The 143803-nt window shown below is 36.2% G+C and overlaps 11 protein-coding genes across 30 annotated transcripts in view; 6 read left to right on the top strand and 5 right to left on the bottom strand.

The window, feature by feature from the left end:
* Nucleotides 1–9708, bottom strand: part of acp6 (acid phosphatase 6, lysophosphatidic) — an 11028-nt gene extending 1320 nt beyond the window's left edge. Inside the window, exons 1-9 of the mRNA XM_048193798.1 lie at nt 9571–9708; nt 8702–8870; nt 8252–8380; nt 7255–7385; nt 6749–6828; nt 6546–6633; nt 1660–1792; nt 1470–1570; nt 1272–1364 (exon numbers count right to left, since the gene is read on the bottom strand). Coding sequence (XP_048049755.1) covers nt 1272–1364; nt 1470–1570; nt 1660–1792; nt 6546–6633; nt 6749–6828; nt 7255–7385; nt 8252–8380; nt 8702–8863 — 917 coding nt within the window. The 5' untranslated portion in view covers nt 8864–8870; nt 9571–9708. The remainder of the gene's footprint in view (nt 1–1271; nt 1365–1469; nt 1571–1659; nt 1793–6545; nt 6634–6748; nt 6829–7254; nt 7386–8251; nt 8381–8701; nt 8871–9570) is intronic.
* Nucleotides 9709–11548: 1840 nt separating this feature from the next.
* Nucleotides 11549–28734, bottom strand: gja5a (gap junction protein, alpha 5a). Of its 4 annotated transcripts, none has more exons than XM_048193800.1 (2): nt 28424–28734; nt 11549–13930 (listed from the first exon to the last, which is right to left on the bottom strand). In XM_048193800.1, exon 2 carries the CDS (start codon nt 13910–13912, stop codon nt 12713–12715), a length of 1200 nt encoding a protein of 399 aa, XP_048049757.1. In that variant the 5' UTR covers nt 13913–13930; nt 28424–28734; the 3' UTR covers nt 11549–12712. The 4 variants fall into 4 exon arrangements, with proteins under 4 accessions (XP_048049757.1, XP_048049756.1, XP_048049760.1 ...); XM_048193799.1 differs by having other exon boundaries at nt 11549–13927; nt 28424–28733; XM_048193803.1 differs by lacking the exon at nt 28424–28734 and adding an exon at nt 14448–15016.
* gja8a (gap junction protein alpha 8 paralog a) lies at nt 13941–48552 on the top strand. Of its 3 annotated transcripts, XM_048193796.1 has the most exons (5): nt 13941–14493; nt 26080–26121; nt 32847–33043; nt 44192–44503; nt 44958–48552. In XM_048193796.1, the coding sequence occupies exon 5, from the start codon at nt 44971–44973 to the stop codon at nt 47131–47133; it is 2163 nt and encodes a 720-aa protein (XP_048049753.1). In that variant the 5' UTR covers nt 13941–14493; nt 26080–26121; nt 32847–33043; nt 44192–44503; nt 44958–44970; the 3' UTR covers nt 47134–48552. The 3 variants fall into 3 exon arrangements, with proteins under 3 accessions (XP_048049753.1, XP_048049754.1, XP_048049752.1); XM_048193797.1 differs by lacking the exon at nt 26080–26121 and having other exon boundaries at nt 44210–44503; XM_048193795.1 differs by lacking the exon at nt 26080–26121.
* Nucleotides 48553–54772: 6220 nt separating this feature from the next.
* Nucleotides 54773–61006, top strand: zgc:113314 (uncharacterized protein LOC619272 homolog). Of its 9 annotated transcripts, none has more exons than XM_048193787.1 (9): nt 54778–54978; nt 55616–55740; nt 55856–55891; nt 55991–56068; nt 56226–56354; nt 57046–57174; nt 57295–57423; nt 58857–58908; nt 60699–61006. In XM_048193787.1, the coding sequence occupies exons 1-8, from the start codon at nt 54927–54929 to the stop codon at nt 58896–58898; spliced, it is 720 nt and encodes a 239-aa protein (XP_048049744.1). In that variant the 5' UTR covers nt 54778–54926; the 3' UTR covers nt 58899–58908; nt 60699–61006. The 9 variants fall into 9 exon arrangements, with proteins under 9 accessions (XP_048049750.1, XP_048049748.1, XP_048049749.1 ...); XM_048193785.1 differs by having other exon boundaries at nt 60553–61006; XM_048193786.1 differs by lacking the exon at nt 60699–61006 and adding an exon at nt 60179–60236.
* Nucleotides 61007–66807: 5801 nt separating this feature from the next.
* si:dkey-18p12.4 (SPRY_PRY_C-I_1 domain-containing protein) lies at nt 66808–70441 on the bottom strand. Of its 2 annotated transcripts, XM_048193782.1 has the most exons (10): nt 70290–70441; nt 69602–69723; nt 69317–69427; nt 69100–69234; nt 68797–68901; nt 68553–68687; nt 68170–68221; nt 68015–68038; nt 67813–67839; nt 66808–67708 (listed from the first exon to the last, which is right to left on the bottom strand). In XM_048193782.1, exons 1-10 carry the CDS (start codon nt 70306–70308, stop codon nt 67176–67178), a joined length of 1263 nt encoding a protein of 420 aa, XP_048049739.1. In that variant the 5' UTR covers nt 70309–70441; the 3' UTR covers nt 66808–67175. The 2 variants fall into 2 exon arrangements, with proteins under 2 accessions (XP_048049739.1, XP_048049740.1); XM_048193783.1 differs by lacking the exon at nt 70290–70441 and having other exon boundaries at nt 69511–69723.
* A 3575-nt stretch (nt 70442–74016) lies between these two features.
* On the top strand, nt 74017–79594 carry piga (phosphatidylinositol glycan anchor biosynthesis, class A). 2 transcript variants are annotated; one of them, XM_048193779.1, is made up of 7 exons: nt 74017–74287; nt 74551–74870; nt 75720–76152; nt 76465–76597; nt 76691–76823; nt 77539–77745; nt 78543–79594. In XM_048193779.1, exons 2-7 carry the CDS (start codon nt 74574–74576, stop codon nt 78798–78800), a joined length of 1461 nt encoding a protein of 486 aa, XP_048049736.1. In that variant the 5' UTR covers nt 74017–74287; nt 74551–74573; the 3' UTR covers nt 78801–79594. The 2 variants fall into 2 exon arrangements, with proteins under 2 accessions (XP_048049736.1, XP_048049737.1); XM_048193780.1 differs by having other exon boundaries at nt 74525–74870.
* A 97-nt stretch (nt 79595–79691) lies between these two features.
* Nucleotides 79692–83822, top strand: asb11 (ankyrin repeat and SOCS box containing 11). Its single transcript, XM_048193781.1, has 7 exons — nt 79692–80630; nt 81773–81852; nt 82073–82180; nt 82286–82436; nt 82521–82655; nt 83308–83493; nt 83573–83822. The coding sequence occupies exons 1-7, from the start codon at nt 80534–80536 to the stop codon at nt 83695–83697; spliced, it is 882 nt and encodes a 293-aa protein (XP_048049738.1). The 5' UTR covers nt 79692–80533; the 3' UTR covers nt 83698–83822.
* A 741-nt stretch (nt 83823–84563) lies between these two features.
* Nucleotides 84564–111118, top strand: sytl5 (synaptotagmin-like 5). 4 transcript variants are annotated; one of them, XM_048193777.1, is made up of 17 exons: nt 84564–84751; nt 93725–94097; nt 95243–95449; nt 95681–95796; nt 97673–97781; nt 98223–98325; nt 98415–98544; nt 99915–100015; nt 100238–100315; nt 101925–101990; nt 102156–102334; nt 103312–103414; nt 103525–103686; nt 103796–103904; nt 106704–106836; nt 106914–107122; nt 108897–111118. In XM_048193777.1, the coding sequence occupies exons 2-17, from the start codon at nt 93973–93975 to the stop codon at nt 109037–109039; spliced, it is 2073 nt and encodes a 690-aa protein (XP_048049734.1). In that variant the 5' UTR covers nt 84564–84751; nt 93725–93972; the 3' UTR covers nt 109040–111118. The 4 variants fall into 4 exon arrangements, with proteins under 4 accessions (XP_048049734.1, XP_048049732.1, XP_048049733.1 ...); XM_048193775.1 differs by having other exon boundaries at nt 98211–98325; XM_048193776.1 differs by having other exon boundaries at nt 84564–84819; nt 98211–98325.
* A 1155-nt stretch (nt 111119–112273) lies between these two features.
* On the bottom strand, nt 112274–124710 carry srpx (sushi-repeat containing protein X-linked). 2 transcript variants are annotated; one of them, XM_048193773.1, is made up of 10 exons: nt 124526–124709; nt 118792–118839; nt 118228–118419; nt 116885–117061; nt 116654–116780; nt 116369–116490; nt 113893–114072; nt 113450–113583; nt 112907–113028; nt 112274–112736 (listed from the first exon to the last, which is right to left on the bottom strand). In XM_048193773.1, the coding sequence occupies exons 1-10, from the start codon at nt 124590–124592 to the stop codon at nt 112559–112561; spliced, it is 1347 nt and encodes a 448-aa protein (XP_048049730.1). In that variant the 5' UTR covers nt 124593–124709; the 3' UTR covers nt 112274–112558. The 2 variants fall into 2 exon arrangements, with proteins under 2 accessions (XP_048049730.1, XP_048049731.1); XM_048193774.1 differs by lacking the exon at nt 118792–118839 and having other exon boundaries at nt 124526–124710.
* Nucleotides 124711–125404: 694 nt separating this feature from the next.
* rpgra (retinitis pigmentosa GTPase regulator a) lies at nt 125405–135824 on the bottom strand. Its single transcript, XM_048193772.1, has 14 exons — nt 135536–135824; nt 135061–135186; nt 134872–134964; nt 134723–134785; nt 133994–134152; nt 133742–133891; nt 133460–133615; nt 132982–133137; nt 132262–132386; nt 131901–132155; nt 131357–131549; nt 130025–130095; nt 126333–129932; nt 125405–126173 (listed from the first exon to the last, which is right to left on the bottom strand). The coding sequence occupies exons 1-14, from the start codon at nt 135564–135566 to the stop codon at nt 125739–125741; spliced, it is 5613 nt and encodes a 1870-aa protein (XP_048049729.1). The 5' UTR covers nt 135567–135824; the 3' UTR covers nt 125405–125738.
* A 139-nt stretch (nt 135825–135963) lies between these two features.
* otc (ornithine transcarbamylase) lies at nt 135964–140642 on the top strand. The gene is made up of 10 exons (XM_048193771.1): nt 135964–136113; nt 136751–136889; nt 136991–137072; nt 137207–137294; nt 137373–137526; nt 137597–137719; nt 138216–138269; nt 139961–140110; nt 140260–140397; nt 140477–140642. The coding sequence occupies exons 1-10, from the start codon at nt 136043–136045 to the stop codon at nt 140534–140536; spliced, it is 1059 nt and encodes a 352-aa protein (XP_048049728.1). The 5' UTR covers nt 135964–136042; the 3' UTR covers nt 140537–140642.
* Nucleotides 140643–143803: the final 3161 nt, after the last annotated feature.

The raw sequence follows: 143803 nt of genomic DNA, 5'->3' as shown, positions 1-143803 counted from the left end.
ATCTTGTTTTCAAGAGGACATTTACACATGTGATCTCTGAGTCTGACCACTGTGAGGCAGCACCTCTCAAGTTTTGTAACTGACATTTACTGTCTGGAAATAGCAGGTAGAGAAAGTTACACAGTTGTTTAAAAAAAAAAATGTTTTGGACACTTAAAGCTTGAATGTCATTTTGCAAGTTTAATTTTTAAATATGGATTGCACAAGCAACCTAAACATTTTTTAACCTAAACATTAAAGGTGCCCTAGAATTAAAAATTGAATTTATATTGGCATAGTTAAATAACAAGAGTTCAGTACATGGAAAAGACATACAGTGAGTTTCAAACTCCATTGTTTCCTCCTTCTTATATAAATCTCATTTGTTTAAAAGACCTCTGGAAAACAGGCGAATCTCAACATAACACCGACTGTTACGTAACAGTCGGGGTGTACGCCCCCAATATTTGCATATGCCAGCCCATGATTGAGGCATAACACAAGGGCAGTTAGTATTACACAAGGGCAGAACGTCTGGATGTGCACTGCTGAATAATCAGACTAGGTAAGCAAGCAAGGAAAACAGCGAAAAATGGCAGATGGAGCAATAATAACTGACATGATCCATGATAACATGATATTTTTAGTGATATTTGTAAACTGTCTTTCTAAATGTTTAGTTAGCATGTTGCTAATGTACTGTTAAATGTGGTTAAAGTTACCACTGGTTATTACTGTATTCACGGAGACAAGAGCCGTCGTTATTTTCATTTTTTAACACTTGCAGTCTGTATAATTCATAAACACAACTTCATTCTTTATAAATCTCTCCAACAGTGTGTAATGTTAGCAAGTTAGCCACAGAGCATAGCCTCAAACTCATTCAATATCAAATGTAAACACCCAAATAAATACAATACTCACACAATCCGACGCATGCATTCAGTATGCATGACGAACACTTTGTAAAGATCCATTTTGAGGGTTATATTAGCTGTGTAAACTTTGTTTATGCTGTAATAGAGTCGAGAGCTCGGGAGGGGGCAGAGAGCGCGCGATTTAAAGGGGCCGCAACCTGAAATCGGCTCGTTTGTAATTATGCCCCAAAATAGGCAGTTAAAAAAATGAATTAAAAAAAATCTATGGGGTATTTTGAGCTGAAACTTCACAGACACATTCAGGGGACACCTTAGACTTATATTACATCTTTTAAAAAAAGTTGTAGGGCACCTTTAAAATATATCAAGTTTAAAATGATAAAACAATAGATGTGCTGTTCAAAATGAAGACACCTTTCTGGTTTACAAGTTGAGCCTTGAATTTTGTCCTCAATGTTGGTTAGGAGTATGTGGAAAAGTGGACCCACGCACATCTGTAAATTCTGCCTGAGGACAAACAAAAGCAAATAAACATTTACAGAGACCTTAAATCATAAGCAACTTCTTACATTCTCTTCTCAAGAATCTATAGCAGGATTCCCTAGCCCTCACCTCTTACTGGGCTCATAGATGTGACAGATCATATCTACTGCTCTCTGCTCTACGATACTCCTCCAGTGCTCCAGAGCTGTAGGAAGCGGCAGGCCATGGGTCTAGGATCAATAATATAACAGTACTGAATTTGAAAAACATAGCTAACACAGATGAATGTGTAGAAAGTATCAACAGGGGGGCACTTTACCTCTCTGGCCACCATGTCATCTCTAATGAGGATGAAGTCGAGACGTTGATGAGGATCGACACCCAAGGAGCTCTGGATGCTCTGGAGGTCTGCAGCAATGTCAGGAAGCGTGGATGATTCTCCCCAACGATGACTACATTTGATGCACCACAGTCAATCACAGACACATGATGTTAGACCAGTTTTGGGCATTTACACTCATATTCAAAACTTTGGGGTCAGGAGGATTTTTTTATTTTTTTTTGAAAGAAATTATTACTTTTATTTAGCTAGCATGATTGATGAAAAGTGACAGTACATAAGACATATTACATAATTTTACAAAAGACATATTTCAAATAAATGCTGCTCTTTTGAACTCTATTCATCAAAGAACCAAAAAATATTAAGAAGCACAACCGTTTTCAACATTTATAGTAACAATTAGTGGTTAAACGGATCGTTGTTAATCCATGATATGTATGGAGCAAGCCCCACGGTTAGGGACGCATGTGATTCGCAGATCAATTGCAAGTTTAACTGCAATAGAGTGAAAGGTTATCATTTGCACATGTTTTGTCTTGCTAGTTTACACATTAAATAGATATAAAACCATTCCAGCGCTAGAAGAGGCAAAAGAGGATTTCGGTATCGCACTCCACGCTGTAATTGGTGCGCACATAGCCTACATACAAGGCTCGCTCGCGCACAAAGAGAGAGAGAGAGAGAACAACAATGCATGTAGGGCAGAATTAGGCCGATTCCCATTGATTTTTAATATGCAAAAAATATCCCTCAAATTCTGGATGCATCTAAAATCAAGTCCCACAGAATCGCTACATTTTAAAGCATTACTAACCCAAGAACTGAACCCTGAAAAAAGTCCCCTCAGTCAGCTGGTTCTGAGACTTACTAACCTGACTAACTCTACTAACACTAACCAGTCTCAGACCAGCACTGCTTCTCCAAACATCAAAATAAACCAAATTTTCAAACAATCTAAAAATACATATCTGGAACATTGGGATGAGGAAACTAAAACACAAAGTAAATTACAATTCTATCGAACTCTGAAATCAAATTATGAATTAGAAGAATATCTCCAAAGTGTCAAAGACACAAAGCAGAGACGGATCCTGACCAAGTACAGGCTCAGTGAGCACAGTCTAGCCATCGAGACCGGCAGACACAGAAAGAGCTGGCAACCCAGAGAGCAAAGGGTGTGTGTTCACTACAGGACAGGAGAGACTGAGACAGAGATGCACTTCCGCCTTCACTGTCAAAAATACATATCAATTAGAGATCTCTACTTCACAAAATTTTGTAACGTAATAAAGAACTTTACTGCCATGAGTGAAGTAGAACAAATAAAGTTAAAGGTGCCCAAGAATGCTTTTTCACAAGATGTAATATAAGTCTAAGGTGTCTCCTGAATGTGTCTGTGAAGTTTCAGCTCAAAATACCCCATAGATTTTTTTTAATAAATTTTTTTAACTGCCTATTTTGGGGCATCATTAACAATGCACTGATTTAGGCAGCGCCGCCCCTTTAATTTGCGTGCTCCCTGCCACACGAGCTGTCGACTATATTACAGCGCATTTACAAAGTTCACACAGCTAATATAACCCTCAAATAGTCTGGCTATCACCAGACCAAACTCAATTTAAAATTGAACATTGGTCTGGGGAGCATTATTCACGCAATTGGATAGTCCTTCAACCAATCAGATCAACGATTCGGGTGACGTAGTTTGCAGAGCGATGCGAAAACTCCAGACAAGTTTACCATGTGTCTCAATCAGCTCCCTAGTTCAGTAGTGAGGGCACTGATCAGGGAATCAGCCACATTCACTTGCATGATATACTGATTCACGACCTAGGGAACTAGGGAGCTGATTGAGACGCAGGTTTAGTTTGTATTGGTTTGTAGCTTTGCAGCAATGGCATCGAGCGATTTTTGCAGGTTGTGCAAAAAAAAATGAAAGTGATCGCTATTTACAACCACTCGAGCAATTTGTTTGCTAACTAAAGAAGTCATTCAGCATCGTCGAGAGTTTAAAAGGCAACTCTGATACTGTTCTGGTTCTGTGTAAATGAACGCGGAATATAGGCTAACCGCCCTAAACTACGTCATTGTCATGACAACCAACAAGAATTCCAGTCAGCTCAGGCGGCGCGAGATAATAAATATAATAAAAATATTGTCTACCATCAAGGGGCATTGAAGTAAAAGAGTCCTGTACTCACATCGTGAAGCAAATCATTGTGTGTCATTAATCGCTGTTTGTAATCTTCCTACGAAGAGACTGTCAGATCAACGCTCTGCTACATTTCTCTCAGATAAGGTAAATGCTTAACACAATCTGCGTCACTGTGATTGTGCATTGTTATTTTGGAGTGACGGGTAGATCAAGCAAAGCTGCTTACCGTCGCTTCTCTATCGTCATCGTGTTATACCCGCCAATAGCGAGCAAGGTGGATAAGCCAGTCTGTGATTGGTTCCCGCAAAAGTGTAACAGGAGCAGTAGAAATGAATGTACGGGTTTCCAGACTGAGTTGCCGAGCGAAATCAAATCGCCGACAGATCAGGCTGGGTTTACCCAGACTAACCCTCAAATGGATCTTTACAAGATGTTCATCATGCATGCTGTATGCATGCTTTGAATTATGTGAGTAAAGTATTTATTTGGATGTTAACGTTTTATTCTGAGTGAATTTGAGGCTGTCCTCCGTGGCTAACGGCTAATGCTACACTGTTGGAGAGATTTATAAAGAATGAAGTTGTGTTTATGAACAGATTGCAAGTGTTTAAAAATGAAAATAGCGACGGCTCTTGTCTCCGTGAATACAGTAAGAAATTATGGTAACTTTAACCACATTTAACAGTACATTAGCAACATGCTAACGAAACATTTAGAAAGACAATTTACAAATATCACTAAAAATATCATGTTATCATGGATCATGTCAGTTATTATTGCTCCATCTGCCATTTTTTGCTATTGTTCTTGCTTGCTTACCTAGTCTGATGATTCGGCTGTGCACAGATCCAGACGTTAACTGGCTGCCCTTGTCTAATGCCTTTTATAATGTTGGGAACATGGGCTGGCATTATGCAAATATTGGGGCATTCACCCCGACTGTTACGTAACAGTCGGTGTTATGTTGAGATTCGCCTGTTCTTCAGAGGTCGTTTAAACAAATGAGATTTATATAAGAAGGAGGAAACAATGGAGTTTGAGACTCAATGTATGTCTTTTCCATGTACTGAACTCTTGTTATTTAACTATGCTGAGGTAAATTCAATTTTTGAATCTAGGGCACCTTTAATATTAGGAGAGGGACCGACAGCAGCACTGGCTGCGAGATACGTGTGGATGTGCCACAGCCTGAGAGACAGCAGGTGAATGTGTGTAATGTATGTGTCTGACCTCAGTGTGTTTCCCTACCGTCCACCACAGTGACCCTCCGTATGTGTTTGTGTATATATTTGTTTAACCACTGTGGTAACAAATGTTCCGACATGTTCTATTGTGTTACACTGTTAATTTAAGTTTAAGTTATGTTGTAATATTTGATAGCATTATAATATTTGATATTATTTTCTTCTATTATACAGATGTTTTTATTATTGTTTTATGTATGCTTTGGCAATATTATATTATTTACAGTCATGCCAATAAAGCAATTTTGAATTTGAATTTGAATTTGAGAGAGAGACGCGTTACATATAGCTCTCGAACTCCAAATTGATTTCTCTTTCGCTTCCTCAGTGCACTTGGATGGACACATACACGCATTATGTCAATCAAAATACCCCTCTCGGCAAGTATTCTCGTAAACACATTCAGTTATATCTTAATTGAACGAGGTGAGAAATTGGATGTGTGCATGCATGGGGTCTTACTCTTAAAGTGACAGCAACCTATAAATACTTGCTGTTGTCTGTTAATCTATATTAAATTTATACAGTGAACAATGTCATTTTACATTTAATTATTACATTTCTGTACATGAAAATTAATACTACAGTTAGACATTATACTTTATTTGTAACTTTTTGTTGTATATCTATGCTTGTAATTGGTGTACAGTATTTGTTCTTTTTACAGTCTGTTCACTTGCCTTTAATAATGTAGGCTATTAGTTAGGCTAATAGTTTCTGCTGTCATATTGGAGTTGTTAAAGTGGGCTAAGTAATAAATGGAAAGTTACCACCCACCCCCAAATTTCTTTTTTTTTTGTGCTGATCCGAAAAATGATCCAATCCGTGACTTAATAACAGTGATATGATCCACTAATAACGTTGAACCACTAATAACAATAATTGAGCAAATCAGCATATTAGAACAATTTCTGAAGGATCACGTGACACTGAAGACTGGAGTATTGATGCTGAAAATTCAGTTTTTTAATTGATTTTAAAATAGAATACAGTTATTTTAAATTGTAATAATATTTCACAATATTATTGTTGTACTGTATTTTTTATCAAATAAATTCAGCCTTGGTGAGCATAAGAAACTTCTTTCAAAAGCATTAAAAAAATCTTACCGACCCCAAACTTCTGGACGGTAGACGGTAGCAAAGGTCTAATGTTTCATTATAATAAAGTATAATGTTGTTATTAGAGTATTGTTTAACCAGGAAAAAAGTACAAACCTCAATAAATAAACAAATAATTAAAGAAAAAAAAAAGGTTAAATATTTAGGAATAAGTAGTTCTTACAATTCTTAGATTTTTTTTATTTAAATGTATTTAATTATTATTATTATTATTGTTATCATTATCATTATCATTATCCAAAAAAAAATTCTCAATTAACTTTCCATTTTGAGCTGTTGTTCAGTATGAATGTTATATTAAGTTTATTATCATCATTATTATCAAAATAAAGCAGGTTTTACCCAATGAGCCGCTTGAGCAGCTTGCATCCATGATAGTTGGGATATAGGACTTCATTCTCAGCCTTATCAGTGAGGATGGACACAACACCTTAGAGTGGGAGAAAATCAAACATGGAAAGGCAAACACAGGAGTGTGTAATGCTCATCTCATCCATTACTCAACCAAACCACACAAAAAAAGAATAGCTGAGCTGCCACCTTACCTGCTTGTTCCTGTTGGAACAGTCCAGCCACCAAACACTTAGCCGACTCAATGGTGCGTACAATGTTGGTAGAGCGAATGCTGTAAATCAACGACAGATAGTCCATCTTACTCATTTAGCTTAATGATGCAATTCAGAGCCATAAACATTCATATAAATTAAGTCCCATTAGTTAACGTTAGCAATTCGTTTGTTAAAGTATTTATTTTTTGTTAATGTTAATTAATAAAAATACAACTGTTCATTGTTAGCGCATGTAAGCTCAAGTCAATTAAATAATATTAACAGATTCAACCTTAGATTTAAATATGTATTAGTAGATGTTGAAATGAACATAAACTAAGATTAATCAATAAAAAGTTTAATGTAGTTAACTAATGTTAACAAATTAAACTTTACCGTTTTTTCTCCTCAATATAATACAATTTAACATGTCATTTTTGCCAGCAGCAAAACGGTGTCGAACAATATAAAAATTTTAATGAAAAATCGCCAATATCACTCACTAAACTTCTTTAGGGTTGAAAGAAGGTGTGAGAAAGGGCTCTTCCTGTATGTATTTCTTTCGTAACTTCACTCCAAGATCGTACAGCTGTTGCATGCCCACCGTGGTCAGCTGACCTGGATAAGTTCCACCCTATGAAAGCAGGAGCCAAAGTCATTCTTTTTTTATGTGAGAACCTGGCACAATTTCCATCTAAACAGTTAGGTATGCTAATGTTTACATAATGTCTGACACTGCCATTTACTATCAATCCACTTCATTCCAAACATGCACTCAAAACACGCCTGTAAATGACACTATATCACTAAAACTATGTAGACATCCAAACAACACAACCATACAGTATGTCTGCTGAGCATTTCATTTCCAAACCATTTGCTCTTTTATGTTCTACTCTTCACAGAAAGCTTTTATTATATGTTAGAATGTGGCTGCACATATTTGGTCCAATCTAAACACAAAAGCATCACTGATGCTGGGAGAAGGGGTTTAGTTCAATGGGATTCAGGTCTGAGCTTTGTTGCAGGTCAGTCAAGTTCTTCTACACCAGACTCAATAAACCTTTTTATTTTTTGACCTTGCTTTGTGCACAGGGGCATTGTCACGATGGAGCAAAAAAGGACCCTCGCCAAACTGTTGCCACAAAGCTGGATGCACACAATTCTGTAGAACAGGGATGGGCAACGTCAGTCCTGGAGTACTGCTGTCTTGCAGAATTTAGCTCCATCGCTGATAAAATACTGAAGACAATGAGTAGCTTGTTCGGGTGTGTTTGATTAGGCTTGGAGCTCAACTAAGCTATGAAGTAGCATTAATATTTGCCCACTCTGGACTCACTGGAATAGCCAAACCTATTAATTAAAAGGAGTTGTGGTCCTTTTTAAACTAATGTTACCTTTCAGTAGGCAAACCACAAGCTGGATCCTTTCTAATCCTCTGTGCAAAACACAGTTTCCGTTGTATAAGAATGTGGCACAAATGCATAAACACAAACTCACTGTCAATATTTTGGCCCTGTAGCTGTCCTCCACAGGAGCTGGGGGTCTGGGTCCCCCCTGCAGGTCTGTAATCATATAGTCTATTTCTGTGTGAGCGGGCGCTTCTAGTAGCTCAGGGACCCATTGTGCCTAGGGGTGCAAAAACCATGCGTCATACTGGATATAATTAGCATCAACATGTAGACTATTAAAGACATATGACAGCGCCACTGTCTCTGAGTAAAAAAAGCACACTGTTAAGACTGAGATTGACAAATGATTCTGAGACATTTAAACAATTAAGAATAATGCCACATTTGTGCATTCTCTAGATTCTTGTTGGGGTTTTTTGTCCCAACATCTTTTGTATTATACTTATTATATTAAAATTATTATTCCCCCCATTTACCCCCCATGATCACACAACATTACAACTTTGGGCACTGAAGTGACACTAATCAGCTCTCTTACCTCCAACACATCTGGTATAGATTTCAGCGGCGTCCTCGCCCCATGTCTGAATAAAACTTGAATTAATTTAAGCTCGTATGGAGAGGGTTCAGCCTTATTCTTTTGAAACCAAAACACTGACCCGAGGGCCACTGAACCCACCAAACCCACACGTGCCCACATGATGCACCTGAAAGAGACATTGAAAAGAGACACAACACTTGACTTGACATTTTTGGTATGTTGACATATCCTGTGTTGTGACATATTACTCCAGATAAAACTGAACAACACTCTACATATTATTTTCTAATTAATATAGAGTTTTATAACCTCAACAATTGAAAGCCTACATGGAATGTTTGTCTTCTAAAATTCATTGGTCGCAACAGAGGAGCATTTAAAACGAACTTAGTTAAACCTAAAATGTGATTAAAACCTAAAAGAAAAGGTGACCAGTTATGATATATCAAATATACATTTTAAGCTAAAATGTTCGTGATGTTTTAAAATTGTGTCAACTGCATGTGTCATACAGATCCACTTATAAGTAATTGTTTTCTTTACAGATTGTATTTATACTTATAATAACATTACAATTAATTTATCACGTTGGATACATGATTTCTACATTGTATACAACTGTAGCTTACATATATTTTGTTTTTTGTGTGATATATATATAGGCTATATCAAAATGTGTCAGTACATTTCCATAAGTGACTCAAACACAGCAACTTCTGTCTCTTTCAGTAATGCTGCCTGCCTGTCATATCAGCAAGTTTCATACGCTCTTGCAAACTGTCAAATATCATGCACTAGTTTTAATCTATTAAGTAAAGTAAAAACATCTAGGTACACTAGAGAAAGTGCTTTTAAATATCACCAACCTGAAGGTCTCAGTCCCGGCAAGTTAATTCCACTGGTTTTGAATTGCACTCATTCCTTTTAGTTTCAGGAAGATTGAATATTACGCCGGTTGACGGTGAGGTGCATTCTGGGATATGTAGTTTCATAGTCTACCTGTTCATTCTGAGCAAAAGTGGAAACATCATATTGTAAAACTACATTTACCATACTCATAAATGCATAACTCGTCTAGTGGCGTAATGTTCCTGTGCAGAACGACATAACATGTAGCCTAACAAATAGGCTAGCTAATATATTTCGTGTACAAATAGTTTTTGGGGACAGTGTATGAAATAGTCTTCAGTGTATGAAGTGTATACACAACTAGCATGTATACATTAAGGACGTAAAATGTTACACAGACATATTATAACATACCGAGGGATGACATTTCGGTATGTGGCTGCGAATGAGAGCCTATATTTGCTAGTTCTACAAACTGAATAACGCATATATAAAAATAGCCTACATTAAAAGCGCATAATAATAATAATAATATAATTTTATAAAATTAATACAATAATACAGTATAAATGTATGAATGCTGTAATAGCCTACTGGTTTGTAATTATAATGTGCAGGGAAAAAAACTCCATCACGCATGTATCATTTGTGCTGGGATATTTTATTTTTTCATTGTGTACTGCAAACGGATCAGAGGAAATGAGATACAGTGACTGCAATCATATGTGAGAAATGAAGTGAAATAAAGCTCAGATGTCATTAACTGTCAAAGAATGATTTCTAGACCAACTCTAATCATCTGTCATAATGTATGTCTTGTTTCTAACTGTAAAAATAAAAAGGAAATTGAGATGACTACATCAGGAGACAATAATAATTATTATTATTAACAATAATATTTGAATGGTCAGTGAATAATTTTCCTCAATCCTGGAACCCTCTGACAGATGACAGATTGATTGACCCTAGGACATTTTTGAATCCTTCACATGACATAGGCCTACATATTGCAGACATCCATGAAAGTGGTAAAGTGATCAAAACAAACCCTGCATTTGAATAGTAAGAATGATTGTCTTTGGACTAGTAATGCAATTACATATGCAAAATGACTAATCTTTTAAGCTCTGTTTTCCCTAGCCTTCTTTTCTCTTTTTTATATACTCTTTCCAAGGCACATTCATATATACAGCAGTCAATATTGAGGATTTTGGCAAGATTAATATATATATCACTGAATCATTATTGCTGGGACTTTTATGTTTTTAGCATGTTATATGTTTGGGAGCACATGTTTGAGTTCTTTCAACCCCAATGGATGGAGTGTATAGCTTTTCATTTCTTAAACAACCATGTAGGAAGATGTATCATCACCATATTCCAGGATGACAAAGCCAAGATTCATCAGGCTCAAATTGTGAAAGAATGATTGGGAGGGAGCATGAAGAATCATTTTCACACATGAATTGGCAGCTCTGAGTCCAGACCTTAAATTAATTGAAAGTCTATGGGATGTGCTGGTCCCTCCCAACCATTCTTTCACAATTTGAGCCAGATAAATCTTGGCTTTGTCATCCTGGAATATGTCTATGATATCCAGCGTTAGCGTCAGTTCTGGCAGGTCACATATCAGTCAAGCTCGCATCAGCTGACTCCCAGGTGACTCACGTCTACCTATAGGAATACGACGCCTATAACAGCACCCATATATAAGCTCTTCAGTATTATCAGCAGCTATTGCCTTCTCAGGAGCTAATTACCCTCCTCTATCCCCAGCTCCTCCTTTCCTTAGTCAGGATTGGCCTATGATTCCCCTGAATCAAACTAATTCTTGAAAAATGTGTACATGTTAAATTATTGACATTAATTATATCTGCATATATTGGTTCTGTTCTGTTTACCCTAGGGGGGTTATTGCTGCTCTCTCTGCTCTTATCCATGCTAGACTGCATGGATGCACAGGGAGTTCTTGCCCAGAACAGAACCATACCGCCAATACAAACTCTATGCAATAATCAATCATATTTGACCATAGTGGTCCTGACAGAAGTGTCTTCCTACATGGTTGTTTAAGAAATGAAAAGCTACACACTCCATCAATTAGGGTTAAAAGAACTGTTCCCAAACATACAACATGCTAGTAACATAATAATCACAGCCATAATGATCCAGTTACAGACTCTTAAGTATAACAGCGACTTTTTTAGCCAGGCAGTGTATATATAATGCCAAAATCATTGACCGCTAAATATCAAAATCATTGGAGAGCTTCTCTGTTTTGATATTTCATCTAAGTACAGCCCCATTACTGTAACAAACTCTCATGTGTTAATAATTCCCACATATTTGTATCCCTGCTTAATTGCAATAAAATATATAAAATAATACACTTCATAGAATTCAGTGTTATTTATTTCACGTATATATCTGTAAATATGTAGCATACTCACATAAACGCTCTTCTGTAGTCATGTTATTGCTAATAAAATTCATAAACCTTAAAAACAAATCACACATGACATGTTTTGTTCTTCTTTGTAGTAGCCTGTACAAAGTGCTGTTTTTCTCCCTTTTTTTATTGAGATACTGTTTTAAGATATGTTTTAAGTGCTTTATTGTTTTTTTGGTTCAAAAACAGTGTTTGATAGTTTTTTTAATCATAGACCATAAAATCATAAATCAAAACAATCTGAAACTGTGCAAAACTATCCAGTGCTGTCTTGTAAATGTCACCAATTTATTTCAGTAGTCCCCTCATATTCAATCTATCCATCCATCCAACCATCCATCCATCCATCCATCCATCCATCCATCCATCCATCTATCCATTCATCCGGTTATATCAACAGGCTTTTATTCAGGATCACTTGATCCCACCCTATAAAAATCTACATACACTTTAGCAATTACAACAACAGTTTCAATGAAACCAGATTAAAAGCTCTGATACAGATTCTCTCTCTGTCTTACTCTCATTATCCATTATCCTTTGATTTATGGTGTTATTTAAGCCCAAATGAATGAAATATTCCATCTCATAGTACCAACACACAAGCATACTTATACACACACAAACATGCACACCCCTTACATCCATATCTCTCATCTTAAGGCTAGTTCACCCAGATTGTCTTCCTCTGGGACGTCCTGTAACCCAACCTACACGGCCAGATCACTTGATTTGACCCGGTTACTACTAGTACCACTGGTCTTGCTAAGTCGCCGCTTGTCTCTGGAGAATCCTGGTTGGGAGGATGGTGTGGAGGGGGTGCTAGGTGTCATTTCATCCGGGACTCGAGCCTCAGGGCTCCCGTAGCTCATCTGCAGGAAGTCTTCAGACGGCTCCAGGTCATCATGGCTGTGATGATTCCGCTCGGTGGCCATGTTGACAGAGTTCTGCTGGTGGGCCAGGCGGTTGGTGAAAGGCTGGCAGGCTTGATGGATGTGATGAAGATGATGAGAATGAAGATGTGGGGGTGATGTTGGACCTTGGCTTGACGCTAGGCACTGGTTGAAATCTGGGGGTGGAGTGCAGGTTTGGGAGGGACGTGGATGAGCAGTCTCAGGCAGATCCATCGGAATACTTGTCTTGCCAGGTTGGACAGCAACTTTGTTTTTATTGGGTTTGATGTCACTGGCATGTTTGGCAGCGTATTTTCTAAGACATTGCTTGCACTGTTTCCATCCAAGGTAATACAGCTCTAGCACGCTGAGGAGCAGTGAAACAGCCGCCACCACCAGCATGAACACAATGAAGACATTTTTCTCTGTTGGACGGGACATGTAGCAGTTCACTTGGTTGGGACATGGTGACATGTTACAAGGATAAAGAGCATTCAGAAAGATGCCGTACATCATGTACTGGATCACAATGAAGGTCACTTCCATGACCAAGCGTATTACAATACTCATGACGTACGTCTGCAGCAGCGCTCCCTTCAGGCGGAACTTTGTCTTTGTATCTTCGACTTTCTCTTTGTGTTCCAAATACTCCTTTTCTCCTTTTCCCTCCTCACCCTTCTCCTCCATCTCCCTCTGCTTCCGCTTCTCCTCCATGCGAACGATATGCATGGCATGGCCCATGTAGATGAGTGATGGTGTTGATACAAAGACAATCTGTAGCACCCAGTAGCGAATATGGGCAATAGGGAAAGCTCGGTCATAACAGACATTGGTGCAACCGGGTTGAAGTGTGTCACACATGAAGTCAGACTGCTCGTCACCCCAAGATGACTCTGCAGCCGTGCCCAGAACCAGGATACGGAAGATGAACAGCACGGTTAACCACACCTTCCCTATTGACGTGGAGTGCTCCTGCACCTCCTCCAGAAAATTACCCAAGAGACTCCAGTCCCCCATCACTCCACGGCAGCACTACTGAGCCAGAGAGAGGACAGAGAGAGAAGAAATAAACAAAAAATGAGATCAGTTTAAGCATGTTGTCAAAAGTCATGAACTTTCAGCTGTTTTGAAATGTATGGATGATTATTACTGCTGAATGTAAGGGGAGACTGAATCTCCTCAAAAATGTAGGCTATTTAGAAGGAACATAAGTTGATAAAGTTTACTTTTGTTTAAATCAATTTGCCCACTAATGTGCAAAATTCAGATCCGTATAGTGTAAAATATGTATTATTGTTGTTGTTCACGAGGTAGCCCAATCACTGTACAAACCACAATGACACGAATTAGAAGAGGCTCTCGCTACTAAACTGTCCAATCAGAATGCATATTCATATGACGCAACATTGTTTGCTTTTAAAATTTGACCGAAAAAGGCACAAAGGGTTAAAGTGAAATCCAAAGAAACCATGCTTTTTAGTATCCAGATTAAACTGCCAGATTAACGAAGAAACTCAAAGCAAGTGAGACTGAACGACAGGGACAGACATACTTTTCACACAGTGAAGGAGAGGAGGATGGAGTTCCTTAACGCATATGTGAGTAGATGTTTTGTCTGCAGATGGCGCTGCTCTGTTGGTTTACTATATTGCTAAGCATTGTGTTGTTGATTGCAGAGATTAATGCGTCATTCATTAATCAAGACTTTTTAATATATATTATTTATATAAAGGGGATATCACTTGTTTTGAGGTGCGTAATTTTTAGTAAATAGATCAAAGTCAAACTTGCTGCAATCTTATAATGATTGATATCAGCTTCTCCAAAAATTCCTCATGTCACGTGATCCCAACCCATTGCTAAACCTAAAACTTACACACTTCGTTTTCCTCAAATAGGAACTGAACTGAAGGCAACTACAAAACTATTATTAAAACTATGATTATTGGTATTATTATTATAATAAACTTGATCCACAAGTTTAACAGAAAGTGTCCAAACAATAACCCAGCTAACAGAATTTTGTTATTAAGAAAGTTCTACAAATGTCCAGTTTTCTTGGAACCTTTTTTATAAGGTATGATGTTCCTCAAACGTTCTTTCAAATTAATTTTGATTAACAATTCAACATTCTAGGAACGTTGATTTGTAACATTCTAAGAACAAAAAAAAAAGTCCAGTTTCCTCAATGTTAATAGAATGTTATTTAAATGTTAGTATGATGTTCCTGAAACATTCTTTCAAACATTCAAACACCTGCTGTGAACAAGCACTGAAAGAAAGAGAAATAAGAACACACACTTCACAAACAGCATTACCAGCTCCACTTATTACTTACCAAACTGAATTTATTTCTGTGAGAATTCTACAGAAGTTCTTATTGTGAATTAACAGCGGTTTAGATGTTGATGTCTTATTGAAAATGTTTCGTTTGAGGTCACCATCATGATGATCAGAGTTTGCTTTAGTTGGGCTCTTGACCCTTGACTTCTGTTAAGTTGCTTCTTTATCAGCAATTGCAGGTGTTTTCAGAAAACACATTTACATTGATAAAGCAGATCAACAAGTCTGGTTTAATAACAGATAAATGAATGCATTAAAGTGGTTTAAACCTGTGATTCTCAACCGGTGGGCCTTGGAGCGCCATCTAGTGGGCCGCGTAAGCAGTGTTAGACTACACCCAAATTAATTTTTTTATTTTTTATTTTTTAATTGACAAATCTTGATATTTTCTAATTATCTAATTATTCTTATGAATTTATGTTACCAAAAACACATATTATGTGACAGTCAAGTCAAGATGCATTATCTAAAAGGTAATTTATTTTTAAATATCGCAACACCAATCACGTCGCAATGTCAAATTGAACATCTGTTCGATCAAATGCCGTAACATTATGTTACTATAAAATGGATAATTTTCTGAAAAGAAATGCAGATTTCTCCTCTTCTGGTCTATGTATCCCTTCCTCTGCTGAATTATTTTTATCCTCGGTGGGGATAAAAAAAATCCCCCCTGTGTTATGCTAGGCCTACTCCACAAACCACCAACAGAGCATATAAAATACCAAAAATAAAAATCTTTTTTTTTTTTTAAACATCGCCGAGGTCTCTTTACACTTTTCAGACTTTTCGCCTCAGCGCCAGGCGCAAGTCAAAAGGTGTTGGGTGACTACTACGAGGGAGCTTCAGTTGAACAACAGTGAACTGCGGTCAGATGAGATGTTGTCAGCATGTCGGTAAAATTAACACGACTGCTCACGACGCGCACTCAAGCGCCGGCGCGCGCTGCATAATTACTTTATTATGGCTTATATAAAGCGCAAAAGAAACTACGAGCAATGACCGTCGTTTTTCTGTTGTAAGTTAAGTCATGAAATTACCACACTTGCGATTAAAGCTGCCTCAAAACTGTGCATGTTGTTGACATGGTTTTAAAGCTATTGTTATCCAATTTGTTGGACTTAAAACGTCTTAAAAATGCACACATGTACACCAAAGAAATCTAAATTTTCTCAGGGGAGCATGCCGCCGTACCCCCCTAGCAATTACACCCTGTGTATGGTCCAGCTTGTATTCTGTCTAATGAAATCTGAGGTATACGTGTATGTAAAAAATTTTTTTTTTTCTTTTCAAAACATCCTCCCCTATATATATATACAGTCATGTTCATATCACTAATAGTATTTGATAAATTACGTAAATTGGGGTGAATTACGTAAATTGGGGCGAATGAACTTCTGTAAATGAATATTTTAGCATGGATGTTATTATTGATTAATTTGTTAAAAGAGTGTTCCCCTTGTGTGCCTGAACCAGTCATTGGTCCTACCTGCCCTGTTACAAGAGTAAATGGTTAAAGTTACTGAGTAAACCTGCCAAGTCTTTTTTTTATGCAAGGACAGTTTTCATCTATATAGCTGATTTGACCTAGTCTGCTACGGTGGCATAACAGATTAACAGTGGAGTTTCTGTTATTCTTTGTTCATACTATCATATTTGGAAAGGTGGTCCTCGGAATGCTTTTAAACAGTCATTGGTGGGCCATGAGTTGCAAAAGGTTGAGAACCCCTGGTTTAAACAACTGCTTTTTCTGTAGTGTTGCTTACTTTTAGAATTGAAATGATATTTGAGAAGGAAGTAATAAACTCAAATGATGTGATAAAATCATTTGTAATACTGAAGGGATTTGTGTAAGATTGCCCAAAACTATTTAGCCTAGGTTAAATGGTTAAATGGTTAAATACAACACACTTAGATATCAGCACTCATCATACAAACCTCAACAATGGTGACAATAAAAAATATTCAGCTGCATAATTTATTCATGCCGCAATGCATGCTGGGAGCCATGAATGTGTTTTGTATGCTGGCATGAAGCAGGTCACCATTGTTGTTTCATATGCCTAATGGTAATGTCTGTGAGTGTATAAATGACACAAAACATGTCTTAAACAGAAAGTTAACAATGACAGTGTTATTTATACACTCACAGACATCAACATTCAGCATCTGAAAAAAGTTTTATACTTTTCAATAACATTTCAATTCCTTAAGTCAGCAATTACAGAAAAAAACTGTTGTTTAATCCACTTTAAAGTTGCCCTAGATTCAAAATTTGAATTTACCTTGGCATAGTTGAATAACAAGAGTTCAGTACATGGAAAAGACATACATTGAGTTTCAAACTCCATTGCTTTCTCTTTCTTATGTAAATCTCATTTGTTTAAAAGACTTCCGGAAAACTGTTACGTAACAGTCTGGGTGTACGCCCCAATATTTGCATATGCCAGCCCATGTTCCCAACATTATGAAAGGCATTAGACAAGGGCAGCCAGTAACGTCTGGATCTGCACAGGTGAATCAACAGACTAGGTAAGCAAGCAAGAACAACAGCGAAAATGGCAGATGGAGCAATAATAACTGACATGATCCATGATATCATGATATTTTTAGTGATATTTGTAAATTGTCTATCTAAATGTTTCGTTAGCATGTTGCTAATCTACTGTTAAATGTGGTTAAAGTTACCATTGTTTCTTACTGAATTCACGGAGACAAGAGCCGTCGCTATTTTCATTTTTAAACACTTGCAGTCTGTATAATTCATAAACACAACTTCATTCTTTATAAATCTCTCCAACAGTGTAGCATTAGCCATTAGCCACAGAGTATATAGCCTCAAACTCATAGAGAATCAAATATAAACATCAAAATAAATACTTTACTCACATAATTCGAAGCATGCATACAGCATGCATGACGAACATCTTGTAAAGATCCATTTGAGGGTTATATTAGCTGTGTGAACTTTGTAAATGTGCTGTAATATAATCGAGAGCTCGTGTGGCAGGGAGCATGCGAATTAAAGGGGCGGCGCGCTGAAAAAATCAGTGCATAGTTAATGATGCCCCAAAATAGGCAGTTAAAAAAATTAATAAAAAAAAATCTAGGGGGTATTTTGAGCTGAAACTTCACAGACACATTCAGGGGACACCTTAGACTTACATCTTGTGAAAAAGCATTCTTGGGCACCTTTAACATAGTCATTTGCCTGTTATTAAAACAAACATGTTGATTTACTTGATCAATGCAGAAATGTTTTCTGGAAACATCTGCAATTGCTGAAAAAAAGCTCAACAGAAGTCAAGAGCCCAACTAAAGCAAACACTGATCATTATGATGGTGACCTCAAACGAAAGATTGTCAATAAGACATCAACATCTAAACTTCTGTTAATTCTCACTAAGAACTTGTGTAGATGTCTTACAGAAATAAATTCAGTCTGGTTAGTAATAAGTGAAGCTGGTAATGCTGTTTATGGAGTTGTTTAATCAGATCTTGAATGTCTTTTATCTTCAGTTCATCTAAGGCTGAAGAAGGTTGTAGTGTGTGTTCTTATTTCTCTTTCTTTCAGTGCTTAAACACAGCAGGTGTTTGAATGTTTGAAAGAATGTTTCAGGAACATCATACTAACATTTAAATAACATTCTACTAACATTAAGGAAACTGGACATTTTTATGTTCTTGAAACGTTACAAATCAACGTTCCTAGAATGTTGCCTTTTAAATCAAAATAAAGTTGAATCAACATTTGAGGAACATTATACCTTATAAAACACATTCCTCTAACGTCAAGAAAACTGGACATTTTTTACATTCCCAGAACCAACACTGAATATTTAGAGAACGTTCATATAACAAAATTCTGTAAGCTTTGAACTTTTTTGGTTGCCATCTAAGAATCTATTCTGTTATCATTCAAAGCCTAACAAACTTATTTTTCTTTAACGTGTGCTTGTGCTCTCAAATGCAATGACATTATATATAAAGGATTTCTAGAGGTTTTCCATTTTGTGTGTCATGTTATATTGTATATTTACAGTAGGGCCTGTGAGGGGAGCACCATGAACTTAAACACAGGGGTGACAGTCCTAATTTTAGTCCAGCCTGCCCCATTTATGTGACGGGATGGGAACAGGGTCTTGGCAGGGTAGAGCAGGGCAAGGTGATGCCAAGGGCCCTGAGAACTGCCCCTCTGAATGACCCTGTACAGGCCTAGATATGGAGATCATTTTACCACACTGCAGCTGTTTCCCAACTACATAATGTGTGCCAGCCTTTGTGCTTCTGTTTTGTCCCTGTATGAGTGATGTGTCTTTCAGGACACTGCAGGGACTAACTGAACTTCTCATCACAGAGACAAATCAAACGAGATGTTCTTCTATGTATAGTATGACAAATACTAATGTAATTTAAACAACATAACAAGAAGACATCCAGACAATTGTGGCAGGCTAAGAAACCAGACTGTTTTTTATTCTCTTTTTAAAATTTCTGTTTAGTATTTAAAATCTTTAAAAATTGTATGACTTTTTTTCTTTATTTTCTGTATTATTAAGGTATAAGGCCCATTTACACCAACTATATTGATAAAGATATAGTTCTAAAATGTGTCCACACCACAACTATAACCATAACGGCACAGAGAAACGATATCATTGGAATCACTTTCAAAACATTTTTTTTTCCAGCTGATGAATGATAAAAACATTGACAGCCAATCAGAATCCATCCTGCTTAAAATAGATCAAACATTAAAGGTGGCAGATGACAAAACCGCAGCACGTGCTTAAAATAAACGCTGGTGTGATCGCTGATATAATTATCATTACAGTTATCTTTATAGTTATCGTTCTGGTGTGACCGGGCCTTAATGGGGATAAACGGCAATAACTTTACATACATAAGAAAAAAGACATTTATAATTTGCAATTGATGAAGGTGAACAAATAACTTTTTTTCAGTAACTGTTGAGTGAAAGGATAGTATTTGGGATAAAAAGCCGCCATGTTGTTAGGGCTAAAAGTTTTAATCTAGACAGCTAATGTCTTAATCAAAACAACTTATCTTACCATCTATTTTTTTCTTAAACTATGTCGCTCCATGCCTTCATCAGTTTTTAATAAAAATATTTTTTTTAGATATTTTGGGAGCAAAAACAAACACTTTCCTTTTTATATACTGTATAATCTATTTAAATGAAGTAAATACTAGTAAAGAGTGGACTCCTTCAAAAGTTTCCTCTCTGTTCCTCTCTAAGGTGTCAAACGCGAGTTCAGGTGTATTAATCTTAAACATTAACATTAACACTGTCCAGTGTTGCTCTGTTTCCCAAAATAACATCAGTAAGCGCTGCCTCATTTCCGTAAATGCCACTCCAGCCGCGTCAATCTGCCCTTAAATAAATCACTCTAAATTCCAGTCATTCTGTAAAGCATCTTGTATGTCTCTAAAATGATTTTGTTAATTCTAAATGAAATTCTAACAGATTAAAAGTTGTAACAAGTGTGGTATTTTGTCTTTTGCTGACACACACACATTGATCTTTTCTCAGGTTCTCCACATGCCTGTTTTAGTAGTTTTCTTTACTGCCAGTTAAGGGTACCTCGGAAAGGGGTTTCAATTTAATGCTATTTACAGGATGTTGTCACTTGAATACCCATTAAACCTCAAATGTTTTATGAAGCACTATCTGCAGCCACACTAGAAAGTTACCTTTAAAGTCAATGTGTGTGTGTGTGTGTGTGTGTGTGTGTGTGTGTGTTTGTATCTGACTGCCCTCTCACACCCATCCTGTACCAAATCCTAGTACCGGTCTTGCTGGTCTCCTGTAGAATGGCCAAATATGGACAGACAGTTTGAATAGAGGCCCTCCTCCTTTTTTAGCAAATGTAAAATAGTCATAATGTCTAAACTACCATTAATATTTTGTGAAAGTAATCCAGAAACAATGATGAGGACACTAATGAAATAACAGGACTTTATATAAAGATGCCTATTTTGTTGTACTCACTTTATTTAATTTTTTTTTATTTTTTTTTTTATTAACATTTTATCTTAAGTTTCAGCTGTCTCAGAAACATTATCACAGATTCAATGAACTATATACAAACAGATGTAAAAGTAAAATAATTACACAAAACAAGTACACATAATTGGGAAGTCAAGGTTTTAGTTTTTCTAACAACATCTCGGTGGTTTGTTGTCACTTTAATTTATGTTTTTTGCATTTAAAAAAATCCAGACAGGATGACATTTTATTTGTTTGTTTGTTTGTTTTCAATTATTATCTTTATGCATAATATATTTTCTTATTGTTTTCTTTTGATTTTGGGAAATATGAACCATGTAGTTACCAAATATTTTTTTGTGAGATTGACCCAAATGTATTAAAGACATGAATTTTAACATCATTAATGTCAGGTTTTGGTCTTTAAATGAGCTACTGAAGGGACAAAGCAATGGACAATTCACTGAACAATGAAATCTTAGCATAAAGTGTCAAATCTAATAATGGAAATTAGGGTTCTTAATCTTTTGGTACCTCACGATTCGATTCAAAACAATTCTTGAGATCACGATTCAATTAAAAAATCGATTCTCAATCGTATCTCAATTCGATATATGCATGAATTTGATTCTAGTTTACTTTTTGTGTTACTTTTCCTATTTGACTGCGGTAGACAGTTTATTCATTCTTGAAGAAAAAAATCCCACTGAATTAAATGTAAACCTTGAAATTTATTAGGTTTTTCTTCCCATTTTAGTCAACCCAATATTATAAAACAAATGCCATTTAAGATGACTGCAGTCATTACACAGATGACTGGCAGTCTTCTGTAATAAAGGAAGGCCATTTTATATTATTTTAGATATTAAAAATAGTAACAAAGAAGAAAATTACAAACAATAGGACAAATACAATAGAATAATATACAAATAAAATAAACTTCAGGTACAGTAGCCTTGGTTTATTTAACATGTAGTAAGAAATGCTGAAATTAAATTGAATAATCACATGTTAAAATAAAACACTATAGTCTTCACTGTATGAATTAAATATAAATTGATTCATATTAAATATATAACAGTGATTCAGTCAAACGCATTGAGTTATTTTTTTTTATTTTAACATTAATAAAACAGACAATAGTTTGAGGCTGCTGTCCCTTTAAGAATGAATTCATGGATCTAATATACTGTTACACATCCGAACTTTAAGTAGTACTGCAAAGTTAAAGAAGTTTAACACTTTAGAAAAACAATTTTTGAAATTTGTGATTTGATGCGAATCGGTAGAAGATAGAATGACGATTCATATGTGAATTGATTTCATCCCCCACCCCTAATGAAAATTCATTGATCTTTCTTAACTCTATGCGCAGCACAGCAACAGGCTTTATAAATAATCTTACACTCTTCTATGTAACACTAGTCTGTCTTGCAGAATGAGTTTCTTTTATACACACACATTTGACAAATGTGCAATCTAGTTCACAGCATTTTTGTTATGATGTTTGATGTTCTGGATGCTAATGATGCATGCAGTTTTTGCATTTATTAATTAGTTTTAAAATCTAAAGTCTTTTCACATTAGATGCTTTGGAAATGACTGTCATTCAGTGATGTGAACTCAGCAACCCTGTGTGCGTATGTTGTGTTGGCAAAAGCCGTTCAGAATGGCATCGGTGGGAACGGAATCTTAGACATTCAAAAAAAAAAAAGAAGGAAAAAAAACAGGAGGAGGACGGAAATACCCATCTGATTCACACTGACTGGGCGATCTCTGTTGCCAGTGTGTGCTCTCTCTCCTTCTGTCTCTCCATTTTCCTTTTTTTCCATCTTCCTTTTCTTCTTCTCTTAGGAAGCAATTTCAAACAATATGATTTCCTCCAGACTTGCTACTTTAAAGGAAACAAGTCTCTTAGGGTCTCCAAGTGCAAGGGTGTTTACTTTCCCAAAGAGAGCAAGAGAACAACACAAGATAAGAGTTCATTTGTGCTGATTATTTTGCATCTGGTTAATGCATAAAATCATAAAACCCCAAAAGCTCTTATCATGAGGTATTTTGTAAGGTCAAAGACTGCTGTATTTCTTGAAGGTAGCAAACAATGGGACTTCAGTGCACACACACGGGTTGCTGAGATGAATGACAGACAGGAAGAACTTTCACCTGCTCTCATATGATTTTCTATTTGTAAAAGGAAAGACTTGACATTGGTTACTGACCTCAAAGGTTATATATACAGTATCTCACATGAAGTGAGTACACCCCTCACATTTTTGTAAATATTTTATTATATCCTTTCATGTGACAACACTGAAGAAATGACATGTTGCTACAATGTAGTGAGTGTACAGCTTGTATAACAGTGTAAATTTGCTGGCCCCTCAAAATAACTCAATACACAGCCATTAATGTCTAAACCGCTGGCCACAAAAGTGAGTAATTGGGCCCAATTAGCTATTTTCTCTACCTGGTATCATGTGACTCATTAGTGTTACAAGGTCTCAGGTGTGAATGGGGAGCAGATGTGTTAAATTTGGTGATATTGCTCTCACTCTCTCATACTGGTCACTGGAAGTTCAACATGGCACTACATGGCAAAGAACACTCTGAGGATCTGAAAAAAAGAATTGTTGCTCTACATAAAGATGGCGTAGGCTATAAGAAGATTGCCAAGACCCTGAAACTGAGCTGCAGCATGGTGGCCAAGACCGTACAGTGGTTTAACAGGACAGGTTCCACTCAGAACAGGCCTCGCCATGGTCGACCAAAGAAGTTGAGTGCACGTGCTCAGCATCATATCCAGAGGTTGTGTTTGGGAAATAGACGTATGAATGCTGCCAGCATTGCTGCAGAGGTTGAAGGTGTGGGGGGTCAGCCTGTCAGTGCTCAGACCATACTCCGCACACTAAATCAAATTGGTCTGCATGGCTGTCGTCCCAGAAGGAAGCCTATTCTAAAGATGATGCACAAGAAAGACAAGCAGACTAAGGACATGGATTACTGGAACCATGTCCTATGGTCTGATGAGACCAAGATAAAATGATTTGGTTCAGATGGTGCCAAGCATGTGGCGGCAACCAGGTAAGGAGTACAAAGACAAGTGTGTCTTGCCTACAGTCAAGCATGGTTGGTCTGGGGCTGCATGAGTGCTGCCGGCACTGGGGAGCTACAGTTCATTGAGGGAACCATGAATGAGCAGAGCATGATCCCCTCCCTTCAGAGACTGGGCCACAGGGCAGTATTCCAACATGATAACGACCCCAAACACACCTCCAAGACGACCACTGCCTTGCTAAAGAAGCTGAGGGTAAAGGTGATGGACTGGCCAAGCATGTCTCCAGACCTAAATCCTATTGAGCATCTGTGGGGCATCCTCAAACGGAAGGTGGAGGAGCGCAAGGTCTCTAACATCCACCAGCTCCATGATGTCGTCGTGGAGGAGTGGAAGAGGACTCCAGTGGCAACCTGTGAAGCTCTGGTGAACTCCATGCCCAAGAGGGTTAAGGCAGTGCTGGAAAATAATAGTGGCTACAAAAAATATTGACACTTTGGGCCCAATTTGGACATTTTCACTTAGGGGTGTACTCACTTTTGTGGCCAGCAGTTTAGACATTAATGGCTGTGTGTTGAGTTATTTTGAGGGGACAGCAAATTTACACTGTTATACAAGCTGTACACTCACTACTTTACATTGTAGCAAAGTGTCATTTCTTCAGTGTTGTCACATGAAAAGATATAATAAAATATTTACAAAAATGTGAGGGGTGTACTCACTTCTGTGAGATACTGTGTGTATAATATATATATATATATATATATATATATATATATATATATATATATATATATATTACATCAGTAATGCGTTGACTTGCGTTAAACATCCATTTTCTGGCCTTTTTAAACAATTTGATTTGGAAAGGTGCTTATGGATCAGGATCTGAAAAGCTTTTCATAACTCTTCCTGAGCTTCTTAAATTGTTTGTTAGGAATCATCAGAGCTTCCCTTAACCCTCAAGGATTCTTTAGCTGTTCTTTATGACTTTAAGCCACTGTCAAACATTCAATAACAAAAATAAACTTTGAATAACATGCAGCCTCGCGCTTCCATTTGCATCAGTTTAACAAGCTGGGAACATTGCCACGACACCTTTGAAACATTCTAGTAGCACTTCACAAAGGTGCCAGGCACTGTTGGCAAGTGATGGCATGCTGGTTTTTCTCACAGTGATCATGTCGCTGCGGGCACACTGATACTCACACCATAAGAGGCTCTACAATGCCCATGCATGAGACCGACCCCTTAACTCTGAATAAATATTTATTTAAGCCCTTTCCCCTCAACCTGATGTCAGGGACTACCAGAATCAGCATGACACCACAGACTGTAGTCACATCTTTATCCCAATATAACCAGAGTTGTAAACTAGGCAAGACACAAAGACAAACACTGTGGTTTATATAGATCTGATTATAAGTTTACCCCTTGCAGAATAGCATGATGTTTATCTTTTTTTTTTTTTTCTTCAAATAATAGGGATCATAAAAATTGCTGTTATGAATGAATAAATGAAGTTATTGCCACAGAAATGTACAGTTTAAAAGTTTAGGGTCAGTAACTTTTTGTTGTTGTTGTTGTTTTGTTTTCAAAAAATTAAAGTTTTATTCAGCAAAGAAACATTAAAGGGTTAGTTCACCCAGAAATGAAAGTTCTGTCATTAATTACTCACCCTCATGTCATTCCAAACCCGTAAGACTTTTGTTTATGTTTGGAACACAAATGAAGTTCTTTTTGATGAAATCTGAGAGTTTTCTGTCCCTCTGTTGACAGCCTTTGCAACTGGAAGTCTTACAGGATTGGAACGACATGAGGGTGAGTAATTGATTTAAATAGATCAAAAGGGACAGGAAAAACATTTAATGGCCCGGTTTCACAGACAGTGCTTAGGTCAGGATTAGGCCTTAGTTCAGTTAGGGCATTGAAGTAGCTTTTATAAATGTTCACTAGAAAACACATTACTGGTGTACATATTGAGACAAAAAATGGCACTGACATATTTTAAGATATGTATGTAAAATTAATTTATTATTTTGTCATGAGGAATATATGTAAACATCTGTTATAAAGCTTCTTTAGCACAGTACTCAAAAAACCTCTTTTTTTTATCTTATTTTTTTAAACAAATGCTAAATCTTACAGATTCTCTGAAGGGAATTTAAAGTTATGTGAGAAGATGTTTATATAAAAACTGGGCATATCTGTAAATCATATCAGTAAAATCAATAAAACTTAATGCTTGAATTTCATGTAATCTCTGCACATGACTGCTCATCTCTGAGAAAGAGAAGGGCTGTGACTGCAATTAACCCTGAGATATCTTTTTAAGCCCTGTTTAAGGTCCATTATTAACCATAGGTAGTAAAACACTACTTTTGTAGGGTTATACGTATAAAAATTGCTGTGTTAAATGTATACAGTATGAATCAAGGTGGCGATTGGATGCTAAAAACAACCAATCATAACTTAATTTGCCCCATGTGCTTGCTTAACTAATTAAATATTCATATGCATCGCAGATACATAATTCACGGTGTTTAGTTCCAGGGTTAAACATGGTAATCGGGTAATAAAGATACAATATTAAGTTGTTTCAAAAGATTTTAGACAATCAGGGAAGAAACATTTCCACAGATGGTTGTTGCATTCTGTATTTGTCCAATCAGCATTATTGACCTCATAAATATATAAATAGAACATTAACCTGCAGTTACATGTGTGGAGTGTGAAATTAAAAGGGGAATTGCACAGAAGTACAGAGGAAAATACAATGAAAGAAGGCAAATTAATCAATGTCTTATGGACAAAGCAAACTAACATCACTTCCAGTTGAAGGCTAAACCTGTACATGCACTTGTGTTACTGGACTTGAACTTGCATACCAATGCCAAACACATGCTTTTAAAAACAAAGGACAGAACAGCTGTTTAAGCCAGACATTCCTGGACTGACACAGGCCACTTTAATCGATGGAGGGGTCAAGGATGAGACGCTGAGTTTAGCCATATGAAGTGAGAACTCCCCTCGCCCGACCCCATTATATGCACACGGACAACTGCACATATCAACACCTGCCATCCAGTGGGATTCCTCATATGGACCATAAAGACAGTCATTCTCTGCTTGTCAGGCTGCTAACAGGGTGATGTGTTTACTTAAATGGCAATTTTGTTTTTCTCTTCACTGTCAAAGCAACTGCATTGATCAGCCAATGTCTTATTAATCAAAACAGGCACCACTTGACATGACGTACAGGGCTTTTGCACTTTGTGAATATGACTTGTGAGTGGGATATGAAAGATATATATTATTTAACACAGAGTGACCCTTAATATGTATTTGGACACTTAATAACACTAAACCAATAAGAAATAATTTTCACTTTTCAAGCAAAGTAAAAGTTTGACAAGTTTAACAAAAACATGGCTCAGACATATAGAGTCTTTTTTTGGTCTGCAAAAAGTTCTAACATCATTTGATTGCAGTTGCAACTTTGTTTGATACTTAATTTAATGACATTCATACATATGTGTAGGTTAAGGGGCCGCTGTATCTAATTATACAAGTATAAAACTGCTCTGTTTACAAACTAATCACAGCTCAGCTGATCTAATTCATATTTCTCAGTAACTGAAATACAATCAAAATCACAATTCTTTATGATGACAAAAGCAACTGTTAGGTAAGTGTTAATCAGAAATGATCATTCCATTAGAATGGCTGCAGATTCTCAAGCAACAATGATGTCATAATATGCAAATGTGATTAATGAGTACATTATAGATTTAATTTTAAACTATTAAGAATTATTTATGACCATGTAAAAAATGAATGTAGCAAAATCTTGTAAAAAATATTAATACATAACTTAGTATTTAATTAGTACTTAATATTTAATTAAATAAATTATATTTATTTAAAATATCATTTAAAATACAAATATTTTAATATTAAAAAAAAATAAAACTACCAATCTGTTGTTTTAATAATTTGAATACAGTATTCTGCACTGTACCTCAAAATGATGAAACATCATGAAACAAAATAATAAAATTATTTGTGTTATTTGACCCACTGATATCTTAAACAATGAATTTGATGTATAAAAGTTAATTACCTGTCTGACTGCTGACTTATGAGACCGTCTTTGGTTGAGCCTCCTGTGGTCTTGTCCTCTTCAGATGAATGCGTGGGCTCTTATTCTGTGGCCTGAGGGTCCTGTAGATGTAGCCCAGCTCTGATGTCTCTGTGACAGTGGGGATATACTGAGCGATGGACAAAAATGGCAGTGTATCTCTATAGAAAACACTCTAGCAAGACTGGAGTTCAACTTCAGCACAGGCCCCCTCGTGCCTGTCCCACTGTGGGAATAAAGCACAAGTGTGGGACACTCTGAGAAATACTGGGCCATCTCAGGGAGTGTTTCAAACCCCCCTCCACTCTTCCTTTTCCTCCTCCCCCTCTCTTCCTCCTTCCCTCCCTCTCTCTTTCTAGTTGCCCCCACCCCAATCTAACCCCCCACCCCAACCAGAATGCACTTGGTGGCACTATTTTGGTGAGAAGAATACCACTGTGTAAAGAGAGGAAGTGAGATTGTACTAGAACACAATGGCTGTTCTTCTCAGGCTGTTCATTGGTGCTGTGATGCGTTGTGCTTGTCACTATATGTGTTTGTTGAAGTTTTACCCCCTACTCTGATCAATAACCCATATCTTCACCATACATGCATTTCCACATGTACACACATGACCTCCATTTTAACAACTAAATAGTTCTCTCTCTATGTATATATTTATATAATTGTATGATAATATAGTCATACAGTGCAGATAACAACATATGAGTCATTCCAGTCACTTTTTCAGTGTATTTTATCTATTGGCTCACCAAAATATATTTTTAAAAGCTTTTTGTATTAATTGAAATGTCTCCTTTAATAATGTTTAAAAACATGACATACATTTTATCTTCATATTAGAAATTATGTACTTGGGATATGAATAATAAAATGAGACAAAAAATTTGCCATTCCCATAAATATCAGTCTGCTTTTTTGCTGGTAATGTTTTTTCTAAGTAAATTCATGATTTTTCATTAAAATCACATGATTTAGTTCCGTACCTCAGTAACCCCTCAACCCCGTTACACAAACCATTCTCCCCCTATAAAAATAATGAACTGATACTTATGTGACATCATTAATAGGAAGTGACATCTTAGAAGTCTTCTGAACAACATTGTGAGCAGACACAGGCAAGTTACTACCTTCTTTAATAATTATAACTAAATTATGTTGTGAAATTGTGTTTGTCAAGCTTAACGACTCAACCCTGTTACATCAATTAAAGATAGAAAACTATTACTTGTGAAAATTATCTTTGTTATTTCAACAATATTCATGATTTCTTAATATCATGCATGTCATGCGCTCTCCATTTATTCACTAGATTTAGAGCAGTGGCCAGTTTGGACAAAAAAAATCACAATCCCGTCACACTCAACCCTGTCACACCTATATTTATTAAAAAGTGCCCATTTCAGGCTTTAGTATAGCAAAAGTGTGAGATTTTATGTTACTTTTATATTTGCAATTACTGAATTAGTGTGAGGGACATCTGATTAATGGGAAAATGTTGATTTGATCACAAATACATAATATTCAGAGAGCTCCCATAGTGTCCATAACTTAAAATAGGGATTTGAAGCCTGAGATTGGAAAATATGTTTTTCTGGAAGTTAAATATGTAATTAATGTTGTGGGGTGTTCAGAAATGTAATACATTTTGATAAAAAAAAATCTAAAAATGTCCAAATCGTACTGGTTTCATGGAATGACTCATATAACATAACATAACATAACATAACATAACATAACATAACATAACATAACATAACATAACATAACATAACATATATTGTTTAGCATGCAAAGGTGCTCTGGTTTAAATCCTGATGTGATTTAACTAAAATTATTTCTTAAAAAACCAAGGAAAATTTCAACTGAATATGACAGCCAGTGATCACCGTGAAAAATCAGCTTTGATATTTGAATAATTTATTTTGCACTATAAAAATTGGCGTGAGAATAGGTAAGTAACGACTATTTTGCTAGATAAATGCAAATGATCTATTGGACACACAACATTTACATTAAAATCACCCATGCATGGTTATTTGTAAATTAATCACAGCATTATAGATACAAATACTTTTTCTAAACTAAAATAATTGTGCAGAATATGACCCAGGCTCACTGGAAAAATGTGCATGCTGATATTTCTGCAAAATGATATTACATTGCTTCTTGCACATTTTGCAACCCTTTCAAAGGAAAATGTCCAGTGATTGGTTGTAAAGGCACTTTAAAAAAATTATCTAAAACATTTGATGCCATTTTAGCTTGCTTGTACAGTTCTTTGAGCTCTTCTATTTTGGCTCGTGTTTCAAAGGAATCCTACCCAAGTGCTTTGCCGTACCAGGTGAGCTACTGTGCAAGTTTACCACATCAGAAAAGCCATACATATGAAGCTGGTTATGTGATGCTAATGTCAAAATGTATCAATTTACAAATCATGCACTATGGTAAAAGTGTTTGAAGGTCATGACATAGTATTGCTCAAAGTCTTTTTTAACTGATAATCTGTCCCTGTAATCATAATTTGAGTGAAAAAGAATAAAAGTTGTTGGTGTTTTACTGCCACCAGTGCTCATTTATGCTGGAAATTGCAGTGAATTGTATGTATAGGTATTTTTCTTATGAAAAATCAAATCATTTTTGTAGATTGTATTCCCCCCCAAATATTTCTTTATCTGTTGAATAATATGATGCATTATAATTCAGTGTGGCAAAAATGGTTGTCAGTATTTATAGGATGTTAAAATCTTGTACCTGATCACATGATCCCTTTTTTCTTCTTCGTTCAGGTGTCCTTCTTTCTCTCCTTCATACAGTCTTGTTTGGATACTGTATCCCAGTGAGGAGGCAACTGTAAGAAATTCAACTAACTTCACAGACTAATTTAAACAGAAGCCCGAGCTATAACCCCTCTCTCTCTCTCATCCCTTCTCTTTCATTGCTTATGCTGCTCATCGGCTGAGAGCCGGAAGATATATGTCAGCTTTATATAATGGCAATCTTTTAGGTTTCATTCATCCTTGCTCAAGGGTCTTTGTGTGTGTGTGGTGGGAATTCTGTAGATTTGAGTACTCCTTGCTGCTGGGTCCATGTGTGTTTGTGTATGTCTGTGCATATATATATATATATATATAGCATAATGTTCACAAAGTGGCATCATGCTAATTTGGTGTAAAGGAAAACAGAGGTTACTGAGGGCTGTTAGTGACTTTGTGTCATAGCGCACTCGAGCCATAGGGAAATGGAAATTAAGGAAAAACAAGCAAATGGAAAACTTTGACCCCTATTTTAAGAACTGCTACTTTAATCATGTACCAGCTTCTACCAAGGTAACCAAGTTAAGTTAAGGACATATTTCATATACTCTATTGCTGTAAACATGAACAAGCACTGTTGATGCTTGATACATGTGATCATAAACACGAAGGCATGATGAATTATTCTGATAGACATTTTCAAAATACATCAAGGTGCCCTCAACTTATATTTTAATATTTGTTTGTAAAATGACAAAATGTGTTGTTGTAGGTCTGTGTTTTGTTGGTTGTTCTCCACACACTCCTACTTTTCCACTGCCTTACACACCCATTTCTTGAGACTTTTTAAGCTTTTGAGGTGTGAACAGCCAGGCTAAAGCTTCATGACACTTTAAGGTTTTTTGCTATAGTACGTCACTAAGCAGATCCTCATTGTCATCACCAGACTGTTGCACATGTCATACTGTTGTCTGGAGAGTTTCTTTGAGCCTTATTAAAATGGGTCACACAACTCTATGACGTAGATTCTACTTTGTTTTACTCGCCAACACCCACCAATCATTTTTTCTGCAAACAGGGTGACTGAGACAAAAGTAATGAGGACAGAATTTGTGTGTGTAACAGGTATAAATTTGATATAATTAAATATGTTGATTTATATCTTTTCAGAAGAACACATTATGTTCAAAATGCATCTAATGCATCTGTTTTATGTGTCTGTCCATCTAACTTTTTTCTATTTGTTTTACATAACTTACCAACCCCCTTTATAATAGTTTAGTTAACTCTCCCTCTTTCCTTTTGGAGTTGTCCATATGTTTTTGTTAAAGGGATAGTGAAAATATACAATTCTGTCATCATTTACCCATTGCCATGTTATTCCAAAACTGCATGAATTCCTTCTTCTATAAAGAAAAGATTAGAGTCAGTGGACTCCAACTTTGATTGGTTCATAACATTCTTGGGCACAAGAAAGAAAGTAATACAGATTTGGAATGACATGGAGGTGAGCAAATGATAAGTGTTTTCTTATTTTTGGCAGTTTTCACCATCTTTTACTATTCTTAAAATGCTGATTATATGCTGACGTGGCTGAGTCAAAACAAGCAGAGATGAACAAAACGTTTTTGTACACTCCACCCCTACAGAAACACAGCAATCAACACTTTCAAAACTGGCCCAGGAAAGAAGGAGACTGACAGACGTTATTCTAAGAGAAAGGAGGAAGCTGGACGGGTAGATGTTCTGTTTTTCTGCACTGGAGCTGAAACATGGATTTCAGTGGTCGGGCAAGACCACTCAGTCAAACACAGGAAATGGAGCCACCCTGAGACAGCGACCCCAGGTGTGTAAAGTATGCATGTCTGCATGTTGCCAATTTCATTATCACTTCAGCTAATTTTATAAGATTCTCAACAGCTATTAAAGACTGGTTATAACAACAAACAAGGTCATGAGTTTGACGCCCAGGGAGAAGACAAACAGAAAAAATGTATGCCTCGAATGCACTGTAAGTCACTTTGGAAAAAGCATCTTCCAAATGCATAAATGTCAAATGAACAGGCCCTGCAGTCTAATTCTTTCTAACACTACACTTTAATTTACAAGCCAACTGAGTATGAGGGTTTTACCTGATATAGAAAGCAGTGGCATGCTAAATTACTGAAATTAATTTATGAATTTTATTAACTCCTTTTAAAATAATTTGATCTTTTTTATCTGTATTTTATTATTTCTGTGAAACTGAGGCATGGTATAAACAATTGAAGTTGCAAAGATTATGAAAGCGTATGATGAAAGACAGTGACAGAATGACAGAGAGAGAATGAGAGGAAGAATGAGAAAAGATGTGGACATGAAAGATGTTAAGTGTTTATCCTGCTGTTAGTTTGTCACATCCTCTGATAACATTGTTTTCTGCAGTGTTCCAATGGTGGGATGAAATAATATTTTGAATATCAGCATCTAAATGGCAATCAGCCTATTTACCTTGTTTTCCACTATTCTACTACTCCTTTAACCCTCCTCCATTCATCCTTTATATTCTCTTTATTAATGTTGCTTGCAAAGTCAAACACCACTATTATTATAACTCATAAATATGGTTTGGAATTTTTTTTTCTAAATAATAATAGATAAATACATTTAATAAAATATATTTAAAAGGTGCATTTGTAGGCTATTACTGTTATTTATGCATATACAGTTTTTTTAGATGCAGCATAAATACAATCTAAAGGTCTTAACTATATATATACAACAATATATAGACCTAGGCTATTAAGTACGGAAGAGGATTAGGGCCAAGCAATAATAAAAAAAATAAAACCATCTCAAGATTAAAGTTGTTAAATTTCAAGAAAAAAGTCGAAATAAAATGTTGAGAATAAACTCATTAAATTACGTGAAAAAACTCGTTAAATTTCAAGAAAAAAGTTGAGATAAAATGTTGAGAATAAACTCGTTAAATTACGAGAAAAAAAACGTTAAATTTCGAGAAAAAAGTCGAGATAAAATGTTGAGAATAAACTCATTAAATTACAAGAAAAAACTTGTTAAATTTCAAGAAAAAAGTTGAGATAAAATGTTGAGAATAAACTCGTTAAATTACGGGAAAAAACATTAAATTTTGAGATAAAATGTTGAGAATAAACTCATTAAATTACGAGAAAAAACTCGTTAAATTTCAAGAAAAAAGTTGAGATAAAATGTTGAAAATAAACTTGTTAAATTACGAGAAAAAAACGTTAAATTTCGAGAAAAAAGTTGAGATAAAATGTTGAGAATAAACTCGTTAAATTATGAGAAAAATGTCGTTAAATTTCGAGAAAAAAGTCGAGATAAAATGTTGAGAATAAACTCATTAAATTATGAGAATAAAGTCATTAAATTACGAGAAAAAAAATTAATTTAAAATACTTAAAAAAAGTAATTTAACGAATTTGTTCTCGTAATTTAAGGACTTTTTTCTCATAATTTAATGAGTTTATTCTCAACATTTTATCTCGACTTTTTTCTCAAAATTTAACTACATTTTTCTCATAATTTAACGAGTTTATTCTCAACATTTTATCTCAACTTTTTTCTCAAAATTTAACTACATTTTTCTCATAATTTAACGATTTTGTTCTCGTAATTTAATGACTTTATTCTCAACATTTTACCTCGACTTTTTTCTCGAAATTTAATGTAATTTTTCTCATAATTTAATGAATTTGTTCTCGTAATTTAAGGACTTTTTTCTCGTAATTTAACGAGTTTATTCTCAACATTTTATTTCGAATTTTTTGTCGAAATTTAACAACTTTTTTTCTCGAAATTTAACAACTTTAATCTCGAGATGGTTTTATTTTTTTTATTGCTTGGCCCTAATCCTCTTCCGTAATTAAGCAAAATGTATTAACATAATAAAATTTTAGACTACTGACAAAAACTAATAATGTGTATCTCACACATTGTCATGTGAACAACCAGTCAGTAATTGTACTGATTTCAATCTCACAGTCAATTGAAAGTTGTATGTGTTTGATTAACTAAAATAAACCGACACATAAGAGTCAATCGTTCTAGAGTCGAACTACGTTCACTAAAAAGAGCTGGTTCATAAATTTGTTAATTCATTCTGTATAGCACTACTGTATAGCACTACTCACTCTGTTTCACACTGTAAATTCAGTAGAGGTGTTGCGGACAATTCATTCAAGAGCTGAAAGCTCCGACAATATGGTATTCTGTCTGCATTGGCAGAAAAATGCACATGTGAGAACTGATAATGGAACTGAATGTCACACAGAACACCTTAAGGCAGGAACACACCAAGCCGACGGTCGGGCAGTTTTTCTTCGTCGGCCGACTGTTTTCTCAGTGTGTTCCACACCGTCGGCTGAAGTTGGTCCTCGTCGGCTTTTTGTCCGCCGATTCGACATGTTGAATCGGCGTTGGAGCTCGTCGGTCCGTCGGGCCATCTGATCATTCTGATTGGCTGTTCAGCTACTGCCGCCTGCTGTTTCAGAAAGGCATTTCATATCACGCAGGCGCAGAACTGACGTGCTGCTTGGCCGTCCAACTTTGAACACAGACGCTGCCGACGAGAGCCAACCCCGCAGTCTGCTTTCGTCGCCACTAGTTCGTCGGCGTCGGCTTGGTGTGTTCTGGCCTTTAACCGCATAGCAACACCCTGGCAGTGACTTACAACAACATAGGAGACTTAGGCAGTGATCTTTCACTGGAAAACACACACGTTTTCTTCAGAAAACATTAAAATATATGTTTCTACTGCTTTCTATGGTCTGATACATTGTGCCTCTATAAAGTGACTGACAGTCCGCTGCCTTTTCCCAGAAACCTTGGCTTATTCATTACTTTCTCCTGTTTATTCTGTTCCTTACCCATTTTCTCTCAATTTTTTTCCCTCCCTCATCTTCTGCATCATCCATTGTTTCAGCAGCATCTCAGCATTGGCTCCCTAGAGTGACCAGTGCTACACTTACAGGAAGTCCAGGGTCTGCTTCCTGTCAGGTTGAAGAGAACAATCAATCATTTCCTCTTTTGACTTTTGCAAATATGTTTTGCCAGTTTATATGCTTGTGTGTTTATAGTAGGTTGTACATAACAGGGTTAGAGAACATTTACACATGTGAACAAGACTTCTTAACTGTTTACAAGTGGCTCTTATTATATTTTTGACCGCTGTTTCCTTTAACCTGTTGAACAGCAGTCAACACAGTGATCAGGTACAAACTGATTGACAAAATGATGATCTTTCATTTGAGTAATCACTTGATTTGGCAAGTTTTCAAGATTCGCTGCATCAAATCTTTAAAGGATTTTTTGAGTTTTGTTTTGTAGCAAAAACTAAAAACTAAATATTAAATATTATAATTTTTCATTCATTTTATATAATTTTCTATTAATAAATGTAATAATATTTATTTATTATTATGCCTGTGAATAAAATTGTATACTTCAAAATCAAAACATATAAATGACTTCTGAAGTTTCCTAGATTTCAGACAGAATTAACAAAAAATATGAGTTTGTCTCTCGTTATGTTAAAAAATATCCTGGCTCTTCCAAGCTTTATAATGGTAGTGAATGGCACTCCTGATTTCGCTCCTGAAGTCCAAAAAAGTGCATCCATCTATCATAAAAGAACACCACATGGCTCCAGGGAGTTAATAAAGGCCTTCTGAAGTGAAGTGATGGGTTATTGTGAAAAAAATATCCATATTTAAATCTTTATAAACTAAAATAACTAGCTTCCGGCAGATGGCCTTCATAAATCGACTTACACCAAAAGAGTAATCTCTGACCTGACAGATGATGCACTGATGAACATAAAAGCTCAGATGATATAGAAAAACAGTCTAAAATGAGAATTTTTAAAAAGAAAATGTTGCCCAGCCCTATTTTTTTTAACCACAAGCTTACACTATTCCTAGATTCTAGCGTCAGAAGTTACTCTTTTGGCGCAAGTTGACTTCCGTCTGCTGGAAGACCAAATACAAAGTACAAAAACCAAATACAATAACTCAATAAGGAAAATGTCTGAATGGCCATTGTGTGTCTCATTACTGATTGATTAACCAAACCAAATGAACTAAAACAATGAGGTAAATACTTGGTGTTGTGAGTCATAACTTTCTCAAGAGAACTTTCAAAGAATGGTTTCTCTTGCCTTACTTTTAAAACTGACTCATATGCACTGACCAATATAAATTTGTGGTATTAATGTAACATGAATGACTCAAACAACAAAACTTTGAAGCACTGATTTTAATATTCGGCTCCCACACTACTGGCACTCCGTCCTTTTGAACCCTTTGTGGTGCTAACTTCCATAGGAAATCACTTGTTCATTAGAAGTTTTGAATTTGAGGAAAAGGAAGCTTGTATCTGCTGGTACGTATGCCTGCCGCCGCTCTGGTTCCCTGTCTCTCATTCTTCTCATACGTAGAGTCTGTTTTCCCAATGGAGGCTTCTCAACTGTCTTGAGATTTGTCTCTAGTACACAGGATGAAGTAATCAGTGTTTGGCTTTTTTATATGCCAACATTTTTTTATTATTTTGTTATGTTTTGTATGTGGGGGGGGGGGGGGGTGCTCTGTGTTCGGGCCGATTACCGAGCTCGGAGCCCTCTCACAATGCTCCATGAAAACCAAGGAGCACTGATTTTCACTATGTTCATATAACGGAAATTCTGAAGAATGATTCATCAAAGATGTAAACAGTTACTTAATTTGTTCCTCGAGAATCCCTTTTTTTTTTAAAAAGGAGACTGTTGTGTGAATGATTTAACAATAGTCACTTGTTTAGTTTCTGAATGAATCAGTGTTTTTGAACAAATCAAATGAATGAATGAACGAACCAATGGTTCACTCATAAATGCAATGATTTGAACATTTTTGTTCATAGTAATAAAATAAGAACAAATAAACCAATTGCAAATGATAGCACAAAAAAATACAATAGAATAGAGAGACAAATGAAATAAACATGGCTTTAATTTTTTCAGGTAAGAAACTACAGAAATTAAAGTAATCAAAATAACACTGGATAGTCTTTATTGTAAAAATTAAATTCAGATTAATGCTTACAATTAAAGTTACAAAAGTTACTCAGTCAAGAGCAGTGAGTAATTTTCTCTTTGACTTTTGTTCTTTGATTAACATGACAGGCAGCAGCAGGTTTATTAGGCTGCTGTCACTTTAAGAGCGAATGCACGGATTTAATATACTGTTACACAACACGCGTTTTCTCTCAATTAATTACGATCAAAAACTTACAGTATTTACCTAAATACTCGGCAAGTTGGGCATTTTGACATAATTTTGAATGTATTTGACCGTTTAAGCGCAATAAACACGAAAAAAAGTCACTTTGGTACTCGCAAGCTGTTTAAAAGGCGGCTTTTTATGTTAGCATCACTTATATAGATATAATGAATAAAATTATGCGCAATACAAGCACTATTCAACCGAAGCAAGTGAGAGGAGGCAGGTGTGTCAGTTCACTGTCGGGGAGAAAGTGCAAGAATGTACTGCTGGTCTCGGAAAGGAGTATTGGAACCGTTTCAAATATTTATCGATATTTTTGACAACACTATAGTGCTTAATTTGGTCATCATTTAATGTTCAATATACGCAAAACCATTTGAGAACCACTGCATTATTTTGGACAGCTATATTGTTGTCATATGTTTCACATTCTGTAAGGTCAGTCAAGCACTCTGATATCAACAGGTCAGCAGAGGTGAGGGTGTGTCAGGTCTGTCAAGAGGAACAACAGAGAAGGCCAGGTCTTTCACTTCTGTCCAAAATCAACATTTGTTCCTCTCGCATACACAATTGCAGCTGGGCAGCGCCGGCCGTCGCACCCATTTAGGTGTTCTTTATGACCACAACCGGTCGACCGGCACAATGACCTCAGTCTCAGCACAGTTACCTGCTCCATACACCCATAAACACGCCACACGAAATCGTTCAAACACACACACTAATCAAGAGTTTAGGTTGGCCCAGGCTGATGTCCGCTTGTGGTGAGTGAAAAACACAGAGTGTGTATAAACTGTGATCGGTGAGAACAGTTTTTGTGTACATGTGGGGAAGTGAAGAGAATGCTTTTGTATATACTGTTAAATTAATTAAACAATCATTGGAAAGGTCTGAAAATATAGTTCCCACAGGAAGTGAGTCTCAGTTCTGGAATAATGAGGAGAAATGAAAAGACACACTGGAGGTGTGAACAGAGTTGAGAGTTCATAAAGGCACATTATTTCGCACAAACTTTAAAGGGATAGTTCACCCAAAAATGCTGTTATCATTTCCTCACACTCAAGCTTTTCCAAACCTGAATTTCTTTCTTGTGCTATACACATAAAAGAAGATATTTTGAAGGTAACCAAACAGTTGACTTCCATATATGGAAGTCAATGGGGTCAACTGTTTGGTTACTGACATTCTTCAAAATATCTTCTTTTGTGTTCAGCAGAAGAATGAAATTCAGACAGGGTTGGAACAACTTGAGGGGAAGGAAATAATGGAAATTTTTGGGTGTACTAATTTATAAAATATGTCATAGGCACCCTTTTTCTGTCCAGACACAGGACAAATATGACTCCTAATTTGAAGACTTTAATTTATGTGGAGACTCTTTCTTAGTCCTTTGATCCATCTGTGTCTCTTTAAATGATTCTATTTGAATCATCCCTCCTTAGCATCTTCATCCTCTTTTTTAGCAGTGAAAAACTGCTGAAGTCTTCATTTATTCAGCAATAGGAAATTTGTAATGAATGACAGAGTGAGAAATTGCTTTGACTTAAATTTAACTGGTTGTATCTTTGTATGACGCATGTGAAGCTTGTTATAGAAATATAAATTTCAAACATTTAGTAAATTTCAAGGATACTTAATTTTTTTTCAAATCTGGACTGTGTATTACTGAAATACACAAAGTGCTTCAGCTTTACAGTGCCCTCAAAAAGCATTTGGCATTCAAGTCTTACTTGTCAAAAATGTAAATGTAATTGCATTAGATTAGATAAAACATCCAACAAAGTGGCATTTGCAAACAAATGATGCCAAACACTTTTAATGAACTGATGTCAGGGTGATTTTAGTGAGCTTGTAACACTAACTTCACTAAATGTTGTTAGTGTTAAGAATGTGAAACTGATTTTTAAATAAATAAATAAATAAAATTTCATTAGTAAGTGTATTGTGAGCAGCATTTGATAGTTGTGTTATAGCTTCATGAGTGTCTGCTGCATTGGCACGATGTGGGCTCACGCCTGACTGCACATGCTCCATAGGCTCAATGCTCTAGAATGACATCATGTCTTTCTGTGTCATCCTATCACTATTCACCGGCAGTCCTGTGTGGCTTATCCTGCTAGTGTCCACTATATCAACACACAAACCCCTCTAGGGCACAATACTAGGGTCCGAATTGCAGAGTATACCAAGTCACTGAAATGTTACACAGCATCAGACTTTTTCAGTCAGATATAAATAATTTTAATCTTTAATGAATTAAAAAACATGTTAATGTGAATTTTTTTTTTTTATGCATTTCTATTATTAATATTTTTGTATTGATATAATTCTAGTTCCATCTTTTATTGTTTCCCTATATCCCCATCTTTAGAGAAACATGCCTTTATTTTGGGGATCCCAGGTTAACTTGTATTATTGCTCATGTTGTGTTTGCTAATAGTTTTTTTTTTTTTGTCTAAATAAAAATGTCCTGAGTTAACATATTTCATAGTGAAAGAAAAAATTGAACAAACAATAAATTTAGTTTTAACTGAAGACACATATGATGTGCAACATATTATAGCCTATAGAGTGCCCCAGGGATGACGCGTTTTTGTAGGCCAACCCGGAAGTTAGCGCCGCACGGGTTCCCTCGGTTGAAAGCCTATGCATTTTTCCTATAGACTTTTGGAAAATCGCAGAAAATAAGCTCTGTGTTTAACAAAGGGTTATGACACTTACATGTTTTGTCTATCAAGATAATCTTTACAAGTGAACACAACATTTATACATTTTGAAGCCTAAATAAAGTAGTCAGATAGTTAGCTAAAAAAGCTAACAGTAGGCTATAAACAGACTACAGCACATGGTCGCGGATCAACGTCGTCACCACCAAGCTTCCTCAAACTGTATTTAAAAAACAACTTTATTTATAAACATGCTAGCTGATTATGATCTGTGCTGTTATGAATACTTTTCCACTTTTTCATGAGAAATGCTGTCCAAATGTCCCGTTTTTAATGATGACGTCTAAAGTCCCCGCCAAAGGAAGTAGTCCCTTTTAGCAATTTGTTAGCAACCGCCGATTTTAAGACACAGTAAAAGTTTAAAAAAATCACAAGTGGCTAATAACTGGTGTGTTTTATGTCATAGATCAAAACGTGAAAGTATTTAGAGGCTTTGTTAACCACAGACCTTATTTCAGGCGATTTAGCAATGAAGACTTAGACTTTATGGTGTTGGAACCGGAAGTCCTAAAATGCTAACTCGCTTCCGGGTTTTGCCTACAAAAATGCGTCATCCCTTGGGCACTCTATGGCAGGTATTTATGATTAATGGTGAGGGGGCGACATGTTATAGGACCAAAGTTAAAATTTTTATGACACATTTGGCATCATAATTTCATTAAATGATAACAAATTTAAAGTGTTTGTCCGCTCGTAAGTTTGTTTTCAATATAGCCTTTAGCACACACACATAAATGGACAACATAAGTAACACAGACTTCAGTCTTCCATTAAGCAGTTAGTTAATTGTACTCTTCTCTTTATCTTGATGTTTGGTCCTAATGTACACAGCAACCAGTCAAATGTTTATGAGAGATACTGTGCTGAATGGGGAAATGAATTGTGTAACTTGGAATAAACTCTCCGTCTATGTGGCATAAAACATTGCCCATTGACTGTCAGTCATGTTGTTTTCTCTCCAAAAATTGTAGCACAAACTGTTTCCCCTGACAACAATAATTCAACAGTTTAGATAAGTGCTAAACAATCCCAAACTTTAAATAAACCATTCCCAAGTATAGGGTTTTGGCAACTGTTCTATGTGCTCTCTTGATCAGGACTGCCACAGTAAGAGAAACAGTGACTCTGGGGTCTCTGAGACCCCATACAAAATATGTAAACCCAAAAATGCCAAATAACTCAGACTATACATTTCCTGACCTTTAAACATTGGTGCTTTGCGTAATGTTTAAAATCTTGGTGTGAACCAACACTGACAAGAATGTGTCTGGCCAATGATTCAGCTGCGCAGGAAGCTTTTTAACAGGGTATTGTTAAAGTTTATCCATGTGTGTATGTGTGTTTGAGCTTCCTGGCCGATATCATAAATATGCCATTGCGTTGCACTGTTGCCCCGTTATCACACAACCCTTAAACCTTATACCTCCAACACCCAGCTTTCCTCCATGTGTGTGCCCAAATGCTTTATTATCACCATTTCCTAAGGCTGTCTGTTTGTGAAATATCTCTGTTGTCGTAAGGTCTTTTGGCTTAGAGTGCAGCAACTTTTTGTTGAAGATTTGTGGGTGGATAATTTATTGTGTGTATCCCACACATACAGTGAAACACAAACACTGTAATACCAAAATGCTGCTCCACCTAACATGAGAAACCATGTCATAAAGTTTGTGGCAGTTTCCCAGTTCTCATTGCTGTACATGGACCATAAAACACATAAACTTTTACACTTTGTTTTCTGCCAGCATTTCTTTCGCTCTATGAAAACTTTTTTTTTTTTAATGTATTTGAAAGAAATCTCTCCTTGGTCACCAAGTCTGCATTTATTTGATCAAAAATATAGTAAAACAGTAATATTGTGAAATATTATTTCAATTTAAAATAATTTATATTTCAATATTTTTAAAAGGTTTCAAATTTATTCCTGTGATGGCCATTACTCCAGTCTTCAGTGTCACATGATCCTTCAGAGATCCTTCTAATATGCTGATTTGGTGCTCAAGAAATATTTATCATTATCAATGTTGAAAGCAGTTGTGCTGCTTACTATCTTTGTGTACTAATTTGTGATACATTTCTGCTGAATTCTTTAAATAGAAGGTTAAAAAAAACAGCATTCAAAGCAAAATCTTTTGTAACAATGTTAAAGTCTTTACTGTCACTTTTGATCAATTTAATGCATCATTTCTTTGAAAAAATTGTACTTATGTTATATATAATTACTTATTATTTAAAGGGTTAGTTCACCCAAAAATGAAAATTCTGTCATTTATTACTCACCCTCATGTCGTTCAACACCCGTAAGACCTTCGTTAATCTTCGGAACACAAATTAAGATATTTTAGTTGAAATCCGATGGTTCCGTGAGGCCTCCATAAGGAGCAATGACATTTCCTCTCTCAAGATCCATAAAGGTACTGAAAACATATTTAAATCGGTTCATGTGAGTACAGTGGTTCAATATTAATATTATAAAGCGACGAGAATATTTTTGATGCGCCAAAAAAACAAAATAACGACTTATTTAGTGATGGCCGATTTCAAAACACTGCTTCAGGAAGCATTGGATCATAAATGAATCAGTGTATCGAATCTGCTGTTCGGAGCGCCAAAGTCACGTGATTTCAGCCGTTGACAGTTTGACACGCGATCTGAAACATGATTCGACACACTGATTCATTTATGCTCCGATGCTTCATGAAGCAGTGTTTTGAAATCGGCCATCACGGAGCCATCGGATTTCAACTAAAATATCTTAATTTTTGTTCTGAAGATGAACGAAGGTCTTATGGGTGTGGAACGGCATGAGGGTAAGTAATAAATGACAGAATTTTCATTTTTGGGTGAACTAACCCTTTAAAGTAAATGGAACTGGAAGTTTAATGACCACAGATTGGTTTTCATCATCTGATGCATCCTTACAGTATATGTATATCTTGATGAAGTAGGCCATTGCTGTGGACCTCATGCCCCAGTTTTATTTATTTATTTTTTTAGTGTGTGCTCTTGGTTCAGGCTTGTGGATGGTGTCCTGTCCCTCTGGCCCCTCTGGCTGCGGGTCTGTTGATCCTATTGTCTTCTGCATCAACACTCGTGGTCTGGTGCATAAAGGGCATCTGGTTAGCAGCTTAGAGTCTACGGCAGGCATGAAAAGCAGCCATCATAGCCCATTCGCTCACATCTGCTCAGTGGTGCGACAAGGACGAGGACTGAGTCTGGGTGACTGGGGGACAGGAGTTCAATTCGCCCCACAGGGCACCAGGAGCAACAGACTGAACTGGACTCTATTGAATTCGCCACTGTGCAAAGGTGACCGTTTGAGATCATTTAACTTTGGCTCTTCTTTTAATGCAATAGCTTGTATGTTTATAGTTTTTTGTCTTTGAAACTGTATTCTTTTATGTCTAAGATGTGCAGATGGCTTATATTGTTGAATGTGAGCCCTTTGGTGATGTGTTTTGGCAATAGCATATCTGAGTCTTACAGTTGTTTCCTGGTCCAGTTTGTAAATGGTCAGTTCAGTCTAGTTTGTTCAGTCTAGTTGTTTAGAAAGGAGGTTTACAGATTAGTGAGAAGGTACACTTGGAAAGTATTTTTCGTGATATCACTAACTATATTTTGAAATCTCTATAAAAAAAACAGCAAGCGTATATGATGTATTTATTATGTATGTGTCAGGATTATTATGTATCACTGGATTATGTAAAAGACACTTGTATCAGCTTGTTTGTCCCTAATTCCTATTTGTCTTTCTTGTACACAGCTAATATACAACCATGGGAGACTGGAGCTTCTTGGGTAATATTTTGGAGGAAGTAAACGAGCACTCCACTGTGATCGGCCGTGTTTGGCTCACGGTGCTGTTCATTTTCCGCATTTTGATTCTGGGCACGGCTGCCGAGTTTGTCTGGGGAGATGAACAGTCTGATTACGTATGTAACACTCAGCAGCCAGGTTGCGAGAACGTGTGTTACGACGAGGCCTTTCCGATCTCTCACATCCGTCTCTGGGTGTTACAGATCATTTTTGTATCCACACCTTCACTTGTTTACGTTGGCCATGCTGTCCATTACATTCACATGGAGGAGAAGCGCAAGGAGCGTGAAGAAGCTGAGATTAGCCACCAACAGGAAATGGGCGAGGAGCGTGTTCCCCTAGCGACGGATCAGGGAAGTGTTCGCACCACCAAGGAGACCAGCACGAAGGGTAGCAAAAAGTTCCGACTCGAGGGCACCTTGCTTTGCACCTATATATGCCATATCATCTTCAAAGCTCTGTTTGAAGTTGGCTTTGTGGTCGGCCAATACTTCCTCTACGGGTTCCGCATCCTGCCACTGTACAAGTGCAGTCGTTGGCCGTGCCCAAACACGGTGGACTGCTACGTCTCCCGGCCCACTGAAAAGACTATCTTCATCATTTTCATGCTGGCAGTTGCTTGCGTTTCATTGTTCCTCAACTTTGTGGAGATCAGCCACCTTGGCTTGAAGAAGATCCGCTTTGTGTTCCATCGACCAGCTCCTGCACAGTTGGAGCCTCTTGGACCACCGGAGAGGAGCTTACCGTTTCTCTTAAACACCCCTGTCCAAAAAGGCAAAGGCTACAGGCGCCTTGAAGAGGAGAAGAAAGACGAGGTTGCACACATATATCCACTAGCTGAGGTCGGTATGGAAGAGGGCCAGTTCCTTTCACCTCAACTGGAGAAGGAGCAGAAAAGGAGTCAGGGGGCGGTTATGCCAACAGCTCCACCTGTAGAGGAGACAATCATATGCGATGAGACTCGACCCTCCTTCGTTCAGGTCACAGAGACACTATCAGAGCTCCCACCAGAGGAGCTACTTCGGGAAGGAGATGAGGTAGACAGCTTAAAGGCAGTTTTACCAGAAGTACTGGAGGAGCGATCAGAGGGGGAAAGTGTGGAGGAAACATATTTAATATCACTTGAGGAGAGTTTGGATATAGATCTAGGAGAACTGGCCAGTAGAGAGGCAACTGAGGAAAAGTCAGTGAAAGAGAGTAGCTTGGTAGATACTGAGCCAACACAAGAGGAAATAATTTCAGGAGCTGAAGAAGAGAAGGAAATCTTAGAAGAATTTGAGGAAAAGGAGGATAACACCTTTAAGGTCAAGGAATTAAGAGAAGAAGAGAATTTACTTGATGTGGTTGAGGAAGGAACAGAAATTAAGGCATCTGACGAAGAGAGAGAACTTTGTGAGATTGAGCCTTTTGTAAATGAGGACATTTTGGAGGAGGTAAAAACTTTAGATGATGAGAAGATTGCTGGAGTTTTGGGGGAACAAGAGTCTGGGGATTTAGGGGAGGTTGTAGGGTCAAATTTATCTGACATAGAGCCCATTGGGGATGAAGTGGATTTGGGAAAGGACAAAGCTCAGGGGGATGTAGAAGATACAGAGGGGGATGAAGTTCAAAGGGATGTAGTAGACTCAGGAGTGGGTGGAACTTTAGAAGATGTAGCTAATATAGGACAGGGTGGCGCTCTAGAGGATTTAGTGGGTGCAGGAAGAAGTTGTGCTCTAGAAGATGAAAGGATGGGTAAGGATGAAGTTTTAGAAAATCTAAATGAGAATAGACCTCTTGAGACTGCATTTAGTCCAGATGAGGAGGTTCTAGGTAAAGCTCTAGGACTTTCAGTTGACTCTGAACAGGTGGAAACTTTGGGGAAGGAGGAGGTATTATTAGAGATTGAGGATCCAGAGAATATGAAAGGCTCTAGGGAGTGGGATAAGAAAAAAGAGGATTCTGTGGAAATTGGAGGCCCTGAGAAGGAGTGTTCTGAAGAATCAAAAGCCTTGAAGGCCAAAGAGGAGGTGATGGATGTGCCATTTGTAGCTCTGGAACTAGAGTCAACAGAGGAAACAAGATCATTAAGCCGTCTTAGCAAAGGAAGCAGCAGAGCCAGGTCAGATGATCTAACTATATGATTGACCAAACAGAAATTTAACCAAAGAGTCAAATATTTGATTCCAAATTTCCCAAGTGCCACATTATCAGGTGAACCAGCTTACAAGCATGTTTTCTAAAACAGGGTTTTTTAAAATGTGATGCCAAATGATTCTCCCCTTTATACTGAAGTATAAAGGCAGCTATGTGTTTTCATGCATAATGATTTATAATGTGTGAGAAAAATATTATTTCTCCAAATTTTCCTGAACCCCCTAGTATCCCTCTGTGGTGCCCTAAGTTTGAAAATTCCTGTTCTAGATGATACATTTTTACAAAAGTTAATCTTAAAAGCAAAAAAAAAAAAAAAAAAAAGCAGAGAGAAAAAAATCATATAGCTTATAGAGGTCAAACTATAAGCAATAGCTGCTTTATAAAAAGTAGCTAATTTCTCACAGTAAAAAGTATTAATGACATATTTTCCAAACACTATTTTAATTCCATTTTCATGTTTTGAAGCTGGAAAACATAGGTCGGAGAATACAAGCAAAAAACAAAACAAAAAATTACAGTCTTGATTTTAACTATTTATTCATGCAATTTATTACAAATCCACAGGGATAGTCACAGGGAGTAAATAATCTCACATTCTCCATTTATGCCTTATTTGTCTATTGTTTAATTAGTTATGTTTATCTATACATTTGCCTTTTATTGTTACATGCTGATCCTGGGCCATAGAAATAATTGTTATTGTTTATAAATCTTCTACCGATTTGTGTATAACATTCATATTCATATCCTTTTCCATTTACATCTGAATTGCTACTGCCAATGGTTTTCAAATCCATTAAAAAGAGTTTTAAAATGATAATTCCATTATTTATTCCAATATTTATGTGGACTGTATCATTAAAAAACAATATATAACAATTATTTTATGCTGTGTGCAATACCTCACCACCCCATACAATGATCCTTTACTGCTTTATATGTCAAGATTTTATCTGATAATAAAGATACAACAATGACTGATGACTAAAAGAGCCCTGCGTTTGTCTTTTGTGCGGTAGGCTATAAAGCATTTCACCCAACTAACCCATGACATAATTTCTATTAAAATGTAGAAAGATAAAAATTATTTTTGAAGAAAAGGTATGAAAGTGCACTTCACAGGGTAACACTGGACTGAAATGGACCTTCTATGACCTCTAGTGGTCAAATATATGTAGGCTTAATAACTCAAGGTTTTAACGGATTAAATTTCAAATTATTTTTTATTAAATGAATATTTTTATTTATTTATTTAAAACAAATAACAACCACAGTCCAAAAAGAGAAACTGAAAGTACCACCTTGTCACACATGGCAAATCTGGGAATATCCACATGAAGTTGTAACGTCGGTTCAGTTTTGGTTTCGTTTCACAGGGGTATTCCAGAAAGCAGGCTATGTTACTTACCCGGGTATGTTTAAGGGTAAGAAAGCTGATAACCTCAACTTTCGGTTCCAAAAACGGAGGAACCTTTCATGGTAAGTAAGTATACAATTTACTCTCAGAACATAAACTGATCCAATGCAGGTTCTGCAGAGTTCATTTACTTCTACCAGAAAGACTCGGGAGGCAAAATAACATAACGATGAAATTTATTAACAACCAGAAAGCTATACAATAAGATAAAGTTCTTTGGCGTAGGCCCCGTCCGTAGCACACATCCGAAGGTCGCTCCAGCTCCACCTCCACCTCTGCCCTCCAGATCCCTGCCAAAGAGTATAGAACCCAAGAGGTGACACTTTGATACTTTTTGGGTAACAGCCACTAGGTGGCGCTCCAGTAGCTCGGCCGCCATTATGGGGTGAAAATAATAACTGAACCACAGAATCCTTCACATCTTACGCGCCCAAAATCGGCGAATTTCACTGCCAAATCAGAAGCGCAATAGAACAGTTTTTTAAATTAAGTCACCAGTAAATTGTATGGCTCCTGCAGTAGCCTAAATGTTGTATTGTCTTATATATGTTTTATTTTACCAGTTGTGGAATCCAACCATTCATCCATCTGAGGTAACGTAGTTAGCCTACTTTATTGAGTATTTCCATTTTATGCAACTTTACACATTTATCAATAGTAAATTAATAATTAATAAACTTAAGATCATCATGTTTGCAGCAAACAATATATTTCAGACCTAGTGGAGTAATAGTAAAAATAATATTTAGGTCTGAATTGAAATAGGCTATAGGCCTATTGTACAATCTAATGGATCAGGCTACTAACATAATGATCTTATAATACATAATGCATTGCTGTGTCCGTTATCACATAATTCCCACTATTGGACACTTTTACTTTAAAGGGCATTAGACAACACTGCAAAATCAAGCTGTTATATTCATGTATTTATTGTCCAACATTCCCAATTTTTCTGATGCATGTCCTTAATTTAATTTCATATGTTGGTATTAATTCAGTGTTTATAATGCTAATAGCCTACTTGAACTTCAAAAATGTTTAACCCAAACTGACTGGGTTTCTAAAGAGCAAAAGTTTTGTAAAAAAAAAAAAAGTAGAAGACTTAAACACAAAGTGTGTAAAATAAACTGTTAAAAGGATTTGATGATCACTAGTGATAGTATTTTATTATGTGTTGTCATCATTCAAGTTTGATTTCAGCTTTAATGTACTTTTTTTTTTTAACAAAGCAGCTGATATTGCCATAGAAACTAGTGAATGCCGGAAACGCAGGGCCGCTGCTGGGCGCCGATGTTACAATGGAAAGTTCTATTGAGTGTTGCTTCTTGTTAGTGTATATTCTTTGGTGGTATTCAAGATAGTGTGGGTTTAGTGTGCATTAAGGGCACTGCACTTGGGCATTTTTAAGACATTGGACAGTCTTGCCCACTTACTTCCTGTCGCGTGCACGCACTCTCAATTAGTGGCCAAGACTTCAAGTGTGGGTATTTGGACAGGGCCACAGTAGAGGTAACTATAAGTAACAAGTAACTATAGCATTAGTGTGGAGTTTGAATGCTTTTGTTATCAATGTATGTAAGCATTTGACTAATTCTTGATTCACCACCAGGTCTCCAGATCATCCTACAGCTGCGCTGGAAGAATGTAATGGATATTGTGAACACTTATATTCCTTTTCTGGCATCTTTCTCTCCCTGTAGGAAGTCGAATGAGTTTCTTTGAAGACAGAACATTCAAGGAAAACTTACCTAACCTCTCCCTGGATATAATATATAATTAAATGTTTTGTTGAATGCAATTGGTTTGCCTTGTATATTTTTCACTGTTGACCAAACTTCTTTCTTGACTTAAACTGAGCAGCTTCATTCATTTATATTAACTTGTTGTGCATGTTTATGTGAATGTATCTTAACACAACTTTAGGATGTTAGTAATATTTATGGCCATAGAAGCATGAGAAAAATATATACAGTACATGCTGTAAATGTATACCTTATGGGAGCAGCCCCCTTCCCTCTAAAATTAAACACTCACAAAAAATTAATTCAATTCAAAGGGCTTTATTTGCATGGAGGAAAAAAAAAAAAAAAAAAAAAAAAAAAAATATATATATATATATATATATATATATATATATATAAAAATTTTCCATGCAAATAAAGCCATTTTAATTGAATTAATTTTTAATTGAATATATATATATATATATATATATATATATATATATATATATATATTCAATTAAAAATTAATCCAGTTGACAGAAATGCTAACGTTATGGATCGTATTTAGGAACATTGTTAATTCACTCCATAACCATCTCTCCATGTTACCTGTACATTTTAACAGACCACACTGTTAAAGGGTTAGTTCACCCAAAAATGAAAATTCTGTCATTTATTACTTACCCTTATGCCTTTCCACACCCGTAAGACTAACCTTTGGAATTAATCTTAATTCATAACACTCCGATGCTTCCTGAAGCAGTGTTTTGAAATCGGCCATCACTATATAAGTCGTTATTTTGTTTTTTTTTTGTTGGCGCACCAAAAATATTCTCGTTGCTTTATAATATTAATATTGAACCACTGTACTCACATGGAGCCATCAGATTTCCACTAAAATATCTTAATTTGTGTTCCGAAGATTAACGAAGGTCTTACGGGTGTGGAACGAAATGAGGGTGAGTAATAAATGACAGAATTTTCATTTTTGGGTGAACTAACCCTTTAATGATAATTCCGTCTCTCTATCACTCTCCAGATACATTACACAGTGTAGTCAGCGTAGTAATCAATTTCATTCAATATTGATTCAGTATTATGCGTTAATATTTACCGAAAAAATTGCTGCAAATAAAGTAGTTGCTGTGAATGTATTTTACGTTATGGGAGCAGCCCCTCTTCCCTCCAAAATTAAACATAAAAACCGATTAATGCTGTTTCTGCCACTCCCCAGGAAAAAAGGCTATTATACGTATGTAATGTAAGTGTCAACGTAATTGTAACAAAGCGGGACTCAGGCAGGGATCCATTTGCAAGCTTTATTAAATAAGAGTGTGGTCGTACAGGCAGGGTCAAAGCAGGGGCAAACAGGAACAGCAAGAGACAGGCAGAATCGTGGTCAGGATACAGGCAGTAGATCGGGGCAGGCAGATAGCACTCACAGGTCAGGAAACAATACACAGTCCAAAGGCAGGCGGCAGAGAATCGTAAAATGGGTAACAGACAGGCAGACAGGGTAATAACGCTCAGAATTGTACACAGGGTGAAACAAGACTTCGCCATGAGGTGGTGTGTGTGTGTGAGTCTTAAATAATTCAGATAATGAGCTTCAGCTGTATGTGGCAATAGATGATTGGTGTGGAGTGTGTGCATGTGACTGGCAGGGAGGATTATGGGAATTGGAGTCCAGGAACTGACGGTAATCGTGACAGTAATAATCAATGTATATTATGAGTCAATGTTTACGGATAATTGCTGCAAATAGCTACAGCTGTCTGTCCCGCTTTAAACCATTCAAACTGGTTGACAGCGCGGATTTGTTTGGAACTATTGAGAGCTACACAAACCGCGTGGCGGCGAGATCAAAGAGTGTCGCAACTCTCATATTTAACGGCTCTGGCCAAGTCACACTGGCTGGTGTTGTTCATTGGCCAGGCATCGACCAATAAAACAGCTTCATCACACCACCCCACTCTCTGCTCTCTCACCTCTGCTCAAGTGCAGTTTTGCAACAGGAATATCGCAAAAAGAGTAGCAAAAGTCAAAACGCCAGGAATTGAACTTGTACTGCCAGATCTGAGAGGTTGTAAGCACCGTACAGCGAAACTGAAGTAAAGTGCAAAAGTAAATATGTCTCACACATTTGTGTCTGTCATTTTGTAAATGTGAATGCAATTTTACACATTTGTAACTATTAATCTGCAACTTCAGCTTCGTATCATGGGTGATTTGATTGATGTCTGTGTGTGCAAGTCGAAACATTCAGCTTTTCACATCAGGGCTGTGAGTGTAAATTTAAATTTACAAATACAAATATTAATACGACAGGTTCTCACATTCAAATCAGCAACCTCTCGAGTTTTGCTACTGATTTACCTTCATAAAAAAATGTCAGAGACAAAATGTAACAAATTATAGGCTAAATATCACAGAGAAAAGTAGGCTACATTAAATAGCCTACAACATGTCTATAGGCTAAGCCAAAAATACACATAAACGAAAACGTTTGGCTTACTAGCTATACTGCAAAATGAAATATTTTTTAACATCCACGCAAGAACGAATGACGCTGACTGGCGACGTTTCAGAATGTCGGTTTTATTGCTTTTTTTTTTGGTCGATGTCTGGCCAATGAACAACGCCAGCCATACGGTGTTCATTTTAGGACATTCTCACACCTCAGTCATACAACGAAAAGGCGTCATGCCTCAGACTAAAAGGCTTCAGTCATCGGACAAAATAGCATCGTGCCTCAGACTGAGAGGCTTCACATCTCAGGAAAAACGACGTCAGGTGTCAGGTCTCATACAATTAGGCATCGGACAAAACAGCCTCAGACCAAAAGGCATCAGATGAAACAGATTCAGACAAAAAGGCATCAGACTAAAAGTCATCAGTTTTTTTTTTTTTTTTGGTTATGTTTTATAAAACTTTCTATTGGCTTTTATCCCATCATAATGCAATCCTTCAGTTATCTTTTTCTTTCTCCCCCCCTTTTATATTTATCTGTAACTATTACAAAATTGATTGATGTAAGGTGTGTGTGCATGCATGTTAATTATGAAGAATCTATCTATTGATGGTATTCATGTAGGCTATTTATCCCTTAACAATGTTCTTTATGTTTTTGTTATGATTATATATATATAAGAAGGTAAAGGTGTAAGCTGTAGGCTATATGATGTTATTTTATTCTTAAAGCTTTAATTAAATATTACACTGGTAAGGTTCTATACAGAAAAGAACAGCAATTTTCACATTGGTCAGCACTCTGTAGAAAAACAGCAATTATCTGAATTAAAATGTAATCGACAGTAGGGGCGCTGGAACAGCAGAAATAAAGCCGTTTCCCTGGTTACCTCTGTAAACAAAGCAGCTGTGGTTATAACAACGCAGTCTAATAGTTCTAAAGATTTTTTTACTTTGCTTATGAAAATGAATCATAATTTTACTACAAATAAAACAAAAAACATGGTTATTGTAGTTAACAAATAGTATTCAAATAGTATCAATCTAACAAAAAAATCATAGTTACCCCACTTTTACTATAATAAAACCATGGTTAATTTTCATAAGTGTTCACGATAGTTTGCAATACAAGCAATGTGTTATTTATCAAACAAATAAAACTAGCGAATAATACAAATTTACAGAATAATTCAGTATGTTTTATACAACTTGGTGTAACAGTTAACAGTTAGAAAACTGCGTACATGTGACGCCACTTTGAGGCAGGGCAATTTGCTTCCTTAAAGGTGCTCTAAGTGATCCTGGGTGGAGTAACTTCCTGTTGATGTTTGAGGTGTTGTCAAACAAAACAGAGGCTAGCTAGACCCTCCCTCCTCCTCCTCCTCCCCCTCCCCTCCGTGCTTCCTGAAACAATCATGAATGTGCATTTAAAATCATTCTTGTCGGTTATTGGCTGGAGCATGTTTATTATGTTTTTGTGGTCCAGGCTGCACCAGTTTATTTTTGTTGCCATTTTTGGAGCTTGTGGCGACTACAGAGACCGCGTTTTTTACAGTGTGTTCAGGGGACAGGCAGCTAGCGGATAGTGAGGAGATGTTTGCTGTATGTGACAAAAATGTTTTGGCCTAAAAACGCGTGACATCGCTTAGAGCACCTTTAAGTCCTTTTTGTCTGATGCTTTTATGTCTGATGCCTTTTTTTCTGAGGCCGTTTTGTCTCAGTCTGTTTCTTATCCCTTTTTGTCTGAGTCCGTTTCATCTGATGCATTTTGGTCTGAGGCTGTTTTGTCCGATGCCTAATTGTATGAGACCTGACCCCTGACGTCGTTTTTCCTGAGACCTGAAGCCTTTCAGTCTGAGGCACGATGCCATTTTGTCCGATGACTGAAGCCTTTTAGTATGAGGCATGATGCCTTTTCCTTGTATGACTGAGATGTGAGAATGTCCTAAAATGGACACCGTATTGGCATGCGGAAATAAACATTTTGCAGACCTCTACTGGACAGGGCTATTCACTCCCAAAATGGTACAACACATCTCTTCCAGTAAATCACGTGACAACCAAGACCAATGTAAAGAAAGGAAATGTAGCCTACAGCTACAGCTGCTGTTCAGTATGCTTTCAAATTCAAACTCTCGTCTGTCTGCTGTACGATTGGACACGAACAATGGGGATTTTATCAAAGTCCATTCGGAACCGGCATGATTCGCCTAGGAACGGTAAATCAATAAAACTTTCAGATAAAAATGATTGCTAGTGATGATCCTGAGATGGTGATTGAGATATGTAGGCTACGTTTGAATTTTAAACTGATCTCTCGTTTTCGGTTTAAATTTACAGGTTTATATTGAAAATTAATTTGACATTTAAGTTGCCTTTCTATAATCGAACGGTTAAAAGTGTATGTATGTTCAGTAAAACTTTTAAACCATAATATAAAACAAAATTAGCCTAACATAAGTAAAATGCCATTTTCTGAAGAAAATGTTACAACACAATATTATAGGCTAATTACGTTACATTTTAAAACGAATAAACAATCTATGGCTTAAAAATACTATTTTATGCTTTTACATTAAATTGCATTTGTTCGAATATTTTTTATTTTTTTTAAGTGAAAGAAAAAAAAAGAAAAAAAAAAAAAAAAAAAATATATATATATATATATATATATATATATATATATATATATATATATATATAGCCTATATATTTGAATGTCGTGCAATTTTGGGAACTCCCTAATTTTCAACGAGCGTCAATCGAATGTCCGATATAAAAACAGTATTACCGCTGCACACTAGGTTGGCTTTAGTTGCTCATGCAATATCTAGATTACGGATTTCCATTCTACAGTGTGTGACTTGACTTCTTTTAAAGGACAAGATGTCATGTCTACATGGGAAACTAATGTTTCTTGGAAGATACAATATGATTGTACATCTGAACCATTCACAAAACCAACGTTGTCTTCTACACTGGCAAGTTTTTTATCAATAAACAATTACAATATATAAAGAAAAATCAACATTGCACTTCTACAGGGGTATTTTGTATTGCTATCTTTAACTGTGTCCATTCCTAATTTTTGAATAGATAAACAGAATGACAACGTTTACATTAGGATCAAAGGTAAAATTTCAACAAGTTTACTTGGATTCATTTGCTAAATCAGCCCAGAATGACTGCTTTGCTTTTTGTTACATGATTTGTGTATTTGCATCCACACAGAAACAAAGCATCACATTGGACACTTTTAAACACATTATAGGAGACCTGGCAACACAGTTAGAAAGAGTCACAACAAAGGTACATTACTCATTGTTACTGTTTGTAAGGTATTAGACGTTTGACAAGCATATTGTCTCTGTCTTCACATGCCTTCATTATAAATGAGATCATCTACACCATCATTCTTTTGTCTAGACACTAAGTGACTAAGTTTTGCTTCTATTTTCTATTTTAGGTTTTTCGACAGTCTGAAGCTTACAGTGTGGTAGATGATTTGAGTTTGGAGGAGTGTAAAGTTTTTACAGACAGATGGTCTGAGGAACTTAAGTGTTTGCGTTCAAAATACAGAAGCCACCTAGGCAAGGTAAAATTGGCTCAAGATCTATATTTATACCTTAACACAGGGTCCAAATTTAACACCTCAGAAAGTGCCAAATGAGAGTTAAAATTGGCTTTGGTCCGGAAATAAAGCACCAATGGGCCTGTAACTTTATCAGGAAATGCAAGTCTATTGAATCATGCATGACTCCCACAAAGATTAGTTTTTAAAGAACTCAGAACTCCATGGCGAAATATTCCATGGAAGAAACACACTTCACAAATTTTCATAGAATTTTGAATGATTTGCGTGTATGTTAAAGTAATCAACTGCAGTATATGTGCTTTTAGTTGTGTATTTATTTCAAGGAAGTAAAGGAGAATGAGAAAGAAACAAGATAATCAGTTAGGGAGTTTCTCTAATTAGTCCCTTTGTTTCATCAGAAGCCATTATACTGTTGGTAACGCTTATGGTTAATGATATTTATAGGTAGTAATGCTGATGTTATTCTACTGCTGCTGGTGAGCTCCATAAAGGGTAATGCAGTGTTTCATGTACTTGCATCAACAGCCTACAGAAAGCTATCAGAACCATGAGCAAACATTCATTCAACCCTAATGCCTTCAAGACAACTAATAATCAATCAGCCTGTGTCTTTTAGGATATAGTATTGCAGATGCAAAAAAAAAATAACTGTTAAAAGGTAGTTAATGTTTCAATATTTGTATCTCATCAGATTTCCAATGTTGAGAGATTCAGAAGGAGTCTGGAAGGTCTAAACATCAGAGAAGATCAATTTCAGAAACTGACAGAAGCTCAGAAAGATTTTCTCTGGTTTATTCATATTTTGAAGTCCCTTCCAAAGGTCAGTGATGATTAAAAAAAAAAAGTTTCAATACATGATTATACTGAATGCAGGGTCATTTTAAGCTTTTGCATTTGAAAGCGAATCTATCTGCTTAGTTAATTTCTTTCTTTTCTTTAGTCCTCAGTGTGTCAAGAAGGGTGCGCTAGAGTAGAGCTGTTGAATTTTTACAGACAGTGGAAGAAAGGGCAGTTGATCAACATGCTTCCTATCATAGACTTTATCATGAAGACACTACTTAAGGAAAAGGTATCATACTAAGATCATATTTGTACAGGTGTTTTGTTTGTTTGCTTATGTATTTACTATAGCATTTGTTAGCCACATTTATACATCAGAAACATGAAAAGTAAGTGAAGCAACGTGAAGGCCAAGTATGGCATTGGCAACCCATACTCAGTATTTGTCCTCTGCATTTAACCCATCCAAATTAATGTACACAAATTAGGAGCAGAGAATAGTGAAAAAACACACACTACAAACCATGGACACACAAACCCGGAGCAGATATGGTATTATTGTATAAAAAAGAATAAAATAATCTCAAAATCTTTACCATGGTCAAAAAGGGTGCTAGCAAATTTGTTTCATAGCCCAGTTTGTCCTTCAATTTCAAGCATGTAACTTAAAAATCAAGAGACTTTTATTATTGAGAGACTGGATCAAGGGAACCTTCCTATAAGGTTTGACTACCATTTGAAAAACACTTCAGGTGTTTAGATGCAGAACTGTAACCCAGCTGGAATGACACTGAACTCAGACACTGAACTTTAGTATAGACCCCTTAAAAGTTTGTAAACATTGCAACGTTTCCTGGTGGGCGGGGCTTAGCTGGAGGCAAAAAGAGACGCTGGACTCAATGTTGACAAGCGTAAGCTAGCATGTTTTAGGAGGGATTTATTAAACATAGATGCAGAAGAAGGTTCATAACTGTCCGAATATGTACAATCACTGACCGTGACAGCTATTTTTGTAAATTAACTTAAGTTTTGGATATTTCCTAGACAACATATGAATTACTTTCGGGTGGTTCGGGGAATTTTGTCGAGGCATATTGTCTAATGTAACCTAACGCTGGGCTAACTATGATTGTGGCTAGCAATGTGGATTATAGAGACCATTCAAAGGATGGCACACACATCTATCGCTGTATGTTTGTTTAACATTTAAGCTAGCTAGTGCGCTGAAAATTGGCGACTTTTCACCTATAAAACAGAAACTTGCTGATTTGTACTAGATAAAACCAACACACCATTACATATACATCGATTATTTTACCTGATATGAAGTGTGCACTGAAAACACGAGCATTATTTATGATTGTCTCTGTCCAGTCTGTACGCCGTATTGCATTCAACCACAATTATCTTTTTGATTTCTGTGAAGGAATGTCTGCCGGGATCTGGTAAAACTTTAGTTTTGAACCAAAAGTCCTGTTCCTTCTATTCTGGCAGCCAAAAACACAACAAGATGACATTTTAAAGTCAAAACCTCAAACTTTTAGCGCGCCTGCTATGAGTTCTTATTTATGTTTTGCCTCCAGCTAGAGCGGTGACGTCACCGTGACGTAGGTGATTAAGGGGTCTATTGTGCATGTATGCTTATGTTTTCCCTCATTGAAAATCCAGCTATTTAGTGCCATGTATGATCTATGTACATAACTTTTGTTTCTATAACTTTAGGATTCCATTTTGAAAAGGAAGCTTCAACATAGATCAGCATAGATGGAAACAGGTGAGACTTTTGGTTTACGTATGTGTTACTTTCACTTAAGAATATGGGTGTTTTTTTTTTGTAAGTTGCACATTTACAAGAAAGACTAAATTAAATCATTCCTTCATATAGAAAGAGAAACATTTCATCAGCTAGAAAGAGAAACAACCAATGGCAAATGTTATTTGAGGTGGAAGGTTATTTTCAGGGTAACACTTTCTTTCTCTCCATTTATAGGCTAACAAGTGTCAGTGCATTAACTCCCTCGGGTCGGCGGTCACGCCGGCGTGATCACCGCGTTTTTTTTCTAACCAGTGTGAAAGAGACTCAAAATACACCATTTTAATCTGTGGAATATCTTCTTTTATTTGTGTACACTCAGAGTAAAAACAAAATGTTGTGCTTTTTGTAAAATAAAGAAAACTAACATGATGCGTGATCTCTCGTCTCCCTCTGAACGAACTCCAATCTGATAGTTCTCAGAAAATGAACTGTAACTTAATGAATACTAATCACAAAAAAATTAGACTTGTGTCTAAAGAAACGTTGAAATGTCAGGTTTTAAATCGTGTAAGTCAAATCAAAAACAAACATTCTGTGTTTATGTAATCTGTATGAAAAGAGAGCCATGTCAGAAGTCCTTGATTCAGCTCATTATCCGCTAATGCGGCCACGCCCACGGAGTCAGCGCTATTCAGAGCCAAATTCAGTCACTACATGCATATATCGTCTCAATCGTGTATTTATTGTCTTGAAAAGTGTTTTGAATAGCCATAGTTAGCGATCTCTGGCCTCTGTTAGTTCAGTTATTTCCTGGATTGCCTATTCTTCTTTAGCATTGGCATTTGTGGACTAAAAGTGCACAGAGCGCCCTCCGGCTGCAGTATGAATTGAAACAGTATCCAGCGTTCATAGTGATAACAATAAATATTGAATAAATATTACTCCTCTGTATAGAAAATTGACATAAACATGAGAATCCATCAATATTTCTCCAAATGTGCATGCTTTTAAGCTAGAAGGCTATATGAAATGCCATAGAGGTAACATAACTGTTCAGACACTTTGTATCATAGAAATGCATTATATTTTAAAGAATGTAATAGAATACCATTATTTTAAATTGTAATAATATTTCACAGTATTGCTGTTTTTTCTGTATGTTTGATTTATATTATGATGAGCTTGAGACATGATCAACAGAGGGTTTTTTCACAGCCTACCTGACTGAAAGAGCTCATTATTTATGCAGCTCATTAGAGCTCTTTATGTGATTCTTTTGTCTTCTCAGGTGAGAATCACCCATTATTCATGAGGATTCACGCCTCCACACATACTGTGTTTCTTGACCAAAGATGTTTTTGAAAATTTAAATCTCTATTGTTTTATATGAAGGAGTAGGAATGATAATTTTTACACAATTTTGAAGCAAAAACTCTAGTCTACAACCTCCAATACCCAGAAGTCTTGTGAACACAGATTTAATATATGTTTTTTGGCTTTATTTCAGTGACTTAAGTTTTTTGTTTTTTCAATAACCACGCATAAACGTTATTCCTTCAAAAATACAAACATGTACATACATGTTCCTTACATATTATTGTAGCCTAGTTTGTGCTGAATACAGTGTAATGACACTTTTTCCATTAATATGTTTATGAACAGCTGAAAAAAGCACAAATGTCAGGGCATGTCAAAACTTCTCCAGGCCCCAAATCAGCCTCAGACCCCTGAGGGTTAATAAAAATTTGAACTGCATTTCTAAAAGACTTGATTAACAAATCCTCACCTTGGTATCACCATTTCACCAGTGAGCTTCAGAAGCACAAGAACTTAACAGGATTTAACTTGCCAGGATTAAAGCAAGCATAGTGGACATGCTTGCTTGTAATGAAGAACAGAAGGCATTTGAGCGCTAAAGACAAACAAGTGTGACTGACTGATATCAAAGTGGATGGTAAATACATGGAAAATCAGATGGAAATGTTCGGAGAAATTTCTGATTATTTCATTATTTAATTATTCTTACATTTCTTCTATCTGCACAGTATCAAATGAATAGTATCAAATGCACTTACATCGATATAGATACAAAATAAATATGATCTCATACACAATACTTTTTTTCTGACTGCATTTCTGCCATCACACAACTGATCTAAACATGTTATAATGTGATTGCGCTCTAAGTGGCATAATGATCACATGAATTTCACATGAATAACTGTTTTTCACACATGACTGTGGTAATTTGTACATTAAGTTGCAAAATGTGACTTGGCTCTCAAAGTAATGTTTTTGACTCTGAGATTAGGATATGCAGTTAATATGCAAAACCTGCAATATCACACTGCAGTGCTGTTTTGACATGTTTAAACTTTACATTATTCATGTGGTTTGAGACATTTTGTTGTTCTTTCGCTGTGCTTTTGAATGGGCTTAGGCCTTGGTAATAACAGTTATAAACAAATTAATGATTACTTTGTGAAAAAAAAATGAAGTTAAAGAAATGTGCACTAGAGGGCAGAGAAGTTTAATTTTTATCCAGTTTAAGAAGGCGTACAAAATGTACTATATGATGTACATTTTGTATGCCTTTTCTGCAAATACGATTTTATTTTTCATCATTGTGTTGATGTCATATGTCAGGGTTTATTAATTTTAAAGGATTGGTGAAATTAATTTAATACAAATTGCACAATAGAAAAATAAGACAGGGCTTCAGTCATTGTAGTAGTACCTTTATTTGGGGTCAGATAAAATCTTGACATAAAAAACAGTAAAAGACCATTATATGTGCAGAGCATAAAATTCTTGTTTCATTCAAATAAATATTGGACCTACAACCTGGCATTCAGACCCTATAATACCAGTTCTCAATTACAATATTCTGTCTTTTTAATGGATTTGGTTTTGGCAGTCCAGATGTTACTGATAAAGTATGTAAATATTGTACAGAAATTGATTGTGGGTGTATAAACAATAAGAATTTTTATGGCCCAGGGTCACTATATAACAAAGACAAATGAATAGATAAATATAACTATTCAGATCAATAGAGATAGAAATTCAGAATGTTCACAAATTCAATACTGTTCACTCCTTGTTACTATTTCACATGGGATGTACAGTATAATAAACAGAAAAAAAAATCAAGATTAAAAGTGATATTAAAATCATATATATATATATATATATATATATATATATATATATATATATATATATATATATATATATATATATAGGCCTATATATATATAGATATATACTCTACCGTTCAAAAGTTTGGGATCAGTAACATTTTTAATGTTTTATAAGTTTCGTCTGCTCACCAAGGCTGCATTTATTTATTTAAAAATACAGTAAAATCAGTAATATTGTGAAATATTATTACAAGTTAAAATAACTGTTTTCTATTGGAAAATATTTGAAAATGTAACTTATCTAATTAATTACATACTCTGTGATTAATTAATCTAAATTAATCGCATACATAATTTTTGCCTTGAAAGTATTTCAATTCAAATGAATCAATGAATAATCAGCATTAGTGATATTAAAGTTCAAAAACTCTTTTATTATTATTTTCACTGTTCAAATAATGGCCATAACAATCAACAATATTACCTAATATGCTAAGGAAATAAATTGAAAAGTGCTTCAGGAAGAAGATTTGATGATGTGTGCTGTAACACCAAGGTAATTGTGATTGCTAACTGACGTCCAGTGATCCCCTGTCAGTGCGATGTATTCCGCTCCCGCCAATACATCTTTTTTTTTTTTTTTTCAGTGTCGTACAGGTGCTGGATTTTTAACATAATGGTATATATATATATATATATATATATATATATATATATATATATATATATATATATATATATACAACACTTCTGGCTGGTTCTCAAATCTGATTGGCTGATAGCCGTGCGACATTTTAGTGATAACAGCACTCATACCTTTTCACTGTTTGTATCACTCCGCTTGAAGTGACCGTCATGGCGGCCGAGCAAATTCACCGTATTTTTGCTAATACTACTTGTTGTACCACGAACTGTACTGTCAAGCAGTTCAGTTGGCAATATATTCACAGATTCGAGCTTCCCGGATTAATAACTCGTGAGCTAAACGTTGTTAAAACATAAATGCAGCTACTTCCAATCATAGTAACCTAGACCACAAGCTACAACAACCCAATTGGTCTCTATGAGCAGGCGGCGGAGATACACGCCTGAAGGGACCGTCTGAAAAGTGCAAAACCGAAACCCTTTTGCTCATTTTATATTACGAAAAATACTCAATAACTTCACTGTAACACACTGTACTGTCACCAAATTCAGTTCATACATCACTGCTCTCCTGCTGCTTATAGGTACTACAACACTTAGTTTGGCAAGTTGCACATAGGCAAGGCAAGGCAATTTTATTTGTATAGCACATTTCATACACAATGGTAATTCAAAGTGCTTTATATAAAGAATAATAATAAAAATAGAACATAAGGAATAGAAATAACAGTAAAAACAGAGAATTTTACCGCCATATTTAAAATGCTTTAAAAGTCAGAATCAAGATGATAAAATACATTAAAAATGAAATAAAAACAGGAAAAGGAATTTAAAGAATAAAAAGATAATACGTATAAAATAAAGTGCAAACAGTTTGGACATAGCACAGTGCTCAATCAGCAAATGCATAGATAAAAAGATGTGTTTTGAGTCTGGATTTGAATGTGGCTACTGTAGGAGCACACCTGATCTCTTCTGGAAGCTGGTTCCAGCTGCGGCTGGCGTAACAGCTAAAAGCAGACTCTCCCTGCTTTGAGTGAACCCTTGGTATTTTTAAGTGTGTTGATCCTGATGATCTGAGTGATCTGTTAGGTTTATATTCTATGAGCATATCTGCAATGTATTGGGGTCCTAGGCCATTGAGTGATTTATAAACGAGTAACAGTACTTTAAAATAAATTCTCAATGCAACTGGAAGCCAGTGCAAGGACCTGAGGACTGGTGTGATGTGTTCATGTTTTCGGGTTCTGCTCAGTATCCTGGCAGCAGCGTTCTGTACGAGCTGCAGTTGTCTTATGGTCTTTTTGGGAAGGCCAGTGAGGAGCCCATTACAGTAATCCACCCTGCTGGTGATGAAAGCATGAACAAGTTTCTCTAAGTCTTGACTGGAGACAAAGCATCTAATTCTTGCAATATTTTTGAGATGATAATATGCTGATTTAGTTATTGTCTTTACATGGCTACTGAAACTCAGGTCTGACTCCAGAATCACACCAAGATTCCTGACTTGATTTTTAGTTGTTTGACCCCTAGAGTGAAGGTACGTGTTCACTTTGAGAACTTCGTCTTTGTTTCCAAATGCAATGATTTCAGTTTTGTCTTTGTTTAACTGAAGGAAGTTTAGGCACATCCAATTTTTAATTTCATCAATGCATTGGCACAGGGAGTCAATGGGGCTGTAGTCGTTAGGTGAGAGGGCTAGGTAAATCTGGGTGTCATCTGCATAGCTGTGATATGCAATTTGGTTCTTTCTCATTATTTGGCTCAGTGGCAGCATATATAGGTTGAACAGGAGGGGTGCAAGTATTGAACCTTGAGGGACTCCGCATGTCATGGATGTCCACTCAGACTTATAGTCACCGATACTCACATAATAACCTCTCCCTTCTAAGTATGACCTGAACCATTTAAGGACCATCCCAGAAAGCCCAACCCAGTTTTCGAGCCTGTCAAGAAGAATGTTGTGATCAACAGTGTCAAACGCAGCACTGAGGTCGAGTAAAACCAGCACTGATAATTTACCTGAATCTGTGTTTAGGCGAATATCATTTATTATCTTTATGAGTGCTGTCTCTGTGCTGTGATGCGGTCGGAAACCAGATTGAAAGTTGTCAAAGTATCCATTCAAGCTTAAGAACTTGAATAGAACTTGAACATAAAGGCCTTCTTTACACAAATGATGTTGGTATACTGCTAACATACAACAGCTTTATGATAATTGCTTACTGGATTTGATGGCATTACAATTTATTTAATATTTTTACTAATAACAGTGAAGTTATTATTATATTATTTTATTTAATAATTAATAATCATAAACGTTATGCTTTTTTTTTTTTTTTCTCAAACTAAGTGTTGGGTTTAGTTTGAAAACATTACGGTTGGTTACATTTACATACAAGAAATAAACACCGGCTGCCGAAGCATACATAAAATAAACCGTTTTAGGTGCATTAGCGCCACCTTTTGGACTGGAGTGTTGCCCTCCTTATGAATAAATGACGCCATCAAAACCTTACGGCGAAATGACAATATCCTCCACACACTCGTTTACAAGGCGGCCTCCTGTATCTTTGCTAGTCGATTTTACTTCATCCAGTGACATGATGGGTTTTAACTTCATTCAGAAGATTTTGGGTAACTACACAACTGACAGACTTTGAGCGCACCGCCAACGGTGCGTGTGTGTGTGTGTGTGTGTGTGTGTGTAACCATAGCGACAAAACGACCAACTTTCAGAACCTGCACTTAAGCCTATAATTTCGTTTTTAAAAATTTAATTATGCATTTAGAAGTTGCAGAATGGGTTAATTTGGAGACTCTGAAATCGGCAGAGATAGACAGGCAATGCAAAACAAAATCTGACATTGGGAAATAGTGAGGGTGACAAAACTTAGATTTTGAAATGTGGGGGCCACGTATAATGGCTCCTACGCCCCTGTTATTAACTGTGTGACTTCTTGTAAAACACATGATAATATGCCATATTATGATGTTACGCCAAGTGAATAAGCAAAAATAACAATACATGACAGTGCAATGTATGCTTTTGTTTATAATTTGGTTAGAGGTGCTGAACAGGAATGGCTTAATTTTAATATACTTTAATGGTTTTCCATATTAGGAGATGATTGCACTAATTAAATGACAGAAACAGGTACAATGTCATAAGTTTTACGTTTCTCAAACAACATAATTTTTTACATTAGTAAATATATTTACGTATATTCACATTTTTATTTTGAAGATTGCCTGAGAGAAGAGGTGTGAAACTTATATTACTTTTTTTATCTACATTCTCTTTACACTGACAATTTCATTTTTGGAAATTTAGGGGTGCACAAGTCCCCAAAGTAGGCTATATACAAAAAAACAAAAAAAAAACAAAACGCATGCTAAAAACCTTTAACTCCACACTGTAAATTCAAATAGTATTCCATAAAAACGTATGTTTACTTGATTTTAACCAAAATGTTGACTTTACTACAAATTTTTAATTGTTGCTGAAATATTAGAACAGATAGTTCCCATAACTAACATAATTTGAGTAAAATTACAAAAAATGTTTAAGACATACTGTTATGCATTCGTACTGAAAGACATTTCCCCATCCCCCCACACGGACTGGGGATTCAACTTTATGTTTGCAGAGTGGATCTACTTTGGTAAAATCAAAGTTAAAGCTATTCTTGCTGTCTATTAATGGCTTGTTTACTCAGAAAACCCAAGATCAACTAATTTGATTTTGATCTTTTCCCTTTTTATTTTATTTTTTTACTTCTTTTACTTCTTTACTGATTCATGTTCCCTTTGGTTGGGCACTTGGAACTTTGTTAAAGATTTTATAATTCTCTTAATTTCGGTGCAGTCATGCATCAAGAAATCAGTTTGTGGTTTCAAAGGTAGAGAAGTATTAAATAGGTCACTTTTAAGAGGTGATCTTATTTAACTGAATCTTGTTTAGTTAGATGTTTAATTTTCTTATTCAATAGTCATGCTTTAAAATGTTTCTACTAACACTGTTTTCAACATCTTGTGAAACTTTTAATTTAGTATCTGTAACAGTATCTTACAGTTCACCACACTTGAGCCACACACATCAAAACATTCAGCATGCAAACCACAACAATGGTAGCAATAAAAGTTTATTTAAAGTAAATAAAGTACTCTCTACAATTCTTTTTTTAGTTAGCAGTACTCTTATGTAAGTGAACTATACTAACAAAGCTTTTTTCAGCACAGCATACTATTCCTCTTTCACTTTACTTGAAGAAAATGTGGAAATCGTTTTCTAAGTCTCCATAGCTTAAAAAGGCAGATTAAAACCATGTTGAGAATAATAGTATTTAAGATGTTTGCAGAACACAACAAAACACTGTTAGTTAAATGGAATTCCTCCAGAAATCTTACTATTAAATCTTAAGTAAGATTAGTAAATATTCTAGAGTATGTTAACTAGAATTGACATTAAACTGTATACATATTGGGAAATACATTTTACATACATTTTGAAATCACCAATGCTCTGTCTGTCTCAATGGTGCCAAACATTGGGTAAATGTTTTCAGTCTCATTAAAGTCTGTGTCAAAGGTGTAGATATGTTTTCTTTTCACTGCATCATAGAAGGAGACGTGGCCCTCATCTATGTCCAGATAAACCCCTATCTTAGAGGGTGTTGGCAGGTTGAGTTTAGTGACTGGTTCAGTCAAAGCCATCAGCGTTCCCAGCTGCAGACGCAGATTCCAGTACCCTGTTTTTGCGTTCATTGTGACATAGCCATTCCGAGGAGCTGACTCCTTCACGACTCCTACCCGCCACTCACGTTTCTTCCTCACATCTACCTCCCAGTAATGGCTACCTGTGTTATAACCCTCTTTAGCTTGGACACATGTCCAGCCATCATATTTAGAACGCTTCCATTGGAACCCTTCCCAGGGATTGAGACCAAATTCTTTTGCCCTCAAAGATTTTCCATCTTCAGAGACTAGGAGATCTGGGTTGGCTGTGTTTGGATCCAGAATTACAACAGCTTCAAGAACAAAAAGAGAAGGTATTGAAATTGAACTCTGTAAAGTACATTTACATGTACCCTATATCCCTTGATTATAAAAGCTACAGTTATATCAGCTATACCTGTTGATTTTGTAATCCAGTTCCAAACTGCAAAAATGAATGTAACATTGGATTAAACCTGACAGAAAATTGATGCCAAATTGAGCATCAACATTTAATCACAAATGTTTTGATTTCTTTCTTTCTATTTTTCCAAACATTTAAAGTGCAATTGAAAGCAAAGCCATGATTTTATTAAAGTAAATGAGTCTAATGAAAATACCTGGGTTAGGAATGCGTAATCCAACTATGGGGAGAAAAGATAAGAAGGAAACACTGACATAAACTTTTACACACATATTTGAATGGAGTTTATCATTCTCTGAGACAAACATTTACCAGCATGGTCAGCATAAAAACACTAAAAGTAATCTTCACCTGTGTTTTTGGATCTCTGTTTACTCTTCACCCACTGTTTGGGCACTGTATCCTTCCATTCAAAACAGAAGCATGTTACCACAATAAAACCACAAGATCATACTCTTTAAGATTTTACATTCATTGTGATTGAAATGTGATTGAAGTGACAAATAAAAAATAAAAAATATGATTTTAAAAATGGCAAATTAAATAAAAAACATGTTTCTCTGAGAAAGTATAAGCATGAGTCATAAAAATTTCTTTTTTCATGACCTTTATGAAAGTTTAGAACATCAGTTGAAATGTTATAATTTAAAAGCCATGGACTACTGTCTCAGTTATATAGCCATACTTGATTTCTTTATATGACCAATTTTCATTTTCATTATGGTCAGCTTTACCTCTGAGCTTTCTGACTGTAGTAAAGTCCATATTATCCAGTCCATTACTGGGAGTATGCTGGACTCTCCCTGCTTCCACCCTTTGTGGAGATCCCTCAGTGTTTCTTCACATTCCCCCTTTGGACATACTGAGTTCTATAGCAACAGACAGAAAGATTTATGAGGTATCTGATTTAATCATGTGCGTGACAGTAACATGGCTTACCCTCTGATCTCTAGAAACAATAAACATACAGGTACAAACCTCTTTCATTTCTTTCATTTTCCAAGACCAGTCAGACAAAATTTTTTTTGCTTTGTTAAATTTCATTTCACTGTTTGACAACTGCTCAGAACAGGTCTGTTGTTTCTACAGCAAACGAAAGAGAAAGTAAACAAATACCATTGACGACTGTGGTAAAAAAAAAAAAAAAAAAAAAATTGTGGTTGTGACTCTCAAAACAGAAAAAAAAGATTCATTTTTATTGCTTATTGCTTATCAGTTTTCATGCCTAGGACACATTATCATGTTTCTGTAAAAATCACTCATAAAAAAGTGAATCCAAACCTCTTCCTTGTCCAGTTGTTTTGTTTGTGTGCTCTCAAGATCTTCAGCCCATTGCAAAATATAATATTGCTGTTCTTCCTGTTCTCCTTTAGATCCTTTGTTTTTAAACTTTCGTGTCATTGAGAACTTATTGGACTGTGGGCATAATGCAGATCCTTTGAAACTTCTGTTAAACTCTTTTCTATATTAAATTCATATAAAAATGTCAAATGTTTACCTGTAGCACTCTGTCCAGTGCAGCAGCCAGATCTCTGATAATATTCTTTGACTCATCAAGAGATAAGCTGTCTTTTTGCTGAATACTTTTGGTGGCTGGTGTTTTGAACCGCTGAAAGAAATTTTTACCTATTAAGCAAATACTAGTGGCTTAGATATCATTAATACTACTTCATATTACATATATATGTTTACCTGGTAACACTCCTTCCCAAGTTGTTTCAATTTTTTAACAACAAAAATCAAAAAGAAATTGTCTATATAGAAAATGTTTGTGACATTATACCTGTGGTGCATCAGCACTCAGATTTGGCTTGATAGCTGGGAATGACGCAGAAGCTCTTTTATTCTTTATGTGTGGCTCCATGAGACTAACGTCACTTGAGGAAAATTCAACACTTTTGCCTTCTGCAACATATATTGACAGCCAACACGATCACATGAGAATGCGTATCAATAGTACGAGTTTGTAATCTCGTAGAATATATACGCCAAAACTAATTTTGGCGTGCATATGATACGCACTTTCTGGCATGTATATGACACGCTCTTGGTTAGGATGGGGGTGGGGGTTTCGTATGTATAATACGCCATAAAGTGCGTATCATATGCACGCGAAAAACTGCGTACCATAAACACGCCAAAATGAGTTTGGGCGTATATATTCTACGAGATTACACACTCGTACTATTTATACGCATTTTTGTGTGATCGGGCTCCACAATTTAGCAGCTGCATGCTGCTGACACGGTACAGCGATTAATAACAAACAACTCAGTGTATAAAACATAGGCTACTGTATGAGTGATACTAACAAAGATGCCACACATTAACACATTAATATGAATATTTAAATATTTGTTGCACGATTTCAAGTTCCTGCCATACAAAAGGATATCTGAGAAAAGATCGAAGATGTTTTTATTTCCCTAACACTCCAAATATAAGATATGAAAGTAAAAAAAAATGCATACCAGCTGCTGCAAATGCCATTTTTCATGTATAGCGTAATACAATAAGAGCTCTTGTGAACACATCCTTGACTGTCACTGCAGTCGAAGGAACGGTTTGTTGTTTTTGCACAGGATATATATATAGAACCCGCCCTGTCAAAACAAAAGTGAAACCAGTTTGTTTTCGTGCGGTGACTGATCTACTGCAGTGTTATTTGACACTTGACATTTGCTATTCAACAGTGTTTTGATCTGCCTGGCATTGTATGCGAACTGATACCATATAGGCCTACCATTTATCACTGTAAAGCTGCTTTGACACAATCTGCATCGTAAAATGCGCTATTTAAATTAAGGTGACTTGACTTGATTTATTTGCATTATTCTATCAGTCTGTATGTTATCTGTGCTGTTTTAAAAATTATTTTGTGTTGTCCTGTACTGCACACCTCAGCTATATGTTGTCCCCGTATAGACCTACATGTAAAAATGCAGAACGACAGTACAGATACATGACTATCCCATAAAGATTAGCACATCTGAAAATGACACTAGAGCGATCTCACTGATTTGAATTATTTGTTTTTACACATAAATGGTCTTTTGGTAATTAGATTGTCATCATTTAGTCAGTCCTACAAACCTTTGCCTTGCAATGGTCTAAATATTTTTCAAATCTGATTTCTCAAAATTCCCACTCTCCAAAGCATTGGTTTTCTACTATAAATTCTGTATAAATCCTCCCACTTAGATTGGTGTAGTAGGTCATAGCCTAGAGTTGTGTGAGAAGTTTTGCAGCTTCTTCATAAACAAAATCATTTGCATTAAATCTCAGATTGTAATGAATCCATCCCAAAAGGTCTGGTATTTACCTTTGAGTCCAGCTAAATTTTCACATTTCCACCCTCAGTTGCACCAAATTATTATTTCTTTTATCAACAGTTCCTTACAGAGAAGTTCTGTTCCATCTTGTTTTAAACATGCAGTGGTTCATCCGCTGCTTAAAAAAGTAAATCTGGATCCATCTGATCTCAATAACTATAAACCTAGTGTATCTCGAAACTGCCATTCTTATCGAAAGTACTGGAGAAAGCTGTTAAATCAGTTATCCCCTTACTTAATTGAGAATAATATATTGGATCCTTTTCAGTCCGATTTTAGATCTAAGCAGCACTGAATCTGCCTTGTTAAGAGTGGTTAACGACTTGTTATAATTTGTAGATTCTGGAAACGGTGGAGTTTTGATATGATTGGATTTAAGTGTGGCATTTGATATGGTGAATCACTGCATTCTTTAAAACCGGTTAAAAACTGAGGTTGGTATCTGTGATTCTGTGATTGAGAGTGGTTTGAGTCCTACTTTACTGAGAGGAGTTTTTCTGTGGAGATAGGTCAGTTTCATTCATCGCCTGCTATTGTTACAGGCGGGGTGCCGCAGGACTCGATTTTAGGCCCAATTTTATTTTCCTTATATATGCTCCCCCTACATTACATTTTTGAATTTCATAACTCATTCCATATCACATTTATGCGGATGAAACCCAGTTGCACATGTCAATAAAACCTGGGTCAAAGTCCTTATCTGATTTGTTAGCCTGTGTAAATGACATTAAAAGTTGGATGGGTGATAATTTTCTTCAGTTGAATTAAAACAAGACTGAAGTCATTTTATTTGGCTCCCCCTATTTAGCAGATGGCCAGATTCCCAGTTCACAGCCTCTGCGAGCAAATATCTGCACTCATGTAAAGAACCTGGGTGTTGTTTTTGATTCAGAGTTAAAATTCGATAAGCAATTAGACTAACTGTTGTTAAAGCCAGTTTTTTCCAGCTTAGGGGTTTACGGAAATTGAAATCTTTTCTATCTTTTAGTGACCTTATGGCTTCATTTCAACAAGGCTTGGTTATTGTAATGCTTTATATGCTGGTATCAACCAGTTTTCCCTATCATGTTTGCAATTACATCAAAATGCTGCAGCTCGCTTCTTGACGGGGAAGAAAAAACATGAGCAGTCTGAGCACATCACCCCTATTTTGGCACACTTGCATTGGTCACCGGTCAAATTTAGAATTGATTGAGGTTTTAGTTTTTGTATTTAAAGTCTTGAACAGTCTGGCTCCAGTTTTTTATCTCGGACCTTATTTGTTCAAACTCTACCCAAAGAACTCTTAGATCATCCTCTGACAGACTATTAATCATGAAATCTAAAGGTGATAGAGCACTTTCCGTATTTGACCCTATAAGCTGTGGATTTTGCTACCTCAATCGATTAGGTTTTCCTCTTCTCTATCTGTTTTCTAGTCATTTCTGAAAACATATTTTTTCTCTGGCCTATTCATAATTTTAGATCTGTTGGTCTTAGTGAGTAAAATTTTTAGTCCTGGTTTTATTTGGTTTTATGGTTTATGTTGTTTATTTTTATATACTTATTATTATACTTGTTATTTTGCAAGAAGAAATTTTATGCAACGGATCTAATTTTTTTATAAACAAAGTACATAACTTTATCATATTAATTTATATTCATATTCATATTTATAAACCATATTTATTGCATTACCTTTAAAAAACAATGTGTAGCCTAATTTCGTAAATTAACTGGCCTACAGGTTATTTTCTATGAAGTTGCCACAGCCACTGATCTGATGTCAGTTTATAAAATTGTAGGGTAAATTAAGTGTTTAAGCTTGATTGATACTGTGCTTAATATGTTTACACTTTAATATATATAACAATGATCTTTAATTAAATGGACACTATTAAGCTTGCTCACTAAATGTAAACAAATATTATTGTGCAGTCCTTGTTTTGTTTTACCAATCTTAACCGGGAATAAAATGCAAAGAATATATATATATATATATATATATATATATATATATATATATATAAATTGTTTTTTTGTAATGTGTTTAAAAATTGCCAATTCAGATAAATTCATTAAATAAATTGACATTCACTTATTATTTAGTTGACATGTATACTTTATTAAAAACAGAAATGATTGTGCAGTCAGGAAATTGAAGTCAAGAGATGGAAGAAAGGAAAGAGACCAAGGAAGGCAAGGCATGAAGTTCAGTCTGTGGAGTGAAGAAAGAATGAAAGAAGCAAAACTTAGATGCAGAGTATAAAGCTTTAAAATATGGTCACCATTAAAATTTGTTTAAAGTGTAAAGAGGAAACATAGATTTTTTTTTAACAATATTATTACATTTGAAATGTTCCTCTAATTAATTTAGCCTATTTGTTGTTGCACGTCTTGCATGTCGTTTAAATATGTCGCAGAGTTGATTTTTCATTAAAATTCCGATTTATGAACATTCTGATATTCAGCTTAAATCAACCTTAATGTCACTTGTTAAATGTATCATGAACTTTACATGAATTGAGTGAACATGAATTTTACTTAGCCTATATGGATATGTTTTGGGGGGTTGTTGAATATGTTTGTTTGATAATGTGTAAATAAATCATGTTTTTATTATTATTATTATTTTATAATTTCTAAATAAGATACAGTCTTTTTTTAAGCATTGTGACTTTACCTGAATTGAAAAGATATTCGTCTGGAGTGCAAGATCTCAAAATGTTTATTGGTATATACTTTGCAAATAACACATTATGAACTAAATTCAGATGAAAATATTATATCTGGACATTAAAGTTAACAGAAGTAATAGTGAAAGAAAAGAAAAAAAAAATATTGTTTTAGTCTGAATGAAATCGAACTCTTTCCTGTAAACGTGCTGTGTCCTCTAGAGGGCAGTACCTACCGTCCCATTATTTTATTTTACACCACGAAGAAAAGAAACCAAACATCACGGAAATAGACGGTCTACTGTTTTACCTGATTTGTATTTTATTCCAGAGAAACACAGTTGAAACCTTTTAATTTCTATGAATTAACGATGGATTTAAAACGTGCTAAAGATGTAACTAGATCGAGCACACATCTTAAATCAGTCTTTGTTCATTTGTTCAGGATTCAGTTTAATTTTTTATCAGCCAGTGATTGACTGGGTGAGTGTTTCAGTATCTCTTTAATTACATTTATGTAAATGTGACGTAATGTTAATGTACATAAAGTGTGTTAAATTCGTGTAACTCGAGACTCTTTAATTCATACAACTGTCTGGCGGTGTGTCTAGTAAGTTTTCGTCTATTAAATCAAATGGACCCGTGCAAGTCTTGCAGTGCTGTAGTGACGTTCAGCCACAAAATACTGCAATCTATAACTTGTGTGACTGTCTTGTGCAGAGGTACATCTCTTTTTTGTATGGCAGAGCACTGAGGATTTCACAACACAATGGGCAACAGGAGGAAAGGTCACACTCATGCACCTAAAACACCTCCATCCCTGGACACACACTCCATTAACACACTCCGGCACCCTGACCATGAGCAGGGCGTGAAGCACAGGATATGTATGGTGTCAGACTTCTTCTACCCAAACATGGGTGGTGTGGAGAGTCACATCTACCAGCTCTCACAGTGCCTCATAGAGAAGGGCCACAAGGTTGTGATAGCAACGCATGCGTATGGAGACCGCCGTGGGATTCGTTACCTGACCAATGGTCTGAAGGTGTATTACCTACCACTGCAGGTTTGTTTTACAATATGTTACATTCAATTAAAAGGGTTATATCACACACTGGCGGCCAAAACTTTGGAATAATTCAGATTTTTTAAAGGTTTTTGATAAGTATATAAGTTTCTAATACTCACCAAGTCACTATTTATTTGATCAGAAATACAGTAAATATTTTAAAAAACTTTTCTTTTTTAATTACATTAAAATGTAATTTATTCCTATGATGGTTCCTTTAGAAATCATTCTAATATGCTGCTTTGGTGCTCAAGAAACATTTATTATTTTTAATTTTGAAAACAATTGCGCTGTTTAATATTTTTGTGATAAACTACAATTCAAAAGTTTGGTGTAAGTACAAAAAAAGGAAATAAATTAATACTTTTATTCAGCAAGGACACATTGAATTGATCAAAAGTGACAGTAAAGGCATTTATAATGTTAGAAAAGATTTATATTTCAAATAAATGCTGTTCATTGAACCTTCCATTCATCAAAGAATCCTGAAAAAAAAAAAAAAATCAAAGTTTCTACAAAAATATTAGCCAGCAATAACTGTTTTTAACATTGATAATAATAAGAACCATCATTAATAATTGAGCACCAATAATAATTAATAATAATTGAACACCAAATTAGCATATTAGAATGATTTCTGAAGGATCACGTGACAGTTAAAATAGAAAACATTTTAAATAATTTTAAATTTCACAGTATTACTTGTTTTTTTCTTTTGTTTTGTTTTTTTTAATCAAATAAATGCAGCCTTGGTGATCATAAGAAACTTTTTTCAAAAACATAAAAATATCGTAATTATTCCAAACATTTGACCAGCAATTTCTCACTCACATCCCTTCCTTTCAGGTCATGTATAATCAGTCCACGGCCACCACCTGCTTTCACAGTTTGCCACTACTCCGATGCGTGTTTGTGCGTGAGCGCATCACAATCGTGCACGCCCACAGCTCCTTCTCCGCGATGGCCCATGATGCTCTGTTTCACGCCAAAACTATGGGGCTCAACACTGTATTCACAGACCACTCTCTCTTTGGATTTGCGGACCTGAGCTCCGTACTGACAAATAAGCTGCTGACTGTCTCTTTGTGTGACACGAATCACATTGTGTGTGTGTCATACACTAGTAAAGAGAACACTGTACTGCGAGCCGCCCTGGACCCTGAGATCGTCTCGGTCATCCCTAATGCTGTTGATCCCACTGACTTCACCCCTGACCCCTGTCGTCGTGACAACAGCAAGATCACCATTGTGGTCATCAGTCGACTGGTTTACAGGAAAGGTCAGGAGAATATGGTGTTTTTATTTGTATTGCAAAATAATGTAATGATATATTAAAGTTGTGTGACACGTTTTAATAGACTTTTCAGGATTTTCATAAAACTTGTAAATTGAATGATTCTATATATAACTAAATGTGAATTTTTTAAAATCATAATGGGTTTTTATAATAATAATTTCACATTTAATATAAAAGCTTATGTAAAGCGTGTGTTATCTGGACAGTTTTTACTTTATGTCCCCTAAAAATATCTGAATGAATTTCAAATCAGAAATTAAAAATTTGCACATAACAGAATCTGTTGTTTTGCAGGGATTGATTTACTAAGTGGAATCATTCCTGAACTGTGTGGAAAGCATCCAGATCTCTGTTTTCTGATTGGTGGAGAGGGACCCAAAAGAATTGTTTTGGAAGAGGTTCGAGAGAAATATCAGCTTCATGACAGGCAAGAAAGCTAGTGGGCCCGAGAATTGATTTCTAGATGTGAGTTGTGTACAATTTCTTTACTTGCCTTTATTTTTGATGTGTGTATATATAGGGTTCGTCTGCTGGGAGCTCTGGATCATAAGGATGTGAGGGATGTTCTTGTTCAGGGTCATATCTTTCTCAACACTTCTCTCACTGAGGCCTTCTGTATGGCCATTGTGGAGGGAGCCAGCTGTGGGCTGCATGTATGTTTTTTTCTATGAATATGTATGAGTGAAGTCACATTATGCAAGTAATATGGGTTGCAAAATGACAATTCATGTTGACTTTAAAGGGTTAGTTCACCCAAAAATGAAATTTCTTTAATTAATTATTCACCATCATGTGACTACAGTGGTTTAACCTTAAATTTATGAAGCTATGAGAATACTTTTTGTGCACAAAAAACAAACAAAAATAATGACTTTATTCAACAATTTCTTCTCTTTGCTGTCATTCTCCTATGCTGTTGACATAGTAAACTAATAATGAGCCGGTGACGTAGAAACCCGGAAGCCTGCACTGTGTTTACAATGTAAACAGTATAGGAGAATGACATGGAAGAGAAGAAATTGTTGAATAAAGTCTTTTTTTTTGCGCACATAAAGTATTCTTGTCGCTTCATAACATAGAAATTGAACCACTTTAGTCAAGTGGACTATTTTAACGATGTCTTTGCTACCTTTCTGGGCCTTAAAAAGTGCAATGACGTTGCTGCCTATGTGTGATTAAGAAACCTTAGGATTTCGTCAAAAATATCGTAATTTGTGTTCCAAAGATGAACAAAGGTCTTAGAGGTTTGGAGTGATATTTTCATTAAATATACTCTCCTTTACAAAAAGAAAAGAAACCCCTGCCATCCTTATTGTTTTGCCCTGATTTATGGGTATGTCTAAATGATATACCACTGTGTGTGTGTAGGTGGTGAGCACTCGTGTTGGAGGTATACCTGAAGTCTTGCCTGATGAGTTGGTGACTCTGTGTGAACCATCAGTTCAGTCACTTTGTGATGGCTTAGAAGCTGTAATTGCAAGAATACGCACAGGAAATGTGGCGTCTCCTGCCACCATCCACCGCAAGGTCCGAACACTGTATACTTGGAGAAACGTTGCCGAGCGCACAGAAAAGGTGAGTTTTAAGAACATACTTGTATTAATTATTTGTTGGATGTACACAACTGTTCAAAAGTTTGGAGTCAGTAAGATTTTTTTAATGTTTGTAAGTCTCTTATGCTCACCAAGGCTGCATGTATTTAATCAAAAATACAGTAAAACAGTTATATTGTGAAAAATTTCTATTTTACTGTATTTTAAAATGTAATTTATTCCTATGGTGGTAAATCTGAATATATTTATACTCCAGTTAGGGCTGGGCGATATATCGCATGCGATTGTCACGCGCATTTCGTCAGTAAAGCCGGTTCCCTGATTACCGCTAAATCGCCATCACGGCTTTCAAATGGAGCGGCATTTAATAGACAGAGCCGTAGTTCACTGACAAGCCACGCAATATCACGTTCATATCGCAGATGAATCGCCTTCGATAATGAACGCGATATTGCGTAGCTTGTCAGTGAACTACGGCTCTGTCTATTAAATGCCGCTCCATTTGAAAGCCGGTGATGGCGATTTAGCGGTAATCAGGGAACCGGCTTTACTGACGAAATGCGCGTGACAATCGCATGCGATATATTGCCCAGCCCTAACTCCAGTCTTATAATGTCACACGATCCTTCACAAATCATTGTAATATTTGTGATGCATTTTTTTCATTTGTAACAGCATTTATTTAAAATAGAAATCTTACGTAACATTATAAATGTTTTAATTGTCACTTTTTTAATCAATGTAATGCTTCCTTGCTAAATGAATGATTAATTAAACCATCAATGTATAATTTGCCCACTCGTTCTGTGTTTGTTTCAGGTGTATAATCGGGTGTGCAGGGAGTCCGTTTTGCCATTGTCTGCAAGACTGCATAGACTGAGCTCTCACTGTGGTACCGTGGCAGGCTCCATTTTCTCCTTTGTTGCTGTTATTAACTTCCTCTTCCTGCTTTTCCTGCAGTGGCTCCGCCCAGATCATCTGATTGATGTTGCTATAGATGCATCAGGCCCCAACAGCCGCTTGGGGCAGCACGTTAGTAAGAAGAAAAGTAAAACACCAAACCCGGCTGTTTCCTGACTAATGATCTAACTTGACCTTACAAGTTTATTTAGCAGGAGGAGTATGTTAGGTAATGAACTGAACTAAAATGATAGTACTGACGTACTATGGTACATCAAAACATGTACTAACTGTTCGTGTTTACATTCCCGTATAAAACATTGACCTCAGGTGTAGAGAAAGCTTTTAAGTGTTATCCTCAGCCACTCCCAGAGTCCAGCGCCTGCTTTTGCACAATAAAAAGCTGCCTTTAACTGAACCCCCATTAGAAGATAGTATAAGTTGAACAAACACCTTTAAACATCTAGATTTGAGATAAATAAATGACAAACATGGCCAGCTTTTCCTGTATCACCTTTATATTTATCATCTCAAAGCATATCTGTATATTTTAAATGTGATTTTAAATTGACATATATGAACTGAACTGAAATGTTTAATGCCAAACACAGTTTTTGAGCTTTAGCGGAGCTATGAAAAGTCAAATGCATCATATCTGCTAAATTCTTTGATCTGACTGTACTTTTTGATTTCTTTTGCTGCTTTTTATTGGCTAATAATGGATAGTGACATGAACATATTTATTTAAATCCGAACACACTATTTTCTTTTGGCTTCATGTGAAGCACACTCGTTTTAGGGCACTGTATTTCACTTTTCACACTTGCTATCTTATGTTCCACCTATTTTATATTGACCTTCTATGTGAGTATGATGACCATGGTTATAATGCACAAATGTTCGTACTACCTGAAAGTGGTGTTAACTTTTTGTTGACACAATCTAAAATAAACTTTATTAACATAGAACAAGTATACATTCTTTTTTTGTTTTTTTCTGTTTTAACTTTGATATGAATGTATTTGTTAGTATTTTTAAGATTTTGTCCACACAATAACATAAAATAAATGAAAACATTTAATTTGAAATATCACAAGTTTGAGTTAAAATTCAATCTAAAGAATATATGAAGTCAATATGTGAAATTTTACTTTAAATATGCAACTGTTGAGTATAAATGAGGCACGTTATGCTAAAGATGTTTTTGTTGTAGATAACCGTCAGGGTCTCTCTGGATCAGGAATCTTATGCTAACACCCAAACAGGGCTGATAAAACACACCCTCAAGCATTCAAGGCTAAAACCGGGAGTCGTTAACAAACACTTATCGCCCTTTCTGACTCCTTTCACACACATGTACATCCAATAGCCGCCCTATCCAGCTAGAACGATCTTGTTCCTGCATAACACTGGATGCAAATCATGTTTTGTTGGAGAACCAGATACTGTATCAACAATTACATTTGCAGTTACATTGGCTTTGGTTCATGGTCCATTATCTTTTTTCAAGCTTTAGCTATTTCACATTCTATATATACAAAATCATATCTATTTTGAGGTTGTAGTTTAAAGTTTTGCTAAGTTACTTTTCATAGGGACTTATCTTTGCGTACTGACTTTCATTTGTTCTATGAAACCAGTTAAAGGTGCTTGCTGTATGCATGTTTTTGAATCTATGTTTTAGCTCCTCTGCTCCTTCGACTGATTTGTTTATGTGGGGGATGCTCACCTCTAGAGTTTGGGGAGGTGGGGGTGTAACCACAAATCACTGATAACAGTGGGAGGTGCATTCTTGCCAAGGGGGGTTCTTGTTTCTTTGAAGGCCATATAAACTCCTCTGAAGAGTTTCTCTGTCCACCACTATCTCATTTGTTCTTCCTGCGAGGTCTGTCTTCTTGTGAAGTTTAGCGATGGCTGTGATTCATGCTGAAGTGAGCATCTGGAGTAAGCCATGGGATCACAGGTTTCACATGTATGGAGGGCAAGTGTGTAATACCCTAATGGCAGGTGAGTTTTCCTCCTCTACCTCTGTTATTCTCTCACTCTTCTTGAGCATTTTCATTAGTCAACCACACATTTACAACAAGGATCAAGCGCTCTCTGTTTTCACAAATTGTTTTACAATTTTATTACCTACACTCTCAGAAAAAAAAGATGCAAAATCTGTCACTAGGGCAGTAACCTTTCAAAAGTTGCTAATATGTACTATTAAGGCATGGATACACACTTTTTAAGTACTAATATGTACATTTAAGGTACAAATATGCACCTTTAGGGGTAAATAAGGTACAAAAGTGTACCTTTTCTAAAAGGTACCACCCCAGTGACAGCATTTGAGAGTGTAACTTGTGATATCAACTAATTTGTCACCATGAAACATGTACCATGATATTAGTAACATGGCATCAAGCCAGAGTGCCAGATTATTCTATTAGACAATTATATGAAAATAGAAAAAGGAAATTGACTTTGGCTTGTAATGTGGGTCTGGATAAGCCTATCTGACTTTACAGCCAGACTGGTTTTGAAAAGTTTGTTTAAAGAGCTTTTAAGCGATAAAACTTATTTAAAAAGAAGCGATTGTATGTGGGTTTACTATACTTGGAGGATGAAATTGTCCCTGGCTGGATATTTGTTATTTTGACCTCTCTTTGAGGTCAGCGTTGTGGCTCAGTGAGCTGTGCAAACCCTCAAAACATCTATAAGACATTGGCTTTCAAATTTTGAATATGGCCCTGGGTCGTTTTCCGATCCCTGCCCCCCTCGTTCTCATTTTCCTGTCTCTAAAAACAATTCTGAGTTTGCATTTCACTGTTTTTATTCATTTTGAGGAATAATTAATCTGTTTTTGTGCAAGTGAGATGAGCAAATGCATGCTCACATTTAAAATTATCAGTCAAAAAATAGGAAAACAAAGTCATTGCGTTATTTATTTGAAAAAGTAAGATATTTTGTTGTAATTTTAAAAGTAATGTTACTTGTTACTTAAAAAAGTAATCTGATTACATAACTTTAAGATTTAGTAGTGTATAGTTAGTAGTTAGTACATGTACTGCGTTACCCCAACATATTAATATCAAACAACAAAATGTTATATGGCACATCCTCATTTAAATATATATGTAATGTCTGTGTTTCTTCTTTATTAGGTTCCTGGGATGACAGAACACCTCTACACGATGCTGCTTTGCAAGGAAGATTGCTGCCACTGCGAAGACTCCTTTCACAGGTACAAATGGGAGGAACACTAACTCAAACCAGATAGCTAAATAATTGAAGTTCACAAGTATTTGGACACTTAATCCAAACTGAAATCAGTATAAATGTCATTGCACTGGAAAACATTAATAAGTCCATTTGGTGCTTTCTTACATATTGAGGTGTAATGACAAACTATGCTTCCTATTATGAATGAAGGAAATGAATTGTCCATGTTTGCATGTTTATAGGGATACAATGTGGGCATGGCTACATTAGATGGAATCACACCACTGCATGAAGCATGTGTTGGAGGCCATTTTACCTGTGCTAAACTTCTCCTGGAACATGGCGCTGATGTATGTATATAACTTTTTTCTTTATTTACAGTATTTATATGCCTTTATTTTGCTCATTTTCTCTGCATAAACATGCATTAATGGCTAAAATATGTATGCGTTCAGGCGAATGCTGTCTCCTTTGATGGAGCCACTCCTCTCTTCAGTGCATGCTGTAGTGGAAACCCCGCCCTCGTCAGCCTCATTCTGATGTACAGCTCTGCCCACCACCCGGCTCATCTGCTGAGCTCACCTCTTCATGAAGCAGCAAAGAGAGGTATGTGATGATTCTTGTGAATTTAAAGTGCACTGTAAACTTTGGGATTTCAGTAAACTGGATGTCTATGTGTACATGTTTTAGGTCACACAGCATGCGTTGAACTGCTGCTGTCTCATGGTGTGAATGTGGACATGGAGGTGCCCAGCATAGGAACACCGCTTTACTGTGCATGTGAATCCAAAAGCACAGACTGTGTACAGAGCCTGCTGATCTCAGGTCAGAATCACACACAACACCCTTCATGAGTTAATACATTATTTTTTGTTTCATTTTGTTTTATCTCAAAAGTGATTATCACATTTACATTACTGTAGTTACAAAAATATCCTATCTGGATCATGTTTTCTCTCACTTCTTTTAATCTTCAACTAAATAATCGTAAAATCTAATAGCTAAATCATGCATATATAAATACTTAAAATAGTTTAAATAAAATTTTAAATACATTTAAATAATATTTTTTTTCACTAATTAGCAGTTATTTTGGTTTATTTACTGTTATAGTAATATTTTGTAATAAAATGTATTAAATATTTTAAAAATGTATAAATACTTATTACTTGTAATTTATATCTTCAGTGTTCACTTTTATTTTAGTTTTTAGTATGTCTTTTTAATTTATACATATATAATATATATATAGTTTTAGTAATTTTAGTAGTTAAAATGTTTAGTTTTAACTTAAAATTATTTAATGTCTCATTTATTTCTAACTAAATATAATATTATATGATTAATAAATGTATATTATTATTTCAGCTTTATTTCAATTACAATTTTCAGTAATTTTAGTTTTAGTCAACAATAACAACACTGCTAATAATTTCTTGCATTACAGTAAAGAAAATTGCTCCTTGTCTCTCTCCAGGTGCTGATGCGCAATGTGGGCGGGGTCTTGACACACCTTTACATGCTGCAGCTAGAGTGGGCGGGGCAAAGGAGGTGGAGCTACTGTTAGAGCATGGAGCTGATAGGTCATCAAGGAACTCCGAAGGAAAGAAACCTCTGGAATTGACTACAGATCAGAATATCAAACATCTCTTGCAGACTGCAGGTAAATATAAACAAAAATAAACATTAAATATGCCCCTGTAAGCTGCGATACTGATTCTGGCTTGTGATTGGTTCTGCAGGTCCTTGCTCTCTGTCTCAACTGTGCAGATGGTGTATTCGACGTTCGCTGGGACAGAAAGGACTAAACAAAACCAAGATGCTTTGCTTACCACATACCCTGAATAATTATCTTCTCTATCTTTAAAACAAATATTCTCCAAACACTCTTCAGTAATCTTGTTCTTTTTTAAAAAACACTATGTGCACATTTTTATCTGTAAATAATCTTTGTATAAGTGTGGCCTTAATCTTTGTTTTTTTGTAATAAATATTTTTATACATTCATTGGCTGTTTGTTGGAATGAATGACTACACACACACACACACACACACACACACACACACACACACACACACACACAAACAAACTGTCTGCATGAGCACATTAACACTCGTTGTGTTTACTAGTTCAGACAGAGTGAAAACAAATGTGAGTATTAAATATAGATATTTCTTTTTTCATTTCTTTTTTAAAATCTTAATTAACTTTTTAGACAAAGCACTACCTGAACTATCCAGCAGATGGCAGCTTTGTAACATAAGTAAGATAATGGATTTTTCCCCCCCATTTAATTGTAGGCCTATAGGGTAGATTTGGATAATAGGTTAGTAGTCTAATAACAAAATATATTATACATTAAAATAAAATAATTTAATATCATCATTTAATATCAAGACATTAATCTAATCTAAAACTAAAGTGTTTTTTAAGTGTAATATTTCTGTAAAGTCTAGGGACAGAAAAGTGGACGTTTCTGTAGAATGACCCTTCTATCTATCTATCTATCTATCTATCTATCTATCTATCTATCTATCTATCTATCTATCTATCTATCTACCTGTCTGTCTGTCTGTCTGTCTGACTCAACATATGCTGACAAATATGCTGAGGATATTCCCTCTCTAGTCTCGGCTGCAGAGATTGAGGGAGTATATGGCACTCCTATGAATCAGACACGTAGAAGACTGCGTATGTGTGTGTGTGCGCGCGCGCTCGCGCGTGTGTGTACACGGTCACGGGGAATCCGTGGGAGCGCAAACTCCGCCCACGCTATGAACATCTCCAGCGGCGAGTGCGTGGGGGGGGTTTGCCTCGCGCTCGGAGCTCGGGCTGCAATGAACACACCACTACAAAACTGCTCCTGACTATGTAACAGCACTGCAGTTCAGGGGATATTCATGTACCAAGGCTGCGGCAGGTAGGACAACAGTTTATATCCTGGTGTGTTTCATGTATGCGGGTTGAGGGCAGAGACGCAGCTTTAAGGTGAGATGGACGCTGGAACTTAATGCTCCTATTTTGTCTCATGTTTAACAGTCTGTATCTTCTTTAGACATCGGTTACATCATCTTAAAACAGTCTAAACCCCACAAAAGTCAGTAGCAGAAGATATCACTTGACAAACAAGCCTGTTTTAACGCTGTTGTGTGGCATTACATATAATGTCGTCTCACCAGGTGTTTGAACAGGTGCAATGCAGCAGAGCGGTTTTTTTTATTGTTTTTTTGTTTTTTTTTTTGAGGTAGCCTGAAGTCGTTTTCATATTTTTTTTTTTTTTTTTTTTTTTTTTTTTTTGTAGTTAAAGTTCAAAAGTGCCACTACAATCTAATCGGTGGTGTTCATTGCACATATTATATGAGGCTGGTTGTCCTACTTTTTACTCCAGTGAAAATGAATTGGGGTATGTTTATTTTTGAAAGTGAATTTCTGTAGATACATGCCTTAAAGTCTTGGGGACAAGATATCTTAATGACTTCCATTCTGGCTCTATTTGTGTCCACCTGACTATTTAAAAAAAAAAGGTTGGTATTGATATTTTTGTAGGATATAATTCACCAAATGAAATTATCTAATTTATTATTTTACCTAATTTAGTTTTAAATTAGTTGTTTGAAACCAACATACAAAACTGGTAGAGAAATCAAGCAATTTATGCAATATTTACTGTTGAGTTGAGACTTATTTGTGACAACGTGCCCCAGCCTTTGCTATGTACTTTTCCACATGATTACATCTTTAAGCACGTGCCAGTGCACTGTGTTTATCCTTCAGTTTGATACCAAGCGGAAAGCTGTCCAGGGCTATTATGATGTCATGAATGCCAAACTGGCCCATTAGTGCTGGATGTTGTTGCCTGTTAATAAGCATTATCTGTATAATCTGTCTTTTATTAATGCTGTTACAGTGATAATCACACTGAGAACTAGAATAGACTTCCTACTGGTGTACAGATTGAACTAAGTTATACACGCATATTTGAGCCCTAAATATTCGTCTTATCACGGAGGTGACGTCAGCAGTGACGGACAAAATGCCTCTAAGCGTGCTAGACTCTTGACAAATACTGGTAGGTAACGGTTTAAGGTTTGGTATGTCATCTTTTGTGTACTATGAGCAACAACATACAGTAAATCACTTCTGTTTTCAGAAGCATTAGCTATTTATACCCGAGTGAGGCATAATCAAGATAAAAGGCAGCTGATGAACAGCAAATCAGTTTGACTGGCCAGGAGAACATTATATGGCTCAGATGTTCATACTCTTTCATAGCTCAGGATGTTTAATAATGTTTAATTGAAGTATCAGATGTTTTTTCTTAGAAGAAATAAAAGTAGACACTAATGCGACAATTGTTAACATACGGTAAGAGTATATAAGCTATGAAGTGAATGTGGGATGCATAGTTCAAATAATTATTTTATTTATTTTATGTTTAAGTTTTTTATTGAAATCTAGCAGATCTAAAGATCTGAACAGAGTTTTTAACATTGTTGAGATCTCTTTTAAAAATATGTGGAGATGTAAGATTACTGGAGAGAGTAAAATCTAAGTAAAAAAAAAAAAAGACTCAAACATTTTTGCATTTTAGACACTTTTATCTAAAGCTACTTAGAACAGAAGAACATAAGCAATTCATTATAGAGCCAAACAATATTCATAGTCCACAATGCCTTGTTTATTAGAAAGTTAGACTAGGAACAAGCTTTTGTGTGTTTAAGTGCAAGTGGTTTAGATTGTGGAGTGGGCTGCCAACTCTCACGCCACACGTCAATTCTCTCACGCAGTGAAAAAACATCACAAAGCAGAGAGGACACTGACAACGCGCCGACAGACAAGACATTGCCGGTTACTTTTGACATTAAAAAAAATCTCAGCTTTCAAATTTTTAAAATTTTATTACAAAATTCAAACAATACCGTTTTGGCCATAGCGCCTCAGTTCAAGCTGAACCGATCATCTCTTCCTCTTTTCTACTACTTATAGCATAAAATAAACATGAATGAGCATAGAAGGGTAAAGATACGGTACAACTTTCTGAAATTTATAATTTCTCATATAATCGTTAAAGATGCCCTAGAATTAAAAGGGCAGCCAGTATTAACGTCTGGATGTGCACAGCTGAATCATCAGACTAGGTAAGCAAGCAATAACAACAGCGAAAAATGGCAGATGGAGCAATAATAACTGACATGATCCATGATTACATGATATTTTTAGTGATATTTGTAAACTGTCTTTCTAAATGTTTCGTTAGCATGTTGCTAATCTACTGTTAAATGTGATTAAAGTTACCATCGTTTATTACTGTATTCACGGAAACAAGAGCCGTCATTATTTTCATTATTAAACACTTGCAGTCTGTATAATTCATAAACACAACTTCATTCTTTATAAATCTCTCCAACAGTGTAGCATTAGCCGTTAGCCACGGAGCATATAGCCTCAAACTCATTCAGAATCAAATGTAAACATCCAAATAAATACAATACTCACATAATCCGACGCATGCATGCAGTATGCATGACGAACACTTTGTAAAGATCCATTTTGAGGGATATATTAGCTGTGTGAACTTTGTTTATGCTGTTCAAGGCAAGCGCGAGCTCTGTGGGCGGGGAGCGATAGCATTTAAAGGGGCCGCAACATGAATCGGCGCATTTCTAATTATGCCCCAAAATAGGCAGTTAAAAAAATGAATTAAAAAAAATCTATGGGGTATTTTGAGCTGAAACTTCACAGACACATTCAGGGGACACCTTAGACTTATATTACATCTTGTAAAAAAACGTTCGATGGCACCTTTAAATCAGTGTTCAAACCGCGGACAGATGTAAATAAACAGCTTGTGAACAGTATGTCATGTAACATTACATTTGCCTCAGGAAAGCCATTCAATGACCATAGCATGTTAGTTGGCTAGAAAAATTAACTCTGTGGAGCATTTTGCTAAGTATATGCACACTATATTACATATTCCTTTTTTTTACTCTTATATCATTAAAAATATTATAATGTTATTATGTATGAATTATAATGTTATAAATATTATGGTACCAGCTGACCTGTATAGTTTACAACAGTAGTTGAGAGAGATTTTTTCCTTGAGAAAAATGAACATGTACTGTAGCTGATATTTATCCAGATTAAATTGAGATTAAATTGAATTGCAAGTTTATGGATCAAATCGTGAAAAATCCATAAATCATGAAAAAAATCTCTGCCAGCAGCTCATTCTACCAGAGAGGAGCAGAAAGGGTGAAGGTTTCAGAGACTGTTAAAATTGTAGTCTAAAAGAAACGATAAAAGAATTTGCATTTGTGAGATTAGCATTTCTATTTTTCTTTGGGTGTCCTTTCACATGTGGCTCTTGCAACAAATTTCAAGCATTAAAACATGTGGACATGGTTTGTGTATTTGAGGCACAATTTCACCCCTACAAAATCACTGAACGTCCGTATTATTTGTAAAAGAGTGACTGATATATGTGATACTCGCGAAGAAAATGTATTATCTTCACTATAAGAAGGATAGAAATATTAACATAATTAGATATCCAGACAGTGACATTAGTGGCAGCAGGATCATAAAAACTAAATCAATTTTATAAAAAAAGACTGAAAGCAAACTCATACATTTTTAAGGCCTTTTTCTAATTTTAATGTGCACTGGTCTTGAAAAAAGAGAATGTGGGTTGAAAAGTGTAATAGGCATCACAGATAGAAGGACCAAAATCTGTCATGTTCAGACAATACACCTCACTATAATATGATTGACTGAGACGTACTGCACAGATAATTCTGTTGATATGCTTTAACACTAACAATTTACTTCCCATAACTGACATTTTGTATTGATTTGTGTGTATGTGTGTTTAAAAAAGAAGCACGCATTAAAGATTCAACAGGGCACAGCTGGAGAGAAGGACAACATTACATTGCATTGCATGTCATTAGTCCACTAGTCCGTGGTTTACTTCATATGCTATCTGAATGTGTGTGGAGGGCTGAAAACAACATAATTTCCTTTTTCTGCTACTTAAATTCATTTTAAAAGTATGTGAACCATATATTTATACATGAATTTCCGATCTACCATGTTCGTTTGGTGAGAAGTTGTTCCCCTTGGTGTTCTTTACACAAAGTTGAGTAAAAAAAATTTTAAATAATCTAATTTCTGCCATTAAATTACAATATTCATGTGCATTGGCATTATACTGACCATTTGCCATCATGCTCTCTAGATTTTAATATTGCCATTGGCTACTGAAAATCTAGGTCTTCCACTACCATACGTACTACCCAAGACTCATTTTTGTCTTGCTAATCTGCATTTCATAGCTCTGTGCCCCTTTTTTATTATGCTAATGCAGCCTCTCTGAAAGGCATAAAACATGCATGAATCTAATCTCTATTAAGCCAGGTGTTGTTGGTGAATGTGTCTCCATCATTAGAGTAATTACTGTGAGCTGAGAGCTGGACTGGCAGCTTGTTGACTTGTTCTCTTGAGATTTATGCACTGAACTACATTTCCCATGGTTCATGCAACATGCTTATCATCTGTAATGCTGCTTTCAGGTCATGTAGGGATGATCATATTTACACATGAACAGCACCACAGTGTCTTAATTAGCAGTGGGGAAATCAGGATTGTGAAGCATAATTAAAACATGCTCAATATTGACTTCACTGTTTATTTTGCATGCATTCAGCGTACTCTTGATGAATAATACAAAAAAGGCTTGCCAGAAAATACTGCTCATTTGGCCGTTCTGAAGTGACAGGCTCGTGCAACTGCATTTCAGCATGAGAAAGCTAAAATGCATAGAAAAATAACCAATTACATGCGCATCCATTGCTTTTCGTTATGTGGCCCTAGGGCTGAAAAGCATCATGTCTCTTTTATCAATAAGTGAAAAAGAGATGAAGAAATATGAAATCCTTTTTCCCCACCAAAATCTTTTGAACTTTTCAAATCGTAATGATGACTTCTGAGCTGGTAAATACAAATTTCCCAGGAGGACTTGAAGACAGCATTTTTTCCGCCTGGTGTCTTCATGTGCTAGAGCCTGATGTACCAATGAATTAACAGTGCTCGCAGGTTTCATTGAATGTTTCATTATTGTTTTGTGTCTTAATTAGTCCAGGTACACGCAGGTGTGGACTATACTATTTTATGCTGTTTAAGGAGTTAGTTCATGAAAATTTTGAATTAAAACATTTGTTAAGAAGACATTAAAACATTTGTTAAGACATTAAAACGTTGCTGTTCTTTTACCCTCATGTCATTTCAAATCCTTGTGACTTTCATTGCAAAAAAAGAGACAGATGCTTTTGTGTTCCATGGAAGAGTCAGTCACACAGGTTTGGAGCAATTTAAAAAAAAAAAATTAATACTTGAGCAATTAAATTGAAAAGTGACAACAGACATTGTTACAAACAAATCTATTTAAAATAAATGCTGTTCTTTTGAATTTTCTATTCATCAAAGAATCCTGAAAAAACTCACAATTTCCACAAATTATTAAAGGGTTAGTTCACCCACAAATGAAAATTTTGTTATAATTTACTAACCTTATATTGTTCCAAACTTTTGTTCATCTTCTGAACACAAATGAAGATATTTTTAATGAAATCTGAGATTTATGTCCCTCCATTGACAGTCTATGCAACTATCAATTTGACGCTTCAGAAAGTTCATAAAGAAAAGGTAAAACTAGCTAATCCATGGTTAGTTCAAATTTTCTGAAGAGACACGATCGCTTTATATCGTGAACGGATTGAATTTAGGCTTTTATTCACATATAAACATTGATCAGCGAACATGAACAGAAGCTCAGACCTACTTGACATGCAAGAATGAACCTCATTGGTTCTTGTAGAAGCTCAAACATGCTGTATCACATGAGAATGAACCTCACTGGTGCTCGCACGTCAAGCAAACATGCTTGAGGTTCTGTTTACCACGACAGATGTGAGTTGATGAATGTTTATATGTGAATAAAAGCCTAAATTCAGTCTGTGTTTGGACAAAATTTGGACTAAACCGCTCAATTCAAATGGATTTATGATCTCTTTATGAACTTTTTGAAGTGTCAAAGTGGTAGTTGTGTAGCTGTCAATGGAGGGACAGATGAACGAATGTCTTAGAGGGTTGGAATAATATGAGGGTGAGTAATTAATGACAGATTTTTTTTATTTTATTTTGGCATGAACTAACCCTTTAGTAGCACAACTGTTTTTAACATTGGTAATAAAAAGAAATGTTTCTTGAGTACCAAATCAGCATATAAGAATGATTTCTCAAGGATCATGTGACACTGAAGACTGGAGTAATGGCTGCTGAATATTCAGTTATTTTAAACTGTACTAAATACAGCCTTGGTGAGACTTCTTTGAAAAACATTAAAAATGTTACTGACCCTAAACTTTTGAATGGCATTGTTTAACAACGTAAGAGAACTGCGTGTTGGTGTGTTGATACAGGGCTTTGTGTACACTAATGTGTGTACTTAGGGTGGGATCCAGGGAGATGCCACACCTTTTGTAACCCTGCAGTTTTTATTGAAGCAGCTCAGCAGTACCTTGCTCAGGAGTGTATAATGAACACTCCAACATTCAGACTCTAACACATATTAACAACTGCCTGCCGATGATGGCAGTAAGACGCAGAAGTGATTTTTTTTTTTTTTTTTTTTAATTAGTAGTGCTGCTAGACATTGCTAGCTCATGCTGTCCTACTCCGCAGTGGAGATACTGAAGCTACACTTTCAATTTGTGTGTCCCTGTAATCAGTTCTCGCATGAGAAATTTGAATTAATTTTGCTCCACGTCTTCCTGTTGAGTCAGACACTTAATGGAACAAGAACCTCAGTTACACACAAATACACAAACATACACAGATGCAACTCAGTCTAAAGCAATTTTTTTGCTGCGACATTACAAATAATTTGCCACCTGTGTGTGACACACAGGTGTACATGTGTGGTTGTGTCACCAGTGGCAGACGCCTTTCTAAGTGTAAATGATGGTGTGAAAAACAGCTTTTGAAGGTTCTGATTGTGTAGGCTGGTCTTAGACATGGTGTATCAGATTCTGTCAGACAACATAAAAGAAAGTAAATCATGTCCACACACACAGGCACACTCATTTTCTGTCCTCCCCATTTGTCACTCACTATTAATTTCAAACAAACCTGCAACAAAGATGAGATTACATATACACACACATGCAGTAAATGCTACATATTAACCTAGTTCATGCATACAGACAGTGCTGGGAGTTGGATATGACCCATTAATCAGTGTTTCAAACAGGAGTCCTCCACAGATCCAGGCCAGTAAAATGCTTCAGTCTTGATGGGGCTTCTAGCAAAGACAACTGAACATGATTGAAATGGTTATTGATTGGAGTTGGCACCTTCTAAGGATACAAATTGCAATAAAATCAAAATAATACCCATGTCCTTTGGAGAGAGAACAAAAAGATATGTTAGACAAACCATTGTCTCACATAAAATCAACATAGGATGAAATGTAACCTTTTAACCCTCTAATAATAATAATAATATGATTATTATAATGGTATTATAATAATCATTAAAATGTCATAATATACATTATTAATAGTAGTCTCAAATATTAGTTCAGCTAAAAGTTCAAATAAAATAAAATTATATACATTCTAGAATGATTTGTGATGTGAATATCACATTTTTAATTAACTTATTTTATTTACTAAAAATGTAATGCACAATTTGCAGTATTGAATTTTAGTGATTCCAAATAAAAAGAAAATGGCATAAAACTGTGACAACAAGGGTATAATATCATTTGAACCTTTTTTTTTTCTAGTATGGTAGTAAGAGAAATAAATATTCTTATTTCACTTTTTGTTTTTTGTAGTGTTGAATGCATTTATGCAGACTCATTCAACTCTTATTACCACAGTTATTGTAAGAAAACAATTCTTTGTATGGAATTCTGGTGTCCTTTTCATTTATGAGAACTCTTAACATAGGATTTCATTATTTAATTTGCTTTACATTTTTATCAATTCCAAGCCCTATTATCTTGTGGAAAGTGCCAGCTATTAATGCAGAGGTTGTAGGTTCAGTCCCAAGTATGCATGATGTACAGTGATTACTGCCCTGTTCTATTATTCTTGTGCTCTCGAGCAAGTCACTTCACCCCAGATTGCCGCTGGCAGACTGCCACTGCAATTAGTGTATTGTCGCTTTAGATAAAAACCTAAATGGTGACTAGTAGCAGTAGCTATATCAGTTTGGCTGGGCTGTCATGCTGACATCTGGACTGTCAGTCTATTCACAAAACGGATAATAAAGGCCATCATAATCTATAATCTAGTCTGTCATGCTGAACCAGATAAAAATGGCTTGAGTTTGTCTCTAAATTATTGTTATATATAAGGATACACACATGTTATGAGAGGCATAATCATTATGGTTTTAAAGTGGTCATGTTAAACATTAATCACTTTTTCCTCTTGAGGTTATTTGTAAGCCATTGTGATTTTCTTTTTTTGCTCTGAAAAGAGTAATAATTTCATTATAGTTTTCATTATGACTTTCCTCTCTCTCTCTCTCTCTCTCTCTCTCTCTCTCTCTGACCCTTACAAACAGACTGATGGAAAGAACAATCAGTGTTTTTTAACTTAGTTTGAATAGAAGTTTTTTTATGATATTTTTTATTTCTGAACATTGTTGGATGTTTCAACTCTTTTATTATTTAAAAAGATCAAGAACAATTAAATTTGACTTTAACAGCTCAGAAGACATGAATAATGATTCATAATTCACATTTATATTGTAAGTATTACACATAAAATACCCTGATTAATCACTGATTGTTTTTATATGGATGTTATGCTTGCAGGCATTCAGCAGCTGAAAAGGTTAATGCACTGACCAATAGGATCACAAGACCTGCCACAGTTACTGAGAGATGAATGTTATCGTCTGAAGGAGAGGGCAGATGACCTTTGTGGGGATATGTAGATGAAATAAAGCAGTCCTTCATTCATTCATGAGGATTCTAGCTGCATTGATGAAGTATAATTGTGATTGGTTTGTGGCCAGTTTGATTGGCTGAGTTTTCCTTGAGCTCTGTGAGCAGTTCTTTAAATGGTCATGGCGAAGACAACCGAGTCCCTTAATCTGTCCTTCCTCCTGGAGCACGAAAGACAGATGATCCTCAGTGTTCTCCAGAAAGACGAGAAGCTCAGGAAACGAGAGGAGAAACGCATCAGGTAGCATCTTCCACTTTGCACATCATCACATTTTCTTTCTTTCTTCTGCAAAAGTAGTTAGCTATTCTATAAACTTCAAAAAAATTACAAAAAAGGAGCTAATCACACTGAAGCTAATTAAAACAGGTATACAACTTCCCAATTAGATAATTTATAATTTAATTGCAGCATGACAAAAGCAAATAGAAGTCATTATAAGCAGTGCTGCTGTCTACACTAGGTGCAATGCAACAAATTTATATAACTGACTCAAACACATAATAATGAAATAAATATTCTGATAAAATATTTAAAATGTTGCGACTCAAATCTGTGAATTTTGGGGGGGAAATGTAGCTTCTTTTTGGAATGGATAAACTATGTTAAAGGGTTAGTTCACCCAAAATTGAAAATTCTGTCATTTATTGCTCACCCTCATCTGTAATACCTTTGTTTGTCTTAGGAACACAAATTAAGATCTTTTTGATGAGATCTGAGAGCTTTCTGTCCCTCCATAGAGATCCAACGCAACTACCACCATTCCAAGGTCAAGAAAGGTCAGAAAAAGACATCATAAGTACTCCATGTGACTCCAGTGGCTTAATCTCAATTTTATGAAGCAATGTGAGTGCTTTGTTTGCACAAAAAACATTAATTTAAAAATATCAATTTTCAGTCAAAATATTGATCTGCAACATGCGTTCACGAGAGCGTTACGATGCATGTGTTTTGTGTTCACATGAGAGCTGGCATTGTTGCGTGAACACGCTTTGGATAATATTATTTTGTAAATGAAGTGGTAAATTTTTTTTTTTGCACAAACAAAGCACTCACGTCACTTCATAAAATTGAGTTTAAGCCACTGGAGTCACATGGAGTACTTTGATGTCTTTTTCCTACCTTTCTTGACCTTGGAGTGGTAGTTGCGTTAGATCTCTATGGAGAGACAGAAACCTCTCAGAATTTATCAAAAAGACCTTAATATGTATTCTGAAGATGAACGAAGGTCTTACGGATGTGGAACGACACAAGGGTGAGTAATAAATGATAGAATTTTCATTTTTGGGTGAACTAACCCTTTAAAAGAAACACACCTCCTGTAGCTAATTTATAGGGTTGTTATGTTTAGTTACTCCTCAACAGTGATGCTGGTTGTGCCTCTACAGGAAGCTGAAAAATGAACTTCTGGAACTGAAGCGAACCGGGCGGCGTAGTTCAGCTGATCAGCGCGAGTGTGCCGTATGTCTGCGTGCTCTGGGTCTCATCCTGCAGAGGGGTAATGTGTGTACCAATTGTCATCGGCGCATCTGCAACTTCTGCACTGCTACGCCTCCAGGCAGCAACTGCAAATGTACCGTGTGTGCGAAGACTGCGTGAGTCACACTGAACATCCATACACAATCTGGTCTGTAATGCTAAAAAGATGATTTTTTTGGCTTTTATTAAATGTTCTGCACCAACTTGTTTCAATAGGAAATGTCAATGCAGTATAGGGGGAAAAAATGCGGTTTATAGGCTCTTAAAGAGGTGAACTAATTAAGCTATGCTTGTCACTTATAATTGGGGCTTACACAGTGTTGTCTGTGTGTGACTGGCTGTTATAGGGAGCTGAAGGTGGTTACAGGAGAATGGTTTCTGGAAGAGAGATCCAAGAGGTTTCAACATGCCAGTGTACCCAGCAGTGATGTAGTCAAACAGTCAATCCTCAGCAATCCTCCAGGTGAGACCAACTGTCAACACAAACACCCATCAACCAATGCCTGTAAATATTGCCCTACATTTTACACAATGTTAGCCCTGACATAATAGAAAGTTTTCCTCTCCAGGCTTTATTTAATGATTTGAAAACTAGAATAGTTACATGTTTCAGTGTATACAAATGAAATATATTATCATTGTTTGTCCAGCTGAACAGCAGCATTGTCGATAATAATTTAAAAGTTTTATTGGCCAAGTTACCGCAGTCATGTGAAAAAGGTAGGACACCCTATTGAATTCCATGGTTTTCTGTATCAGGGCATAATAAAAAAATCATCTGGTCCTTGGCAGGTCTTAAAATTGGAAAAATAAAACCTCAGATGAACAACAACACATGACGTATCACACTGTGTCATTATTTGCTAAGCAAAAATAAAGCCAAAATGGAAAAGCCATGGGTGACAATCTTAGGACACCCTTACTGTTAACATAGGAATTTAAGAGGGTAAGTAACAGTCAGGCACTGCTAATCAAATGTCTTGGATTAACTGATCACCAGCCAGTGTCATCACCCCTATAAAAGCTGAAGTTCTAGCAGTTTAAGTGTCTGGAGCCTTCAGATGTGTGTTAAAACAATGCCAAGGAGGAACGACATCAGGAATGATCTTAGAGAAGTACTTGTTGCTGCCATCAATCTGGGAACAGTTACAAGGCCATTTCAATACAATTTGAAATCCATCATTTACAGTGAGGAAGATTATTCACAATTGGAAAACAGACACCAGTCTTCCCATGAATGGATGTCCCAGCAAATTCACCCCAAGATCAGACAGAGAAATTGCAGACACCCCAAGAGTATACCTCAGACTTCACAGGTCTCAGTTAACATGTTAAATGATAAAGATTAACCCTGTGTCTCAATCAGCTCCCTAGGTCGTGAACCAGTATATAATGAAAGCGAATGTGGCTGATACCCTTATCAGTGCCCTGACTACTGAACTAGGGAGCTGATTGAGACACACGGTAAGACAGTACAATTAGAAAAAGACGGGTCAAGTATGGCATGTTTGGAAGGGTTTCCAGGAGAAAGCATCTTCTCTCTTAAAAAAAACATGGCAGCATGGCTTAGGTTTGCAAAGTTGCTTCTGAACAAACCATAAGACTTCCAGAACAATGTCCTTTGGACAGATGAGACCAAAGTGTAGATGTTTGGCCATAATGCACAGCGCCAAGTTTAGAGAAAACCAAAAGAGTATATCAGCACAAACGCCTCATACCAAAAGTCTAGCATGCGGGTATAGCGCTGATGATTTTGGGCTTGTTTTGTAGCCATAGGTCCAAATGTGAAGCCATCCATCAGACAGCTAAAGCTTGGCCAAAACTGGGTCATGCAACTGGACAATGATCTGAAGATTACCAGCAAATCTACAGCAGAATCAAAGTGTTGCAATGGTCCTGTCGAAGTCCAGACCTCAACCTGACTGAAAAGCTGTGGCGAGAGCTGTGCATAGACAAATGTCCACAAACCTCAATAAACCGGAGCAACATTGTAAAGAAGACTGGGCCAAAATTCCTCCAGAATGATGTGAGAGACTGATAAAGTCATACAGAAAATGATTACTTCAAGTTATTGCTGCTAAAAGTGGATCTACAGGCAATTGAATCATAGGGTGTCCTAAGTTTATCACAGGTGGTTTGGTGGTTTGGTTTTCAGCTAAATGAAAACTTTAATTTTGGTTTTTAGTAAAAAAAAAAAAAAAATGTTTTTGGTGCATCACTATTGAATAATACATAGATTTTGTCCCTCAAATTTTCCAACATGGTCAAAGAACTGTGTGTATTTAGCTTAATGGCTTAAAATCATTTCTTATTATGAATATTTTTTTTTATTTTTGGAGATGGTGGCTCTGCTCACAGACCATCAGAGATGGAGAGATCATCCACACCACAGTATGAGAGATCGCCTACACCTCAATTCCAGAAAGGCACAGGGAAGAACAGGAAAGGGTGAGGGGCATCTTTTACAGTCCATTGAACTTGACTTGGCTATGCTTGGAATCACTTACTGTGATACATTTCCTGCAGTTAATAGTATTTATGCTGTGCAATGTATGCTTTTTTCTTTACGCATGGAATAATGGGATGACCTACTACAATTGCTAAAATGTAACACTGTAAACACTATCCGATAAAGCAATGCTTGACAATTAGCAATGTGACAAATGAACCAGGAGTAATATCAGCAATCATTTTGAACAATAATTAAACATGCATGAGGTCAACAACAATGTAGGATACCGCTGTTTGAAATGTTTGCCTACTGCTTGTATATTCACATAAAGTGTATGTATATTCTATAGTGCAGTAAGCTAGTATTTCATTCTGCTCAAGCCTGTGTCTTCTCATTAAGACAGTCTGTGTCTCACTCTCATTAAGTGTCTGTTTTAGGAAGAGAACAGTTGCAGTGGAACCATCAGGGTTACCAGCAGTACCCAATAACATGAGAACACAAATGGTCAAAACACCAACCCAGACAGAGGCAAGAAACAGGGTAACACACAATAACAATTTAATTCCTATATACAGATTAACGTGCATGAGAAAGCTGTGTTTACTGTCTGTGTGTGTGTGTTTGTTCAGCCGGATGGGGCAGAGAGCGTGTCTAGTATACAAAGCAGTGACAGTGTTTCTGAAAAGATGGCGGATGGGCGGAGACAAATAGATTGCAGCACACCCTCTATCGCGATATCCAGAGCCTCCCTCTCATCAGGTATCACCATGGCAACAACCTGACATATGTACTATTGCTGCCAATGACACCAGGAACAACATTTTCCTGTGAAACTGTCCTTATATCAGTTCACTCTAATATTAAAAACCTAAGAGCATTAAGTGGGATTCAAAAGTCTGAGACCACACTGAATATGTAGGAGAAATGGAAATACTGTAATGTAAACAATAATCACTGTCTGTGAATTTGTAAACTTATGCTTAGCTCAAAAACAGAATGTTTACCACTTTTTACATTTTTTTTCTTTGCTATAAGAAAGTTAAAGAAATATATCTAGAAATATTCAAGATTCTGCAGTTTCTATGACACTAATTAAAATGTGACCCTGGACCACAAAATCAGTCATAAGGGTCAATTTTTTGACATTGAGATTTATACATCATCTGAAAGCTGAATAAATAAGCTTTCCATTGATGTATGGTTTGTTGGGACAATATTTGAAAATCTGGAATCTGAGGGTGCAAAAAAATCTAAAAAAATCTAAATATTGAGAAAATTGCCTTTAAAGTTGTCTAAATGAAGTCCTTAGCAATGCATATTACTTACAAAAATACATTTTTGATATATTTATAGTAGGAAATTTACAAAATATCTGGAACATAATCTTTACGTAATACCCTAATGATCTTTCAATGATCAGATATTTTGTAAATTTCCTACTATAAATATATCAAAAATGTATTTTTGTAAGTAATATGCATTGCTAAGGACTTCATTTAGACAACTTATATGTGAAAGAAAAAGAAAAATCGATAATTTTGACCCATACAATGTATTGTTGGCTATTGCTACAAATGTTTTGTGGTCCAGGGTCACAAATAAGCATTTTTAGACCAGTGGTAATTGACATTGTTTTTTTCTAAAGTATGAAAGTATAAAATATAATGAAATATATTGGTATTTTTGTCTTTACTTGCTTTAACTTATTTTATGCTTGTTTTGTCTTATTTTAAATAATTTTAAGTAATCTTGAGGGCTCAATCCCCAGTTAAGAAACCACTATTTTAGGCCACGTTAACACTGTTGTACAGACTTTCAGATGTTCTTTCTTCCATTTAAAGCACAAGATGTTCTTTGGATCTTTCTAAATCATGCTGGAGAACATGACCTTCAGGGTTTACAGAAACATGCCAAATACTAAAACATTCTGAAATTCATGTTAGGTGTTTCAATTCAACTCTTTGTTTTAATCATGGTAATGATATAATTTGTAATGAAAAAAGTAAAAATTGTATTTGGAAAAATGTTCACTTGTGGTCTTAAGCTCACTCTATGTCCTTAGAAGTATTACAGAATATAAAATAGTCAGAACCTTGGTTGAGAGCATCTCATTTTCTCTGCTTTCACAGATCGCAGTCGCTCTGAGGTGGACCTCAGTAATCCTGGAGAGGGCTTCAGTGAAGATCCCCTGATTAGTCGATGCCGCTCAGTTCCAGGACTGAACGATGGGGTAGATATCAGCCGCAGTCTCCTAAACTACTTCTCACTTGCAATCTTGTTCATAGTTTTTTCTGTGTGCAGGATAGAAGATTTCCGGATAGGGAGTTAAAATGATAACAGAGACAGCCTTCTGTAATGTGATTTTTATGATATCATATCACTGAGTGATTGCATAAAGAGAACCAGTGCTGTTTTCAATATAATATTGTTGAAGGCAGTGTTTGTGCTCTAGGACTCGGATGAGGACATTGATGCGGTGTTATCAGCACACTATAAAACCAACCGGAGTGTCTGCAGCGCGCAATCAATGGTATAATGATTTACACAGACACACGCACACACAAACAACATAATCACAGGTGCTTTGCTGCAACGTGTTTGCTGGCTTTTTGGAAATGTCTGACTGAAACAAAATATATATTTGTTCCTTTTTCTGTGTTTTGCATGTGTGCACTGTATGTTTAGACTTATATATGTGTGCCTTATATCAGGGGAGCCATAAACCCAACATTTTCACCCTCTTTTTCCGATATTATGTACGCCCTACCCTCTAAAACCGTTCCAGTTTTTCTGCCTTATGAATATTAGCATTTTCTCCTTGTGGCAAAATATCCAGTTACATGAGATCACTTAATTTGTTGACACACCTGGCAGACCCACACATGCACTTTTTTATCGCATAATCTCATGAACACACAAATTAGCATAGATAAAATACGCAATAACTACTGAAAATGCACCATTGTCATATTTCCCGGTTCTTGGCCACACATACAGACGCAGGTGGTGCATTAAGACACAACAAAGAGATATAATTCAGGCAAACATGAAGACAAGTGGCCTCTTTCAAAACAGCTGACATAACTCATAGCTCACACGCAGTCTCTAATAGCTAGATGAGTCAGATGTGTTTCTTCTTCATTTAGCACTCTTCACAAGCAAAGAGAAAAAACTAGCCAGGCTTTCACTGACAACAAAACAGTCAAGTTTTCACCGCGTTTTCAAAGGTTGTCATCATTTACTCACCCTCATGTCATTCAAAATCTGAATGATGTTCTCTGTAGAACACAAAAGAAGATGTTTTGAAAAATGTCCGTGCTACTCTTTGACATGAGTGAAAAGTTCCAAGTATAAAATATTCCAAAGAATAGACAGAAATGATACAATATTTCTTGTTGAAAATCTTGCTTTCTGCCATAGCTCTTAAATCTTATCAGTCTTCATGTAAATTCATTTATGCCTTGTCAAGATGTACTGTGCTACACTTTACATCTAATTTTTGGCTTCAAAAAACCTATATACTACTTTTATGGTGCTTTTTGTCATTTTTGGAGCCCAAAAGCTCCAGTTCCCATTCAATGTCATTATATGTAAAAGAGTAGCAATGCACTAAATGAATTTTTTTAACAAAACTAAACCGAAAGTTTTCATTTAGCCTGAAACCAAAACTAACAATTATGTTTGGGTAATTCAATTTTGGAAAAAAATTGTGTTCTCAGGTGTTAAATTAGACTAGAAATGCTGTTTTTGGTCAATGGTTTCATCCCCTCAAAACTATTATAGCCAATACCAAAAATTCAGCTGAATATTTTTGGTTGCCGAAATGTGCATCACTAGAAAATAGCTGTGTGAACGTTCTGCTAAACATCTATTTTTATGGAAGAAAGAAGAACAAAAGGGTTTGAAATGACATAAGGGTTGGTAAATATGACACAATGTTCATTTTTGGGTGAACTGTCACTTTCAGCAGCTACAAATATTCAAATGTGAAAAAGTTCCTTCTCGGCTCTAGCGATCTGTGTTCTGTCACAATATATTGTAGGTTCTTATTCTTCTGCTCTGCTCTCTGTTTTTTTTCCTGGCTTGCCTTGATACTGGCAATCTTCTCTCCTGTCTGTCTTTCTCCTGTCTTATTCTAGTCTTCCACACCTGCCTCGGAGAGAAAGTGGGGTTTCCTTAATGTACCTGACTCAGATGCTGACACTGTGAGTGTTCAGTTTGTGTTTGAGTACAGATGTGTGTCTGTCTGTTGCTATGTTCGCTTCAGTTTCTCTCTCTTGCCTTTCTGTATTACTGAAGAGATATACATACACTTAAACACAAGCTTGTGAAAGATGCACACCCAAGGACTCTCCCTATATTGTCTCCAGACCAGCATCAACAGTATGATGAGCGTGTACAGTGAGACGGGCGACTATGGCAATGTGCGGGTTTCCGGGGAGATCCTGCTCAACATCTCCTACAGCTATAAAACAGGGGCACTCAACGTGCTCGTCCGCGAGTGCCGCTGCCTAGCAACCGGGGATGAGAGGAGACAGCGCACGGATGCGTAAGGGCACACACACACACACACACACAGACACTTCACTTCGAGCCCTGGTAGAGCATCCCTGCACTGCATGTATTTATTTATTTATTTATTTATTTATTTATTGTATTTAAAGGGATTGTTTAATTTAATAATGTTAAATGTAAATTCTGTCATTTTTTTAATATACTGTTGTTCTATTTTGAATTAGCTTTTATTTTTATATTTTCAGTTTTCATTTTAATTTTAGTTTGTTATAATCATTTTATGTGCTTTTTAATTTTTTACTAGTTTTATAAATATTTATATTTTGCTATAATTTATTTTTTGTTTAGTAATTTTAGTACTTCAACATTTTATTTCAGTCTAATTGTCATTTGTTTTTGTTTAAGTTTTTCATCAAATAATTATTTTATTTTATTTCAACTTTTATTTCAATTTTTAATAGTTGATTTTCAGGATTTTTTTCAATAATTGAATTTTTAGTCTATTGCATGGCTTTAGAAAATATGTATTTATAATTTTTCCCCCCCAAAATGCATTATGCTAAGCAGGTCCTTGTTTAACTAATAAAAAGTATATATGTACCAAAGATGTTATCAATGTCCATTGTCCCAACACCATTAAAGGGGTTGAATGGTTCAGAAATCTAACTCTGTCCAGTATCCACATATATCTAAATAAATTGCCGAACCCCAAATTTTTTTCTCTTTTTTTAAATTTTTTTTATTTTTTTTATTAATATTGAACCAATTAATTAACTCAATAACTATGAGCTTAATCACAAATTATAGACATTTAAATATTGAACCAATTGGCAGCTCTGATTTCATTTCATCAGTTGTCTTAATTTGTGTATTTGTTGTCTAAGATATCAAGTAAAAACATTGGTATTTTGTGTGTGTGTGTGTGTGTTGTGTGTGTGTGTGTGTGTGTGTGTGTGTGTGTGTGTGTGTGTGTGTGTGTGTGTGTGTGTGTGTGTGTGTGTGTGTTTGCAGCTATGTTAAAACATATCTTCTGCCAGACAAGTCCCGTCAAAGCAAGCGGAAAACCAGCATCAAAAGCAACACCACTAACCCAGTGTTCAATGAAAATCTGAGGGTAAGAGGAGGTTCCTGCCTGCCTTACAAGGTTTCATATTGAGATTTATGAGATAGCGCAAATGAGATATTGATTTAAAGGCTCTTATCTCTCTCTATCCCTTTGAATAGTATGTAGTCAGTCACTCTCAGCTGGAGACACGCACACTGCAGGTTTCTGTGTGGCATCACGATCGTTTTGGACACAACAACTTCCTGGGGGAGACGGAGCTGACCTTTGACTCCTGGGAGTTTGACACGCAGATAGAGGAGTGGTTCTCTCTACAGCCTAGGGTGAGCTGAACACACACACACACACACACAAACAGACACAGTGAGAGATCAAATGAAATGTGTTGACATGGATAAGTGTGATACTGAAATGTGTGTGTGTCTGTGTCAGAGTGAGTCTTATGTGGACGCAGTGATGCACTATAAAGGGGAACTTACAGTGGTTTTGAAGTACATTCCTGCAGAGAGAAATGTCTCACTGCCTCTGGACCAAGTGCAAGGTATGATTTAGAAATTATATAATTTCTTCACCTTTTCATTGTTGTTAAAACAAATGACCTACAGTAGGTGACCAAAAGTGGGGATTTTTTGAAAGGTGCCCTAGATTATGTTTTTAAAAGATGTAATCTAAGTCTAAGGTGTCCCCTGAATGTGTCTGTGAAGTTTCAGATCAAAATACCCCATATATTGTTTTTTATTAATTTTTTTAACTGCCTATTTTGGAGCATCATTATAAACGCGCCGATTTTATGCTGCGGCCCCTTTAAATCTCGTGCTCTCCGCCCACAGAGCTCACGCTTGCCTTAAACAGTGCCTTAACAAAGTTTACACAGCTAATATAACCCTCAAAATGGATCTTTACAAAGTGTTCGTCATGCATGCGGCATGCATGCGTCAGATTATGTGAGTATTGTATACTGTTATATTGTTTACTTCTGATTTTGAATGAGTTTGATAGTGCTCCGTGGCTAACGGCTAATGCTACTCTGTTGGAGAGATTTATAAAGAATGAAGTTGTGTTTATGCATTATACAGACTGCAAGTGTTTAAAAATGAAAATAGCGACGGCTCTTGTCTCCGTGAATACAGTAATAACCGATGGTAACTTTAACCACATTTAACAGTACATTAGCAACATGCTAACGACACATTTAGAAAGACAGTTTACAAATATCACTAAAAATATCATGTTATCATGGATCATGTCAGTTATTATTGCTCCATCTGCCATTTTTCGCTATTGTTCTTGCTTGCTTACCTAGTCTGATGATTTGGTTGTGCACATCCAGACGTTAATACTGGCTGCCCTTGTCTAATGCCTTTTATAATGTTGGAAACGTGGGCTGGCATATGCAAATATTGGGGGCGTACACCCCGACTGTTACGTAACAGTTGGTGTTATGTTGAGATTCGCCTGTTCTGCGGAGGTCTTTTAAACAAATGAGATTTATATAAAAAGGAGGAAACAATGGAGTTTGAGACTCACGGTATGTCATTTCCATGTACTGAACTCTTGTTATTTAACTATGCCAAGATAAATTCAATTTTTCATTCAAGGGCACCTTTAAAATTACCCTAAAGTTTGATTAAACCATCAAAAAACGAGGAAAATATTTTAAATATGTGGGAAGAACAAAACAATAAACTTGGTTAAGCTGACAAAATTAAATGGCTGAAAAAGGCAAATTACTGTGCAAAATAAAATGCATAGAAAAACAAAAAGCTCACAGGAAAAAATCATACATAATTAGTTATTAATATTTTGTTGGCTCTCTCTGGTTTTTGTATGTGTTCAAAAGTTGTTTTTATGACAGTCTGGCAAAAAAATTATGTCTGCACAATTTGCCATGTTTAATTGTGTTATCACAAAAAAACAAATAACTCTAAGCACAACTACACAATATGCTTACAAAATCTTTAACACTTTTTAAAATAATATTTGAATAAAGGGCGTAGATGTCAATTTTCCTAGGCTGGAAATCACTTATGAATTTAATATTAAAGGATTAGTCCACTTTTAAATACTTTTCCTGATAAATTTACTCACCCCCATGTCATCCAAGATGTTCATGTCTTTCTTTCGTCAGTCGAAAAGAAATGAAGGTTTTTGAGGAAAAAATTCCAGGATTATTCTCCTTACAGTGGATTTCAATGGCTACCAACAGGTTGAAGGTCAAAATTACAGTTTCAGTGCAGCTTCAAAGAGCTTTAAACGATACCAGATGAGTAATAAGGGTCTTATCTAGGGAATCGATCGGTCATTTTCGAAAAAAATACAACCGTTTATGCTTTATAAACAAAATATCGCCTTGAACGTACTTTCCGCTTCCGCATTCTTCATAACGCTTACGCTGAATGTTCTACACCTTCCCTATTCAACTTACGGAAGAACGCGGCGTCAGTTTTGTTTTTTTGGAAAGTACGTTCAAGGCGATATTTTGTTTATAAAGCATAAACGGTTGTATTTTTTTCGAAAATGACCGATCGATTCGCTAGATAAGACCCTTATTCCTCATCTGGTATCGTTTAAAGCCCTTGAAGCTGCACTGAAACTGTAATTTTGACCTTCAATCTGTTGGTAGCCATTGAAATCCACTGTAAGGAGAAAAATCCTGGAATGTTTTCATCAAAAACCTTCATTTCTTTTCGACTGACGAAAGAAAGACATGAACATCTTGGATGACATGGGGGTGAGTAAATTTATCAGGAAAAGTGTATTTAAAAGTGGACTAATCCTTTAAGGTGTCAGTAATTTTTATGGAGTGGTCTTGAATTATTATGTTGCTTCAAAGCCACAAACTGCCTACAGTTAGGTTACAATACACTATATTACTAAGTGGAAAAAGTATTTTCTGCGATTATTAATAGTATTATATTTAATTATTTATTTAAAATGTGTCTATCAGATTGCTTTGCTGCCTGTAAAACACTTTGTGTCTTACTGTAAATGCTATAAAAAAGTATATTTGTACAGTAAAAATAAAAAATATATAAATAAAAAATAAATTAAAAGTATAGCATAAACATCTGTTTAAATTTACATGTATGCATAATGTAAATTTACAAACATTTTGTGTTTAAAACTGAGGTATTTTCATTCTAGGTTAATTTTATGCTAGGCAAGTTCATCTAACATATCTAATAGTTTTCACAACAAAAAAAAAATGCTCTGATGCTTTAAACATTATAACGGGACCCTATTTGTTTAACGTGCCATCAACAAAGCTTTTGTTTGAGCTCCGAGAAGTTCTCTGTATATATTACTGGAGTGTTTAATCAAGCTTTCTTCTGTTTCTCAGTGAAAAAGGGATTTCTTAAGGGAAAGAAGAAAACCATCACACTTCCTAAAGGAGGAATGGTGGAGCTGCTGGTAAAAGAGGCAAAAAACCTGACGGCCGTCAAAGGAGGGTCCTCTGACCCATTCGTCAAAGGGTGAGCTGACTTCCTCTGATTTATCTTTCATATACACTTCGCAGACTCATACTCCTGGTTTTCTGCTTGTGTATCAGATACCTACTGCCTGATGACAAGAAAAGCACAAAGCACAAGACCGCGGTGGTGAAACGTACCGTGAACCCACGCTGGAATCACACCTTCACATACTGCGGCCTGCAGCACAGCGATCTGGACAGCGTGTGTCTGGAGCTGACGGTGTGGGACAGAGAACCGCTCGCCAGCAACGTCTTCCTGGGTGGTGTGCGGCTCGGGGCAGGGACAGGTCAGTCTTTCTTTAGCTTAGCCTTTTTCATTTCAATCTCTACCTTTGTATCAGAAATCCTGAGTATGTATTTCAAGATTTGCATACATGATACATTCAGTATTTTATGCAAACAATGGGTATATTATATAGTGTTTTTAGTTATTAAAATTTTGAATTCATTCTAATAAAAGTTTGTCATTTTGTCATGCTTTTTCTTCAGTATAGCTTTATTTTATTTCAGTTTTAGTCATTTTAGTACTTCAACTTATACTAATATCTATATTTTATTGTATTTTAGCTTTATTCAATTGCTGAAAACATTTTTAATAGATTTAGTTTTAGTTAACAATAACAACACTGGAAAGTCAGTCACAAAATACTCAAGTTCTCTCAGGAATAAGAGTCGAACTGTTCAAAGCACAACCTGAAACATGATTTTTCATTCACTAATGGAAGTCCATTTCGTCTGCTTCTTTACCATAGCATTCTATCCCCGCTGGATGCTTGCTGATAATTACATATTTAAAATTATATTTCCCACATTAGTAGGACAGATTTGTACAGATTTGATATAATGCTTTACTGTGCAATGTTCTCTAACTCAAATTAAGATAATCATTCAGTCCCAAATGTTCTTGAATATAATTTCCACTGTAATGTTCTTTCTAAACGTCTCCTAAATCAATCATCAATGATGCATGAAGCATTACTTTGTGCAACACATTTTGTATTCATGCTAAACTAATGTACTGTTACAAATGTTTTATTCATATCTTCACTCACTCATGATTAAGTCGTTTGATTCTCATTGATGATTGTGTTAAATGGGCCTTTTACAGTATTTATAATTAGAAATATTACTAAAGGTTTTCTTGCAGTAAAATCTTTTTTTTCTATTGTACCTTTAAGACTTTTATAAATAAATGACCCCTATTAGGATTGGCTAGTCTCTTCACATGTGAAATGACTAACAGCACCCCTATTAAATTGCTGACAAAGCATTGATATGTAAATGTGGACAGTGATATGTTTATTGTGCTAATAAGTCAAACATAACTGTGACATGTTCTTTGTTTGCAGCTTAGCTATATACACACTTGTATTCTACGGTTATTTTTATTTATCAAGGATGTGCAAAATTTATTTTTTGGAGCAATATTAAAGGCTTTACTATTTCAAATAAATGTTGTTCTTTTGAAAAAATTTTTTTATCACGGTTTCCACAAAATATTAAAGCAGCACAACTGTTTTAATAATAAGAAGAAATGTTTCTTGAGCACAAAATCAGCATGTTAAATTTTTGAAGTATCATGTGACTGAAGACTTTTCAGCTTAAAATTCAGCTTTGCCATCACAGGAATAAAAATATATTTCAATATACAAAATATTTCACAACATTACTGTTTTCTACTGTATTTTTGATCAAATAAATGCAGGCTTGGTGAGCATAAGAGACTCATTTCAAAGACTAAAAAACTTACCAACTAGTTTAAATGTTTTTGAAGAGATATTTTGTTTTGTAAAATGTTTCAAAAATGCATTTTATTTGGATTATTTCTCTGTGATATACTAAATGGGTTTATTTGGTGTGCATTACCTAAAAAAAAAACACTGAACACTAACATCCAAAACATTGTCACCTAGCTAGCTAAAATAATAGTACATTTCATTTCTTTAAACAACCTTTGAAATGATTCCACTGTGGGTGTCTGAGAGTTGAGCAGCACAGCTAAGATCTCTCAGTTTTGATATTACATACAGAGCAATTAAATGACCTGTTTGTGTCCTGCAGGTCTGAGTTATGGAAAAGAAGTAGATTGGAACGATTCCTACGGCGAGGAGCAACGGCTATGGCAACGCATGATTGACAACCCTGAAGTCCCACAAGAGTGCACACTGATGCTGCGATCCAGCATGGCCAAGAGGAAGACATAGAGAGAATGCGGGACAATTTCCTTGGCAATACGCATCAAATCTGATCACCTCTAGACACTTTAAAATGCTCTTTATGTTCTTTTGCAGTACTCTCACTAACCAGATTTTCATTCCAACGTGCATATGCTCTCTAAATTCTCAAAACACATATGTGGCATACATATTCACACACATATATGCCTCTAAGGTCCCATTTACACCTGGTATTAACATGTTTCTCAATTGTGACCACATGGGATTAGCAGGAACTCTAATTTTATGACTACATATATCACTTATGTCAGTGTGGAACTTCAAGTTGATCAAGCACAAGGGAAGAGCAAAAAATGGTACACAGTCTCTCCCAAATATATTTAAATTTTAATCTAAGCATTTTAAAAATGTACGAATTTTAAAAGTAAAGTTTCAAACTACATTCACAGTTATCTTAGTTGAGTAACTGCATTAAGCAATCCTCTGAAGAGTGTGCTTCATGTTGATATCAGGCTTACTGAAGAAATTTTTTATTTGGACAGTTAATTTTTAAGCTGCATAGAGTTTTACTTTTTTGCAGCAGTAGATGATTGGCAGGTATAGGTGGTCTTTCACTGACCTGACTTAATTTAGCATTGCAGAGACAAACCAGGTGTAAATTTTGCAACACACGAGGACACCAACCCAGGTGTAATTATATTTATTTAACATTTCATTTTACAGTGTCCTTGTTACATATGTTACATGTATTTACTGTAGTAATAACAGTAAATTATGCTTTACGTGCAACTAACCTAAACCTATAGTAAGTGTGATAAAATTACTCGGTACTTAAATGTATAATGACATTGTAACAAGGACACCTTGAACTGAAGTATAACCTTATATTTCAAAACACTCACATTGGTCATTACTGTGAATCGCACATGAGTACTATTTAAAAAGAGCACAGTGAACATTATCGAAAAAGGTCACAGCTGTCCTTAAACGAACAAAGCACAAAGCACTTCCTCCATACACGCACACACAAGAAAAAAATGAATCCAATTTGCACAAATATCAGCTGCACATAATGCTTGCACACATGGCGGACTAATTGAGAACAATGTACTGGATGTGATCAATCATTTCTATGAGCACATTAATATAGACATGCACAAAAGATATTACGATAATCATGTCAGATCTGTCAAGACTCTATTACATGTAAATTTGGCTTAAGAGAGACTGATGCTGACAGTTAAATTTCATAGCTAGTTTTACCACAGTTAGAATGTGAAAACAGGTGTGACATAAAAAAGAATATCTGGGAACAATGTGGTTCATTACCTTCAACTAGATTTACAGTTCCTCTAAGAAATTCCAGTGTTTTTGGTAAAATGATAAACCCAAATGTAAAGTAGATAAAGTAGATTACATTTCTATTAAGACATCATTAAGCCTGTTTTCTAAAGACTAGTCACAATTCAGCATGCAAATAATACAATGACATCATTGTTGTTAGGTAGATTCCCCCCTCTGTCACTGTTGTATTGCACAGGAAAGCCTTACCCCAAAGGAGAAAGTAGTTTAGCATTGAGGAAATTACACACTGCACAAATGCATGATGTTTATCATAACCAAAAATACAAAGAAAACCGGTGGTATGAGGTTCTTTTTGGATAGAAAAAGAAAAAAGAGGGATTGTAGTACACAAAAAACACATACATATGCTAACATGTTGTATAAGCACAATGCCTACAGCCCCTATATTGAGTTTTGAGGCTAGATTAATTCCCCCGTTGATCCATTTGAGCCGTCATGTCACTGTGAGGTCTCCATGAAGAATGTGTACACCCCCTTTATGTCTAATACTCTTGTTAGCATCAGTCAAGTGAATAGACCTTATATCACACCTTATAATAAATTGAGAGATTTTGTGGCATGTATAAGGCTTTATCAATGTCCAAGTGTTCACATGTCTGATATTGTCTGAAGCTGTTTGATTCACAGCATGTTCAGTGTACGTGTGCTGTTTCCACTCTCTCATCAGGAAGACAGTGTTTAGGACTGTTCTGTACTGTACTTTATCATGTTCGGAAAGAGAATAAACTATTATTAAACAACTTTTGATGCTTTATTTCTCTTTTTTCAACATCTTAATCATACTCTCTCTCTGTACATACAGCTGTATTTATATATTATTTGAAAGAAGTTTTCTGCATTTATTTGATCCAACATTCAGTAAAAACAGTAGCATTGTGAAATATTATTACAATTTAAATATTTTAAAAAGTTATTTATTCCTGTGATGGCAAAGCTGAATTTTCAGCATCATTACTCCAGTCCTCATGATCCTTCAGAAATCATTTTAATATGCTGATTTGGTGTTAAAGAAATATTTCTTGTTATTATCACAGTTGTGCTGCTTCAATATTCATAGAAAACATGATTTTTCAGATGAATAGAAAGTTCAAAAGAACAGCCTTTATTTAAAATAGAAGTCTTTTGTAACATAAATGTCTGTACTCACATTTGGTAATTTATGTTATGTTTTTTATACAAATATTATTTTGTGACAAAATGGCTCAACTTTCTGGTTAAAAAGGTCACATTATTGCTCTCTTGACTTGACGAGTCTTTGTAATTTCTTTGCGATCATTTTTTACATGAACATTTATTACATGGCTTCCACTGACTTTTACAAAAAAAAAAAAAAATTACAAATATACTGTAACACAGTTTGTATGTAGCCTATGGGAAGAAGGAGGCGGGAACCGGCGAACGTTCAACAAAACTTTAATTCAAAATAAACAAAGAACAAAACGAAAGTAATGCCGGCAGACCCTCGCGGACGTCTGCCGGCCACACAAACATAATAAAACATAAAATAATATCCAGGCCTGGTCCTCTCTCGTCCTTCACGGTCGTCGCTCCTCCTTTTATGCACCCGAAGCTCCTCCGTGAGAGACTCAAGGCCGGTGCGCCTCCCAGGTGATGCTCGTTATCACTTGCGTCACCGGCCTCGCGCCGTTCCCTCACGGCTCTCGCCCGCCCTGGTCGCCACATATACTTTATATATTTTAAGATTCACTATTTCACTAAGAAATTGAGACTTTTTTTTACTGATGCTCCCTACAAAATAAATTAATACTAATTCAGAACGTGAAAACATAGGCTACTTATTACTCTGTTGCACTTACGGTCAATTTGACCATATTTATTTACCAAACCACAGAACCAAGAAAAACCTGGCTGGCCTTTTAAGAAATCTGACTCATCTCATGTTCTCAAACAGGCTTTTATTCATTAATATTGCTTGGAAAAGTAGACCATCCACTCTGACATAAATAGAGACACCAGACAAATAAAATAGAGTAAAATGTCTTAAAAAGACAAACAACAAAGACTCACTCATGCATTCATATTTAGAGATGTGTGTGCATGTGTGTATGTTTTCAATATATGATAAGATGTAGCAGCTCTATCCAGACTCTCTCTTGTAGTTTGGTTAGCTTTATACCCAGTAGAAAATGATGTGTAAATGTGTGCACTGTATATATACATCTAGCAGCTCTGTCCAGCCTCTTTCTGTAGTATGGCCTCCTCGGTGCGGAGGGGAAACGTGTCAATGGTGGTAAAGATCTCTGCCGCTGTGATGGGGAAAGTGTAGCGTTGCTTATCCACACCCTGTTTGTCCAGCAACACCATGCTAAATGAGTTCTGAGACAGCTGCAGCAGCAACCTGCCCCACACAAACACATGCACATATTTACTTCATATTCACTAGAATGATGTGTACCATCATGTGCTTTCTATTGGGAGCGATTCACAAGTTCTTATATACAAAACAGCGGATTTAGAGCTTTCTTGCAAGTACTGTAATCAAGTTACTGAAATAGAGTAATTAAGTACCTGAGTTGTAGAGCCAGCCCTGGAGGGATGAGTCTGTGTCTGATGCGGCCAATCTGAGCTGGATACACCCCCACCAGCTCAATCACTGTCACATGCCTTAAGTCCAGACCACACTGAGCATGCTGCACAATACAGATCATACAGTTTAGTTGCAATATATATGTATATAATTATTTTACATTTTAAAACACACATATTCTTGTACATCTATCTTTGTGAGGACTCTCTAGCTCCTTACCCAAACCATACATATCACAACTAAGTGCTCAAGCCTTACCCTAAACCTAATTAAACCTTAACCTAATTATAACTTTATCCCTAAAACCAAATCTTGACCCTCAAACAGGCCTTTAAAGGGGTCTCAGAAAGTGAGGACTGGCCAAAATGTCCTCACTTTACTCTCTTTGTGTCCTCACTCCAATGGTCTAAAACTCAATCTGGTCTTCACAAAGATAGTTGTACAAGTACACACACACACCACTTAAAACTTTCTGTCTAGGATTTAATTTGAAGAATAAATTGAGGCAAATATTCATCCTGTACCTGTAAATTAGTCATCTGGAATCTGTAGTAGTGATTGGCAGCCGAGGGGGCTGAGATGATCAAAATGCGCCGTTTCTCATAGAACTGGTCCAGCAATGCAGCAGCGGATCGCACCCCAACATTAATATTCATGGCTTTTAATAAAACACATCATTAGGATGTTATTCGCCAGAGGGCAGGTAAGTAAGAATAAGATCATGAATTTTACATGAATTGTGAGGTGTAATCTCATAAGAATAATGTGAATAATTCTGTCATAAAAATTGCCATCAATTACTCTAGCATTCTGCCTTACAATATTAAATACAAATTCTCTGCCTGAATAAGCAGCATTATTATTATTTAGGAATGCTATGCAATCTTACATATAAGGGCATATAATGTATAACACAAGGAATTGCTAGGCTTTTGGTTTTTGTGAGCTGTTAATGTGTGTTCCGTACGGGCACAGGAAGTCTCCAGGCCAGACCATTCCATGTTAAACTGGCAGACTCTGGCAGCGCTGCCCTTCAGCTCGTAGCCACCCAGACAGCGGAATTCACACGTGGCCCCGTAATTATCACCTGCACTGTCACATTTCATCCAGCCATTGTCAGGGACAGAGAGAGGAGTACAGCGACGCACTGCAACGTGTACATAACACACATTTATTACCTTACACACATTCATATATCACAATGCCAACACTTTATGCTAAGTTCTGCAACTAAATAAAAGTAAGGATGCTACCAACTACAGTTTAGCTTTTTCAGTAACACACCGCTGTTCAAAAGTTTGCGGTCAGTATTTTTTTTAAAGGGGTGGTTTATTATGATTTCACTTTTTTAACTTTCAGTTAGTGTGTAATGTTGCTGTTAGAGCATAAACAGCATCTGCAAAGTTACGACACTCAAAGTTCAATGCAAAGGGAGATATTTTCTTTTAAAGAATTCGCTGTTTAAGGACTACAACAAACGGCTGGTAGGGACTACAACAAGTTTCTTCCCGGGTTAGTGTCATCACTAACCCTAAAATTGACATAAACCCTGACCCCAAGAACACGCAACAAAGGGGTTGAGGCCATGTTATGCTGCTTTAGTGAAGAGGAAGAGTTGTTATAGTAGAGTGTTGTTACCATGCTGTCATTTTACACCGGACTGCTTCACAAATGAGGGTCAATTCAACGCTGGATTTGCACAAAAGATTAACATGATGGCACATGCTAGTCGATGAGTTGAATCAACTCCACAGCAACTACATAAATTTATCCACTAACCATTCAGAAATGCATTTTAAAAGTTGTAACTTCTTCCTGAGTCTCTCCATCAGTGTCCGACTCCGGTTTGAACAATGTAAGGCTGAACACCGTTACTGACGATCAACATTTTGGCTGCGTGAGATTCTCCAGCTTTGTTGTTGTTGAGCAACCGAAGCGCGAGCTGTTAAAGCCCCGCCCTCTTCTGGAAAGCGTCCGGGAGCAGCAGCTCATTTGCATTTAAAGGGACACACACAAAAACGGCGTGTTTTTGCTCACACCCAAATAGGGGCAAATTTGACAAGCTATAGTAAATGATCTGTGGGGTATTTTGAGCTGAAACTTGACAGACACATTCTGGGAGAACACCAGAGACTCATATTACATCTTGTAACAGGGGCATTATAGGTCCCCTTTAAAGGAATTAAAGGTCCCGTTCTTCGTGATCCCATGTTTCAAACTTTAGTTAGTGTGTAATGTTGTTGTTAGAGTATAAATAAAATCTGTAAAATTTTAAAGCTCAAAGTTCAATGGCAAGCGAGATATTTTATTTAACAGAAGTCGCCTACATCGAACGGCCAGTTTGGACTACATCCCTCTACTTCCTTCTTTAATGACGTCATTAAAACAGTTTTTTGACTAACCTCCGCCCACAGGAATACACAAGAGTTGCGTTTGTAGAGTGTGTTTGTCGCCATGTCGTCGAAAGGCTGTTATTTTCATCCCGCAGTCCAATCACCGGATCTGATTCCGGCTCAAATTGATAGGGTAAAATTAAAGACATGTTTACGATAACACTGAGCGCGTGCATCTCCACGTTATGGTAAGAGGCGTGACCTTTCCAGGCAAGATGCGCTAAGCTGTCGAATCACAACACAGGAACCGCTGGCACAATCAGAACTCGTTACGTATTTCTGAAGGAGGGACTTCATAGAACAAGGAAGTCATCAGCCCGTTTTTATGACAGTGGAAACAGCGGTATACAGATAAGTAAATTATGTGAAAATACTGTTTTTTTTACACGCGAAACATGAACACATGTTATATTGCACACTATAAACACAATCAAAGCTTCAAAAAACCACAAAAAACAGGACCTTTAATACTTTTATTCAGCAAGGATGTATTAAACTGATTAAAAGTGACACTAAAAACATTTGAATTTAAAAAAAGATTTATATTACATATAAGTGCTGTTCATTTGATCTTTGTATTCAAAGAATCCTGAAAAATATGTATTAAGGTTTCCAGAATCGGCACAACTATTTTTAATATTGGTAAAAAATAGGAAATGTTACCTGATCAGCAAATCAGCATATTAGAACGATTTCTGAAGTAATGATGATGAAATATTCAGCTTTGCCATTACAGGAATAAATTACATTTTAAAATGTATTCAAATAGAAAACATTTAACAGTAATATTTCACAATAATAGTGTACTATTGTATTTTTGATCAAATTTATGCAGCCTAGTTGAGCATAAGAGACTTCTTTGAAAAACATTTTAAAAAATCTTACCAACCCCAAACTTTTGAATGGTAGTGTATATATTTAAATAGATCTTGCCATCTTAAAATGCTTCAATGTAGATTTTGTAGCTACATTTTTAGCTAAACAGTTTTAAAGAATAGCTTGACTGTATTTTAACTACTACTTTAAATCATGAGAAACTAAAGAACTTACCTCTCACTCGAACATTAAACCTGCATGTCGCCTTGTTCTCAGCGCGGTCAAACACAGTGTATGATAATTTATGATTCCCTTCTGGAAAGTGCGAGCCTGGTGGCTTTCCTTTCAGTATAACACTAGAACAATAACAACAAAAAATAGTGTCTTTCACACAAGAATCTGGACAGTGATTAGATGTAAATTAAATGTGAATTCAGTGATTCTCAATGGCATTGAGCGGTCAAATATTTTTGCATAAAGACCACTGAACTGAATTTTAAACACATTTTATACACTGACTCGGTTAGGATGCCGTCTGCTGTGTCTTTGCCCTCTGGTGTGTCCCACGTCACTTTGGCGGTGAGTTTTCCTGGTTCAGCTGTCTTCTCCTTTATATTAGGACACTTAATAACTGGAGGATCCACATCTGAGACAGAAAACACCTTTACATGCTTCACCACCTAAATACTATTTCACAAACCCAAATCCATAAATAAATATTAGTTAGTGCTCAATGACTGTTTTACTCACCCAGGCACACACTGTTGCCGCCGCTCCACGTTCTGCTGCTTTGGCAGGTGGCGCTGTGGTCTCCACGGAGTGTGTATCCCGGAGAGCAGAAAAACTGGCAGCGGGAGTTAAAGTAGGACCCGTCTGAACACTTAAAACCTCCGTTAGATGGCATGGCCAGTTTAGGACAGCGGACTTCTGTAAACATAATTTCATACCCTGGTGAAAATGGATTTTCAATGGACAATCACTGCTGTCAATCCAAATAAATCCATGTGTCATTCAACTGCTGACTGACATGTGGCTAGTATTAATCTGTGTCTGAACATGCATTCAGGTATCAGTCATTTGAGAAATTGAACACAAAAAAAATATCAACTGAGAAATAAAATATTCAAATTATAATCAGACTTTCAGCATGTGGCATAAATGATTAATTAATTTAAAGTTTGGTCATCAAAAATAATCATTAATAAAAACAGATAATAAAGGAAACTGAAAACAGTTTTATGTTTATCAATTATTAATATAGAAATCATGATTTTAAAAAAGACATTACCATTCAAAGTCAGGTTTGGGGTCAGTAAGTTTATTTTTTTGTTTTTTTTTTTAAATAAATTAATACCTATTTAGCAAGGATGCATTCAATTGATCAAAAGTGAAAGTAAAGATATTTACAAAACATTTCTATTTTTAAATAAATGTTGTTTTGCACTTTCTTTTCATTAAAAGATCCCGAAAAAAGAATTCATAGTTTCCATAAAAATATTAATCAGCACAACAGTTTTCAACATTGATAATAATAAGAAGTTACATGAACACCAGTCTTCAGTGTCAAATGATTTTTCAGAAATCATTCTGATATACTGATTTGGAGTAATGATGCTGAAAAATTAGCGTTGCCATCACACAGCACAAAGTTATTTGTAAAATATACTGCAATATATTTCACAACATTACTGTTTTCTTCTGTATTTTTGATCAAATAAATGCATTCTTTGTGAGCATAAGATACTTTAAAATATATTAAAATAGAACAAATTATTTTGAAATTTAATAACATTTAAATTTTACAATATTGTTTTCTCATTTTACTGTTTTTACTATATTTTTGATCAAATAAATGCAGCATTGGTGAGCATAAGAGACTTCTTGCTAATCTTACTGACCCCAGATTTTTGAACGGTAGTGTAAATAAACAAAAAAGTAAATAAAAAAAAACAAATAATTTATGATTATCAATTGATAAATGCATTCAAATATAGAACTGATTATGCACTAATCCTTCTTAATCATTGAAGTGAGTTAACACATCAGCATTTATAGGCAATATGATCTTATGATTGAGTTCTGTGAAAGTTGACCTCTGCAGGCGTAGTTTCCTGACCACTGTTTGCTGGCCATACAGAGAATCTCGCTGCTTCCGTGCAACTCGTAGCCCGTCTTACAGCGGATCTTGCACCGGGTTCCCAGAACGTTCTTATAACGCTCTCCGCGTGGTGTCTGGCAGCTGACGTGACCATGTTTGACTTTCACCGGGGCACACCACGGCACACCTAGAAAGAGACATATGTTATCACGCACGTACGCAAACACACTGAAGAAAGACACTGAGTCATACCAAAACATGGTCATCAAAACTTACCTTGACAACTGACATCATCCAGACATGCATGGAGAAAACGTGAACAAAGATAAAGTAGCACAGCCACAGAAGAAGAGGAAGCAATCAGAGGCCTGAAGCTAAGCAGGCAGTTAGAGATGTAGTGTCCTCTGTGTTGTGAGTGTATGTGTTCTGACAGCAGCACTCATGTGTTAAGATGTGGTAAGAGTGTTTTACTGAGGAGAAGATGATTTGAAGTTCTGTGTAATGGATTTTTGGGATCAATATGTGCATTTTTATATAGTATGTCCTTGCGTGTTATCACCTGTGTATCGCACATCTTCATCATCAGTGTATGGCCAGTATCCAGAGCCTGCAAAACAGTTTAGGACAGCACAAGCAAGAAAAAGTTGGCATGACCGCAGAATTTCTGATTCAGCTCAATTAGAATCATTTGTATTCTGTGTGACTATATTAGAACAAAGCAAACCACAGTTTGTTTTTTGTTGAAATATCACGTTGTAATATTTTTATGTTCAGTCTGCTAACTATGGAAGCCTCAGAATAAAAAAGGTAATTGTGTATACGATCATTCAAACATTTGGGGTCAGCAAGATTTTTTTTTTTTTTAGAGAAATTAATATTTTTTATTTAGCAAGGACTCATTACATTTAACAAAACTGACTAATGACATTTATAATTAACAAAAGATTTTCATTTCAAATAAATGCTGTCCTTATGAACTTCCTATTCATCAAAAAATCCTGGAAAAAAATGTATCTCGGTTTCCAGAAAAATATTAAGCAGCACAACTGTTTTCAACATTGTATAATAATAAGACATATTTTGAGCACCAAATCAGCATATTAGAATGATTTCTGAAGGATCACGTGACACTGAAGACTGGAGTAATGATGCTGAAAAATGTTTTTAAATTGTAATAACATTTCACAATATTACTGTTTTTATTTTTAATGTATCAAATAAATGCAGCCTTGGTGAGTATACAAGACAAAAACAGTACATTAAAAAGACAAAGACAAAAACATTAAAAACATCTTACTGACCCCAAACTTTTGAATGGTACTTCACAATCGCAAAATGTGACATTTTTATCTTTTGCTTTCTTGCATTTATAGTTTTAAACAGGCTTACATAGCTAACACTGTCTGAAATGGGTTTGTTGTATTTATTGACATGGCATGAAATGCAACAATGACCCCTGCAGGTAATGAAGTGAATTACAGGGGGCGATGCAGTGAAAATGGCAGCCACATAAAATAATATACGACACTATATTAGGATTACATGCTCTACAGGGAATATGAATAGATGGAATAGATGTTGGCATGGCTTCATTCAGAGGTCAGACTAGTAGCTGCCAATTTTACTAGCTTATTTACACTGAATGTCATGACAGAAACTCCTTCACAACAGTCAACGTGTAATTTCATCCTCCACCATGCTGCAGGAAAACATTAATGTTCTCCAACAGAAACAAGGTTTCAGTGTTCTATTCCATCTAATTCGGTGACTTGTACTTACTGTAGTATGAAAGTAAGTGATCCATGCACCAATGAAACTTAAAACAAGACCTGCTTCAAGAAATTATGGAAAACTCCATTACCCACAGATCGCCCTCTTAGATTGGGATCAAACACAAAAAACACAAGCCTGCATATAAATTGACACTGATTCGCTTTTTTATTCCCTCTAGATCTGTTCTTTTGTCTCTTGTGTGTGTGTAAGTGAGTGGATGGCAGATCACACAGCAAGTTAGATCAAAGCTCCCTCTGATGCAGTAACAAGAACTCGAGAGAGACAGAGTAGCACACACATACACACACAATGTTAATGCAGAGCTAGAGATGAATCATGACAGGACCACAGTTTTCCAACTTCTATCATGGAAAACACTCCACAGGGATCATGTGTGTAGGTGTGTGCTCCATTTGGCAGACGAGTTTTCCTGTTCCATTCTGTTAAGCTCAGCAGAACGTTGTGTAACCCAGAATACTAACTGACTTGGCTTAGTTTTGCTCTCTTTCCTCTCTCTCTCTCTCACACACACACACACACACACACACACACACACACACACACACACACACACACACACACATATATATACTTTACATGGAGGGAGTTTCCACTTAGAGAAAACTTTGTCAACTAAACCATGTAGCTTCTGTTGAAATGATTTCACAGCTTCTGCAATGTTTAGCTTAAAAACTGCTTACACTTGGATGAATGTTTTGCAGTCATTAGTCAGAAGAAAGCAAGATCCCTCAGGCTCCCCACGTTCAGTGTCTGCAGCAGTTCCAGTTTCCTAGATTTGTGTGTATGGAGGTTAGTTTACCTTATTCTACAGTCTGACGGTGAAGTACAGATTAATTTTGTTTATATCAATCTATTAGCCACCACACATTGACCTAGCAACCACCCAAAACACCTTAGCAACCACTGAGAAACCGCTTGTAGTCACAAAAAAAAACCCTTAGTAAGCATTTAAAAAGTCTTAGCAACTCCCTGTCCACCAAGAGTACCTTAGCAAACCATTGTGCAACTGTGTTTAACTGCTTTTAAACACGTTTAAACATCATACCAGTGTCCTAGCAACCACCCACAGCACCCTAGCGACCATTGTGCGACTGCTTGGAACCATTAAAAACACCACAGCCAAACACTAGCAACCACCCAAAGAACCTGAACAACTATTGAGCAACTGCTTGTAGCCCCGAACTCTGAGCAATGCCCTAGCAGAAAGTTAGCAACCACCCAGAGAACATTAGAGACCATTGTGCAACTGCTTGAAACCACTTAAAACATACCAATTCCCTAGCAACCACCCACAGCACCTTAGCAACCACTGTGCAACTGCTTGTAACCACTTAAAGCCCCATAACAACGCCCTAGCAACCATCCAGAGCACCCTAGCAATCATTGTGCAACTGCTTTTACCACTTAAAGGTGCTAAAGAGGATGTTTTGTTTTATACATTTTTGCAATATTACTTGAAACTGTCTTTACTAACTGATAAAAGACTATTTATTAGGTGCACTGAAAGGAATAATATTAATATACATCATCTGTGCACGAGGTAGGGCCTTAAAAACATCAGCCAATCGTTTACGCGATCATCGCGTAAACGATTGGCCCTCTGGCTTGTCAATCACTGCCGTGACGTTCCTTGTGAGAGACGTGCGCGGATTGGCCCTCTGGCTTGTCAATCACTGCCATGACGTTCCTTGTGAGAGACGAGCACGGCTGCTCTCTCCAGTAACTTTCCACACTCTACAGGCGCCGCATGCAATGTTTTTGTCAGGAGACAGGAGTAACAAATTACCTGCGGTGAGTCCGACATCATGAATCCAAAAAACACGACACAGCGAATGCCGGTGGTAAACACTCGTGTTCCAATACGAGTGTTTACGAGTTTTGGGAGGCGTTCCTTTCAAATGTGTTGTGAAGGAGGGGGGTTGTTCTTACGCATGCGCTCATTTCAAAAACTCAGTAACAGTCTTTGGATTCTCAGTCGATGAAAAAATCCTCTCTATCACCTTTAAAACACCATAGCATCACCCTAGTAGCCACCCAGAGCACCTTAACAGCTGCCTAACAACCACTCAAATCTCTCTTCAAATTGTCAATATATTCCCAAATAAATTTCCAAATTCAGAAACTTCTTTCCCAAATATTCAGATTACACACTCTAAACAGCCTTTGGACTTTTTAAAAATCTTTTATTGTCAGTTTGTCTTGATAAATTTTCATTTTTTAGTTTGAAACTATTGTCAATGTGTAAATAAAGCAACAACAGTTGTTTGCTCATCAAAAAGAGTTAATCACTGGGAGCTATTGATTCACATTACACAAAAAAAAGCTCAGAATGTTAAATTCATTCGAGTTTGGGCATGTGGATGTAAAAGCACATGCATTCACTTAATGATTCACTCATACTAGCTCAAGTCAGGACAGTGTTATGTGGACAGCCTGTCTCTGTTCTATCTTAATCTTGTAACATGTGTTCATGTTTTAGCCAGCATGAGTCTGTGTTTGTGTTCACAAGGCCATAAAATACACAAACACAAATAGCCACCCAGTCTTTGTGAATAAACAACGTACAGCATTTGAGGTAATTCAGCAAATGCATCATTTATTTTACTAGCGTTTACTTTACACATGCAAATAAAGCCAATATGCAAGACTGATGGTCTGTTGTACTTGTAAATTGGACCTCTCATGCATTTACAAAGGGTAGCCTGGACCACAACCACAACCTAAAACCCAATGACAGGACGAAAACCTCACACAGTCAACACTTTACAGAATTACATTTCCAGCCGTGGTCTCACTCTAACTGTGCTTGAAATAGAGATTGGTAATTTAGAGCAATTAGTTCTACCACCGCAACACATGCATCTCTTCAGCTTCTTCAATTGTGTTTCCAGCAGCACAGGAAATTTGCATGTCTAAGCGAGTCCAAGCAAGACTCCTTTTTAATTCATTCTCTAAACAAATAAAAAATCTTGACTTGAGAAATCATGAAGGGACCATTTGAAGGGACCATGGTGCATAAGGTGAATCTAAGCAAGTGTGTACTGCTTCTGCTGTAATATAAACACATTACTTTATCACAATGTTTTCTGGAAGCAAAATGCATAATGTACAGCGAATACCCCAAAAGAGCCTCCTTAGTCAACCAACCAGATACAAACAATAATGAATCAAACATAAACCAAAATACAAAGTAGATTAATATGCAATACAGATTACTAAAATGATCACAAAAATTTGCTGAATAAGTACATCAGGCTACATCAGGTACAGGCTTTGCAGCCATACTTTTAGACATGGAAAAGTGGACAGAGTCTCTAGCTCTGGATACACACACAAAAAATCCTGGAAACAAAAAAGTGAATTTTTTTTTCATAAAACGTGAAAAATATATCAAAACATCAGTCGCATTTCCAAAAAACAGTCCCAGACCCCATGCTAACAGATGATGAAAAAATATAAATCATTCTGGGAGAGGTACACAGCCCCTTTGGCAGCTAGTTATGTATTAGCGTGTCATATTCTGAAGGACAGTGAATAGCACAACACCAGCATATTAATATGCACCTCCAGTGATGATTTATTACTAGTTGTTCCATATTTTGCATGTAGAATTTCTTATGTAAATTCAATTAGCCTATTGTAAAATTCAGTCATTGTATCATATGATTACTATTTTATTCTGTTAACTTGAGACTTAACTAAGCAATTTATTTGAAACTAGAGATTTGACATGAGCTCCAAATGACTCATGATGAATAACATAATCTTTATAACTGCAAGAATAAATATTACCCTATTGTGTAGGCACTTGAAAACCTGCCTGAAAATTGTAGTAGCCTAAATGGATAATGAAGGATAATGAACAAACTTAATATTAAAAGTGCATGGTATTAATATATATTAACTGTCCTGCTACAAGTCCAAAAAGGATTTTAAGACTTGGACTTGAGACAAAAGACCGTTCAACATGTCTGCTCTATATGCTTGGAAATATTGTAAATGCTGACAATGATCTTAATAAAGCTTTGCTGCCTCTTGGGACACACTGCTAACTCACTGTCCAGAAGACATGACATTATTATACTGTATGTCACTATCACAAAAAAGGCAAAGCACTCAAAAGATGTCCCATCAGTATTGAGCAGATCGACCGGGTGCGCAGTGTCCTACTGGTGACAAATCATAAATGCGTTTTCACATGAAAGAGTTCAGTGTCTTTTCCCTGGATTTAAGGAATTTACCCCCGTTCTTTCCCCCCAAACAGCCCCAAAAGCGTCCACGTAAACACTCTGAGCTCTGTTGAAATATACTGTCCCTAACAGAGTAAAGCTAGCAGAAACAGCACGGGAAAACTCTCAAATGCACAAATACTCTATTCCCTCTGATTTTTGCACAACTTTGCATTAGTTTGATAAGTAGCCTAATGATCAACACATTTTGATTGATCAAAGCTCACAGCGCGAGACTCAGTTCAGAATCAGTTTGGAAGGGTCTCTTACCGTCATACGCAAAGCTCCCGGACAGCTGAAGTCCCACTATCATATACACACACATCCAGGTGTCCATCTTTAGGAAGTCCAGGAGCTGCTGGGAGACCTCGATTACATTCCAACGATAGAACCAGAGCACAAGCCCGATCCCGCCTCCTCAATAGAAATACGAGAGCTCTTCATCCAGCAAGAGCGCGCGCACAGAGCGGCGCGTGGACTTTTGGTACACAAGTATACAATGTGAACTGTTATTAGTGCTGCAGAGACCCTAAAAAGTAGGTTATTGGGACACCTAAGTAACAGTTAAATTATTATTATTATTTATTATTGGAGTCCTATTGAACTTGGAAAAAATATTGTATGTACTGAACAGTTAAGGTAAATCTCTTATGAGATTTACTTCAAATTATTTTGGTCTACATAGACATTACATAGGAGGAATTCCAATAGGATTTTTGACTAGGGAATACAGAAGTTCTCAAAAGTGGAGTTTGGGTATGTATGAACCATCATAAAAGGGAAATTCAATTGCCAGGCTCCTTATAGATACAGCTAAACATCTCAAAAATTAAAACTGAGAGCTAGAAAACATTGTATTTAATAATTTCTTAGCCAAAGAAATCATGTATCAAGCATTCCCTTTTCTTCAGCAACAGCACTTGATAGCCAAATCTTATTAACTTAACAGTCAAATCATAGGTTTGCAACTCTCTGTTCTCTTGCACTTTTAAATTGCAGTTATCATTTACAGTAACGTCTGGTATGCTGCTGATTACAGACTAGGTCTTGGAAAAGGAATGTCAATAGAACAGTAACATGAACATTTTCACCAAAGAAGTTGTGTGGTTTATTTTCCATGTACACAGAAATAAATATTTTACACATCTGTGCTTAAAAAATAACATTCATATAAACACTATGACAATATATACTGTAACAGAATATGTATGGAATAATTTTAGTCAAGGCACTTGATAAACAAGAATCCTCATAGAAGTGAGAAACATCCAGCCCTTTTAGAGCCATATCTCATACTAAAGCAGAATACAAACCATCTTTTATGTTCATGTTTAGCTCAATCTCCATCACCCGTCCACCATTTTAAGTTTCGCCGTTTAAAGAACTGTGATTCACAGCACTTTTGAAATGTCAAGTCCTGTGAACTGTACGTATACAGGCAGATGTTTGGGGTCTCTGTGCTTGTAGTGTGCAGACCTTGGGATCATTTAAGGTTTAGATACTGTGGTAGGACACTGTTCCAGAACTGAGGGTCCTGAGCACCACTATCTGCTTGTTTCTTCCCTTTAACATTCTGTTGATCTCTTTGTCTAGTCTTCTGTCTGTCTCTCTGTGCATTTGTCTGTCTGCGCGCAGGTAACACGTTCGGTTTGGCTCTCTGTTTTGGTACTTTTTTGGTCTTTTCTTCCTCACCTTCTTCTTCCTCCTCTTCACCTTCCTCCTCACCTTCTTCTTCTTCTTCAGTAGTTTCTGTCTGTTTCCTCCCAATTTTATCTTTCTTCTCTGTTTCTTCCTCCTCCTCTTCCTCCTCCTCTTCATCACCTTCTTCTTCCTGTTCTTCTTCTTCACTTGTTTCTCTCTGTTTCATCCTGTTTTTCTCTTTTATATTCATTTCTTTCTGCTCTGCTTCCTCCTCCTCCTCTTCCTCACTCACTTCTTCCTGTTCTTCTTCTTCACTAGTTTCTCTCCGTTTCATTCCTTTCTGCTCTGCTTCCTGTTCCTCTTCCTCCTCCTCACTCTCTTCTTCCTGTTCTTCTTCTTCACTAGTTTCTCTCCGTTTCATTTCTTTCTGCTCTGCTTCCTCCTCCTCCTCCTCACTCTCTTCTTCCTGTTCTTCTTCTTCACTTGTTTCTCTCTGTTTCATTCCTTTCTGCTCTGCCTTCTGTTCCTCCTCCTCCTCCTCCTCCTCCTCACTCTCTTCTTCCTGTTCTTCTTCTTCACTTGTTTCTCTCTGTTTCATTTCTTTCTGCTCTGCTTCCTGTTCCTCTTCCTCCTCCTCACTCTCCTCTTCCTGTTCTTCTTCTTCACTTGTTTCTCTCTGTTTCATTTCTTTCTGCTCTGCTTCCTGTTCCTCTTCCTCCTCCTCACTCTCCTCTTCCTGTTCTTCTTCTTCACTTGTTTCTCTCTGTTTCATTTCTTCTTGCTCTGCTTCCTGTTCCTCCTCCTCACTCTCTTCTTCCTGTTCTTCTTCTTCACTTGTTTCGCTCCGTTTAATTTCTTTCTGCTCTGCTTCCTCTTCCTCTTCCTCCTCCTCACTCTCCTCTTCCTGTTCTTCTTCTTCACTTGTTTCTCTCTGTTTCATTTCTTTCTGCTCTGCTTCCTCCTCCTCTTCTTCACCATCCTCCTCTTCTTCCTCATTAGTTTCTGTCTGTTTCCCCCCACCTCTGTCTGTTTTTTTGTTCTCTCGCTTCTTGTCTGTTTCTTCCTCTTCTTTCTCACTTCCACTCTCTTCCTCGTTATTTTCTTCCATTATTTCATTCGGCTTGTTCACCTCATCGTCTTCGTCTCCTCTGTCCTCTTCCCGTGTCTCAGAGATATCCAGATTCTCTTCTTCTCTAAATTTCACTTCACTTGTATCCATTTCCCCTTCTTTCTCACCCTCTTCTTTTTCTTCATCCTCTTCCTCAATCTGTTCACTCCCTTCCTGTCTTTCTCTATCTTCATCTGCATCTGTCTCTGAAATTTTTTCCTCGTCTTCAACTTCCACCTCATCCTGTTGTTCTTCATTCTCTCTCACACTTTCCTCTCCCTCCTCTTCTTCACTGTTTGTGACTCCATCTTTTTTGTATTTCAGTTCTTCATTATTTTCCTCTTCATCCACTTCCTCCTCCTTGTCTTCTTCACCCTCTTCATCATTCTCTTCTTCCTCCTCCTCCTGGTCTCTGTTTCCCTCCTCCTCTTCATGATCAGTCTCTTCATCTTGATTTTCCTCCTCATCTTCATTTCCTACCTTATCTTCTTCCTCACTCTCTTCATCTTCCTTTTCTTCCTGTTCTCCCTCTCCTTCCCCTGTTTTATTCTCTTCCTCTTCTTCTTCTTCACTCCCATCCTTTTCTTCACTCTCTCCTTCCTCTTCATCTAATCTCACATTTTTATTTTCATCCTCACTGTCAGATTGTTCACCTACTTCCATTTTCTCCTCATTACTGCTCTCTCCTTCCTGCTCCTCTTCTGCATCAGTTTTCTCCTCATCTTCCACCTCTCCCTCACTCCTTTCATCCCAGCTCTCATTCTCTTCTTCCTCGTCTTCTCCACCACTCTCTTCATCTTTATTCTCCTCTTCCTCCATTTCTCCATCCTCGCCCTCCTCTTTCACCTGTCCCTCACTCTCCTCTTCTTCTCTTTCAGTCTCATCTCCTCTTCCTTCTCCTTCACTTTTACTGCTTTGTCTGCTATCGCTGTCATCCTCTTCCTCTCCTGCTACCTCACTTTCCTCTTCTTCTCCCTCCTCTTCCTCACCGTCCACCTCTCCTTTTTGAGCACTGTCACTCTCTTCATCATTATCGCTCTCACTTTCTTCATCTTCAACAGCACTGCCCTCTTCTTTCTGCCCAACTCCCTCACTTTCATTTTCTTCCTCAACGAGACTCTCTTCTTCACCTCTCTCTTCCTCTCTCTCTGTTTCACTATCCCTCACATCTTCTTCTTCCACCATTTTTCCATTTTCATCTAAAACTAGCTTGTTTTGTACATCTTGTGCACTCTGCTTTTTGGTGCTGCTGTCATCTATTTCCTCGACTGCTGATACATCCTGAACTGTGCTATCCTGGTCAACTTCCTGTTCTGGCAGGATATTGTTTCCTGCTATTTCCTGAGACACTGATGCACACAAGGACATATCATTACTTTGTTCTGGTGAAGTTTCAGAAAGAACTTCAGTGGCTTTTATTAGTAGTGGTGCAGCACTAGCAATAGCCATGGCTGGTAGTGATGAAACTACACTACCCATAATGCTCTGCTCAGCCTGTGGCTTCCTGTCTGGCTCTTCAGGTTCAACTGATTTGGCATCTAATTTTATTTCATTTAGTGGTGAGCGCCTGTGTTGTCGTGATGGACTTAACAAATTACCAGATGATGATTCAGTTTCTTTTGTGGCAGAAGATTTACTGGTTGCTGATTTGTTATTGGACCATAAACTGGAAAATGAGTGGCCTCTTTCTGGAGTTAAGCTTTTAATTGATGGAAATTCATATTTCTGTTCAGTAAGCGCTTTATCAGTGGGTGACTGGCTATTTTTATGCTCAGACTGCAAGTTTGAAGTGGATTGGCTTATTTCAGCAGCTCCTTCTGATTTTCTGTTCTCTATAGGGGGAAAAAATATATTGGAGTTCTGAGGTGTTTTACTATCGTTTTCCCTTTTGACTTGTGCTAGCATTTTAGTTCTAAGCTGGACGTTTGAGTTTTCAACCTCCACAGGTTTTCTCTTTTTTGCTTTAGACATTCGTGTGGGTATGGAAACAGATGGAGGACTAGGTGTTTTGGGTGTTGTTTCTTCCATTGGAGCTCTTTGCACATCTGATCTCTTCTTCTTTGCTTTCTTTGGTGTAAGGTCACCAGGATTTTCTTCTGCGTCAACTTGAATCTTTTCATTTCCTTTTTCTGGAGAGTTTTGTATTTTGGCTGAAATTTTTTCTGATGTTGGGTTTTCCTGTTCTTGTGTGTCGATCAGTGTTGATCTGACCTCTTGAGCCTTTCCAATGGATAGCTTTATGTCTTTTTGAGCAGGATCTGTCTGAAGCGTTGATTCAACCACACTAACTTCCATCCTGCCAGAGGGCACATCTTGAACCTTGACTGAAGACTTGACCCTTTTTGTAACTCTTACTGGAATACCCTCTTGAATTTTTGTAGGCGTTTTTCTAACTTGTTTGACTTCCTGATCTGGAGAACTTGTATTTTGAATTTTAAGTGAACCTGACTTGGTCTCTTGCTCCATCTGAGCAAGAGTTGTAACCTCTTGACCTCCGGGAACGGCTTGTTGAACTTTACTATTTTTATCTGCTTTTGAAATTTTGTGCCTTGAATCAGTATTAGTACTGCGTGTTTCACTGCATCCCTCTCTTTCTTTAGCTGACATTCTCTCTGGAGATAATCTGACCTCTACTGCTTGAACTTTCGATTTATTATTTGTACTCTGGATAGGTTTTTTGTATGTTTTGGATTGTATTTTGCTTTGTGATGCTGTAGTAGAAAAACATTTCTCCTGCGTAGCAGGGTTCTTTGGATTTCCAGACCTGGGCTTCTTGTGTTTAAGACTGCTTGGTGGTAGAGATTCTGTCATTGATGGATGAGAAACAGAACCAGACTGTACTTCAGTGGGCGGAGCCTGCTGAGGAACATTCTCTTCCTTCCCAATAGAAGAGGCTCTTGCCATCTTATTCTTATGCTGTTCATGTGTCTGTCAAATCAAACATTACATGCTTGAGTTATATTAAGTTTTCTAATCTATAATTTTGTCATTTTGAGCACAATGACACAGCTTTTGCTCACCTTGTCTGACATGCTGTTTTCTGATGTTCCAACACTATGGCAGTCCTCTGCGCTCTTAGTGATGGGTGTGACTGTATTCACAATAAAGATAATCAATACTGATAATCAGGTGTTTGTTTCTTGCTAGTGTTTTTGTTAATTTATAATGACTATATTTAGTGATTATTAGGGGTGTGACGAGATCTCGTGTCACGACATCTCGTCGAGGCGAAAAGTTGTGATGTTGCCATGACAGAGTGGTTAGGATGATTAGGAAAGAATATGGCACTGCTACGTTTACATTACGCCTCCACTGTCGTTTTGCTTTGTATTTAAATAAAAAACATTTAATTCAGTTGGATAACGCACGCCACCGCTCCATATTCACAGAGTACGCGCGATCGCTGAAAGTGAAAGTAAACGCGAGCGCGCATTCAAACGCAATTTCAATACTCTACATTTTGAAAGCGGCTCCCTGATGAATACAGATCTCTCTCAATATGAAAGCTATTTTAGGCTGGGCAGTGTAGTTGTAACCATCTCTCAGCTCTGTATCAAAGAAAAAGTTGGTCTTATTTGCACTTTGAATATTGAGAGGGTGCGATTATGGTTGCACTTACTGTAAAGTGTTACCATAAAAACGAATAACAGTTTTCTCTTAATCTTATTAAGCACAAACAATAAGGTTTCATTTGTTAACATTAGTTAATGCACTGTGAACTATCATCAACTAACAATGAATGACTATTTTTATTAACTAACATAAACAAAGATTAATAAATACTGTAGCAAATATATTGCTCATTGTTAGTTGATGATGGTTAATACATTAATGTTAATAAATGAGACCTTATTGTAAAGTGTTACCATTTTTATTTATACTGTTTTTATTTCTATGATCAGTTTGTGGAAAGGAGTTCAGTTAGGAGGTCAAAAGTTGTAGAAGCTCATAAATCATGTACAGTAAGGTCTGAAGAGACTGAAATCATACAGAAGAGAAGTCAGTCAGCTGAGTTAGTGGCAAAACCTTTTACAGTACTTGTTGTCTTTTACTGCATTTGATTATTCATACTCAGAAAGTAGAACTGAAATGACATTCATCACAAGATGATTAGTTAAAACATTTCAAATACACCTGCAGAATATTTTTTCTAGTCATGTATTTCGCCATTGAGAATTTCTTAAAAATAGTGTGTAAAAATCTCGTCTCGTCTCGTGAGATACCTGTCTCGTCACACCCCTAGTGATTATATAATTGTGGAAAGAGATATTAGGATCGTAGATGGATAGATGGTAGATGGTAGATGGATGGCTGGAAAGAGGGGTCTTTGGAGGACATAGAAAAATATTTACGTGGAGGTGTCCCGACAGGCAGTGTGATTGAGGTAGAAGGAGATTCCACAGGGGCTTCAGTTTTGAAGCGTTTAGGAGTGTCTGTTGGAGATCTGGGTTGTAGGATGTTGCCTCTCAGGGCCAGTGCAGTAAAGCCAGTTGTAGGGGGAGGAAGATCGCAAAATTCTGGACCAAACTGTGCAGATGAGCTCTCCTGAAACACACACACACACACATATTTTCACTTTTTCATTTTATTTTACACTTTGTTTGGATTATCATAGTTTCAAACATAATTCATACTTTTATTATGGATTTAAGTTTGAAAATCTAGGTTTAGGGTAAAAAAAAATAAAATCTATTCATTAAAGGCATAGAATTTTTTTTAATGTGACCTTCATATTCTAAAAAGAAAAAAAAGAGTTTTGTTACCTTCAATAAAAATCAACCCCTAAAGTGATTAGTTGAAGAAACACCTCCATACATCTCCATTTTGCAGTTTATAGATGGTCATAGAACCTTCATAGAACACAAGGAGTCTTAACCCATGTGATCAGTTTCTTACCCTCTGTCTCCGTCTGGCCCGTGTTGATAGGCTCCAGCGGTGAGAGGTTGGAAGAGATGAGGGGAGAAAGATCAATTGTGAGAGGAGAGCAGGTGCTGGTTCTGGAATATGTTCTAATGGTTGCCCCTGTAACATTGAGGTATAACACCTGTCCAGGTAAGAGTAGGTAACGTCTTCATCCTCTAAACAAACTTCTTCACTGTCCTGTTGCCGTGGCCGTGCGAACACCAGCATGTGACTGGAACCACATGCCACCTACAACACATAAGCACAAATACAATGAATAATACATGTGATATTTCCTTAGTTCTACATACATAAGAAAACAAGAACATGATAAGGAATTATCAGAAAAACTTACAGTCATGACAGAGTAATCAAAGAACCTCTGGCACACAGTTGGACTGAACTGATTGGTGAAGTTCTCATCTCCGAGGCCTAACTTCCCATGACGGCCATCTCCAAATGTGTACAGGAGACCACTATCTAAAGCCAAAAACAGAGAAAGTGTGCATTTAAACGAGAAGTGTAACTAAACATAAATACATGTTTTTGGAACTGGTAAATGTGAAGTCGAATGTGGAATGTATATGCAATTATAGCAATAAACACATTTATCTATTATTACATTACAACTATTTCATTGTTAAAGACTGATCAGAATAAGAGCAGCAGCACAGGTGTCCATGGTCCTGTAGCTCTTCTGGTAGAGAACTGAACTAGAAACACTAAGATCATGGGTTCGTCTCCCAGTCGCTTTAGAAAAAAAATGTCTGCCAAATGTGTAAATGTAATGTTACCCATGTTGTTCATGTTGTTATTTATAGCTAAATCAAATCTATTCTGACCTTTAATAAAAGTTATTGCAATCTTTCACACTGTCGGTATTGCAAACAATAATGAGAAGATCTGAAACATCAATTTAACTGAATGCACCACATTTTTAAAATGACAAACACATTGTAGATGCAAATTTTAGCAAATGCAATACTTGAGAATCACATTAACAACCTAAATCATTAAGTGCAGTTAATTATTTTAATCCTCTGACAGTTCTAATTTAACAGTGTGTATGTCTTACCTGTTATAAGTGCACTGTGGTTTTCACCACATGTGACATGAGTGACTCTGCCTTTCCTGAAGTGGCCGACAGCAACGGGTACGTCTGTTACAAACATTTGCGTCCCCAACCCCAACTGCCCAAACTCCCCACGGCCAAAAGAATATAACTCATCCTCTACAGAAAAGGGAGATATAACATTCAGTTAAAAACTACATGAACATTTAATGTTTAAGACAAATAACAAGAGAAAAAAAGGGATAATTGTGTGTGTATAATTTCATATGGTGTGCATTCAGTGGCCTCAATAAGTAACAGGACAATTAAGCCACACTAAAAAAATGTATTAATGTCACTGCTTTAGATAACATATCAAGTTGCATTTCAATTTTCAATTTTTGTTTATTTAATATTTTGTTATGTAAAGGAAAATTTAATATAATTAATATACATTCATACAAATTAATGTTTTTAGGGCACTGCATGTGATCTCCATCACCTGTGAGGGCGAGCGTGTGCTTGCCTCCACATGCCACCTGCAGAACCCCATGCAGAGATTCTACTCGCTGGGGACAACTGTGATTGGCCAGCTGATGAGCAGAAAGACCCAGTCGTCCATCTGCACTTTCCCCGAAAGTGAAAACATCCCCATTATCTGAAACATACCAAATTCACAACAACTTATTCAGTGCACCCTCAAAAAAATAATAATAATAAAAAAAAATAACAGCATGGTCTTCTTGTTCATGCTTATGAATAGTATTGATTGACAGGTGCTCACCTGTGACCAAAGCTGAGTGTCTGTATCCACATGAGACCCACTGAATGAGTTGTCCCAATTTCAGCTCTTCAGGCAATAAGGCATGACTGTCATTCCCCAAACCAAGCTGACCAACAGAGTTATCACCCCAAAGAAACAGCCTGCCATCCTCTGAAATATGCAGATTTATTACTTAAATATATAAATGCATTTGCATTTATAATAGTAGATTTATATCTACTATATTAAGAATCTGTTGCATATCAATGTTACCTGTAAGTGCAGCAGAGGTGTGGTCACCTGCAGAGAGCAATTTGATTGGAGCATAGTCACAAAAGGGGTGTAGGCGCTGGAAAGAGATGCTGTCATTACAGTGGCCCAGTCCCAACTGTCCATCACTGTTTCCTCCAGCTGCAAAAAACTCCCCTTGTGCTGGAAAAAACCACAGACACTTTTACTTACTCTCTTCATTTTACTCACAATTCTCTTTAAAATATACACTACTGTTTAAAAGTTTGGGGTCAGCAAGATTTATAATAATAATAATGCTTTTATTCAGCAAGGACACATTAAACTGATCAAAAGTGACAGTAAAGAGATTTTTATTTTAAATAAATGCTTTTCTTTTGAACATTTTATTAATTAAAGAATCGTAAATCATGGTTTCCACAAAAATATCTAGCAGCACAACTGCTTTCAACATTGATAATAATAAGAAATGTTTCTCGAGCAGCAAATCAACATATTAGAATGATTTTTGAGAGATCATGTGACACTGAAGACTGGAGTAATGATGCTGAAAATTCAGCTTTGCCATCACAGGTATAAATTAAAATGTACTAAAATAGAAAACAGTATTTTTTATTATATTTCAAAATATTATCACTGTAAACTGTAATAATATTACACTTCTTTCAAAAACATTAAACATCTTACTGATGCCAATCTTTTGAACGATAGTGTAGTATGAAACTTTGCCTCTGAATAAAAGGCCTTACTTACAGGTGCTTACAAGTGTGTGATCAGTCCCACAGGCAACAAACTGAACTCTCTCCCCTTTAAGAACTGTGTGGACGAATAAGAAGATAAATAAGAAAACAGAGCGAGATCATTATAAAACAACATGTACTGTATGCATCTTTATGTCTAACCTTTGACACAGATTGGTTTAGTAACCGGTCCTTTGGTTTGTAGACCAAGCTGACCGCTGTTATTACTTCCAAACACAAACAAACGGCCCTGCTCTGAAGAGATAATTAAAGAGACAAAAAATATAGTACATATTACAAAATATAGCTGTAGTTACTAAAATTACAAGGAGAATATAAAGAGATTACAACCTGTTACAAAGGCTGAGTGTGACTGTCCACATGAGATGTGCACAGGTATATCATTCTTTAACCATAACCTGCTGGGTACATTGTTTGCGATTTTACTCTTTCCAAAGGTAAATACAGCACCTGTATCTGCAATAAGGAAACATATATGTTCAGTTCAGTACAACATCTCTCAGTCACAACTGTTCACATACAGAGCAAAGAGCAAACCTCCCATGCTCAGCAAGACGGTCCATTTAAATCCTTAGAAAGCTTCCAGCTTCCCAGAATAGCCTGTGTGGGTAATGCTCTAGGAGCTCAAAGGCATGATTATGGTGTCACACAGAGAGACTTACAAGCACAAGCTAAAATACACATACACCTACACAGACAGACAGACAGACAGACAGACAGACAGACAGAGAGATAGATAGATAGATAGATAGATAGATAGATAGATAGATAGATAGATAGATAGATAGATAGAGGTACATCTTACCTGGTATTTCTGTGTCTGTTTCTCCTGTCATCACCTCCTACACCTCTGTTCTACAGATGACATTCCTGAACCTTCAGCTGTTCCCTGATGAAGAGTAACAGTTGAACCGGAAGTACACGTTACCTTGGCAACCGATGAAAAAAATCTAATCAAGAGTTCGCACTTTGTTGTAACCGTAGAGTTTTTCTTGATTAAATTGTATAATTAATTAATTAATTAATTAAGAAAAGAAACAATATGAGCGTCAGTGAGCATTTTAACAGAGAGAGAGAGAGAGAGAGAGAGAGAGAGAGAGAGAGAGAGAGAGTTTAGCATCCGACGGCAGTGTGTGTGGGAGTAGTGGGATAAATAAGCACATGCACAAGAGCTGTCACTCACCACACTCGGTTTCTTGTCCCGCCCCCTTTCCATCCCGTTAGCCACGCCCCTAATGTTGCATGACAGGGAGCGCGTGGAAATGCATTGATTTGGTTGTGCCCGTTTTGAGCTTTATTACATGTCAGTAAAATGTTTGCTCTCAGAAACAGAATATATTATAGTCTGAAATTTGCGAAATGTTGCCAAAGCAGGAATTTTAGGTGAGTCGAAAAGTTTGACATAAACAAGAAATATTTTGCTGCTGTCTGCAATTTTGAGTGACATTGTTTAATAACTTTGATTAATAATATATTAACAAAATATTATTACAGTTCGTAACAATATTTTAATACGTAACAATTAACTGAAATATTAAGTAGTCATGAGAGTTGTGAAAGTTTGATTAATGTTCTTTTTTTTTAATGTATAGGAACAAGCCGATCTGTTAAGCATAAAAAATGTTACTTTAATACATTTATTTAATGTGTAGTTGTCTAATAACATGGATATTTTAACATAACATTAACATTTCACATTTTTGCTAAATTTATATATTTTATAATGGAACATGTAGGAACCTGTAGATTCTGATACTTTTTAAGTTTTTAACCATTTTAAAAAATGTCACTTTTTAAAAAAAAATCAGTAGCTTTTGTGCACCTCATTTAAATGCTATATATGGCCAAAAATTTATATAAATAGCCAATACAATATTTTAGATAGTAATTTGAAAATTTTATTTAAAATGTTGTTTTACATTAACTATTTTTATAAAGTGTGTTTGAGTTTTCTTTTCTTTTTTTTAATATTCAAGCAGTTTTCCATCTGTATCATGTGTATGCATCTGTACGTCCACAGAGTGGGAAAAGCAACTTTGGAGAGTGTTAACCTGAAGGGCAGCAGCTTTCTAACACTAAAGGACTTTAATGCAGAGGAAATTAAACATATCCTGTGGGTTTCTGCTGACCTAAAGCATCGAATAAAGCACAGGGGCGAGGTACTGCAAAATATATTGCAAATATTGAACTTACTGATTGGAAATCTCACCATTTTCAGGACTCATAAACAATGTTAATTTTTTCCTCTTTTTATGTACAGTATGTCCCATTACTTCAAGGCAAATCTATTGCCATGATATTTGAAAAGAGGAGCACTAGGACCCGCATGTCCACTGAAACAGGTGCCATTCAAAGTTTGAGCTTGTGAAAGGGCTTAAATTTATCAGTGCGGTCTCTGAACAAAATGAATGAATAGGGACGGATACAGCACAAAGGATTTGACACATAGACAGTTTCTCTCTCTCTCTTTCACTAGGGTTCTCTCTTTTGGGAGGCCATCCATGTTTTCTCACACCCCAGGATATCCATCTAGGTGTCAATGAAAGCACCACAGACACTGCTAGGTCTGAATTTAAACACATTGTAAACACTGTTTAGACTCAATACTGTGAGGTCTTGACATGGTCTTATATGTATGGCAGGGTGCTTTCTGGTTTAGCAGATATCGTGTTAGCTCGGGTGTATAGTCACTCATCTCTGGAGCAACTGGATAAAGACGCTTCTATACCAATCATCAATGGCCTGTCTGACCTCTACCACCCTATACAGATTCTGGCTGACCTACTGACACTGCAGGTACAAATTCACTGACACTTACACATAAACTGAAGTACATTCACTCATGTGTTCTTTTTCACTCTCACAGGAGCACTATGGCTCATTAAAAGGCCTCACTTTGGCTTGGATAGGTGATGGAAACAACGTTCTTCACTCCTTCATGATGTCATTGGCTAAACTAGGTGTCAATCTAAAAGTGGCCACACCCAAGGTCTGCCCCTTTCAGAGCTGTTATGCATACATTTCCATTCAAATGTTTTTTTTTTTTTTTTTTTTTTTTAATTATTCAGCAAGGACATTAAATCGAAAAAAAAAAAAAGTATCACAGTTTCCACAAAAATATGTTTTTAACATTGATAATAATAAGAAATTTTACTTGAGAATTAGCATATTAGAATGACTTCTGAAGGATCATGTGACGCTGAAAAATCAACTTTGCCATCACAGTAATAAATTACATTTTGAAATATATTAAAATAGAAAACAGTGTATTTAAATTGTAATATTATTTTTTAACATATAACTGTTTTTACTGTATTGTTCATCAAATAAATGCAGCCTTGGTGAGCATAAGAGATTTCTTTCAAAAACATTAAAAATCTTACCTACTTTTGAATGGCTATATACAAATATTTATGTTTTTATTTATATATTTTAATTTGCACCACTCTGAAATGATTTTACCTAAATTAACCTCTTATCTTTAGGGTTATGAGCCAGATGCTAACGTCACTCAAGAGGCTCAGCGTCTATCTAAGAAGGTATAGATTGCCCTACAATGCAATTTTCTTTTTATAATGTCTGCTTTATAATGTATACCCTATATTATGCATTTGCATTAGGCCTACAGTGGTGTGAATAAGTGTTTGCCCCCTTCTTGATTTTTTTATTTATTTTGCATGATTGTCACACTTTATTGTTTCAGATCATCAAACAAATATAAATATTAATCAAAGATAACACAAGTAAACACAACATGCAATTTTTAAACGAAGGTTTTTATTATGAAGAGAAAACTAAATCCAAACCTACATGGCCCTGTGTGAAAAAGTGCTTGCCCCCTAAACCTAACAACTGGTTGGGCCACCCTTAGCAGCAACAACTGCAATCAAGCATTTGCGAACTTGCAATGAGTCTGTTACAGCGCTGTGGAGGAATTTTGCCCCACTCGTCTTTGCAGAATTGTTGTAATTCAGCTACATTGGAGGGTTTTCGAGCATGAACCGCCTTTTTAAGGTCACGCCACAGCAATAGGATTGAGGTCAGGACTTTGACTAGGCCACTCCAAAGTCTTCATTTTGTTTTTCTTCAGCCATCTTCCAGGTCCTGAAGCAGCAAAACAGCCCCAGGCCATCACACTACCACCACCATATTTTACTGTTGGTATGATGCTCTTTTTCTGAAATGCTGTGTTACTTTTACGCCAGACGTAATGGGACACACACCTTCCAAAATGTTCAACATTTGTCTCATCAGTCCACAGAGTATTTTCCCAAAAGTCTTGGGGATCATCAAGATGTTTTCTGGCAAAACTGAGACGAGCCTTTATGTTCTTTTTGCTCAGCAGCGGTTTTCGTCTTGGAACTCTACCATGCAGGCCATTTTTGCCCAGTCTCTTTCTTATGGTGGAGTCATGAACACTGACCTTAACTGAGGCAAGTGAGGCCTGCAGTTCTTTTGATGTTGTTGTGGGGTCTTTTGTGGCCTCTTGGATGAGTCGTCGCTGCGCTCTTGGGGTAATTTTGGTCGGCTGGCCACTCCTGGGAAGGTTCACCACTGTTCCATGTTTTGCCATTTGTGGATAATGGCTCTCACTGTGGTTCGCTGGAGTCCGAAGGCTTTAGAAATGGCTTTATAACCTTTTCCAGACTGATAGATCTCAATTACTTTCTTTCTCATTTGTTCCTGAATTTTTTTGGATCTCAACATGATGTGTAGCTTTTGAGGATCTTTTGTTCTACTTCACTTTGTCAGACAGGTCCTATTTAAGTGATTTCTTGATTGCGAATAGGTGTGGCAGTAATCAGGCCTGGGTGTGGCTAGAGAAACTGAACTCAGGTGTGATAAACCACAGTTAAGTTATGTTTTATCAGGGGGGCAAGCACTTTTTCACACAGGGCCATGAAGGTTTGGATTTTGTTTTCCCTTCATAATAAAAACCTTCATTTAAAAACTGCATGTTGTGTTTACTTGATTCATCTTTGATATTTAAATTTGTTTGATGATCTGAAACATTAAAGTGTGACAAACATGCAAAAAATAAAAAATCAGGAAGGGGGCATGCACTTTTTCACACCACTGTATGTGTTTGTCAATGAATGTGAAATGATTCTTTAATAATTGTCTTTAACAACAAAATAAATCTGTGTAAAAGTGTTTTATAGACTTTTTAATGTTCACCAACTTGTGTATAATATGCAATGTTTAGCTAATTATGATATTCATGCTATAGTTTGGTACCAAGTTGCAATTCCTGACGGATCCAGTGGAGGCAGCACGGGACAGTAGTGTGCTGGTTACTGACACTTGGGTGAGCATGGGCCAAGAGGAGGAGAAGAAGAAGAGACTAAACGATTTCCATGGTTACCAGATCACCATGCAGGTAGACAAACATCCAGTCTAACATCTAGTCAAACATCTAGTCTAGTCTAGACTTTTCATTCCATTATGATTATAATACAAAAAGAAAAAGAAAATGCTTCTGAATAGTGTTATTAAGTTTTTTTCATGATTCTGTTGAATTGTTGACAGACAGGAAGTGTGGCTGCATCAGACTGGACATTTCTACACTGTCTCCCACGTAAAGCAGAGGAAGTAGATGATGAAGTTTTCTACTCACCACGTTCCCTCGTGTTTACAGAAGCTGAGAACCGCAAGTGGACGATTATGGTAAAGTGTATATGTAAAGATGTGAGCATCGATAATGCATTTATGTTTGTTAAGTAATGTTTCTGTGTGTTTTCTTCAGGGTTTGATGGTGTGCATCCTGACAGACTATAGGCCGCAAATTCCCAAACTCAAAATTTAAAAAATGTCATCATCTGCTTTTTTATCATAAAATTAGTAATCATATGTCTCAATAATCTTTGAAAATGGGGGTTTTAATTGACAAATAAACAATTAATTGAAATAAATGTATGAATTCATCGATTAAATGTATGAAAAATACTTTTCACAACGTATTATTCAAGTATTTCAGGTGTGCAAATACCAGTATGACCTATAGAGGGGGCTGTGATATTGTGTGAAATGGTTTGTATTAAAAAACATTTGACATTTGATGTTTCTATTTTAAATTACAAGGGGTTACATGCACATATCTTGCACATTTACATGCACTTTTTTTTTTCTTTTTTTTTTTTGCACTCAGTGAAAAAACAATAATCCAATTCATTTTAATTTACTATAATGACCATCATTGTACCTCTTAGGGTTTCTGTTTAATTGTGTCAAATTACTTAGAAACATTTTACATAACAGATAAACTCTCTCAGGTCATCCTGATGCAAGTGTCTTAGTCTACACAGGACGGAAATGCAATACACTCCAGCAGTGACATGATTCAGAGTGTGGGAATGCATTTAAAACCACTGTGGTATGTTCATGTTATGTGTACTGATCTTATCATAATGAGAAAGCATATGTTTTAGCATGAATGTGTGGTCATTGGGCATGCTTTTTAGTTTCACTTGGACTTTTCACTAGCAGCTGTCCTGCAGTATCAGATCAGAGTGATATGCGCAGGGATGGGCAGTATTTTAGATACGTGTATTTAAAATACATATATGAAAGCCTTTGAATAAAATCAAATGTAATTTAAATACACTTAAGTTTAGTATTTTTTGTATTTTCAAAACACATAAATACTTTGTGCCCGTCATCCTCTTTATTAGGCTGCTGGTTTCCTGTATAAACCAGTTCAGGCCCCCAACCCCAACTTTCATGCATGTGAGCTGCAGCTGTACGACTCCACCTAGCGATTTTTTTTGCATTAATAAGGAATAATAAGTGACAATGTCATGGTTTATTCAACTTGTTGATTAAGTTTAAATTGGAACATCATTCAGTTTGCCTTCAGTTAACATGAAGGAATAAATCAGCACTAGCAAGAAAAAATAGTGTTTAGTCTTACTAAATTATACTTACTAAGTCATACTTAATTCCTTGTTGGTTAACCTGCTAGTCAAATGTGTTTAAGCATTACTGTTTGCTAGGACTGGTTGATATGATGATATATCATGGTGATAATATAAAGTGTGTATCAATTTAACTTTTTCTATCATGTTTATATATTGTGGTTTACAAATATATCCATGCAGCTTTTAGTGAGCAGGAGTTATTGACATGATAGAGTGATAAAGAAACATAGATGAATGAGTAAAATGAGCGGGACGTGCTTGATGTTAAAAAGAGTTAAAAGTGCAATATCCCACAAAAGAGAACTCATTCAGTATTTTGTACACTGACAGGCAGCTTTCTGTGGTAAACCGTCAAATACACACAAAAATTATGTCAAAATCACTGCTCTTGGCTGAATAACTTTTGTAACTTTACTATGAATTGATTTATATTTAATTCATATAGTGAAGACTATGCAGTGTTTTATTTTACATTTGATTATTAAATTTCTGTAGTATTTCTTACTTCTTTTATTATTCACTGTTTGCTTGTCTTCAATAATTGCTTACATATTTGGTATCAAAACTGGTATTGAGAATAGTGAAATTTCACTGGTATCTAAAATTGTGGTACCGTAGCAACCTTATTTCCAGAAAAAAAGATCATGATATATATATATATATATATATATATATATATATATATATATTTATATATCATTTAATGGCTAGCTGTGGATTATCCCTTACACACACACACACACACATATATATATATATATATATATATATATATATGCGCTATGAAAATTACTCATTGTGATATAAGATTTTGGTAATTTCATCCATCCATATTCCTTGCTCCCACAGTTTTACATGCGATTTATTTAGTAGTGTTCACCATAAATAATAGGCTGCAGTGTAACCTGGTCAGAAATAAGTAGAATATGGCGCACAGATAACACCTTAAACCTTTTTGAGAAGTTGGTGGTAAGGGTAAGTGAAATGAAAACAAATGTTTCTAAGCAGTTGTACCCACCAAAATGTTCTTTGCATTCAGAATAGAGACAGATATTTCATATTTTGTGTATTTTCAAAATACAAAATACTGTATTTGTGTACTGTATAAATACAAATTTGTGTTTTGATACATTTCAACTGAGGTATTTTGTGCTTTTATTTTAATTACATTTTCATGTATTTATGCCCATCTCTGGATATGCAAAATAGTGAAAAGATGTTTAGGGGAGGTTTAGACTGTGAGTGAAACTATCAACAGTGAAGTTAAGTGAAGACACACACTGCATGAAAAAGAGACAATGTTATGGTATACTTTTGCAAATCATACATTTACAATGGTAAAATTCTTAGTGATTCTCGGGGTGAGGCATAGATGGACCTAGAACAAGGGTGGAGATGAGAGTCAGAGCAGAAGAACAGGTTTCTAAATCATCCGAGGCATTCTAGTCATTACAAAGGTTTCTCAGATTTCCTTTCTATGACTTGGTATGCAAAATTATTTAAAATGAAACCTTGCTGTGATCTTATCTCATCTAAACATTGTTTGACCCTTCACTTGTGACCTTATTGTGTGTTTTAAATTTTGGATGTATTGGATATCATACATTATTGCAAGAAAGCCAAATATAGAAATAAGACTAATTCTTACAATTATATGTGCAAAGAGAACCCTCTATAACTCATATAAATAGTAGATTAGCATCCCAATTGTTTCATTTACACTTGAATACTCCTCCTGTGTTAATTTGTTGGATTGGACAACAAACCAAATCCCTTCTGGGCATTCAGATTAATTTTACAGGCCAGAAGGGACAGTTTCAGAGCATTTAACATAAGCACTTTAAAAGCGTTGGACGTCCATACAAGTAAAGACAGAAACATGCCCCCAAAACCCATTTTAAGGAAACAAATTGACATCTTGTCAACTTTTAAAGCAGCAATGAAATGTAATGTTTTAATATGTATTTCTTTTCAGTGGAAATCATTATTAGGTTGGTCTTTCTTAGTTCAGGAGACATTCATTGAGTTCTCAATTATGTTCCATCAGTATGAACTTTGTCTCATATGTTCCTTTGGCTAAATTAATATAGACACATGAAAAAATAGGGCTATCAAATGAATGTGGATAACATCAGATTATTTAGTCTCTTAAAAAT

Source organism: Megalobrama amblycephala, linkage group LG6, assembly GCF_018812025.1.
Source record: "Megalobrama amblycephala isolate DHTTF-2021 linkage group LG6, ASM1881202v1, whole genome shotgun sequence".
Lineage (NCBI taxonomy): Eukaryota > Metazoa > Chordata > Actinopteri > Cypriniformes > Xenocyprididae > Megalobrama > Megalobrama amblycephala.
Note: the sequence above shows the minus strand (reverse complement) of the source record. Positions and strands in the feature narration are given on the sequence as shown.

Coding starts and splice junctions, on each gene's coding strand:
- srpx (XM_048193773.1), bottom strand. CDS start 124,592: ATGGACACCTGGATGTGTGTGTATATGATAGTGGGACTTCAGCTGTCC. Junction 116,781..116,884: donor CGGCAACAGTGTGTGCCTGG/GTGAGTAAAACA, acceptor TTTCTGTCTCAG/ATGTGGATCCTCCAGTTATT. Junction 112,737..112,906: donor GGGCTGGCTCTACAACTCAG/GTACTTAATTAC, acceptor TGTGTGGGGCAG/GTTGCTGCTGCAGCTGTCTC.
- si:dkey-18p12.4 (XM_048193782.1), bottom strand. Junction 69,235..69,316: donor CACTGGACAGAGTGCTACAG/GTAAACATTTGA, acceptor TTATGCCCACAG/TCCAATAAGTTCTCAATGAC. Junction 68,222..68,552: donor TACAGTCAGAAAGCTCAGAG/GTAAAGCTGACC, acceptor TTTGAATGGAAG/GATACAGTGCCCAAACAGTG.
- zgc:113314 (XM_048193787.1), top strand. CDS start 54,927: ATGGGGATTTTATCAAAGTCCATTCGGAACCGGCATGATTCGCCTAGG. Junction 54,979..55,615: donor GCATGATTCGCCTAGGAACG/GTAAATCAATAA, acceptor TCCATTCTACAG/TGTGTGACTTGACTTCTTTT. Junction 56,069..56,225: donor TAGAAAGAGTCACAACAAAG/GTACATTACTCA, acceptor TTTCTATTTTAG/GTTTTTCGACAGTCTGAAGC.
- rpgra (XM_048193772.1), bottom strand. CDS start 135,566: ATGACAGGAGAAACAGACACAGAAATACCAG. Junction 134,153..134,722: donor TCACACACTTGTAAGCACCT/GTAAGTAAGGCC, acceptor GGTTTTTTCCAG/CACAAGGGGAGTTTTTTGCA. Junction 130,096..131,356: donor GCCTGTCGGGACACCTCCAC/GTAAATATTTTT, acceptor TTGTGAATACAG/TCACACCCATCACTAAGAGC.
- gja5a (XM_048193800.1), bottom strand. CDS start 13,912: ATGGGGGACTGGAGTCTCTTGGGTAATTTTCTGGAGGAGGTGCAGGAG.
- otc (XM_048193771.1), top strand. CDS start 136,043: ATGTTTGCTCTCAGAAACAGAATATATTATAGTCTGAAATTTGCGAAA. Junction 136,114..136,750: donor TGCCAAAGCAGGAATTTTAG/GTGAGTCGAAAA, acceptor GTACGTCCACAG/AGTGGGAAAAGCAACTTTGG. Junction 137,720..138,215: donor TAAAAGTGGCCACACCCAAG/GTCTGCCCCTTT, acceptor TCTTATCTTTAG/GGTTATGAGCCAGATGCTAA.
- piga (XM_048193779.1), top strand. CDS start 74,574: ATGGGCAACAGGAGGAAAGGTCACACTCATGCACCTAAAACACCTCCA. Junction 76,824..77,538: donor GAGCCAGCTGTGGGCTGCAT/GTATGTTTTTTT, acceptor GTGTGTGTGTAG/GTGGTGAGCACTCGTGTTGG. Junction 77,746..78,542: donor TTGCCGAGCGCACAGAAAAG/GTGAGTTTTAAG, acceptor TGTTTGTTTCAG/GTGTATAATCGGGTGTGCAG.
- asb11 (XM_048193781.1), top strand. CDS start 80,534: ATGGCTGTGATTCATGCTGAAGTGAGCATCTGGAGTAAGCCATGGGAT. Junction 80,631..81,772: donor GTGTAATACCCTAATGGCAG/GTGAGTTTTCCT, acceptor CTTCTTTATTAG/GTTCCTGGGATGACAGAACA. Junction 82,437..82,520: donor TCATGAAGCAGCAAAGAGAG/GTATGTGATGAT, acceptor TACATGTTTTAG/GTCACACAGCATGCGTTGAA.
- gja8a (XM_048193797.1), top strand. CDS start 44,971: ATGGGAGACTGGAGCTTCTTGGGTAATATTTTGGAGGAAGTAAACGAG.
- sytl5 (XM_048193775.1), top strand. CDS start 93,973: ATGGTCATGGCGAAGACAACCGAGTCCCTTAATCTGTCCTTCCTCCTG. Junction 95,797..97,672: donor AATCCTCAGCAATCCTCCAG/GTGAGACCAACT, acceptor TTATTTTTGGAG/ATGGTGGCTCTGCTCACAGA. Junction 101,991..102,155: donor CTGACTCAGATGCTGACACT/GTGAGTGTTCAG, acceptor TATTGTCTCCAG/ACCAGCATCAACAGTATGAT.